The sequence below is a fragment of the Oreochromis niloticus genome, linkage group LG19, assembly GCF_001858045.2.
Source record: "Oreochromis niloticus isolate F11D_XX linkage group LG19, O_niloticus_UMD_NMBU, whole genome shotgun sequence".
Taxonomy (NCBI): Eukaryota; Metazoa; Chordata; class Actinopteri; order Cichliformes; family Cichlidae; genus Oreochromis; species Oreochromis niloticus.
In genome coordinates, this window is record NC_031983.2 from 22,738,103 (window position 1) to 22,863,659 (window position 125,557).

Sequence of the window (125,557 nt, forward strand, 5' to 3'; positions counted from 1 at the left end):
TAATGGAAAGGTTATCCAAAGCAACTCCTGATTTCTCCAAGGCTTCCTGTTATTGAAGTCTAAAGTTTCTGAATGGGTGTAACTAATAGAAACTAAATCATGATGACCCTTACTCTTAACAATCTTAATTTACAGAATTTAAAATATTTATAAATCAGTTTTCTTCATCCATGGCATGGATGAATCTTTCCAGCTTTTATTATCCCAACTGGGTAAATTAAACTCAGTGGGGAAACTCCCTAAGCTAGATTATTTGAACCTTGTCCAGAGCCCAAGAGTTAGACTAAAATGTGACATATCTAAAGATAAATTTATGCAGTGAACCATGCAGGTTACAGTTTTGGCATTTAGCAGTAATGACGAATATATTTTATTCAAATCCAACTTTCTCTTCTCTCTCCCTAAGTAAATAAACTCATTGAGTATCTAAAGAAGCTAAAGCTTTTTGTTATGATCTGTGTGTATTTTTGTATTCCCTTTGACCATCCAGGTAGATGTTAAAACTACTGGTAACGCTTACTTCCTCTTAATTCCACTGTATAGAAATTGACTGCAGTTGCAAAAAACAAACAAACAAAAGAAAAAAAAAATCAATCACTTGTCTGAATGCATTATGGGACGGGTTTGTTGGGAATTCTGTTCTAAGAGTAGAATAACTGTGAACCTGAGCAGTTAGAGCAGTCTGACAGAAAATGAGGAAAAGAAGAGCAGGTCCCTTTTAATAAATATTTTTAATTTGGTTTGGAAGCGTTAAAACAATACTTAAGACAAAAACTTTTTACACCTTGACAAATGAAAGAAAATTTCCTTGTCTTTCCCTTCTGTAAGGCCACTTAATTTACTTTACTGTATCTTACAACCTAGGAAATTCCACCACCTCTTAAGATATGCTGAATAATAATAATCCTCCGGCCCCTGTGAACCACGGAGTCCCTATACCATGCAAAGTAGATCATTTTAAAAGACTGTGGCTTAGACAAGCCGGTGCCACTGAGTTGGTAAATGACTTGTGGTCAGCTGATTAAGTAGGAAACAAGCTGTCCAGTCTACTAGACCACAGACGGACAGAAGTGCTGAGTCCTTCTCTAGACCTTAATCTAAAGGGATTTAGACTAACAAGAGGCACTTAAACAGTACGTAAATGCTGCTGTCACTTAAACCTGACTCAACAAAAATGAGCCAATAGTTTAGTGGCAGTTACGGAGAAAGGCTGTAAAACTGACAAACAATAGCTCTGGCACGTATCGAATCACCACAGACTGATGAAGACAACTCTATAACTAGGTGGACTCTGGAGTAACTGGAGGCTGGATGATCTCGTCTTCCTCCTCCATCTGTGTCTCTGGGTTTTTATCAGCTGCATCGCCTGCCTCGTCCTCCTGCTGATTATCATCCTTTTTGAACAGCTTTTTAAAGAAGCTGTTGAGCCGCTCCAGGATTTCGATTGAGTGGTTGATAACCAGCGCCAGCCAGGCCATGCCAAAGAAGATCCACGAGGCTATGAGGACGCTGTACCAATTTGGGTAATATTTGTCTGGATTGCTATCTGGAAAGAAGAAAGGATTTGGGGATTTTACAAGATAAAATTTAGTTTGAGGCATGTATACGTAACAGATGTGGTCAGAATGCATTCATTTCTAAAACGTGGCTTATACTTTTTCAAGGTTTTCTCACTGTGCACCACTGAACCACTTTTCTAGATCACTTCTTAGAAGTCCTCTTCTAACTTCCTGCTAAACAATCTCCCTGAATTCCAGAGGAAAGAATCAACTTGCATAGATGCAAACTTGATGAGCAGGGTGGAAGGTGAGGAAAGTGTGCTGAAGTTTCTAAAAGTAAAACGAGACCCAGAGCTTTCACCTATCAGACTCCTCTCCCTATAATCATTTTGGATCCAGAAACTCATTAGTTTTAAGACTCAAAACTTTTTCAATAAAACTTACAGTTAGAGCCAAATCAGGTGGACCTAAACCAACCGTCAATTATTCTGCTATAGGCTCAGAATGCTGCATGACTTAATGTGACTCACTGAGTACTTCGTCTCTCACTTGTTTTCATTTCCAATCTGTTTATACACCATTAGGGCATGTCAGTACATTTTTGTTGTTTGTCTTCCCGTTAAAAGGGAAAATTTAGAGTACTCAAGTTGCTTTTATAGTGATAGTTTTTAAAAACAGTAGCTAACTCCTTAGCAAATGATAGTTGAAGTGGTCAAGTGCAATACTGATCCTGGACTGGATTCCTGTTCAGGACAGCGAATGCATATTCCAATTTTTAAAAACAGGAAGTATAAAGAAATTTTACTGGTTATCCGAGGCATTTAATACCATTCCATTTTTATCTGTACGCAAACAAACCTGCTCAAACAGGCTGAAACTGATTAGTCAATAAAACTGGGACTGCAAACAGAAACCCAGAAGCTCCAAGTACCAAAGATCTGGTTCCATGCCTGCAAGAATTCTGAATATACATGTACAGAATTAATGAAATGAGATCTGTGAATGTTGATGAAAATGATGGAGTAACAGCTTTCTTGAAATTCTGTGTGGTAGTTAGGGACCCAGTGTAGATCAGCAGAATGATTTGAAAGTCAGGCCACTCTGACTCTGAAGTTAATATTTACTCTCTGCACAAGTTTGGCAATGATGGTGAAATCATAGGCAATGTGTTAAAACAGAACTGGAAGAGGCCAAGAGGTGCACACAAATTTGACTTTGATTATGAGATCTAAAATGGTAAAATCAGGTATGATTTTCCATGTTTACAGGCAATTCTATCTTGCAGAAGCTGATCAAATGTTGGCAAGTCTTAGGACTGATATTTAAGCTCCCTTAGTCTGCCTGGAGCTGCTGCTCATGCGCAAGCTGTTTTAGAACTCACCTACACCCCAGCACCTATTTTTTTCATGCTGCTTTTTGACTCGACTGGTGTCATGCCTGTTCTATTTAAAACGTGATTTGTTCAGCTTAAGTACTAATTTCACAAAACAAAACAAACAATCCAGCTTTACCTGCCACAAAATCTCCAAAGCCGATGGTGCTGAGGCTGATGAAGCAGTAGTAGATGGCCTCGGCATGTGTCCAGCCCTCTTGCTGCTGGAACACAATCATGGGCATGACGAAGAAAAGGACCCCTCCACAGATGTAACAAACAAAGTGGATGGAAAAGCGGGTACATGTCTGCAGCAAGATATGGGAAAGAGAAGCAGCGTTAGTCTTCCTCTGAAGAATAATCTCTCCTTTTGAAAAGGTTTATCTAAAATCAGGACATCCTTACTTTTCGACTAGTCTTTTTCTCCAGGAAGTTAGAGATGTTCCTTTCTATGGCTAGGATGTACTTGCCCACTCTGTTGAGAACCACAATGTTGAGTGGTATACCGAAGAGTGCAAAGAACACGCAGAAGATCTGGCCACCAGCAGTGCTGGGACACATGTTCCCATAACCTGAAAAACTTTACACTGTTACTATGGTGGAAGGAGAATGGTACTACACTACCGCATTGTTTAAAGCATCAAACCTTTAAAGTTACAGTGTTCAAAATATCACAGTTACATGTCAGTAGATCACAGTCAAATGAATTCCTCTTTCTTCCCTACCTGCAAGAGGATAGCTGTAGCTACAGGGGCTGCTGTACCTCATAAAGACATGTTTCTACTGCTATTTGTGTAACAAAAAAACAACAACAACTTTTTTGTGCACACTATATTTTAACATGTTTTAATAATATTAACACTTACACAATAAATCAGGAATAAATACAATTTATACAGTCAATTCAATATTCTGTGGTGTTTAGGTTTATACCCCAGAGTCACCTGAAAAACTCTGCTGTTAATTGGTAGTGAGTGCGCTCACATAGCAAAGTGACTTTGGACCAGAGTTTTTTCTAAGTTGTCAGTCCATTGTTTACCTCAGCTGTCAATACTAGTTCAAAAGGGTCAACTATTTACATGGTAAGAGGAACTGAAGGTCAGTCAGTCCGGAAAATAGCTAAAACTTTGAAGGTGTCTCCAAGTTCAGTTACAAAAACCATCAAGACCATCAACCCTCAATACATGAGGACCGCCCTGGGAAAGGAAGACCAAGAATCACCTCTGCTGCTGAGGATAAATTCATCCAAGTCACCAGCCTCAGAAATCACAAGTTAACAGCACCTCAGATTAGAGCCCAGATAAATGCCACATAGAGTTCAAGTAGCAGACACATTCTACATCATTTTCAGAGGAGACTGTGCAAAACAGGCCTTTATGGTCAAATAGCTGCAAAGAAACCACTACTAAGAAAAAGCAAAGAGCAGAAGAGATTTGTTTGGGCCAAGAAACACAAGGAATGGACATAAGACCAGTGGACATCTGTGCTTTGGTCTGATGAGTCCAAATTTGAGATCTTTGGTTCCACGTGCGTCGCAGAAAAGGCGAAGCATGGAGGAGAAGGTGTGTTGGTGAGGAGGTGCTTTGCTGGTGACACTGTTGAGGATTTCTTCAAAATTGAAGGCACACAGCAACATGCTATCCCATCCGGTTTGCGTTGGACCATCACTCATTTTTAAACAGGACAATGACCCCAAACAGACCTCCAGGCTGTTTAAGGGCTTTTTGACTAAGAAGGAGGGTGATGGAGTGCTGCGCCAGATGGCCTGGCATCCACAGTCACCTGACCTAAACCCAATCGAGATGGTTTAGGATGAGATGGACCACAGAGTGGGCCAACAAGTGCTCAGCATCTCTGGAAAACTATTTCAGTTGATGACCTCATGAAGATCATCGAGAGAATGCCAAGAGTGAGCAAAGCAGTAATCAAAGCAAAGTGTGGCTCTTTAGAAGGATCTAAAATATCAAACATGCTCTGAGTCTTTTCACACTTTTTTGGTTTACTAATTAATTCCATATGTGTTCATTCATGGTTTTGATGAAAATAAAGAAAAACTATTAAATGAGAAGGTCTGTCCAAACTCTTGACTGGTAATATTTATGGGGGACTCTGACAGCTTCTACAAACCAGTGCCCACTCCCTTATATTTTTAATGGATGAATTTTAAGTTTAATAGAATGCAGCAATTTGCTTGAAGGTGTAATTACACACTAATCTGTATATTCATGAATACAGCATTCTTTTTTTCTATGACATAACCTAAATAAAATTACTGACTGAACCTCTAATTATTCATTAGGACATAGCGTTTCTCCCAGTTATAATGCTACGTCCAGATGAACAGAATCAACTTATGTTTTGTATTGTTTTGTTTTTTAATAATGAGTGATGCCTAAATTATATCTAACCCCCTGTGTGATCATGGGATTACAAATCTCATGGGTTGTTCCCGTCCCTTATTGCTTACCTATAGTTGTGACCACAGTGGCAGCAAACACAGCTGAGCTGGTGAATTTCCAGAAGCCGTCCGCCGTGTAGTTGCTTTTCAAACTCAGGCCCACCTTTGATGTGTCTTTAACAACCTGAAAAACAAATTAAAAATAACAGAAATCATAACAACAATAAAAATAATCATGACCACATCTTTATCCTGGTTTTCACTAGTTCTTCACCTGACAGGAACCTTTTCCATAAGACCATATGAGTCACAATTATGTAACTGTTTTGCATACTGGTCCACCTCGTTTAAGAGGTACTGAAACACAATGACCTTGCTATCAGACAGAAAGCAGCAGAAGGTAAATCAATAAGGAAAAAAAAAGTTAAAATTAAGATAAAGGTAAAAAAATTGATGTGAAATGCAAAATATATATGTATGGCAAGGAAGGCATAAAACCAATAGCAACTAAAAACAATCAACGAACCACCTTTACAAGCTGCCTGCATTTGCTATGACACAATGCAAATCAAAGCAGCTCCTCTCAGTGCCTGAAATCACTAGGCACAACGTTTCAGCCATTCGTTAAATTGTGGTTACCATTTCTACTCCTACATGCAGCAGAATACTCATTTTTTAAGGATGACTTTTTACCTTTAAATGAAGTTTATGCATTTAATGGAAAATTGTGTGTAAAATTTAAAGCTTCATAAGTCAAGTCTGGTCACAAGTCACAGGCAAAGCAGAGTGCAGCAGGGAATGTCTGAAGGAGCTGCTATTTGCATCTAATCCTTTTTCCTTGTCACATGAAAAAACAAGTTTATATGATGCCAATTTTCACCTGTTTTGCCCCACTACTGTTGCCAGTCACTTCAATAATTTACTGAAGGTAGAAAACACTGAGCAGATAAACATCCTGCACATCTATTTTAAATGTATTTTTTCTAATTACCCCCTACGAAATGTAGGCAAACTTTCACCACCAGGGGGCAGCGTTTTACCGATGTGTGCTCAGTCTGATGGTACAAACGTTTTAATAGCTCTATTTATATTTTATCATACCTATACTATTTTCCTCTAATTGTAAAATATTTCAAAGCAATTAACTATAGATAAAAGTAATTGTTATCTATAGAGGAGTGAAAATAAAACTAAAACAAACACACAAGCAAACCTGAACAAAATATAATTATTACAAATAGTTACAGTGTAGTGATTATCGTAAAATTACCACATATTACTGTAAAATTATTGTAACAAAAAATATAAACATTTGTTGAAGTAAATTAACAAATTTATGGTAGGAAACATTTTCATAGTTAAAACATCACAACAACATATATCAATATATATTCAGCCACTGGAAGTATATATTTATATCTAATTCACTGCATATTACATTGGTTAATAAGTCATTTAACAATGGCTTATTAAAATAGTAAGTTCCAAAAAGCAAACTGTAATTAAATTGGTTCCTTCTGTCAATGTATAAATATATAAATGCATATAGTAACACTATAGCTCAACAGTGCCAGACTCCAGAATGCCCTTCCTGTAAATTTGTGGTGATCCAGTCAGTTTAAAAAACATTTATAACTTAAACATATGCTTTCAATGTTCCACAGTAGTGGAGTGTCTCCATTAAGAAACATGAAAATGCAAAGTCATTATGGTTGTGGTTAAGACGTAAATACAGAAGTAGAGAAAGCAACAAAAAGGCCCATCAAAACACGCAATCACAAATTGCAGACATGTATAGAAGTTTGTTTTATAACCCACATTTCTGTTTCTCACCTGAGCTATGGCCTCCAGGCCCGCTTGGTTGAGACAAGGGTACTTGTTAAGGAGTCTTTCTTTTTGGTCAAGCAACTGTCTGACATCCTTCATTCCAAGATCTCCCTCCAACTTCCAGAAAATCACCCCACCGATCAGCACATATGCCACATAAACCAAGCCGAGCAGAAGAATGGAGGGGATCTGCATCAGACTTAACTTTTCCTTTACTCCCATCTTGGCAAGTGTCTCAACCTCTGCAGCCGGGGACAGACACTGCTCAGGCTTTACCTGCTTTTGGCTTCTCGTGCTGCACTGCAGGCAAATGAACCTCCACCTGGGCTACGGTTTCAATCACACCAGGTCTGCCATGCAAATCCAGAATGACAAAATAAGAACAGGCACTGGACAAAATCTTAATCTTAGCATCTCAGACCAAGGATGTAGAATTTGACGATTCATTATTTTTAATATACAGAGAATGGCACAAATATGATAGATATAGGTTGTGTGCTTGTATGGTTGTATTTCAGCATGTATTTAATAAAACTGTGGATTTCCACACCATGCTTTTATCAAAATACCTCAAATATAACAAAGATACAATAATAGATTTATTTAAAGCTACTTAAGATCTCACAGTGCATTAAAAATAGTAAAAAATGGCCATTGAATTTTGCAGTTCCTTTAATGGCCACTCGAGGTTGTCTTCAATCCCCATAGACTCCCATGCTTAATTCTCAGTTCAGCTAAATTTAGTTTTTTTTTAACAGGGCCAAATCACAACAACAGTTGCCTCAAGGCACTTTAGATTGTAAGGTAAACCCTACAATATATACAAAGAACAACCCAACAATCATATGACCCCCTATGAGCAAGCACTTTGGCAACAGTGGGGAGGAAAAAACTCCCTTTTAACAGGAAGAAACCTCCGGCAGAACCAGACTCAGGGAGAGGCAGGGCCATCTGCTGCGACCGGTTGGAGGGAGAGAAGGAAGACAGGATAAAAGACATGCTGTGGAAGAGAGCCAGAGATTAATAACAAGTATGATTTAATGTAGACAGGTCTATTAACACATAGTGAGAAAGGTAACTAAAGAAGAAATACTGAGTGCTTCATGGGAACCCCCAGAAGCCTACGCCTATTGCAGCATAACCAAGGGAAGATTCAGGGTCACCTGATCCATCCCTAACTATGTGCTTTAGCAAAAAGGAAAGTTTAAGTTTAACTAGAAAAATTTGCATTTCCTGCGAAAATGCAGTGTGGATGCTGTAAAGCTGAAGCTGTCAGCTGAAACTAGCTGAAAAAGCTGAAAAGTTGCAGAAGTTGTAAAACCTTTGCAAAAAATTGTAATAACTTTGCAGAAGCATAAGAACTTAGCAAAAATGTAATTACTTAGCAGAACTGCAATAACGTAAAGAAAACATAATACTTGGCAGAAATACAATAACATAGCAGAACTTAGCAGCAGAAATTAGAATAAATATTGTAACTTAGCAGAAACAAGATAACTTTTCAGAAATACAGGATTTTAGCAAACATGGTACAAGATTACATAGATACTTTATTTAAACAAAAATACCTAAACATTGCACAAATACTGTGATTTAGGACAAATACTACAACATAGCAGCAATGCTGTAATTCAGCAAATAAATTATGCTATGGCACAAATAGAAAGAATATGCTCAAATACTATGATTTTGCTCAAATAATATGATTAAGCAATAATACTAAGATTTAGCAGAAATACTGTATTTAGCACAAACACCGAAAAGTAGCAGAAATACTGTAAATTAGCATAATAGCTTGCATAATAACTTGCACAATTACAAATATGGACATGGTAAATGGCCTGTATTTATATAGCGCTTTTATGGTCCCTAAGGACCCCAAAGCTCTTTACATATCCAGTCATTCACCCATTTACACACTGGTGATGGCAAGCTACGTTGTAGCCACAGCCACCCTGGGGCGCACTGACAGAGGCGAGGCTGCTGGACACTGGCGCCACCGGGCCCTCTGACCACCACCAGTAGACAACGAGTGAAGTGTCTTGTCCAAAGACACAACGACCGACACTGTCCGAGCCGGGCCTCGAACCGGTAACCTTCCGATTACAAGGCGAACTCCCAACTTTTGAGCCACGATCGCCCCCATATATGGAAACAAACATGCACAGAGACACACACAGGATCCAATTCAATCAACCAGTGTAAATATATTGATTTTAAATCACACAATAAGATACACCCATAAAAAGGCTCTCTATCTCTCTCTCTCTGTCATACAGACACACACACACACACACACACACATACACACACACACACACACACACACACACACACACACACACACACACACACACACACGCAGCAGCAGCAGAAGCAGAAGCAGAAGCAAGTGAACAAACAGGGGCTGTACATACAGTGTTTCCTGTATGTTTCTAGGTGGGTCAAAAAGCCTGGAGCTGCTTAATTTGAATCCACCAATCAGAAAGGCTATGTACTTTTTCCTGCCAAAACAAGTGCACCTGTTTTTACACACGCAGCACAGAGACAGGATTTGTGCAGTCTATTTTTCATAGTGAGGACTCCTCTCAAACAAATGGCTATAATTTCCTTACCAGCTGCCCCACTGGGAAAGACAGTGAGCTCTTGGGAAACGGGGTGATGAGCAGTCAGAATTAGATCGCGGTGAGAGGCAAAGAGCGCCGTTTTTTGGAGTTACAAAACGTCGTGTAACTCCAAAACTAGGTGGACTAGAAGCATAATTCTTGTACTGGGTGAATCAGCGGACTTTGGTGTACTTTGACTGCGATTTTCATTACTCTTTGTACATCCGTCGCTGAGATATGACGAGAGAAGAAACTGCAGACCTCAGATATGATTGGCTGGCTGGGAAGCTGGCAGAAATATATAGTAATAGTGTGATTAAGCATAAATACTACATTTAGCAGAAATACTGTATTAAGCACAAATCCTATAAAAAGCAGAAATACTATATTAAGCACAAATCCTATAAAAAGCAGAAATACTATATTAAGCAATATAAAAATCCTATAAAAATGGTATAAAAAGCAAAAATACTGTAATATGATTTGGTAGAAAAACTATAATTAATCAGAAATACTATATTTGGCAGAAATACTGTAATCAGCACATATACTGTAACATGACAGAAATTCCTCCACTTAGTAGTAATACTATAACATAACACAAATGTTATGATGAGTTGAGCGGCTGGTGCTCTGGTGCAGTCAGCACAATCTGGAGCTGAACACTCTTAAAACTGTAGAGATGACAGTGGACTTCAGGAGACATCCCTCAACTCTGCCCCCCGTCATCATATCAGACAGCCCTGTGTCGACTGTGGAGATCTTCAAGTTGCTGGGTACCACCATCTCCCAGGACCTGAAGTGGGAGACCAACATCAACTCCATCCTCAAAAAGACCCAGCAGAGGATGTACTTCCTGAGACAACTGGGGAAGTACAGTCTTCCACAGGAGCTGCTGATCCAGTTCTACACTGCAGTCATTGAGTCTGTCCTGTGCTCCTCCATCACAGTCTGGTATGGTGCAGCCACTAAACAGGACAGGTGCAGACTGCAGCGGACTGTACGGGCAGCAGAAAGGATCATCGGCGCCCCCCTGCCCTCCATCCAGGATCTGTACCTCTCAAGAACCAGGAAACGGGCAGGGAAAATCATCACAGACCCCTCACACCCTGGACACAGACTTTTTGATCTGCTGCCCTCTGGCAGACGGTACAGAAGCCTGCAGACCAGGACCACCCGACACAGGAACAGTTTCTTTCCCCTCACCATCTCCCTTCTAAACAGTTGAACTGTCACACTCCTCCCACTGCCAGACTGCAACTGCACCTTATGTACATTCTGTAGTATTCATTCCACCTCATTTCATTTTGTATTTTATGTATATACGTTTAGATTAGTTATTTATAGTTGGTTTACACAGCTTTGTGTATGTATGGGTATGCATGTGTAATGTATATATAGATACGTGTGTGTGTGGGTGCGTGTGTGTGCGTGTGTGTGTGTGTGTGTGTGTGTGTGTGTGTGTGCGCGCGTGTGTGTGTGTGTGTGTGAGATTTACATTGCTGTGCTCGAGAGCCACCATCTACCGGAACCAAATTCCTTGTATTTGTATGCACATATACTTGGCCAATAAACATGATTCTGATGACTTGGCACAAAAACCATGATTTAGCAGAAATACTATGATTGAGCAGAAGTACTAAGATGTAGTAAAAGTACTTTGATTTAAGAGAAATCCAATTATGGAGGAGTAATACTTTAAAATGGGAGAAATATTGATACACACACACATTCACAGAGCCTAAAGGGAAGAGTATTTGTGCCATGGAGTGTTAAGAAGAATGTGAGGTCCATATTAGAAAAGCTGGTAAAAAGTTTTGAGAATTGTAATAAATGATGAATATGAATTAGTGGTCTGTGATAGTGTATTAATTTGTAGGGCAAAAAACATGTTGTCCAAGGTGGAGTTGAACCCACGACCTTTAGGTTGCAGACCTGTGTTATTACCAGCTGCCCCACTGGGAAAGACAGTGAGCACTTGGGAAACAGGGTGATGAGCAGTCAGAATTAGATCGCGGTGTGAGGCAAAGAGCGCCGTTTTTTGGAGTTACAAAACGTCGTGTAACTCCAAAACTAGCTGGACTAGGAGCATAATTCTTGTACTGGGTGAATCAGCGGACTTTGGTGTACTTTGACTGCGATTTTCATTACTCTTTGTACATCCATCGCTGAGATATGACGAGAGAAGAAACTGCAGACCTCAGATATGATTGGCTGGCTGGGAAGCTGGCAGAAATATATAGTAATAGTGTGATTAAGCATAAATACTACATTTAGCAGAAATACTGTATTAAGCACAAATCCTATAAAAAGCAGAAATACTATATTAAGCACAAATCCTATAAAAAGCAGAAATACTATATTAAGCAATATAAAAATCCTATAAAAATGGTATAAAAAGCAAAAATACTGTAATATGATTTGGTAGAAAAACTATAATTAATCAGAAATACTATACTGGGTAGAAATACTATATTTAGCACAAATCTTATAAAATAGCAGAAATAGTATGATTCAGCACAATAGTAATAACTTAAACAGAAAAATTGGAAAAGCAAAATGGACAGCTGAAAAAATGCTGAACATGCTAAGGGTCCTTCAAATGTACATGTTAAATGAAAAAAAAACTCAGCAAAAAAAGTGTAACAGTCACACAATCACAAATATGGAAACATATGGAAACACACATGCACAGAGAGACACACACAGGATCAAATTCAGTCAACCAGTCTAAATATATTGAATTTAAATCATACAATAAGATGCTCCCATAAAAACTCTGTCTCGCCCTCTCTTTCTCTCTCTCTGTCACACACACACACACACACACACACACACACAGGGAGAGAAAATCAAGTTTCTAGCTCAATCAAGCAGCCTGGGAGCTGCTAAATTTGAATCCACCAATCAGAGAGCCTGTGTACTTTTTCCCGCCAAAACAGGTGCAGCTGTTTTTACACACACAGAGCACAGAGACAGGATTTCTGCAGTGAATTTCTCATAGTGAGGATTCCTCTCAAACAAATGGCCATAATTTCCTAACCGTAGGGGCTAGAACAGTCATTCTTACACCGTTTTGTTCAGAAGAGATGGGGGAATCTTAAAGTGTTGACACTTTATCATTAAAATATGAATTATTGAAGATATTTGACTTCTAATGCACCATAACTGAGTAGAGGCAAGCGAAAACTGCCTTGGCTTGCCCTCAAACAACGCTTTCTAACTCTAAATCTATTTGGAGTATTGATATCATTCTTTCACCGTAAGAGACAGCAGGCTTTGGTGAACAATCATGGAAATTTTCAGGTCTCTGTGGAAATCCATCAAAAAGATATGACGAGAGAAAAAAGTGCCTCATTTCCAGAGTTTGAAATCTGAAGAAATCTGAGTGAGGGACAAATTTCCTACCCTCAAACAAACCCAATTCATGGCCAAATGGTAATAGATGAGAAAAAAATTCTTGAATTGTGAGCGTCAGGAGTGTCTGAAGATATATTGGCACAAGCCTCATGTCTTAACTTCGCTTCGTTAAGGAGATATGACGATTCGAAAATGCCTCTAATTAGAGAAATCCAGCGGTGATTTTGAACAAACTCTCCATTGACTTTCTATGGAGAGTTTTCAGACTTTGTGTTGGTCTGAGGAGATTTGCCAAAATTCTATGAATCTCACAACAATGATGGTGACATTTTCTGAAAGCCAGCAAAAATACCTACGTTTTGATGTATAATTTGTGGAAGTTGAGTGAAAATTAAGCAAGTAGCAAGAAGTTGTTCGGACATGAAGAGAAGACTGCGAAACCTACAGTGGCACACTGGAAGCCAAGTGCATAGCAACCATAACAACGCATGTATTTTCTGAAAAATCACAAAAATGAAACTCAAAACTTAAAGAGGGATAAGATGAAAACGGTAACAGATATGAAAAAGCTGAATCATTAATGAATAGCCCAATAATTTGTGAACATTTTAAAGTTTGAATGGTTGTTCTAGGCGAAAGTATGAGAATGTAGTTAAGTTTCAAAAACAAGCAAGTTTTAGCAGAATTGTGGAAGTTTCCCATTCATTTCAATGGGACAAATTAAAGGAAAAAAGCTTAATATTTTAAAAAGTATAATAGCATAAAATACCAAAAGTCATAGCCATCATTAGCAGAAATAGCAGAATAGTTTAAAATTTGAACGGTGAAAATCGGCTGAAAATTGTTAAAGTAGTTAAGTGCCAAAAAACGTACAAAAAGTGGCAACTAGAATAATAAAGTATAAAGAATAAAGAGAAACAGGAACTCAATAGTGTGGATGCATAAAGCATCCACACAATTATAAAAGTAAAAAGAGTGCCTGTTTCCTGAATCCAAACTGGAAGCTGGTTCCATAGAAGAGGGGTCTAAAACTGAAGCCCTCCCATTCTACTTTTAAATGCTCTAGGAACAACACGTAAGCCTGCAGTGCAAAAACAAAGTGCTCTAATGGGGCGATGTGGTACTATAAGGTCATAAGATGGGGCCTGATTATTTAAGATGTATGTGAGGAGCAGGATTTTGAATTCAATTCTGGATTTAACAGGGAGCCAATGAAGGGAAGCCAATACAGGAGAAATATGCACTCTCTTTTTAGTCCCTTGCTCTTGCTGCAGCATTTTGAATCAACTGAAGGCTTTTCAGGGAGTTTTTAGGACATCCTGATAACAATGAATTACAGTAGTCCAGCCTGGAAGTAATACATGCATGAACTAGTTTTTCAGCATCACTCTGAGACAGGATATTTCTAATTTTAGAGATATTGCACAGTCCTACACATTTGTTTAATATGTACATTGAAGGACATATCCTGGTCAAAAATGACTCAAAGGTTCTTCACAGTGTTACTGGAGGCCAAGGTAAAGCCATCCAGTGTAAGAACCTGCCCCATAGATGGCCCATTTCTAAGATTTTCAGGGCCAAGTATAATAACTTCAGGTTTGTTTGTTTTTTTTGTGAATTTAGAAGCAGAATATTAGAAGTCATCCAGGTGTTTATGTCTTTAAGACATTGCTGCAGGTTAACTAATCAGTGTGTTTTAACCGGCTTCATGGATCACGCTACCTTCGGCCTCAACGGCTACAGGGATCTGGCTAGCTATGAGTTTTTCCAAGGGTGCGAAGCCGAGTCTCACCTTCAGTGATCCTGGCCTCCAGAGCTGCAGATAGGCTACATTTATTACAAGTATCGAGGCCGAGGATTAACTAAACATCTGACAAAATGAGCAGGAAAGTGCAGGAGGGACAGGCGAAAAGGGCCATGCTGCTAGCGAGTCGCCTACGAGCTAAGCTAAGCTAGCGAAACGCTAAAGACACAATAAGTGAATATTGTGAATATATTTTTGCGAGTGAATACACAGAGTGTGCTTATAACAATTACACTATGAAATAAGAAGTTATCTGCAAGTTTTAATTAAATGGCTACTCAAAACACCACTATGTGCTGGAACAGGAAGTGATACGCTACCGCAGAGAGAGGAACAACTGCACTGTGGGCGACATCTGTCTGCAAGGCTTCAGCTCAGCTAATTGGAGTCTCTGAATTGGACCTCCAATCATTGTTTGTGCTGTTGGAGTCGGGTTTTTTTTTAACCTAATTATCTCACAACCACTTACCGCTTAACCATAAGCGATGATTCAAGAAGTCTACGCACCAGTTGTGTTGAATGAAATTCCAGGATTTTATCAGTCCGTTACCCGTTACTAATACTATTACTAAGCAGGTTTGGACACTGGCTGCAATACTGGCCACACCTTATCTTTGTACTTTCAGACTTTCAATCAAGCACCCAGCCATGCAATCTGCCTTAACAATAATTTGTGAAAGCATGGCACTGTAATTTCTTTGTTCCTAGATATTTTACAATCAACTGTAAGTGGCATTATTGCAAATTGGAAATATATACAAAAAAATGAAACAAAAAACAAAATAGAAACTATAATAGAAAATATAATGCGCATTGAGGCTGCTATTGTTGTGGCGCTATACAAGAAAAGATAAGATAAGATAACCTTTATTTGTCCCACGCGTGGGAAATTTGTTTTGTTACAGCAGTGGACAGTGCAAAGTTACATAGAAAAATTAGAGAAAAACACTGGAATAAGATATCAATAAGATATGAATTGAATTGAATTCAGTTGGGTTGAATAGTGTATCTATGTTTGTACCCAGTCTATAGATGCAGCTTGCCAGCCAAGCTATTAGCAGACAAGTTAGCACCACCCTCTCACTCAGATAATCGCACAGCAGGGGTGATGTGTGCTTCCACTGTTTATATGGAGTCTATATATGTGTACATGTCTGTGCTAATATCTCATTTTCAGTAAAGGCTCAGTAGACTCTGTGCTGACAAGCTGTCATTGATTTCCATGTTCCAAATCTAAAGCTTTCAATTTCTCTGTGTTTGATAAACTCTGAAAACATCCTTGTTTATGTAACCATTTAACATTTAAATAGTTAAATAGTCATCCATTTTCTTATTTATTGCCGACCCCCCCCCCCTCAAAACATGCTAAAATATTATTTTATTTTCCCCAAATTCATGACAAGTCTCACACAGCACCATGTTAAGGCTGCGCTCATGACATTTAGAACTTCCTGGATGTGTTCTTACACAGAATTTGCTCATCAGTATTAATCATTAATACTAATTAAACATTAAAAAGTGAGCTTGAAAACACTGAAACACTGTTAAATAAAACACAGGTAGTGTAGTTATACGCTTCACATGCTCAGCTATATATATTCAGTGTTGAATGGATTTAAAACAAACTAAGAACAGTGGGACAGGTGAAAGCCATCCTCCTTTTTTTACAGCTCACTTCACCATCTTGATTAATGTGTTTGTCTAAGATAGCCCTCTGCATTCAATTCACCAGAATTTTCCATCACTACACAAATGCAGACATGTTCTCACAGAAACACACACACAAGAGTTAATAAAAAAAACACAAATGTGTAGCAGAAAACATGATTTCCGCCTGAATAAACACATTCTCTACTAGATCATCTAAGAAAATGTTGAAATAATGTTTACAAAACAGTAAGAAAGATTTTAATGCTGAGAGGCAGCCAGTTATGGCAGTGCCTTTAATTGTTTTATGACTATCACTGAAAAAGTTGATCTTCTTTAATTGTGTCTCTGAAGAATGGCAACTTTTATTTTGCAAGTCACATACTTACATTTTGTAACATTTTTTTAATGGTAGTCATTTCTTGGAGAACCATCACCAACCAATCACACTGGGCCGATACTCCTGGAGCTAAGTAGAGAGCTAAGAGGAGGGATGTTAACCTATACTGAGACCAACTTGGGGAATAACATGGGTAAAAATGTGAGCTGACCCAGTGGGGATTTGGGAGCTGCCATGAGTGCAGTATGAAATATCATGTCGTTGTTACCACATTCACACTTCCTCTAGTGTTTTACAACATGAATCTTCCCCTCAGGTTGAATTCTGTGCAGTGTTTTTGAAAAACATCCCGAGGCTTGTAAGGGAGGAAATGTGACAAAAACAACCTGAACTGAGTGCAATAACACTTGCACAATCTTAAGGTACCAACTGGCTTACTTTCCAGATTTTCTATTAAGTTAAATGATTTTGACACACTGGAGGAGATCACAAAATAAAAGTGAAAAGGGAAATAAGAAGATTTATGCAAAGAGGTCTAAAATCTGTCCAGTGGTGCATGAGAAAATAGTGCTGAATGGGAGATTGGCCACATTTAAATCAAATCAGGCTTTTGATTTTTTCCCCTTCTGTCAACCTGTTCTCATAACTTTCTGAGCATACTTTGTATATATTATGTGAAAAATTTAGCTCTCGGTGAGAATAATTAGAATTGATTAGAAAAGTGTCATTTGTGTGAACTGTTTGCATCTTATGACAAAGTTCAACGCAAATATTTAAAGCACCGATTGTGTGGCCTAAATGAGGTAGAAGTCTGTTTTATACTGCTTCGTGTATTTTAACACAGTCTCACTAAATATATTCGACGCATTGTATATGGTGCTGTCTGCAGTCCATTTTCAGATCTTTGATGTGGCTTCTGTTTTACTGGATGGCATGTTCTCTGCCTCCTCTTGTTTCCTGAAGCGTGGGTAAGTCTGGTCAAGCACATGCTCCATTATACTGGCCGCCATGTTGAAGATGAGAGCGAGCCAAGAGAGGCCGAAGATGATCCAAACGCCTGCAACACTGCGGTACAGAAAGATGTAGGTCTTTCCAGGGTTGGTACCTGCAAGGACAAACCCAAAAACAAAATCAAAAATACTGTTATGAATGTTGAGCTGAGCATTTTGGGATGTTGCCATCTTAGCTCAGACAAAATTGAGGTCTTCAGGAAGAATTCAGGTTTGAGGCACATTCACAATGGCTTCACTTTTCACACCCCAAAGCCGTGTCTATGTTTTAGATTGCATCCATGTTCAGCCTCTCCACATACATTAAATCTTATTGCAGATTGACGTCCAGATGCTTTTTACAGTCCACTGGATAGAATCACAAAGGTTAGGTAGACTTCTCTGTTCCACATTAGTGTTTGTTTGCTCTCTCTACTCACCCACCACATAATCTCCAAACCCAATGGTGCTGAGGGTAATGAAGGCAAAGTAGAAGCCCTCGCCATATGTCCAACCTTCCACGTAACTGAACAGCAGAGGGGGGATGACCAGAAACAGGAGCGTGCCAGCGATAAAGAACAAACTCGCCGCGACAGCCTCAAATGCTTGCTGCAAAAGGACAAAAGTTTTGATATTATCCACAAGGTTATCAGCATACTGTGGCCTACAGATCCAGTCAATGCAACACGTGCCTGTCTTTTTGCCAGCACTTTAGTATTTGATAAACAAATGAACAGAGTAGTTACAGCATTTCTGTAATCTTTTGTTTAAGCCGGTATTTGCTTTCAGTGTCTGAAGCAGGTCCAGAAACGTGATGTCTGGCTTTTAATATCTGCCAGTTCACATGGGAGCTGTGTAAGGTTTGGTTTTGTTAAAGCTGTTAAAATAGGCATAGTTTCAGAAACTAAAAGAAACATTTTGGTGTTAGAGGTTTTTTTTTTTACAGATATGAAAAGATGTGATTGTTTACCAAACCTTAACCCTGTTCCTAGATCGGCCAGCAGTTACCTGGTGAAGGTTAGGAAAATAAGTGGTATGTGAAAGTGTGAGGACACATATCACCTGTATTGCTTATTTTCATTGGGTACCAGTGAGTTTATACCAAAGAAACAAAAATGCTGGAAAGGTGGTGGAGTTTCTTTCTATATATGCCGTTTTTACCACTGATTATGCTGATAAGATCCTTCACATCAGAATCTCATCAACACTGGACATTTTAACACCTCATATTCTTCGGCTTTTTCACTAGACTGTACTAGATAATTGGCCAACCTATGTTAACTTTAAATGTGCCTATAAACCATTTTGATTTGATGTGATCCCTAAAAAATATCACTCCATGCTGTAGCTAATGGACATGAAGCGGTACCTTGTGAGGAACAACCGAGACCAGTCCCTTCTCCAGTCTCCCCAGGTGGATAGTGAAACACTTCCCCAGCTGTTTGAAGAAGGCCAGGTTCAGGGGAATCCCACAGAAAGCATAAAACACACAAAACACCTGGCCGGACACGGTGCTCGGGGAGAGGTTTCCATAGCCTGTGAACCAGATAAGGAGCCGTTATTAAGCAGGGCAGGCATTTCCCACAAATGGGAAAAGTGAAATGTTAAAGTGCTCACCGATAGTTGTGATGACTGTGCTTGCAAAAAAGAAGGAGCTGCTGAAGTCCCAGTTAGTGGGGTTTGTGGAGTTTCCTGAAGGATTTACTCCATTTTTCTTTGCATATAAAATCACCTGCATTTGCACATGCATGCACGCACACACACGCACACACACACACAAATGCAAGCACAGAGGTAGTAAAATCTGGATTAAATACACCTGAACGTTTAATGACTCATGACACTAAAAGGAGCCAGTAATCACATTGGCAAATGTTTTTGATCAGAACACACTAAATGACTCATTAGGTCAGGTTACAGTCAGTTATTACCATGTATTTAACATAATGGTGGCGCCGGCATCCATAATCCTGTATTCACTGTGTCCCTTATCTGACAACAGCAGATTCTATTTTTACATAATGTATCTGATTAATGTCCTTTGAGATGCATTTAAGGCTGCATCTTCTAAAAACTTTATTGTCATGATGTAAAAAAAAGCTTGCAGTAATAATTGATGTTTGTGTAACATCACTAGATCTGTATCTCACTGCATTATTAACATTTATGGTGTTGATAGACATTTATCATGGCACTAGATCTGATGCTGAGCACATTTTGGTAGACTCTGATAATGTAAAGATGCAGCACAAACTTCAAATTGGTAGAAAAATGACTCGCATATATTAATTAACCAGGCAAGGAGGCCTGAATATTTCAAAAACTGCTGATTTCTCCTACTGGGATTTTCCCACACTTGGGTGTATAGAGAATACAAGTTTCCAGTGAGAGGCAGTTCTCTGGGTGAAAATGCCTTGTGGATGTCAGAGGTCAGGGGAGTGTGGTGAGAAAGCACTTGTTATAACCAAGGTTCACTCTCCTCAACTGGCCTCTGCGGTCACCAGATCTCAATCCAATAAAACGTCTTTGGGATGTAGTGGGCTGGGAGAATCACATCATAGATGTCCAGCCAACTAATCTCATCAACTGTGTGATGCTATCATGTCAACATGCACCAAAATCTCTCATGACTGATTCCAGCAACTTGTTGAGTCTATATCATGAAGAAAAGGGCAAAAGTGGTTCCAAGTAGGTACTAGTGAGGTATATCTAATCTAATCTAAAGTCTCCTGCATGTATTTGTATGACTCAAGAGCTTGGTCTTATTAGCTACATTGAAAAGGCATCCATCATCATACAGTTTACCATTCACTTTTTGTTTTTGGAAGCCCTAACAAACTTCCAGTACATTCTTAACCATTCCAGACCCGTCAGGTTGTCTGTGACAGGTCTCCTAGGATAAGTGGCCAGGCAAGTAAATAACAGTTTTCTAATCTAAATGAGCACTCAAAGCTACTTACTGTCAAGCCTCCGACACACATACACACTCAGTGCTTTATTCTATACCTAAGTGCCTTATCTAATGATTTATTATTGCATCGGAAGCAACTCTGGGTTAAGTGTCTTGATGACTTCCTGAGCCACAGCCATGTCATTTTTAAAACTTTGCTTCTTCTCCATAGTTTTAAATCAAACTTTTGGCTTTTTCTCTTTGCTTTCAATTGCAGATTATTTTATGTTAAATTACATATATTTCACTCTATTTTCTATCTAGATGCTCTTAGATTTTTTTATGTTGCCCATTTTACATGAATGCCTTTTATCTTTAATGTAAAGCACTTTGAATTGCCTTGCTGCTGCCTTGCCATCACTGTGTTGGTAAAGTTGGGGCCAACAAAAACATCCTGACAGTGTAATAAATGCCAGACCTTAACAAAGTACTCCAAGGCGTCTCCATCCAAGCAGGTGTAATTTGCTAAGAAATTCAGCTTCTCCATCAGAAAATGGTTTCGATTGTAGTTTTCGGCCTCTCGCTCCAGTATTCGGAAGATGGTGGCTCCAGCCAGCAGGTAGACGAAATGGGCCAGAGCCAAAAGAGCCGTCCAGCTCACTCTGACCCGCACCACGTGAAAGCTCGCCATTGACCTCCTGCCACCAACAGAAAGGATACGATACCAATCCACAAACTTTGAGGAGTTGGTTGTTTTTTCTTAGTTCAGAAAGAACTGAGAGACAAAGCCTCGTTCAGTGAGAGATATTCTTTTTCAAAACAGGCAACGAAATGTGTTCAAGAGAAAGCATTCTAGGAGTTTTACATCACAGCAGGATGATGTTTGGTGAAGCTCTGAGTCGATGGGCTATCAGGTCTCATTCTGGTTGGTCAGAGTCCTGTAGATTTATGGGTTACCTGGGTAATGACCAAACTGACTTCACCTCCATTAGTGACATCTGGACACACACATACACTTCCAACTGTTTCCACTAATAAGGGAGCAACATCTTGTCAGCATAACAGAAGTTAATGTTTGACCAGCAGCAGCACAGGCCATCTGATCCCAGCCTGTAGTCAAGCCCAGACTTCCCTACCTCTATAACTTTGGGTTTCCCCACATGCCTAGTCCCAGTTTCGCCTCTGACTGTACTCATTATGACTATTAAGGAGAAACTTAAACAGGATTTTGTTTTTCAGTCACATAGGTTACAATAATAAAAAAAAATGTCAACACATCAATAAAACAGCATCAACCATTAGGCATATATGGCTTACACAGTTATCAATTATTTAGAGGCATCTGGAAAAAAATTGATCTAACAGATGTCGAATATTTACTCTGTTTTGGTTTCTGTCATATAAACAATTGACTGGATGTTACCCAGTGTTTTGCGATTTCCTGTTTTAGAGCCAAGAGTTCAGCATTTTGGTCATCTTGAATTTTGAACTGGTTTTACATGGTTATGAAGGAGCACCACCCTCTTTTATCCTCTTTATACTTTACGTAACAGTACCATAATTTACAAACTGAACATTATGTTGTATTTTATTGGAATAACACTAGTGACTAAGACCATAATCTCACCAGGAAAGTATACTGATCTCTTACTCCAAAAATCAAAGCGGAAAAAATAATGCCTCAGACTAGGCCATTTTTCTGAGATTTCACTGCAGCAAGTAAAAATAGTACTCAGTGGTTTCCCTATGTTCTTGTATGCATGCTTGACAACATCAGGGCATGCTCCTAATGAGATGGTGTCCTGGGGGATCTACTCCAAGGACCTTCAAAAACCCTGTCCAGCAATCCAAGACTAACCTCCCGTCTCCTGGAATCTCCTCCATGTTTTGTGGGTTGTCTCAAATAGTGCACCCGTTCTTAATTTCATTAAAACCACATTGTTGAACAGATCAGTATCCCAAAAGTTTAACTGGCTTGATGCTATACTAACATTTAAAAGTGGCAGTGTATGCAAAGTAAAACCGCTTCTAATGAACTAGTGCATTCTGGGAGTACAGTAACCCTAGCTCTCTCCTTAAAGTGTTATAGTAAGTAATAGAATAAAATAAAAGTAATAGAAGAATAAAAGTAATAGAAGTAAAAAAAATCCATGTCCTTGTTGGTCAGAAGATTTTTTTTTCCATGACCAACTTTAGATCAATTTTTAGATTGTTGTATTCTCTGCAGATTTACACAGTTTTAACATTTTATTTTTATAAAAACATGCTTCAGCTCTAATTAGACAGTTTGTCTTCCTGGGAACACCCTCTCTATTACAATTACCAGGGAACCCAGTGATGGGAAGTGATGTTCCTGAGGGAAATAACAGATGTAATGACGTGACCGAAAAAGGACCTTTCTCCAAAGTGACTCAGCGTGGATGCAAAACGTGCATGTGTCAAACAAATTGATGCAAAGCCATGTAAACCTGGTGACAGGTCGTCTCTGTCTGGACAAATGGCTGTGAGGTAGCTAGATAGGGAGACACAGCTTATTAGCTGATGCTGATTGAGATATTGATTAGCTTGAGTTAAAACTTATATTATTACTTACTGTGCTTACTGTGGAAATAGGTGCAGTGATTTACTAACATGTGGAAACATGCATGTAATTACAGTATATAAGACAGAAACTGTCTAGTGAGTCAGTATTTAGTAAGGGCACCTTAATTATTGAACACAGCCTGAACTTCCTTGTCATTTCTTTACACTGTCTTCAGAAATAGTTCTCCAGGTTATTTGAAAGACATTCAAAACTCTTTTAAGGATGTTAGTTGCCGTATTTTGTTCTCTGTCAGATGTAGATGATCCCAAACTACTTCACTAATGATGAGGTCTGGGCTCACAGCAGGCCAATATATGACTGACTGTGTTCCACTGTATGTTTTTAAATCCAGCTATGCTTTCACATTATCATTTGACATTTGCGATCATTGTCATGCTGAAAAAGGAAGCTGCTAGCAATCAGCTCTGGATTTTTTCAAAGGACATGACTTTCAGTGTTAATGTGCTATAGATAGTTTTTAGGTCTGCCACTACTCGTTTTGTTCTTCGCTTGTCTAGTTTCCTCAAATTTTTTAAGGACATGCTACACACCACGCAAAGATATGGCAAGCTTTTATCTAAATGGGAATTACTTTGTTTTGGAGAAATTACCTTCTTGGTGCAAAAAATATCTTTTTATGCCTAACACTGGTCCATCCTTCAGATTTCATTGCTTCAGGTATAAAGCCTGGCCTGAAAATGAGTAAAAAAGTAGCCAATGGCCACAGAGAAACTTTGAAAGAACTTCACAAACACTGGAAAATAATTTCTCAATACCTCCTTAAAAGTATAATATAAAGACATGAAGGGTGTGTCAAGAGTTTTCATTGTTCTGTATCTCATAATGACTATTTAGTTCAGAATCCAACAAGAAGAGTTTGTAACACAATCTGAATAGAGCTTTTTACAGACTGGGCACTTCTCTATGGGTGTTTCTTTACCTTTGCCACAGTGCAGGCTGGGATCAGCCTCTCTCCTCATGTCCCTGAACAGCAGCTCAGATCAAATAGCAATGTTCAAGGCTGAGGAACAAAAGCTGCAGTCGCTCTAGCGTCCACTTGGAGCTGGCTCCAAAAGTGACTCCCATGTTAATGTCAAACTTCACAGCAGAAATAAACATGTTTACAGCCTGTTACCATGTTAAAGCTTAAAGTTTGCATTAATTAGAGGTGTGGCTCCTTTAGTGACAGGTTGACACTTTAGCTTTAGCTTCATATCAGCTAACTGGAGTCAGTCAAAAGAACCTTTCTAATTATGCTGTTTCTGTCTTTTGGAACATTTTAATTGTACTTATCTAACAAATAATTAAATAATGTAATTTGCTGTCTTTTTAATTTTAATTGCAGGATATCCAAGAAGTATGTCGTCCAGTTTTGGTAAGTGAAATTCAAAGATTTTATTTGGATGTTACTATCTGTGTCTGTGCATTGCACATATATGGGTAGCTGATGAATTAGCACTCCACCATTTCATCCACATTTGGTCACTTCTGACTGCAGAGTTGTACAATTTTACATTGTTTTAAAAAGTGTTACATGTTTAAAACGATTAATCAATATGAATAACATGAAAGAAATTGGAGTTAATTGAAGAAGGGGTCCCCCCTCTTTCTCTCTCCTTATTTTATTCTATCTACTTATTTTTTTTCTCCTTGTTATTATGTGATGTGGTATATTGCTGATTCTAATTTTGTTCTTTGGTCTGCGTTAGGATCTGGACATAAATGCTAGTGTGTTCCTTGGTTTATGGTACCCACTTGTAATATTAGTTGGATCGCAGATAGGGGGCAGGGTTTAATAAGAATATTTTCTTCTTCCTCCTCCTTTTCATGCACGGTTGCACTGTTATATCAAGGGAAAGCATGGTTTGTGTGTATAAAAGGATAAAACTGTTGAACCAAGTGTGAAATAAATAAATAAATGAAATGGAAAAAGAAAGCACATACATTAATGTATAGTTCACAGCTCGCATAGATATTTTAAGAACCAGGTAATCTAATGTGTATCTCCTCTCAGGATCAATCCAGGGATCTTTCACTTGTTAAGTGAATGTGTGAACCACTACACTATTGAGCCAAAAGACATTATAAAACTCATGTAAAGTTTTAAAGTGCCAACTCTTCATTTAGATGTTGATTTGGGCAGCAGGGTGGTGCAGTGCTTGCATGTTCTCCCCATGTCTGCACAGGTTCTCCTTGAGCCTGCTTCTGCTGGAGGTTTCTTCATTTTAAAGGGGAGTTTTTCCTTCCCACTGTCGCCAAAGTGCTTGCTCATAGGGGGTCATATGAATGTTGGATTTTCTCTTTATGTATCACTCTAGGGTCGACCTTACAATATAAAACTCAATTGAATTGAGTACTCCAGCTTTCCACAGTCAAACACAAGCATGGGGTTAGGTTAATTACTGATTCTAAATTTGACTGTGAGTGTAATGGTTACCCTGGGTGTCATGGTGTACCCAGCCTCTCAACCCATGACAGCTGGGATAGACTTGAGCCTCTCTGCAATCCTGAATTCCCTAAGCTGAAAAAAAATTAGATTGGTTGATTGATAATACTTTATCTCCAGGGAAATTGTTTTAAAGGCTGCCAGACGATCCGGCACCATTATGAGCACCCCTTCCAACCATACATAGAATACACAAACATAACATTGGGAAGACAGGTCAGTGTGGTACAAAAAACAATGGAAATACACAATACATGAGGAAAGAGGAGGAGAAAAGAACTCCTCCCAGACTGCGCTCCTAGGGGAACAAAAAAAAACCCCTCAGCACAGAAAGCACATAAATCTTCACATCTTACAACATAAAAGCACATGACTCGCGACAGGAAGGGGGGGCTCGGGAGTTAACCCATGTAGACAGCAGCCTGGTCCTGCTGCCAGTCTTCCAGGACTGGACAGATCCGCCTGCCTACTTCAGATGGGAGTAAAGGTTCGGAGGCCCTGGGAGGGTGGAGGGGGGTGAGTGCGTGTCTGTGTGAGTGTACATAAGAGATTTGCGTGTGTGTGTGTGTGTATCCTGTGTTCAACTTGAGAGAGAGTGTCCTTTCACCTGGTTAAGCAAAAGTCAACAGTCCTCCAGGTGATTCAGGTGACCTTGAAGGGTAGGAGCAGATAGTCAAAACACAGTCCTGTTATCAGGGAGCATTGTTGTTCTGGGCAGTCTTGGCCTTGGGTAGCTGCATGAAGGAGATGGTTATTTGGGTTCAAACGAATAATTGCATTCCAATTTCGCAGTTGGTCTAAATGTCCGTCACTGGTAATCAGGTCTCTCAATTCCCGATGCAGAGCCATGAGCTTCTCCAAGGTCTTATCAATATTGCATTTCATAAACACAGTCTGAGTACTCACGGCTTGCCCATCGTCAATCGTGTTGACCAACCTTGTGGGGTTTTGAACAACTGTAACCGCTTTCTTTGTTCTTCCATAAGCCAGGTCCGAGCCAGCTCCAATCAGCCAGAACTCTGTTATCATTGTTCTGAATAGTTAGATCTCATTCAGTGCCGTCCATCGAGGTAAACTACACAACCGGCCATCGCGTGTCCAGCAGCAAATCTCTCTGCAGGAGAATCGGACTCTCCAGAGTCCAGGCTTCTCATCGAGAATAGGGTGTCAATTTCGTTAAGGGACCAGTTGATCAAAGTCTTTAGGTTTTAGAGAACAAGACTGAGAGACTATCTGAGGGTCAGAGTGAATGCCTGATGTAATTTTAAATCTGCTGCACAAAAGCTGTTTTTGCTTATATGATCTCATACAGAACATCTTCAAATTTCAGGGAGACGTGAGAGATACTCTCATTTTTTCAGTATAGCTGTTAGAACTATAGTTGACAGTGGTTTTCCACTTTTTAGGAAGGAATTTTCCAGTTAAATTCCAAAGTAAAATAAGCCACTGTTACACTTCTACAAGAAATAAGGAAGCGCTCGTGAAAAAAGATTTATTACTAATATAAATAGCAAAAGAAAATGAACTTTGTGCATCAACAACTATGATCTGTGGATTTTAAATCACAAGGCAGGCAGAGTGGGCAGCAGCAGTCGTGTGTGATGTGGCATCGCACAATTCTGCTTAATTTTTTTGTACATATTAAATAGGAAAATTTCCTGAGATTACACACTTTTACACCCCTTTTGAATAGAGTTGAATAAGATGGAAATATGAAAGTCATTTGTTTCTGCATCATTTACATAGTTATGATTCATTACTTCCACAAACTGGAGCAGCCGGCTTCCGACTGGCCGCTCCTTCTTCTGATATCTTGAGACAACATTTGTCGAACAGTCGGAGCAGGCTGTGATTTCCACTCATGACCATTATATCACGTCATCTCCAGGAGGAAGTCAGTAACTGAGTGTATGCATTTGACAGCAGGCACAATGTGTGTGTGTGTGTGTGTGTGTGCGCTGTATTTCTTGGAGAAGCCTAGTACTCATGTACCAGGTCATGAGTAATTCTTTCAACTGGTAGACGTGGAGGTCAAACTTCAAACACATCACTGCTTATGTTTGCCTGAAATTCAGAAAACAAAGAAGAAAGAGTTATAATAAGTTTATTGAGTGATGATGTTAATTTGCCTTTGCTAATGTTACTACACTTCCCAGAATGCACTAGTGTCTTGGAAGGTGTTTTGGGAAGATGTATATATAAATATAGAAAAAGTAAAAATCCAAATGCCAAAATAAAGTCGAGGAAAGAAAGAAAACAGTTAATGAACAAAGAAAGCAAAAAAATAAAAGGGTAAAATGAAACAAGTTAGAAAACATTTAGTGAAGAAAGCTATGATGATGGAAGACAAGAAGGAAAACAGTTTAATAAACTAATAAAGCAAGAAAACAAGTAAGAGGAAAGTCAGCAGTAAAACAGCTATGCCAAATTAATAAATGACACATTTTTGTATTAGATTCAATTATACTCATTATTATTGAATTAATTCACCCTCAAATTCACTCAGTAAGACTAGCTTCTTAAGTTGTAGTGAATGTAAGCCGGTAAGTAAGGTGCTTTAAGGTTTGTAATAAACCTCAGGGCTTTGTGAAAGACAGTATCCACCATATATGTATGCTGTCTGTGACCATAATGCAACACTATGACAGAGAAGTGGAAGCAACAAGTCTCCTTCTTCCCTCGGTGGACAGAAAATGAGGATAAAGAAAGCTATGAAAAGTCCTGAAAGAAGCTAAACTTTATTGTCAGGCCAGCAGAGGGCGGTAGTGAATGCATAATGCATACTGTGCTCAAGGTGTGTTTTTGCATGTGTGTATCTGTGTGTGTGTTACCTGCCCTGCTGACGAGATTCTGCCTGGCCCTGATAAAAGCCAGGATGTCAGCATCAGTTTTCTGGTCTCCAGTCAGTGGAATAGAGGAGGATGAAACGGTGGCAGAGGTGAGGGTCCTGAAATGTATGAATAGTTACTGTGACATGTAGCCATCAACGTTCATTGCTTTAACAACCCAGCAGTCCTGTTATTCTCGACTGTTCGTAATCCAAAGATTTAAAAGAAACAGGTAACAATGCAGTCTCTGTGCTGGTGGAACAAAAGCACGAGTGTTTAACTGTGGTTGTAAAAAGGTAGCTCAGGCAGCAGTGAGACTTACAGTGTTTGATTTGTTAGCAGGGTTTGTAGACATTACTTCACAGAGATATAAAAAATCATAGCCGTGCTCAGACTGAAAAAAAAATCCACTGCAAAGCTATAAAATCTACAGGTCTATGTGCAGATTTAAGGGCTATTCTGCAAACTGCCGTGCTGTCCGCACTTCAAAATGTCGACAATAAATCCAAAGAACTTTCAGTTTGTTTTAAAAATGTAAAAAGTAAACAACAGACAATACAAGGACTGTGATGTCTCTTATTTCTAAAGAGATATGAGTGAAGTCCAGAGTTCCTCTGAACATGTTAAATGGCAGAGTTCTGGGAAAATACTGGAAATCAAGCTCTGTCACTTTATTCTTTACAAGTGAAACAATAGAATATACGCACCCCCATAATTATGTTCATTAATCTGTATTAAATCTCACAGGAACTCCTGTGAGATTTAAGAAATGTAAGCATTTTATTTGTAAGTATTAGTTCTACGATGTCGTCAAAACTAAAAACATAATAAGCATTAAAGTTAATAATAAAGATTCAAAGTTAAAGGGCACGCGATAATAAGCATAAAACCCCCAACATAGCTACATGTGACAAAAGAAAATAAAATATTTATTAGTAACATATAAAAATAAATAAATTTACACCGACTGGTAATGTTAAAAAACAAAGTTATATTTAACAAGGCTGTGTCACTGACACTGTAGGGCCTAAATATGTTGTTCCAAAAGATTATTTTGGCCAGAAATAGTTTAAAATTCCTCTTTTGACTCTTTTGTCAACCTTTGTTCCAGGCCACTGATTCACATACTTCCACTCAGAAGAAGGGGTGAAGTCTGTCACCTTCCTGTTCACAGGCTTATTCTGCCAGGCTGGCACAGCTGGTACTGGAGGTTTGCTTTCAGGGGTAAAACTTCTGAAATTCAAAGAATCAGTATATATACTGTTACATATAGTATGGCTACATGCAGTATAACCCATCAATACCCAGAGCAAATAAATGAGAGGATCAGTGAAGCGTAGCTGACCTGAGCTCCTGAACAGAGGAGATAGAAGGATCTGGATTCCGGTGTCGGCCTGCTGGCGAGTCTCTCACAGTACTGCTGAGAGCAGGAGCCCTGTTTAAAGTTAGAAGAGCATTTCATGAAGACTGACAGCAAAATACCACAGAAGAATATACGTGGAAAAGATATAGTTTGCATGCATGTACATGAGCCAACCACCAGAGGGAGCTACAACACAAAAATAGTTTGTAGCAACATTTTGTTAATGGAGTTTCTGCAAAGTTCACTGAGTTAAAACTAAAGGTGCCATATTCTCAGCTCCATTTTTCTAGTTCTTGTACTATATTCCTTATAAAAAATGGTGGTTAATAATTCCTTTAATCATTTTCAACATTTGTGATGAAGTTTATGTCTTTTAGTATTGTTTGGATCTCTCACATAAAAACATTGTTTTATTGATTTAACATTGTTCCAGCAACTGTTTGCTATTTATGAAAGTAAAAAAAAAGGTTTTATAGAAACAAGCTGCAGGTTGTTGGCTAAAAATCAAGTGTTCAAGCACGGAAATGAAAAGGAAACCATAACATTATTAATAAATCAGTAAAAAGAGAGTGGTTCTCATTATAACTTTGCTTGTTTTTATATATGAGTGAGCTGAATGGAAGCTAAAAATGTCTATTTAATACTAGGGCTGCCACAAACGATTATTTTGATATTCGACTAGTCACCGATTATTTTTGCGATTAGTCGACTAATCAGATCATGCATCCATTGGATGTAAAACGTACAGCTTATTTCACCAGCATGCATCTGCTCTTAAATAACTATCATTAGCTTACAGCTTTAAGTGTTTAAGGTATGTGCCAACTAAAATTAAAGACAAGATGATAGTTTATTAAATTTTAATGACATTTGTAGTTTGTTTGGTGGAGTTTAAAAAATTCAGCCGTCTGCTCCTTGCTATCTAAAATATAACAGGACACCGGAGTATATTCTCGAGCATCTCACACTTCTGATAATCAGTTGTCTGCTTGACGTTTATTCAGCTGTGTAAAAACTATAACTTTAATCTCAGCCAACCCGATTTACTCAGGAACAAATAAAATACTAAAAAAAGCCAAACAATATCACTTTTAAGTTATCTAAGTGACTAATATATCATGTTTAACCTGAGTAGCGAAAGACGGCGGTGAGTTTGAAAACGATTTGCCGGGAGTCTGGTGTTCTCACTGGCTCTAGTGAGCCGTCAACCCCAGCTAGCTATCGAGCTGGTGGGTAACAGACGTCTCCGGAAACGTCGGAGCACTTTTGAAAATATGTGATGTCTTGATAAACTGAGCAGATATTTGAGGTTTACACAGCTATATTCTCGCCTGAAAATATGTTAAACGTTTATTTTGTGACCCAGAAAGAATAATAAGAGTGATATTAAAACTAACTAGCTGCCGCCATTGTTGAAAACTGAGCAGGGCCGCGCTATGAATTCTGGGACACAGCTTCTTCTTCTTCGGGGTTTAAAGGCAGCTGGCATCCTTGTACATGCAGTGCTGCCATCTTCTGTTTCAGTCCGTCATTACACTCTTAAATCCTACTACTTACTGATGCGTCTTTTGGGATCTTACAAAGCTTCAAACGACGCGTCGACTATTAAATTAATCGTCGACGATTTTAATAGTCGACGTAATCGTGACTAGTCGACTAATCGTGGCAGCCCTAATTAATACACACATATTAAGAGCGCATACCAGCCGACTGGCCAGACCTTTATTACATCTTTTGTAAGTCTGGGCAAAAAGCAATCTCACCCAAATCCCAGAGCTCGAGGTGAAGATGGCTGTATGGTCTTGTTCAGTGTCCCAGTGTGACTTTGGGCTGCAGCCTCTGACTCAGACTCCTGGTTACAAATAATGAAAAGTTAATTTACTGAAATATTTCTGTACCACTTCTCTACAAAAAACATCACACCAACCTGGTAACAGTTAAATGCAATGTGGCCATAGTTCTCTTTAAAAGGACCAGACAACCTTAGGTATTTTGTGTCTTCTGGCTTTGTTATAACACAAAGTTTAAGCGATCACATGTGTGCAGAACAAAAACAGAACAATAAACGGCTGAACAAAGCTGATGAATATATACGGGCACGAAAAAGGACGTCCTGCTTTGTGGACTCAAACTGCATGCGTAAGGCCCGTCTGTCGGATTTCCTCTGCTTCCCATTCGTCACTCAGTGACACATTTCCAAACTTTTCTCAGATGTGAATGAGATATTCTTCTCCATTCATAAGATCAAATAATAAGAGCGGCACCAGCGACGTCTGCTCGTCACATGTTGGTGCCTAACATCTTCTAGGCAGTTGGTTTCCGAAACCAACCACATAACAGCCATCAAGGCCGAGGAAAGCGTGCGAGTGGAGAGACAAGTCTAACTTGGTTTTAGACATGAAATTTTATCAGCTTTTCTCTCTTTTGCAAACATATTCTTTCATCATATGGTGAAGACTTATCTCTTATTACCCACACAGATCACAGACAGATACAGCTGTGTAGATACTGGTAAAGTACTTACACATCATACGGTAAAAGCTCAAACGCTGGTTAAAGATACATCTGAATTAATTATATTTGAATTTTTTGTAGTATCTATACTTTGGGAAATAATATTAATTTCTCCATCTTTCTCTTTCTTACACTATACTTTACACTGTGAATTTTTTCACTGTGACTTTGACTGGACCATCGCAACACCGCGATGCTTTTCTTTTTCAGCCGTTCTGTTGCAGATTTGCTGCAGTGCTTGGGATCGTTGTCCTGTTCTGTGACCCAGTTTGATCCAAGCTTTAGCTGCGAGACAGATGGTCTCACATTTGACTCTGCCTGAGATGTAGCTCTTGGGTGTTTTTACAGTTTTTCTGAGCACTGAGTGCTCCGGACCTGGGGTGAATTTCCTGGGATGTCCACTTCTGCGAAGACTGCAGCATTGTCCTGACACACATCTGAATGCTCCACACCGTCAAAATGCCAAAGCTCCTGCTTTTATAAACGTGCTCACACATCCTGATAATTAATTGATCAGTGAATTGGATTATCAGCAACTGCTGCTATTTAGCCTCTGAATTCCTATGGAAGCAGTACATAGCTGTATGGAAACTCTATTCTTCACATGTCTGTTAAAGACTGTTAGCCAACAATTTCAATAGCTAAATCTTTAGCTACTAAAATTTATGCAATATTTATAGCGTTATGGCAACTGTTCTCCACTATGTTTAGCTGGCTGCCTCTACTGTGTGACATTTTGTTCTTGTTAATGCTATCTGCTGGGACTGTCCATCATTCCTGTTGCTGTTCCTCTAAGCTGCTTTCCAGGCTCTTGTTTGGGTCACAAAGAGTTCTATGAAAATGTCTCTGTGTGTATTTGCCTCCTACATATCTCCCCCCAGGACCCACTGAGCATGATGTTGAACAGAGGCTGCAAGGGTCACACTGGTGCCATAAAGGCCCCACAAGTCAAAGACAGATGCATATCGACTTACACGACCACAGAGCCCTGCATTCAGAAAACACACGAAAGAAGACATCCATAAACAGAAAGACAAAAACCCAGAGACAAGCCTAATGTCAGACACACGTCTTTAACACTCTTCCCTGGACTTTACATCAGGCTCCCAGATGCTTTATGTGGTGTTGTCACATGGATAGGTAGAGGAAGGTAAGCTCAGCCACCTGCAGACTGGAAGCTTCCTGGCTCCACCACTTATGGAAGTCCTTCTGGAGCTTGACCTTTGACCTCTCCAACAACAGCTGCAGATGCTCAATCTCGGTCCTCAGTGCTTTTAGACGGCCAACGATGCTCTTGTAACTGACAGGAGAAATTAACGGTACTGAATTCATCTTTTGTCCACGTTAAAAAGAATCTGCTGTATCCAATCAATGCAAGCAGGGTCTGCCATAGTAATTCATTAAAAAGCACTACAAACTCACCCTTTTTTTTCTTCCTCAATGTGCTTGCAGAGGTTTTCTTCAACTGGGTCAAACTCCTCCTCAGACCCTGTGTGATTTTCCATGACACCTGTGGTGTAAATTGACAGGTTGCAGAGATGACAAAAGAGTTAAAAACAAAAAAGAAACACGGTCATGTTATATATAAAATGACAAGTGCAAGATTAGAAGCTGAGAATTTGTGCGTGTCATGAGTCCATTGGCTTCAAAGAAAGCATTTAAACTCTTGGCCTTGGATAATAGAAACCAGGCTGCTGTGAAGAGCTCTGTGATGCGGAACTCCAAATAACAAGAAAAGCCTTTGGGTGGGAGGTGTTTGCATGCTTTACAACCAGGTTTCCCCATCAAAGGTTTTATGTCACTGATCAAAACAGTCAGAATGGAGCAAATGAAGGCGTCTTAGAGCCTGAGCCGCCCACTCTTTGGCCAGTAAGCTTTCATTCACTGAGGCTTGCTGCAACAGCTTTGAAGTGGCCACCAGTAACAGTTGAAAAGGGGCCACAATGTGTTCAGCGTTTATCATCCTGTTTTGAGAAGAGTTCAATATCAAAAAGATGATAATAAAAAGACCTGATACTTCCTCAAGCTGCCATCCCAATGCAAAGGCAAGAAATGTGCAGAAATGTGGTGAATTTTAATTGCTTCACATGTTTGTTGTTTAGATGTTGGTGTGGGTAGAAGTTATAAATAATTTTTACCATAAGCGGCCCTCTGTCTCCTCCGCACATCCAGCTGCTTCTTCAGTTCAGCTGAGAGAAGGAGAACGACAACAAAAAATTGTAATTTCCATCAAGAGACTCAAAGCACATCCATCTCCAAGGCCACTGGGCTTCATAACTTAAAAGAAAGTGGCCTGGATCCACATGATTTCATAAAAGTCAAGCAAGTAAAATTTGCATGACATTGTTTATGAAGAGACATTTTGGAGTGTCACTCACCTACTTAAAATCCCTGCAATGCAAAGCAGTTAAAACCCATGTGCTGCTTAATACAGGGCGTCCTCATTATAACCCAGAACAAAAAACATTATTTCAAACATCAGTGAATTCCAAGTGTGCACAACAAATTTCAATCATAGGTACTTTTTTTTTCAGTTGCTCTGTTTAGTGGTCACCACTGTAAATCATCTGCCTCCATCTCACCCTATCCCTAGCCTCCTCCTCTGTTATTAACCCAGGCCCCGATCTTTATCTTGTATGGAATTCTTATTCTTGATGATCTGCATGTTTGATTTGAGATATTCCGAAAGCTCTCTCCCAATTTATCTAGGATTGAGAGTGGCACCAGCTAAACTTCTATCCATAACAGTTCTTTCAAATCTCACACTTTGTTTTTGTAATTCAACTGTAATCAACAATCTCACGCAAATCCTAAAGCTCCCTCTGGAGTTGGCCTATCAAACTCATGTTACAGCGTGAGCTACATACAGCCCACTTTGATTTTATGTGGGTTTATTAATCAATAAGATATGTTAATATAAGAAAAAGAAGCGCAATGTAAGCAGTGCATCTCACTTTTTCTACATGATAAAGAAATGCTGCTGTAGCATGTGAAAATAATCTGTAGGTTTTGGGGCTTTGGGCCTTAAACTGAAAGAGGTAAATGAGTAAAATAAAAACATATATTATTTAATTACTTTGGTGTAGTATGAATCGGCATGGGGGAGTTCGTTGTCAGAAGAAAAATCTGTAAAACCTTTAAAAAATATAGTTAAAAGTCCAAAATGTATGTCCTCCTTTACATTTCCAAAGCCATCCCATGGGCCAGATTGGAATTTTTGCCAGGCCAATTTTGGCACCTGGGCCATATGTTTGACACCCCAGCTCTAGAGTTACAATGGGCAATTATTTTGAGTTTATCTAACCTATTCTTCTTAGACATTTGAACCTATGAAGCTATCGATATTTCTTTCCAGATGATTAACCTTTTCTGCACATTTCTAACTTCTTATTTTTACTCTTGAACTCTACTAGACTGGCTTTGCATGAGTCACAATTCAGAATAATTCATATTTACCTTATTTATCTTATAAAGCGCGTGAGTACAGCCCCTCAGTTCATCCTCTGCCTAAGATCTATATGATCATTATCATCATCATATCGAGCCAAGAATAGAAAAAAACAACTCTGTGAAACAGTGTTTGGAGGAGTATGAGGCCTCACAGGGATTACTTCTATATACAATGACCTCATAAGTTGAAATTTTGCTCAAGTTTATTATGATTATCTACTATACAGTACTGCAGGAAATAAATCAAAACAGAACAATAGTCAAGATAGGACATGGTGCTGATTTATAAACTTCCATAGTCCTCTAAATGAAGTCTTCAGTAAGCAAAGAAGCAACAAGGAGGCGGCATTTGGGTTAATGTTGATTCTTGTGGCTATAGTGCAGTCTTCACATATGGGCAAGTCATTTACTGTATGTCTGTTTTGCTGAACTGAAGTGTTTAATTACATTGTTGGAGAAATTGGTAATAAACCGCTTCGGTAGTAGAGGACAGTTGCAAGTAAAGGGACTAAAATGTCCAGGGATGCTTTTGCCATAAGAGAAACACAGGATACAATTTCATGTTTACTTCATGTTTAGATCAGAGCCAGACTACCAGATAAAAGCAGTGTTGAATGGCAGTATCTTCTGTGGTGTTTCCATTAAAGTCCCACAGGTGTCATTCACTTATAGGCGCTGCTGTGCTGCAGCTCTTTGTATAATACAACCCTATCTCAAGTGGAAATCAGAAAATGGGAAATCCAGATGAAGTATGTGGGGAAAAAAAGGGGTGTGGGTTTCTGTAACACCTCACATGACGCCACAAAATGGTTGGATTAGAGCTCTTGCTCGGCTTTCTCCTGTGGAATACTTTAAATCTGTTTGCAAAGTGCCCGTGTAACCAGCTCGTCTTTCAGGACCACTTTTCTGAGGGTTTCAGTAGACAGCAGAGACATGAATGGATGATGTGAAACATTACAAATGAGCAGCCCTGACACAGTGTGCCCATGATGACAGTGTTTTTCCAAATGCCTATGGAGTATGAAGCTGGGTTGTGTGTGGGTAGCTGAAAATGTAGATGTACTGAGACGCCCTGTGGCTTCGCATTGTGGTGAGGTGGGCAGCCTGAGACTTCACTAACAGACACAGCTCTCTCAAACATGACCCACAACCCCTTTCATAATAACATAAAAGGATTAAAAAATATTTATGCCATGACCACGCTATGATGACAGGGTACAAAAAAGGGGCAGGGAGCACGTGAAGGCAACATAAAGAGCACATTTTTTTTGGTTGGCTTTGGGTTCACTCTGATCCGTACATGGTCATGGCCAAAGTATTCTTTAACAGATCTGTTATATTCGCCCGAAGCCCCTGCATGGCCCCACCCTTTTATTTAGCCATAAATTTTCCAAATATCTTCTGTGTAAACTCATCACACATCTCTCTTAAAGGCTCGTGGACTGCACCCTGCAACAATCTCTTTAAAATGGTTTTGAAAAATGAACTATCAAAACTGCAGTTCTTCTAATGTCCACTTGAGGTGGGCTACAAAAGTGAGTATAGACTCCCATGTTACAAATCAAGCTTTAAAGCTGAACTAACCGTCTTTGCAGCCTAGAATAAACTTTTTTTTAAAAACTTACCTGTTTAAATTCTTTTAAAGAATAAAGTTTGTATTATTAGGGATGTGATTCTAACACAGCCAGTGTTTTTGACACCTTTCTGAATACTTTTAATGCAGCTTTCTGACAAAAATATGGCTCATTTACAGACAATTCAAGAAATACGTTAAGTATGCTCCAGTTTTAGTTGGTGAAATAACTGTCTATGGATCCATGTCTTTGTCTCCTGCTTTCCTCCGCTCACCCGGTCACGGCAGATGGCCGTCCCTCCCTGAGCCTGGTTCTGCTGGAGGTGTCTTCCTGTTAAAAGGGAGGTTTTCCTTCCCTTTGTCGCCAAAGCTCTTGCTCATTGGGTGTCAGATGATTATTTGGGTTTCCTCTGTTTTCTCTGTATTTTTGTAGGGTCTTACCTTACTACATAAAACACCTTGAGGCGACTGTTGTTGTGATCTGGCGCTATATAAATTAAATTGAAAGGAATTGAATTGAACTGAACTGCATGTAGCCATCCAAGCTGACCAGTGTCCCATTCAAACATGGTCACTTCTGGCTCAAACAAAAAACGAAAACAATCAAAAAACAAGAAAGCAACAGGTAAAAAGCTCCAAAACAGCACAATAGGTGACAGCACTAACTTTTTGTACATAACTCCAACTTTTATGTACAGTCTGTGACTGAATCAGATAATCTGATTCAATGATTTTGACCAGGATTAGACTAATGACCTAAATAACTAAATACCATACCATACTCACCATAAATGCAGCCAAAGTTTGAGAGAAAACTGCAGGAGGGGGAGATACAGGAGAGGTGGAGGAAGATCTCAGCCTGGGCGTCTATTGTCTTGTGTAGTCTGGAAGATGAGTGGATGATGGGGTGGGTGCAGTTTTCTCTGTGGTGGGGTCAGGTGGACTGTCCCGGGCTCTGTGGGGCCGGGAGGCGCTGCTCCACTGGGCCCCGGTCTGGATGGGCCTGGGCCCCCCTTTCCCTGGCGGGTTGCAGAGTATGGGGGTGCCTACTGGGGTCAGCGGGGGAGCTGACCCCAGGGAGGGGTCACTTGCCCCTCCCTTCCTTCCCTCCCCATCTCCAGCTGCCTCCCTCTTCCCGCTCCACCACAATCACCCACACATGCAGGGCCTTGGGGTAGGGGTGTGTCACCAGGGTGCAGAGGAGACATCCCCCCCCTCTGTCCCCTTCTGGCTGCCTCTGCCTCAATTTTATCCCACAACATAGACATTCACATTACTCACACTCTCATTACACATACATATAGGATCTTGGGGGTGGGCACGCTACACGGATTCCAATCACCATCAGGGTGTACACCTCACCCCTGGCGTCGCTGCCCACCTCTCAATTTTAAATACACGTAGACATTGAGGGCTAGCAGGAGGGGCTATACGCTTACCTCCTGCTCTGGCAGGTAGCTCCATGCCCTCCTGGGTTTTAAATGCACCTTAGAACACACATACATCAACACTACATATGAGCGGGTGGAGGGAGGTTTGGAGTCTTCCTACACCCCCGTTCTCTGCGGCCTGCTGGAGCGGGGGGGCTAGGAGGAGCAGTTGGCCGTCCGACTGGGGTCTGGAATGTGGGGCCTCCCTGCTGCTGCGGAGTCGGGGCGGTCTGCTTCTCCCCACCGCAGGGAAAAGGGTAACACCACCTGGGTCTGGGCGCAGTTTCCCCCTCCAGGGGCAAGGGTACCTAGACCCGGGGCTTAGAGTACGCTTGGGGAGTGTGATTGTGTGTACAGTGTCTCTCTATGTCTGTCTCCACGTTGGGTGAGTGTTGAGAGCATGAGGGTGGGAATAGATGTTTGTATCTGTGTGTGCCTGTTTGTCTGTGTCTATATGTCAGGTTGGGTATCAGACGCCACCTCTCTGGGGACATCTCAGGCCCTCCAAGGTTTGGAGGCCCATCTCCCCCCACCACATCCCCTGCCGGTGGCAGACGCCCTCAGACATCGGTGCATTGGTGGTTCTTTGTGTCCGGGGGTGGGCGCCCAGGTACCCACCGGCTCACTCCTTGGCGGCTGCTTATCGGGGCATGGAGCCTGGGGCTCGCTCGGGCCACTTCGGGGATGGGGTGCCCTCGGCCTCTCGGCCCGGGGCTCGGTCACTCAGGCACAGCTGGCTGCCAGCGGAGCTCACGGGCACGTCACTGCAACCCCCCTGGCTTCTGCTCCGCGGCTGCTGAGTGACCCTCATCTGGGACTCTCCTCAGCTCTTTCTGGGATAGTGGCGCGGCTGCCCCTCTGTTGGTCTTCCTTGGTCTCTTGTGTTCTGGGGGCCTCTGGATGTCTGGAGTTTTGATCTCCTCCATACCTGCTTCATGCCCTGGAGGTCGGGGCAGTGGCCCCCCACACCCTCTAGCAGATCATTACATGAAGGAACCTTTTAAAAACAAGCGCGTTCATGCTCACAGGTTTACACACGGGTGATCACACACACAAACTACACCCTTTTGAGCTCCTACCTCAAAGCACACTGTGCGCTGTCGATCTCACGTGCTGCACCATAATGTTTAATATTTAGTATTTACTGTCATATTCCCATATATCATTGTGATCTTGTTTATTACTCTTGTCTTCTTCTGCTTGCTTTCTTTTTTCTTTCTCAACAGGTGATCCAGGTGATCGATATGTATTTTTTTTTTTTTTTTTGTCTGCTTATTCTGTTGGTTTTTGTTTTTTGCCCTTTTTCCCCGTCCCTCTTCTCAGGTTTTTTTTTTTTTTTTTCTTTCCCTCTTTCTTTCTCCCCTTTCTTTCCACCAGTCAAGTCTGTCCCGTATTCAGCAAGTGAAAATAAAATAAACAATAAAAGGTGAATCAGATGGACCATTACGGCAAGGCTGGGATGGTCCATTTGGTAAAGTAAATCCGTTGGGCATCTTTCTTCACCTTTAGACAATAATTCTGATGGCAAAAGAACCAAACGGGACAGGTTACAAAAAAAAAAAAAAAAAAAAAAAAAAAAAAAAAAAACTTACATATGTAAACTGGATAACATATGTAAACTTGTTGGGTGTGCTAGTTTTACCCTTGAATGATGTATTTTGTAAATAAAATGAATATTATACAAAAAAAAAAAAAAAAAAAAAAAAAAAAAGACTGAAAACTGGCCAAAGGACAAATATCTCTTATTTCTTTAGGATCTGCAGGTTATCAGTGGGAGGGAGGAGACACCATATACCCAATATGACTCTGGTTTCAAAAGGGTTAACGTACAACAGATTTACTTTTTTACCTGTCCCAGCAATGATCAGAGAAATAAAAAAGAATCAAAACTTTTTGGTCACAAAAGCCAGTTTAAGTCCCAAAACAGACCAAAACAACAACAAAAAAAATCCAGGATATTTGTCAAGTAAAAGTGGGTGGAGACTTCAGTGCTTCTATTCCACATCCAGGACAAGATTGTGAGCTCAACACCAAAAACTCTTCCAAACCACACAGGGTTTCCCCCCCCACACCACCGTCAGTAGACGTGCTGTCGACTTTAAAGGCTGGTTTCAAGCTACAAGCCTCAATAAATATTTGGTGATTTTTGTGGCCGGGAGGTTGAATGTGATATGCCACATGAATACCAAAGTGAGGTGAGATTTGAGCACCATACGTGCAGCCCAGCTTTCCAGCATCTGACCTATGTGTAGATGAAGAATAATATCCACAAAGTAATCTGGTAAATGTTTAAAATTCACAAGACAAATAAAGAACCGCAAGAACACAGGAAGCAAGATTTGTTTCTATTAAACAGAGAGCTGCACTAAACATTCTCCATTTTTGTAGGACAGCTGGGTTCATACTGCTGTTGACTGAGGCTTTGACCCAAACTATGGACTTTTTATAAACCACTTTAATATACGGCTGATAGCACAGGAATTAATCACAGCAACAGTCAGCATAGTAAAATGCAGCTCATGTTAACAAAGACTCCAATATTTTTCTTCCGGTATTTGTTCTGAAAACTGATGCACATGTCCAGTTCCATGCTCACTTTTCCTGCGTCTGTGGGTCACTTTAGCAAAGGTGAAATCAAAGTGATACCAAAGGTGTCACATGCTCGGCCCAAATTCCTCAACAAAGCAAGAAACAACAGAACTGCCCCACCAAAGGATGTTAAAACTGGTGTAAAAACTGGAGGCGTGTGTTTCTAGGAACATTATATAAGAAATCTGGAATTTAGAATTTTTTCTCAGGAATAAATATATAACCAAACCACTTGAATATTCAGAAAGCGCTAATGATTTCGATTTAGGACAACCTCCTGCCTCCACAAACATGCATTTGGAACTGTAGCTGCCCTGTAAAAATACGGCAAAAAGCACTATACAAATACAGGCCATTTACCAGGTCATTTACCAAACTATTACTGTGCTGCAGAAAACAGAAACAGAAAACTGAGACATAAAACAAAACACAGGAAAACTGAAAGGCATCACCAGAATAACTATGAAGTAAAACAAAGAATGAAAAGACTCAAAGATGTCACAGAAAAGCTTGCAATCTGGTAGAATAAAAGAAATCAATACAGTAATCCAAGAAAAATCCAAGAAAAACCAAAACCAACACCCCCGGACTGTGACAGCTGGGGTTCTTCTGCAGTAAATTAAAATAAATAAGAATGTTCAGAATGTATGTTCTTATACAGTGGTTTTACTGATATAGGTCAAATCTGGACACATCTATAGCAGCGTAGCATTGGCAACAGACTAAGCAGGATATTCCAGACGTCCATCTCCCTAACAAAATGTTCTGATTCCTCCAAGAATTTCCCAATCCAGATAACATATATAATTTCTCATTTTCCAAATTGGGAATGACCAGAAAACCTCCAAAGAAACACAAGAGCAATGGCCTTATTCTGAGCTCCATCCTGATGTCCAAACTCTTCACCCTATGTGTAAACCTGCATTCATGACCTCATTTTTCTGACTACTGCTCAGATCTCAAGTATAGATGATGACTGAAACATAGATTGACAGGGGTATCAAAAGCTTAGCCTTCTGGAACCATGAAACCACGGTCTCAGTCTTTGAGGTACTGATTCTCATTCTCGCCGCTTCACACAAATTGCTTTAGTGGGAGCTAAGAATCACATCAGTCTCATACTCCTGCTACAGAAGATGTGCATCTGTGACTTTCTAAATAGATATCCCTGAACTCTTTCGACCTACGGTCTCAGAATGCATCTCTGCAGTAGGACTGATCTCTAGAGTCATAGTGAGGCCAAGAAATACAGCATAAACTAGAGACTGATGCTTCCTCTAACCGTCAAGATGGGTCCTTTAGAAAAAAGCACCTCATATTATCCTAAAAGTTTCCATGTTCTCCTTTAACCATGAGACACAGGTGGTGTAAAGTTTCCGAGCAAACCCTCCAAGATGGCAGGAAAACACAGTGAGCCACTTTCCAGCCACTAAAAACACCATCTCTCATCCAGGAAGAATGCAGCTCTGTGCACCTAAAAATGTAATAAGCTTTGACAGCATTGAGATGTTTGACTAAGATGAGGAATGTGGATAAATTAGTAAAAATCCAGTTTTTCCTCGCTTCAGCCTCACTGTGTGGTCTGCAGAACACATTTAAAGAGTTAATAATCTGCATGCTGTCAGGGTTGATTTCTGCATGACATGTGACATATTCGTCTGTGTCAGCACCTCATGGAGTGAACGCTAAAGACAAAAAAAATTTAATTCAGAGGGTGATAAGTGTACACTGGCATGTGTGAGGCTAACGGGCAAATGCTACTAAACCACTGAGCGTGCTCAGAGGCAGCGCTGATGCCAGGCGTTGGTGTAAACCTATCCATTTCAACGGCATGTGAAATGAGCCACAGACAGAGCAGGGAAATTTATAAATGTAGCTTGCAGTAGTAAATGCAAACCAGATAAAAACACATTTTAACTGCTCCGAGTTTACTGGAAAGTTCAACCAAACATTAATATCATTTAAACTCACTGCCAGCGGCGACAGGACTCGGCTTTTAGTGTTTCTGTAAACAGCAGCAGGTTATGACACAATACCGAGCTTCTAACAAGGCATCTTTTATGATTTATATATTAAAGTGCACCTTCTCTGCTTTTCCTTTTTTTCTGTATGGAACAGCTGTAGGAGTTTTCAAAATGACGTTTTTTTTACCTGCACAAAACTAAAATGAAAACAGCAAAAAATAAAAAACGCAAAAGGAACAAAAGAAAAAAACAAGAGAGATTAGTAATAACTAATAGCTAAATGCAGAGAGGTGTATAAACACATAGTGAGTGAAAAAAGTGACCGAAGAAGAAGAAGAAGGTGACTCAGTGCATCTAAGAAAGTTAGCACTGGGATGTTTTCAGATGTCTGTTGCTATTTAACATAATTCTTTTAGCTCAGTTCCTCAAAAGGTTCTGCATTCTCAGAGTTGTTCTTAATGGAAGCCCCATCTTGTGTCATAGAATGTCATGTTACACGGAAGTATGACAGACTCCTGGTTCAGCTTGTTTCAGGCAGAGAATGAACTCTTAAACCACGTTTACAATACATAAGAATTATTTTGAATTGTGACTCCAAGTCCAGAAATAAAAATATTGACTTGGAAATGAGTAATAAAGGGCAAATGAGACATTCCCTGTCTAATCTGCACTTTGGGTCACTTGTGCGCATTTAGAAGACACACATTGTGTAGTGAATATAGTCCCAGACTAACAACATAAGGCTTACAACCACTCAGCTTTGGCCTAAGCTAATGCCAAGTCTACCCGTTATGGATATTACACAGAAGAGCACAAGAGTTACAGCCAAGTAAAAAGCACAGGTTGGAATCTTCAGTAACCGGAAATCCAAATGTGGAACTCTTCAGGCCTTTCAAAATGTACCAATATGACACTTGTTAAAACAGCTGACCAAAACTAACTAAATTTGGGAATATTCAAAAGTAAAAACACAAGACAACAAATCCAAGAAAAATAAAACCGCATTATTGTCACCTATTGTCAGACAGACACAGGTGAAGTTAAACAATATTAATTGAGCTGAGGACATTATGTTGCCATAGTAACAACAGAAGCTTCCCAACGTCAAATCAACGCCCTTTCAGCTTCTTCCTTATACAGTTTACAGTGGTATAAAAAAGTCTTTGTCCCCTTCTGTATTTCCTATTTTTTTATATTTGTCACACTAAAAGTTTCAGATCATCAAACTAATTTTAATATTAGACAAAGATAACTCAAGTAAACACAAAATGCAGTTTCTAAATAAAGGTGTTTCTTATTAAGAGGGAAAAAACCCAAACCTACATGTGAGGAGAAGGGGCAAACACTGTTGTTACACCACTGTATCCCCGAACACACAGAAAAAGAAAAAACCTTTTGAAACATGTAGCGAAAGGCTGTTGCTATCGCAGTATGAACCTCCAAACTGCTCACTCTTTGGTCTTAGCTTGCTTCATGCTTTGTTAGCTCTTCTGCTGCTGATGTGTGGCGAAGTAAACACAGAAGAACACACCACTGAACTAAATGGAGCGTCTTATCAACTGTATCTCAGTTTCCATTAGGATGATCAAGTCCTTTTGCACTGCTTCCCAGCAATTTGCTCTCCAATGTGTGCCTTTCTCTTGTTTTGTGTATATCCCTCTCTTCTGTTTGCTGTTAATTCCTGATGATGTCTTTACTATTTATATCTTTGTTTTGAATAGAGGGCTCTATTCTATTCTATGATAGAAGACTGCACACCTGAACATTACGCAGCTCTTGAGTGTAATGTGTTTTTCAAAAAGAATAAGAAAACTTACTGATTCTGTTTCTGGCTTCATTCAGTTCCTCTCCAAGTTCCCGGGCCTCTGCTGATCTGTTCAAAAGAATCAAAGAATTAAAAGCAAAGTTCACCCCCAAAATCACATTTACATATGCTTCCTCTGGCCTGTTGTGCTGTTTATCCATCTGGATTGTGGAGATGTCTGGCATCTCTTGAGGATAGAAAATCCATTGAAAAACAATACATCAATAATGTGTCTTTACATAAATCATTACCTAATCATTACCTTAATTTGAGCAGTTTTTTGTAGGACTATTTTCTTTCTACGGAAATACATCCACCAGCCGTGCAGAAGAAGTCCATGAATGGGACATAAAGGCTTAATACGTCAAAAACAACTATGCAGAAACTGTTGAAAGTGTTTGCACTGTTGAAACACTGAAACACATTTTTAAAACCTTAAATCTCTCTCTATCTCTCGTTTTAATAATCCCAAAGAAAATTATCAGTCCTTCTTAGTGGTCAAGTTACAGTGCACTCGTGCTTCACTGAGATAAAGAGGAAAACAGGCTTTCAATCCAATTTCTTCTAAAAATTACTCATTTGACTTTTGAAAAATGTTTTGGTTGTTCAGACCAAATGTAAATCAAAGCTTTTTCTCTCATTACTCACACATATACAGTCACTTAAATGTTGCTGGAATTCCACAAATGTGGAGTATAACAAATAGTTGTAATCCAGTTACAATAAAACAGCTTCAGAACTTATCAAGAATTTCTCTGATTTCCTTCACTTTTCCTCCGGGTCCTCTTCTTTGTCTTATTCTGTTTCTATATCAAAGTGAAGTAGAGTCCCATACTCCTCCATTTCTGATTCTGAGAATTCTGGAAATGGAAAAAAAAGACGTGCCCAATGTTCCCTCTAAGCTGCGCACGTGCGCAATTGCGCACTGCTGGCACGGTCTCTGCGCACAGAAAATCTGCGTTGCGCACAAAAAAAATCTAACCTGAATTGAAATTAAAATTAAAACTTTAACAATTCTGTTTTGCAGTGTTAGTCAGTAAGTGACCGGCCTCCTCCTGTATGGGATTAGAACGATGCCACCTTATCCTATAGTCCAGCCAATAATGCGATTCACATTCGTATATACGCAGCCAATCAACGTCGTTGACAGGCTATGACATCATCCTTATGTGCCGACACCGGTGTTTTAGCTAGCAAAGCGGCGTGGCTGATGTGGAGTGAAGCCACATTAATGACAACGTGTACAACCATTGGAGATGTGAGCAGGACAGATGGAAAAAGTGTGGACTTTATACCAGTTTTTAAATTGTGTTGATAGGCCACGTAAAACCAGAGTTATGATAAAAATATCTGCAATGTTTGGTTTTCTTCCTGAATACTATCGTTGTTTATATTTACTGCGGGAAGAAACGGTAAAAACGGCGTTTTATAAGGAAAACGCTCGAAAGCGCTCTCCGCCTGTGAGCAAAAACAACACCAAAGAACCCCACCCTTTCCTATTGGTCGAAAAAAGTACCGTGTCGACCAATCAAAAAATGGTATGGCAACGTAGCATCTATTGTTAAGAAACGGGGGAAGTTTTAGGAGTGACAGCGGTGTTCTGAGACGTGAGAGATTTGAGACGTTTAGCGCAAATCTTGTGTAGTTAGTGTGTAGTTAGTGTGTAGTGTAGTCAATAGTTTTGTTGTGTGTGTCAGAACAATGAGGCGGCTGCTGAATGTTACAGGTGTTACAGGAGTGATACATCTCCTGTTGTCAGGCCTGCAGGTATCAGGCTGTTGTTCTCCTTTATCTCATAGTGGACAGAAATTATTTTTTGGAGTGGCACAAATAATTTGTGTGGCATCAGATTTGATGCAGAACAGCTGATTGTTCTGTAAATAGTTTGAAATGTTTGTTTAAAAAAACGCCTTGGCTGCATTAAAAAAAATAAATAGCTGCAAAAAACTTTGTTGTTTGCCAAACTGAGTTACTTTTTTGAAGTAGTAACTATATAATTAATTGCCCAGCATTGGTCTTTATATACTGTATTTGGCAGACAGAGAGTTACAGGACTCTCCCAGACCACAGACTCATACTCATAATACAAGTCAGAGCTTTATGAAAAAAAAAGAAAGAAAGAAAGAAAGAAAGAAAGTTGTGTTTTCAAAATTGGAGTTAAAGTTATTTTTACTTCCAATAGTGTTAACATACTACACAGGTCATGAACAGGATTTTTTAAATTTTCATTGTAAGTGGGCTAAAGCAGTTAATTAAAAGTAGTCTAACATAAATGTAAATGCTGTAGTTTGATTATTTTAATAAACCATGTAACTTGGATGGATTAGATGCTGGCGTGACCACAGTGCACACGTCTGATGTCGCTCACAGTGGTCCAAGGGACCGCTCAGGGAGTTTGTGTGTTCGCTCAGACACATGAAAAATTAGAGGGAACATTGGACGTGCCCACCTTTTTTTTTTTTCCCAGTGGCCCTTATCCTCTTCTGTATAAACTAGACTGATCCACCCAAAAATCTTTATGTCCAAAATGCTAACTTTAAGTTTCTTTAAGTTCCATACATAAGTACAAAGTAAAACGTAAAATTTAATGGAACTCAAACAAAAGAAACTACCTTATTTGGAATACATATTTCCTTAATGATTAATTGTCTGACTAAATAAACTTTTGATTTTATATACGTAATTTGAATTTTACTCAAAACTATTGCTCCGTGTTTATGAGGGCAAAGAATCATTTTCCTGAGTGAACGTGACTTTGTTAACCACATTCATGTGACCACTCGGACTGATTCCTGATGTTAGAGAAAGAGGTGCCCGAGAAGAAAACGATATCCTTGAAATGCTGAACTTTGTGGTACTGCTTATACGTTGAAGTAGTCTGCCTTAATTTGGGCATTATCAGGATAATATTTTGTTCTACTGGTCATTAACCTCTGTTTCAGCAGACTCTTGTTGTCTTCTATGGTTAGGTGGTCTTCATGGTCTCTTATGAAGATCTCAAAGGCCTCTTGTTTTCCCATTGACAGCTTGGGGCCTAAAAGAGAGAGAATAAAAATCAGCACTGAGATGCACAGTGTGCTTTATTTTATCAATCATAAACACTGTGTATATCAGCAGCTTCACACTAAAAAACATCAGCTAGCTCGAGCATGCATGCCAGGTCCTGCTGTGCAAATGTGAACAACTCTGCATGTTCCCACATTCACCGGTACTCGACTCCAGTCTGGGAGCCAGATGTGCGCTACAGAGCTCTACTGATATGGCTGATTATCGCGGCATTTGACGATTAGCGAGAACATAAACACAAATATAAACAGCAGTTCTGAACATGTCAAGATTGCATAGTGGATATACCCCACCCCTCGCTGCTCAACCTCAGCAGTGCATCGCACATCAGGAAACATGATGTTGGACATAACTTCCTGCTCAGTGCTCAAGTTTTTATTAAAGCTGTACACATCTGCTTTAAATACTGCACTTCCACCAAGGGGATAAAACACAACAGAGCAGAGAGTTTGGATATGGTCTCCCTATGAACATGCGATTGAATTAGAAAGGCTGGATTGTCAATTTTTTTCTTAGGAAGGTTCCTAAAGGAGTGAAATGACCCAGAAGCATCTGTGTGGTAACCATTATGCACCACTTCTGTGTCCAAATGCTCAATCACCTGGAGTCTAACTACAAAGCTATGGTTAGACTAATATAAACACATTAGCAAAGGAAGGATGTTTATTTGTAGAAATAGTTCTGAATAAAAGTTCTTGTTGAGATTCCTGATGGGCAGAGGCAATTGACATCATACGGCAGAAAGAAGACACCAAAATCTGACCAAACTCGACCTAAGAAAATCCTTGAGAAGAGCCCATCCACAAGATAACATTAATATGTCACTGCAGGGTTTGGATTACTTGCTTGAAAAAGTTCAAATCCTGAGCTTAATACTGACACTGCAATCTTAGTCGATCAACTGTGATTTTTTTCTGAAACTTGAACTTTATGTTACCTCCCTAAATAACACAATATGAGATCAATATAGATTATATTGGGATCAGTGAAAAATCTTACAATTGGTGCATTGTTATTTTTCATGCTATTACATGATAATAAACCTGTTGTAAAACCTTTATTTCTCTTTGTTTTACACAAAAAGCTAAACTTGTATGTAGACATTAAATGACTGGGAGCTATTTATTATTTATAAGTGCTGCATGTATCATGGTGACTGGAATTTACTCTATTTTTTTTCTGTTTTATAAAGAAGGCAGAAAAACAAGTTGTTGTTTTCCTCTCTGTTACCAACTGTTTTCCAACTGTTCTTTGGAAAATCCAAAATGCCACCATGATTTCCAATAAATCCCCCCACCCCCCGTTAAATCTGTGGACTTATCCGTTCTAACCAAAGACATTTGTACACAGGACATTAACTCATGTGAGATTAATCGTGGGACAGTTAGGAATGCTGTTTCTTTATTTTTGGAAAGTCCTGATTAAAACCAACCTAGACGTGCGCTACAAGAGCCAAACTCTACAAATCAGCGTGAGGGGTTCTTGAGGGGAAATGCACTCCGGTCGACTCTTGTAAAAAAAGCAGCATTCCAGGAATATCTAAGGGTGATATAACATCATATTATGTTGTGCTCACAGAATTTGTGGGGTAATGAGATCACACGGTCCTCAGGCCAACTTTCCTCATTTTTCTTTTCCGTGCTCCAAGTGCAGACAAACCACAGAGGTTTGAATGTGTTGTGACTGTTGTTGCTGCTTCAACAAATTTTAGAGGTGAAATGCCAGCAAAGAGAAGAAGCTAGGAGCTTTCACAATTATTTTTGGGTGAATTTTATGTTCCTACTGCACTTTCTCACTCACTGAGGTGTCTCCATTTGGTCCAGATCACAGAAATGTGTGGACGGCCTACTCGGCCTGCTAGAATCATCAGCGTCTCATTACAAGCTAGCCGGATTTACGTTAAGATCTAACTCTCGCTCAAGACTCGTCTCATTTCTGGTTAATTCAAGTCTTCAGCAGCCTGAGCCACAACAGGAACACCTTGTCTTTCCATCAGCACTCTATGAAAAGAACAGGAAGGAGACACTGTACATCTGTACCTACATAAGACGCTAAACACTCCTATTAGTCCTGTTTTCATTGTACAGCAAACGCAGCAGAAATCCATTTCTATGACGTAATGTGTGCAGAGTGCTTCTACAGAGACAGTGGTAATCAGAAAACCCTTCCTAATGTCCAGGTTCTATTATGTGTTGGCTAAGCTAGGAGGCCAAGAACAGAAGGAAAGAACAGAGTCTGACAGTATGGCTTTCAATCATCACAAATGGTTTCCATTGAAAGTTCATCATCATTATATTTACAGTGCATCTTCAGGGGACAGTGATTTTCATCCAGCGGCTGCAGCAGCAGGACCCAAAGATTAGACCTGAATTGAAATGTACATAAACAGTCAGCGACCCTCTGAGCATGAGGACAGGATACGTGTACCGCATTTGTTTTAAATTAAGACAGAATAAAGAACAATGATCTAATGTGAATATAGTTTGAGTCTCCAAGTGGGTCATGGAAACCAGCCGCTGCAGATGAGAAACATATGATATCTGCTCTATTGTTAAAGAACTGCGTCAACTGTGTGTCCCTCTGGTATTCTGCACATTCTGTGTATTTCATAAAAAATGTATTTAGAGCACACATAAGAAGACGCACAAGGACAGCTATATTCTTCTTATCCTTTTTTCTCAATGGGTTACTTTTAAGTCTATGGGTCTAAAAATTCAATAGTTACGTACTGATTTACTACTGTGGCATATTAAATAAAGGTAACAACAGAAATAGTAATGTTTTTTGGAAAGAGTGGTAAAGTGCTTTGCCAAGAATAAGAACATATAATAAATAAATACAAAGGAAAAGCAAGTTTTGAGCAAAACAAAAGTTTAAATAAATAAGGGCGCAAGCTGACTGAGGGAGGTGGCATTTTCTGAAAAATTCAAAATTGCAAAGTCTTAAATAAAGTTGATTAAGAATAAAATAAAATGAAAAAATAAGGGATTCTGAAATTTCTTTTTTGTATGAATGAAATAAACTACATAAAAAACAGATAATATAAATAAATAAAGCTATACAAAAAAATAGCTGTCAACTAATAATAAAATTCAAAAATATTCTAAAATTAAAAATATTTAAAAATTGGAAAATAAATGAATAAATAAGCAAACTGGGGAAAGGAGGTTTCTAAAAGATATATATTTAAAGGCATAGGCAAAAGTAGGAATAAATCCGACATTTTCTAATATGAAAATGATAACTATTAGGAAGAAAACCTGTGAAATGAATTATAATAATGATAATAAAAAATACATTGATGAAGGGAGGCAATATTCTGAAAAACAAAAGGATGAGATGTGTGAGATTAGACTTCAATTTACATGAAAAAATTGGACATTTAGAAAAATGAAAGCCAAAATATATAAAGATACAAAGCTGAAATTCTAATCCACCAGCCTTTGTAAAACTGCTGTTTTACTGCATGAAACTGCAGAAACAACAGATTTTGCCGGTGGCACAAAGCTCGTCTAATTCAGTGTGTTATTATGTTCTGAGTCTGCCCATTTTATGAAAGTGTCTCTTTAAAGCTTGAAATTAGAGTTAGAGCTACAGTTATCAGGATTCCCTTAGTGAATTTGACTGCAGAGTGTAATCTTTTTTTTGTATACTTTTTCCGGATAATCTACAAAGTATTGTTTTTTTTCCCTCTTCTAAATTTGTGCATTTTTCCTCAAAAATCTAATCTCAGAGTTTGAGAGTTTTTCTCAGAAAATGGTCTCTTTTTTAACAGAGAATAGAGAATGGACCTCATAAAACTTTGTAGAAATGCAGCATGAACACCAAAGTCTAAAACTTAAAATAAATAAATAAATATTGACCCCAGCTGTGCTCCACATAAAAAGCATTACAACTGTAGGAAATGTCTTCTCTGATTCTCCTGTAAGTACTCAGTGTGGTCTTAAAACCTGCTTCCCAAAGTTACAGAGTCTCCCTGGACAGCATCAGGCTGAAAGAGTCAGGAATTTCTCATGAAGTGTGAGAAAATTGGTTGAACATTCCTGAGTGGACGTGTAACTACTGCAGGATCTGGGGATTTCTGAAAGGGGGTGTGCAACTTTCCCCACAACAGAGTGGACAGTACTAATACTGTTGGCAAAACTAAAAAATGTAGTCATTATATAGTCTGGTTTAAGAATGAAGTCATCTACAAACACCATCTCAGTCTGTGACTCCACAGCGATGCTAAATCAGTCTTGGTCAGTAGGCCGTCCACCATTGTTATAATCCTCCAGCCTGGAAAAGGGGACTCATTTTATTTTCTTGAGGCAAGAATGCTGTAGCCTCCTTATTTCTGATGTAAACCAGAAGTGCCTCTTTCTTCTACAAAGAGTACAAAATGCTACAAAATTGCTTAGGTCATCACCGATGATGACTCAGACATATGTAGCGCCAAATCACAACTACAGTTGCCTCAAGGCACTTTATATAGTAACGTAAAGACCCTACAATAATACAAAGAAAACAGAGAAAACCCCAACAATCACATGCCCCCCTATGAGCAGGCGCTTTGGCGACAGTGAGAAGGAAAAACCTTCTTTCAAACAGGAAGAAACCTCCATCAAAACCAAGCTCAGGGAGGGACGGCCATGGGCTGTGACCGACTGGGGTTGAATGGATGAAGACAAGACAAAGACATGCTGTGGAAAAGAGCCAGAGATTATTAATAACTGCAACAACATAACTGCAAAAGGAACAAAAGAAAAAACAAGAGAGATTATTAATAACTAATAATTTAATGAAGAGTGGGGTATAAACACATAGTGACTGAAAAAGGTGACTGTAGAAAAAATACTCAATGCATTTACAAGAGGTCAACCACAGTCGCTGAATTTTCATATTTAACTTGCCACAGATTTTTACACCATATGCCCGTACTGACACAAGCCTCCGTCCAGAGTTGCTCTGCGGAGAAAGGAGACTGTTCCAGAAGGAAAGCTGTTCTGCAGCACTCCAACAATCAGGCTTGGATGGTAGAGTGACCAGATGGAAGCCACCCCCCACTAAAACTCTGACAAACTGTGACAACCCACATGGAGTTTGCCAAAAAGCACCTTAAAGACTCTCAGACCATAAGAAACCAACTTGTTTGGCCTTATGAAACAAAGACTGAACTCTTGGGGACGAATACCAAGCATCATATCTGGAGGAAACCAGGCACCATTCATCACCTGGCCCATACTATCCCTACATTGAACATGGTGGTGGCACCATTAAGCTGTGGGGATGTTTTTTTTTCGAGGGAAAGATGAATACAGAGTACAGAGACATCCCTAGCACACAGTCAAGATAACAAAGGAGTGGCTTTGGGACCCGTCTGTGAATGTCCCTGAGTGGCTCAGCCAGAGACCAGACTGAACAGCTCTGGAGAGATCTGAAAATATCTGTGCACCGATGGAGCCTGAGAGTTCCCAAAAACAGGTGTGCCAAGCTTGTAGCATCATACTCAAAAAGACTTGAGGTTGTAATTGTTGCCAAAACTGCTTGAACAAAGTGTTGAGCAAAGGCTGTGAATACTTATGCACATGTTATATTTTTGTTTTTCATTTTTAATAAGTATGTGAACCTCAAGAAATCACTTTGTCATTATGGGGTATTGTTTGCAGAATTTTGACATGAAAATTTGAATAGAACTGATTTTGGAGGCTTTAACATGACAGCTGTGGATCAGCTGTAGTTGCAATGATCTATGATCATCAAATATATTTTCACAGCTGTTAATATACCTGCACTGACTGCCCAAGTAAAACTAAGAGGAACCAGAATCCATGGAAGTTCATGTCTCACAAGAGAGAAGGAAAGAAATAAAATGGCCTTTTGGGGCCGAATGAAAACAAATCTTCTGCTGTGACGACCCATATAATAATGTTAACTGCATATCAGATGATCTAATACATATGGGACATCATTTATCAGTGATTTTATAAACCCCTGTTCATGGTCTTTGTTCCTTCTATAGTCCTTTCTGGACAGACTTGAAGTGTGTATTTTGTTTTCAAACTGGCACTTCTGGTCATATTACTGCACTGGGCACCATGACACAAAAATGTCAGAGAGGATGAGAGAGCTGTGGTTAGCAGAGACAAGAGCGCAGCCTTGGTTTGATGAGTTTCTGGCTCGTACCGAGCCCCATGGCTATGACCAAGCTCGTTATAAGGGCTCAGGTTCATCATCACACTCGAGGCTTCACTTAACCAAAATTAAGCAGGAAAAGCCAAATAAATGCCGCCTTTGGCTGGAGAGCTCATCCAAAAGCTTAACTGGTTTAACCTCGGCATTCCCCTCACATTTAAACCAAGTTTATGTCTAAAGAAGTTATAAGTGAACAGACTATCAAAGAGAAGCTGCAGCTGAAGTTTCTGCTTCTAAAGCTGCCACCTTTGGGTCATTATTATCATGTATCTTTAAAGTTTTAGTTCATAAAGGCTGTCAACCACACTTAGGCTGCCAGTTAAGTAAAACAGTATGGTTCTTTATTATGTACACATTTGCCAAAACGAAAGAGTAAATATCCTCTGGCATATTTACTTATGTATTTATGCATACATTTTTGGATTTGAATTGAGAACTACAAACAAATTATGTATTTGGCTTTCATAGACGGGATCTCAGGGCACACTCAGAGTGAGGAGGGTGTCAGTTTTAAGAATCTAATTCAGTCCTTTTGGCTTTCTGAACATGACCGTTAGAACGCACAGTTAAAACTGACAATGAGGTGACAGAACATAGTTAGCACCCTCAATGGGAGGCCATGATTCTCATCCAAAAACAGGAATGGACAGCTGCCTCTGCACTAGAGGAGAGTTGTTGCCAAAGAACTTCAGTATCTTGAGATAGTTACTGGTACATATAGGTTCATCTTATCAGGATATCTCCTAGTCGTCTAACTTTGGATGTCCGGTTGGGAGGAGACCCTGTGGCAGACCCAGACTAAAGAGATTATACAAGATGTGATCAAAAAATTCTGGGAATACATCTATTAAAAATAATGTACATTTCAAGATAATCTCTTTGTGCAATTCTGGAAAGTATGGCTGCTCACTCTGCAAATGTTCATTCATACTTGTGCCTGTGCAGTGTGTGCTGGATCTCTTCTGGATCTATTCAATAAGTGTAGAAAGTTGCAAATTTGGCAAGTGGTTCAGGTGGCGTGTGTGAAGATTGTGTTAGTGTAGTACAAAAAAAAGCCTTTCTTAATATGTTTTGTACCAGCATTTGATGGCAAGGACCATACTTTCGGTTACTTTTGTGAAATTTCTACTCTTTGATGACGGCTGACAACCTCACCCTGAAAGACAGTTTTATAGTGCACAATAGGCAGGCACTGGCTTCAGGATTGGAAACTGGTCTTGTCTACTGAAAACTGCTTGTTTGTAGCGAGAGCTCCTATCACCGTCATCTGTGGGTGTTGTTTGTTAATGTGCGTACCATGCTTGACTTTGAGAACCGTGGGCGCACAATAGAAATATTCAAACTGGGACTTCCTGGATGGGATCTGGGCAAGCAAGAGACAGCGATCTTGAACAGGAGATTAAACATATTTTAATCAGGTAATCATGACGCTCATCTGGCTTGGCAGCTTCTCATGATACTGAGGATGAACTGGATGTAGAAAACTGGGAGCATGACTTCTGGAATAACCTTTTTGGCCTGCTTCACAATGGTTAGTATTTAGCAGTTCGTTTTCTAATAGCACAGACATTCTGTCTCTAAATTAAGTGGATGCTTTCTCAAAAGTTGTCAGTCTAGGTTTAGTGTCCTGGTCACATCTGCATAGCGTCTCTTGTATTTACATTGCAGAAGTCTTGGCTCACGGTCTCAGCTTCACGTTCCAGTCAGTATTACAGGTTTTAAACTCATCAGCTTTTCATCAGCAACAAATTACAGGTTTAAAATACTGTACTGTCTAATGCTGCTTTGCTGACATGACTACATTGGTCCACTTGAGTGACTTTTAATACATGCAGTCCTTTTAATCCATATAATCCTACTCATGGCATTGTGTAGAATTAAAGAAAAGGGTTCCGGTATGTCAGACCCTTACCATGCAGTAAAATCCACGAATCAGGAATTTGCTATGGCCCATAGACACACACAAAAGGCACAGTGAAAATCTAAAAGACCACAAAGAACAGCCTACATTCCAACTGAGAGAGATCACCTGTCTGTAGGCTTAGCACCTAATTTTTCAAAGCTTAAAAAGAGTGAGTGTGACGCTTAATGGAGTCAACATCTGTGAAAATTTGATTTAATTCATACGGTGCTTTATTAGTCCATGTGGGACAGGACCTGTTCTGAATATTTTGGTAAGCGTGAACAGCTATAGTACTAGGTCAACTCTATTTCTGAGGAATATTACCCAGCCAGTTTTCATTTCTTACTTTTAGTCTTGAGCACTGATATCTCACATATATCAAATATAACACCAAGTGCAAAAATTACATTGGTTTCACTCTCAAGTGTCCACATGTCTTCAGAAACACTGAAATGCATTGGAAATGCATAATACTTTAACATACAGGATTAAACTCTTTTCATGTATTAAATGCTTTTTGAAGAGATTGTAACAAAATTTAAAATAATGAAACCTTCTCTAACAGGGCTGTAACAGCTAAAAATATTCCATTCTACAAACAGTTACATTACTAATTAGTTGATGGATGTTTTTCCTTTTAATTTGGGGTTTTTTTAATAGTACAAATACTATGCCAATTTTTAAATGAAGTGAAGATGTAATGTAGCAAAGACATTTTCTATTGAAAGTAGAAAAATCTAGAGAACATTAGACAAGAAAGGAATTACATCAGAGAATGTTTGCCTATGTTATTTTTTTCCTTGAAAGCACAGACAGCTTTTATTGAGATAAGGCCCTCTCTCATATGTGACAGTAATAGTTCTAATAACTTAGTTAAAAAAAAACATAAATCCAGTGGTATTTAAATACCATTAGTTGTACTACCTGTTCTTTTTTTCTTTTCAATAATTTGGCTCAATCAACTCCTTTTGAGTTGGTTGAACCAACTTATATGGCCTCATTTTAAGGCCAGAAATTGCTATGTTTAGGAAAAAACATCTGAAAGAAGCTGCACCTGATTCACACTTTGACTCTATATCACAACGCATCAGCAGTCTTTCAAACACTATTTTGCATGTGTAACATGTGTAACATGATATTTTGCATATGTAACGTGTTACATTGCCTTTTTAGACAAGGGGAAAACCTTCAGGTTGACGTACCTCTTTTCATGTACTGTATAGCTCGTCCTCTGTGGTCTGCTGAGATGGTCTCCATACTTCCTTCTTGTGACAGCTCCACTGTGGACACACTCGATGTACTCTGACTCTGGCTGTTGGTGATGTGTGCAAGCTGAGCAGCAGCATCCTGAGCTCTTTTTTTCTCCTTCTTCAACATCTTAACTAGGATGCCTGTTGCAAGGAGTTAAAGAATGCGCTTGTCTTTCTTTTGGAGGTTATATACTGCAAGAAAATCTCCCTCAATTCAATTAGACAGATCCCAAGTCAAAGAACTTATGTCAAGCATCTATGAGGACAGTTAGGTAGCTGCTCTAGAGTTATTTTTTTGACTAAATTGTTATAAAAGTACTCCCAAATGTTTCAATATTCGATAAAGGATGTGGATCTGTAGAGATTTCCTAAATGGCATCTGACCTTAGAGATATGGGAAGGTGCAATGTCTGGGATGAGTCAGTGGAGAGGAGCCAAAAGCCTGCAGAGACGATGCTGCCAAGAATTTCTTGGGAGTCTTTTCCCACTGATGTGGTTGTCTACTTAAGAGTATAACTGAGAATAACCGAGTGACTGTACTGACTCTTCTTAGATCTTGTCCCAGGGCTGGTTCGAGCTGACTACTCTTAGGTCCGAAAGTATTTGGACAAGGCCTCTGGCCTATAATTTAGGAATTATAGCAGTTTTTATAAAACATCCCTTTTCATGGGCTCAAAACTAACTGGATACATTAGTTTCATGGCCAGCTTTATTTTTGGCAATGCAAAGGTTAACAAAAAGAAAAACTTATGTTAAACTAGGAATTAACTCTGAGGGGGAAAACAGGCAACACAGAGCTAAGAAACACACTACCATGTGAGGTGAGGACATGACAAGGGACAAGGGAAGACTGAGATAATAAATACACACCAGGTAAATTAGGATGACTGAAAACACCAGGGAAGACAGCTGCAGCATATCAGGGAAAGTAAAATTCAATACGAAGCACACAAGATATGAGACTATCAAAAACAGTAACTAGACAGGTGCGCGCACACACACACACACACACACACACATACAGACTGAGACCCAGACTAAGACATGTGAACCTGACAAAAGATAATAACAGAGATAAGATGGGAACACAATGAGAATACAAAAGGGGAAACGGGAATGGGAAGACCTGAGAACAGGAAGGTCAGTTTAGAGTTTGGCAGAAAACATCTAAAAGAGTCTGCACAGTTTTACAAAAAAGGACAGGTGAAACCAAGATTTACTTGTATAATGGGAAGAAAACAAGTATGGAGAAAGATCTTAGGCATACCACATTATCAATCAAACATGGTGGAAGCAACATTACAGTATGGGCATGTATGGCTGCCAGTGGAAATGGGCCATTTGTGTTTATTGATGATGTGACTGCTGACTCAAGCAGCAGGATGGACTATAGCCTTTGCTCAGATTCAGCCAAATGCTGCAAAACTGATTAGACATCGCTTAACAGTGCAAATAAATAATGACTCAAAGCACACTGCAAAAGCAATCAAAGGGTTTTTCAATGCAAAGAAATGGGATATTAGACACTGGCCAAGTAAGTCATCTGATTTCAACCGAAAAGAGCATTTTTTAAAGTTATTAAATGCAAACTTGAATACTCAAAGACTCACAAGAAAGAAACAATCAAAGGTTGCTACAGTGAAGGCCTGGCAGAATATTTCAAGGGGGAAAACAGCATTAGTTGATGTGCATGGGTTCTGGACTTTCTGCAGCCACTGACTACAAAAGAAATGTGTTCAAAGTTATTCTTACAGTTAAAATTATTTTAAAAGGATTTTATTTTATATTAGTAATATTTTCATTTCAACAGATAACCATATTTTGATTTATTTATCCCGTGAATGGCCTTCCCCTAATTTATTACAGGCAGTATGAAATAAGAGTTGCCTACCCTTCACACAACATGTTTTACTTTTCTAACAATGAGATTTGCAGACATCTCACTATAGTCAGACTATAACTGCGGTGGGATTTTTAAAGACAAAAAGGCATAACTTAACTTTTATTCCCTTCAGCCATGACAAAAGGGGATGTCAGTGGAAACAATAATATGAAGAAGTAGTCTCTAATTACAATTTCCATTGAAATAAAACATACAGTGTTCTCAAAACTGCCAAAATCTAAACCTAACACACTTCCAAATGACCTACTGTAGCCAACATTTACAGAAAAAGAGCCTGTTTCTGTGGGTCCTGTGTCATTGATTCAAACAAGTCATTACTTCAAACCGCTGTTCATCAGGTTTTTCCATTATTGGCATCTGATATCTTCATTTATGCACAAAACTACCACAGAAGTCTAGTGGAGATAAAAAATTCTATAGGAGTAAGAACGTGAGATCTGTGGGCTGTTTCGCATGCCATGTGGCCAAAATGCTGCGGTTAGATTCAGCTCATGATGTTCTTCTCCTCCTCGGCTTTCTAGTCATTCTCTAATATACTTTCCAACAAGCCAGACATTACAGGAAATACAGAAAATGCCTTTAAAATTGCCACACATGGCAAATGTTTGATTTCATTCTCAATGGTGCCACAAACTACTCCAGTTTCAATGTACCACACAATGTATGCAATAAAAATTATAAGGAACAATTTGTTTCCCTACTCTTTACGTTTAAGATTACAATTACCATTATTCAAGGAAAGGAAATTAGTACAAGCAAGTTGAACTCATATCTTTTGGTCAGCTTTGCCCCCAAACAAGTCAAATATTTCTGTTTCTTGCCAAAATGAAGTGTTAGTTTCTTTAAAGCACGGTCATGACCATTCTCTAAAATATTTGGAGCCATGATATTTTCCTGACCAAGCAACCGAGTCCTCTCTGGGCTCAAAACCAACCAAATTTTAATGGTCCTAGCCCAAAGATATTTTTCACATTTTCACCTGAGTAAAAGCAGACCCCAACAGCTCCAATGACAACATCTTGGATGAATTGAACAGTGTAAAACTAATCCAAGTACAATGAATGATCAAAAGCTGATGTTCTTCACTGAATGTGTAATAAGTGACAACCTATGGCACTGCTTTAACAAAGACACAGCTTCAGAACACGCCTGTCAATTTTAAGTTGTTATCACACATACACAGTGAGAGACTATAGTTACTATCAGGAATGAAATTAGAGTACAATACTAATATGAGAGGGTTTTTTTTGGTTGTTTCCAAGTAGTAATAGATGATCCTTTGAGGGCTTAGTATTTACACCAGTGATGCCTTGAGTGACAGCCATGTTGCTTCTGGATAGATACGCTCACGAAATCTCTACACGATACACCACCCAGGTCTAATTAATCTATGTTTAGTGGTGGTTGAGTATAATGTTACACAGGTTTTGAGCATCTTTGATTTATATCACCACCAACCACAGTATTTGAGTCACAAATGAGACTGTCAGTAATGTTGTCACTCATACGGCTCACAGTTCATCACAGTTCACTGGTTACTGCCAGTAAAACAGCAAATGTTACCTTGACCTTGAGCGTAGTTTGGGGGAAAACTCATTGTTATCTTTATGTGCAGGTTTGACTGAATTCTCACCAATGCTGTAGGAGCAGTGATTCTTGTGAACTATAGACAGAGGGATTCATTGCTGTAACATAAGCTCAATGGTCTTTAAGCTCAATGGCCATTTAGCCCAATGACCTAAAAACATTGCAGCTCGACTTTAGCAATGGTTTCCATGTATCTTGTGGAGAATTCCTTTTTTTTTGTTTACACTGCAGCCATAATATGAGTTCACAAAATTACAGGTAGGTCTAAGTATTTTTGAGCTGGATGCTGCAACTTGGGAGGTCCAGGACACAAAATTTCTTATTACCAAAGAAAAGGTGAGAGCTAATTTGCTAAAGCCAACCAGTTGTCACTTTTATTATTGTAGTACATGTATTGGATAGGTCATCTGACTTAAATCTAGACTTTCTGATGTCAGTTTAGATGACCCACCACTGACAAGCTGCTGTGGAGATAGAAAAATTGGCACAATGGTTACTACACTTGCATGACAGAGAAGTCTGTCAGCATGCATTGATATAAGCTACAATGTACACACTTTGAGTTTAACTAGCATAAACCTTGCTTTAAAAAAAACACATAAAAATAAAAAAATGACAATCACAAACAAAAACTTTCTTGTTAGCAGAACTCAGGATATTCAAGTTCCACAGAAAATACTTGGTGGCAGAAATCAGGTCAGTATTTTCTCTATAGGATCATTAGCATTAAGTTTAGATTCTCTTGTTTTATATCTCATAATTTCAGATTTCTCTGAAATTTGCCAATCCTTTTTAGTCATCGTTTTTAAGGTGCAATGTGACCACATGAGCTGTCCTCAGAAAACCTTGTCATTTGACATTGGCTTGTTTTATTTGTCACCCTAACCACTGTGCTTTCTTAGTTTGTTTAAAATCTGCTATGTTTGTTGCTTCTCCTTGCTTCTCTGTCATCATGTTACTGGTGGATATCTATTCACTCTTGCAGAGTCAACTAAGCAAAACCAGGTGCCCTAGCTCCCATGCAGACATGAAAAACACAAAAAAACACACAGGAGTAGTTGGCGGGGTAGTTGGCGGGGTAGTTGGCAGGGATGCCCCCCCCCCCTTTGTTTTACTGGGAACTTTCCCATAATGAACCCTGTGAGGACTCCTCAGTGTCGCTGTAGAGCTGAGGGCGTAGGACATTCATACAGACGTGGGCAGCACAGGATTAGCTAGCGGACACAGGTTTGAAATCTAGATAGTTATTAGCGATGTGTTTGGAAATCTTGTCACTCCTACAGTCTATAGTATTACAAAGTGCAGACAGACCACCCTGACTGAAGGATTGACAGTTTAGGCTACTGCAACCTTATATACAAACTTCACAATGAAAGAAGGCAACATGGTCAGGAGAGCGTGTACATTAGTGCCTGTAATATGCGGCTTTAGACACGTACAGCGGCACTTTTGCACAATTACACGTGCATCATGTGAAAACCAGTATGTGACAATTTGAGGGGAAAAAAATCAAAGAAGAGAGGAATTCACATTCCAAAAACCAGGTCCAAGAAATACTACGGTAAAATATCTGTATGATAATATTCGATTTGTTTAGGAGACCTGCGGTTTTTCTGGCTAAATAATCAAGCAGACGTCTCAATTTTCCAGCTAATGTGCAGTGATCTAACGGCAAGCCACAGCAAAAGGGGCTGAGGGTGGAATAATCCCATAAAGCCATTAGAAATATCGTATTCACACACCAATACCATTATTATGATTAATAGTAATTATGATTAACAGCAGTCATTAGAATCTGTGTTTTTGTGGCGTGCTAGTGATGAATGTTAACCTACTCATATTTCACAGAAGTGCAGTAACCCAACCGTGCAATAACACAGACACATTTCCTATAAAGGCCTTTCTCCTAATGAATGCTTTACTATCAGCAGTAAGTGTGATTAAATGCTGAGGTGGGATGCAGAAAGACTAATTTAAATTGAAATCCACTCTGCTCAATTTATTTTCCACCCATTATCACCCAATTTAAAAAAGCCATTTCCTTAAACACTGTAACTCTTGTTTCAGCTAAGCGTGAACAGTGGAAGCCGTATATTAGAGGAATGAGATGCTGTACATCTGGATCTGAATCTCTGTGGTTTGAAATTGCACCAAATGTGCACGCAGTCCTATCAGGTCAATATAGCTTGCCAGTCAAGGTGATTTTTGCCTCATTATCCTACTGATGCGTTAAATAAATATCATTACACGTAGCATCTTGACATATAACTGTCACTTCCAAAACGGATGAGTCTAGGCATGTGCGGGTGTCCTAACATGAGTTAGTAAAACTGCAGGTCTAAGGTAAAAAAGTAAGAACCCAACAAATGTTATGACTTAATATTGTTCTAGCTGTTCGGCTAATATCCATGCATAAGATAAATAGACTCCTTGTGTGTGTTTTTACCTGTGTGGGCCACACATTGTGCATTTTGGAGGATAGATAATGCTATTTTAACGGGTGCACATAACTTTCCTTCTCTACTTTTTGGGGCGTGGCGATGACATCACTGGCCCAAAAAGTAATGACTGGACAATCAAACACTGAAGGAGATCACCAAAATGTAACACAATGAGTCCATATAATATCAAACAAATCTGAAAGAAATTCCTATCTGACTTCTTTGGAATTAGATTACTTTTTTTTCGTACACCAAGTTTAGCATATTTTGGGCAGCCATCCCTCAGGAGGTAGAGTGGGTCTTTACCAGTTGAAAGGTTGACAGTTTGCCCCCTGGCTCCTCAAGTTTGCATGTCAAAGTATCCTTGGGCAAAATACTGAACCCACAGTTAACGCCAACGCATCCATCGGAGTGAGTGTGTGCCCGACTGTTAGACAAAGTATAGCAAAAAAGAGTTTGTATGAATCTGTGTTTGATTGAATGAATGAGGCTTATAGTAAAAAGTGTTTTCAGTGTTCAATTAGAGTATAAAAGTGCTATATAGGTACCAGTGCATTCACTATATTTAATGAAGCCATGCAAAATTTTACCTTTCTAAGTTAGGTCCTCAAAGTAATTAATAATTGGTCAAAATTTCAGTTTTTCAGTTGTTTTAACGGTACTTTTTCCAGCATTTTTGATTTTCATAATAGATGAAAGAGCTCAATTAAAAACTGAAACCAAATCAATTTTAGACACGCTCCAAGTGTCACAACCTAAACCCAAAATCTTGATTTTATTCAGCTTGATTTCTCCTATAACAACTTGGAGCTTCAGTATCATGGCATACATCATAGTTTTAACATCAAAACTGCACCAATTTAATGTCTAAGAGGTAGAGTAACAGAAACAAGCAATGGTACCCTGGACGATTGTCCCGTCTCCTGATAACTCACAGGCGAGATCTTTGAAAAATACATTTTGGGTAAAAATTCAACAGTCATTTCACCATATGGGATAGGTAGTTAGTCAAAATAAGTTAAAACACATAAGAGGTTTGATGTTTACATACATTTTCATACCAAGGTCCCTAATCCTTTTGCCCTTTGTTTGTAAACAATTTTTTAGTACAATCAGATTTTTATTGCTCCTTATTGACGTTCAATCCAGAAACCTGGCAGCTATTCTACTGACTAAGCTTGTGGATGCAAAAGCCAATTTTAGTGCAGCCAGAATATCAAAATAACATGTTTTTTATTGTTAAAAAAACCAAAAAAGTCAGACGGTAGCTGTTGGTTTTGAAATTGCACTTCAGAACATTCAATCCCTTATTGCCTCTCCACACAGGCTTTGATCTATGTGCAACCAATGCCTGCAAAAAAACATGATGGATCAATAAAACGCAGACTAGAAACAGAAAGAAAAAAATCTTCCAGTACCAAATATCAGATATGTCTTAATAGAAATTAACTGGAGATGAAGTAAGCTAGCTGCAGCAAGCCAAAGGATACTAATCTCGTTATCACGTTGCCCGAGCATCTCTTTTAATTTGGCCACCTCTCCTGCACTTTGGTGGCTGTGTTGAATTTCTTCTTCCCTCACTGTTGCTGCTGGTGTTGCTTTGTCATCACTGCATCTCTTTTTTCCTCCCTTTTTGTCCCAAATAATTACCTGCACACACACACACACACACGGACACACACACACACACACACACGGACACACACAAAGACAGTTACAAGAAAGATTTCGTGAAATTTTTTTTTAGCACAGATGCTCAGACAGGGTCTTTAAATCTGAAACATATTAGGGGAAATGTAATTTTTCCACATGCAGAAGGTACAGATGAGGGGTGAAGCTTGTCCCTGAACATTTTGCGTTAGGATGATGCTCCCCAGGCTTGTAAAATGACTTTCTACAAGCCTCATCACTGTGGCACAGAAACACAAAAGATAAACTGTTGAACAAAAGCCTGAAATGGTGACAATCAGCGCTGGGAACAAAGAGAAATGAAATGAAATTCAAACTGGACGAACTCTTACAGGTTCACTGGAGTGCGACTCGGGTGATGCTCGGAGGAATGTAAACTGAACGGGAGATAGAGTTTGCGGATCATAACAAACTGAAGGAGAGATAAACAGACATTCAAGTGGGGTCTGGAACAGCTTCTGGTGGCTGCTCAAACTTCAACCAAACTAAAGCCCAGGGACGGCGTGAGTACTGCAGCATTTTCCCATTGCTCATCAGCAGCAGCAGCAGCAGCAGCAGCAGCAGCAGCACGTCATTGCCTCAAGCTTTCTCCATAAATGAGAACTTTTCTACAAACATTTTACGCACAACATGCAAGGGCAAACTGAATAGATATACAACGCAAAAAGAACTGTAAAAACACAAATTTTCTAACAACAACTCACCCAGGTGTTTAGTTCAGTCTGAGCAGCTGCCAGATATTAAATACAACAATACTTCTTTGCACAAGTCCAAAACATCTCAGCCTTGCCGCTCTAAGGCTACGTTCACATTGCAGGCGAAAGCACATCAAATCCGACTTTTTTGACCCTATGCGACCCATATCCGATCATGGTATGACAGTTTGAACAGCACAAATCCAATATTTTCAAATCCAATCTGGGTCACTTTCGTATGTGGTACTGAACCCGATACATATCCGATGTTTTAGAAAGCGACTGCTGTTTGAATGGTCATGTCGCATTAAATCCGTCTTTTACATCACTGACACAAGACAGACGCCAATTATCAGCGCCGGAGAAGCACCCAAGAAGACATCGTGAACGCTTCCTGGCCATGCAGTGTAGATGTTAGTGAAACTGTTGGGAAGACAACGTTGGAGAAACGTGAACATTTTATTTGTAATGTATAATCTGCAGATTCTGACAAGAAATCTGCAACTATCCTTTGAAGCACCGCTCCTCTCTGAAACAGCAATAAGGATAATTATTAGGCCATATGTAAATAACAAAATAACTTTATAACTTAAAGCAAAGTTGGGAAACGTAAAGTCTGAAACAAGTCTTAATATTAACGGCCATCAGTCAAACAATACTGTTTGGTCTGGGTCTAAACAGAGCGCGTTGTGTGTGACATCTTCTTTTGCGCATGCGGGACGCTTTGACGGCCGTGAACGGTTCACACTAGAGCGCGTTTGCTGTCACATTTTATTTGTAGTGTGAACAAGCAGATAAAAACATCGGATTTGATCAAAAAATCTGAATTGAGCATTAAGACCTGCAGTGTGAACGTAGCCTAACTTGTCTCCAAACAACTCAACCTGTGCTGTCCCTTTGATATACGTATTTCAACAAAAGTCTCAGGAACCTATCCCTTTAAAGATACTTTCTGGGACTGAAAAATCAATCTATAATCTTCACCACCTGGCAGCACCAACCACCATCATTATTGGGTATGTTTTCAAATATGTGCTGCTTTTGCTATTTCTTTTTAGCTACCGGCATTTCAGCAAAAGGCTTTTTCTTTTGCCTGTTTTCACTGAAAAACAATGTTTCTAACGGTTGAATAAAGGTTGTATTAACACAGTGTAGCATCTTGTGGTACAAATTGGTATTGCACTTAAGTACAACCCAGCCCTATTTAAACTTCAGTTGATATCGCTTCAACACCATACATAGATGTTTTGAACATAAGGTCATGACAGATGTTTCTTCAAAGGTTTTAAATCAGTTTTAAACACGTGAATTTATACTTTTTAGAACACTTAAGTCAACTTTTTTAGAAGGTTCGAACAGCAATTGGAGCTCACAGCTAGAGATATGTGACTCTTTAGTGTACAACATAACCAGTGCCAGGCTGATAGCCACCTTACTGACACAGCGAAAGGCAAACACTGATTGTAGATGAATGCCGACAATCAAGTGTATTTAGCACATGTGTGAATAAAAAGGCTTAAAGGATGCAGCCCAGTAAGCATCTACAGGGAAAACCACCAGCAGTTAAAATGACATAGTCATAGTTGGAGCTGCAGGTTCTCCTCTATGAAATACCACAAGCAGCAAACAGGTGGCGCTGCTACAGTGACGGCGAAAGAGAACATTTTTTTTCTAGAGTTGACAACAACAATGTCATTACTATAATCCCAATCAAAACCTCCACAGGTAAAGAGCCCTTTATCAGATCACTCCAACTAACATGGCGCTCTTCAAGCTTCGTGTTCAACAAGCTTGAACATGAATAAATGTAATCTTTTCAGCTACTCCCACTATTTTAAAATAATGACACACAATCTGAATTAAGAACAAGTTAAAACCAGAAGCTGTCTCTATGGAAACGACTTGTTTATTTGACACAATCACTAAATCTGTCAGATTTCTGACCACCAAGATTGCCTCTCTCTCTTTCTATCTGAGATACTTGTAGCATGCAAGATGTCCAGTATTTACTAAATTTATTTTAAAGCTTAAGTTAACAATTATTTTGCAGATTTAGACTGTGAATATAAAGGGCTACTGAAAACTAATTTTTATAGGTTAGTTCTTCCTTAATCATTAACCCATTATTTCACACTAAATGTTTGTAGGTAAGCGTAAATGCATGTAGGAACACATCCTCGACTGTACGCTTAAATGTACTGTATAGTTCTCAAATACGCTTCTCAAATGTATGGTTTTAATCCAAACTATAAAGCACTTTGTAACTGTGTGTTTTGAACAGTTTTGTTTAAAGTTATAATTATTATCCTTATCCTCATAAATTTTATTGCAAATCTACCGCTAATATAAATCGAATACATTTTGCAGTATTATTATTGATTAACTTACATAGAAAACCATGAAGATGACCTTTTTTACAGGACAGTAAATATGCAAAAGTGGCCAGGATGTACTCTGCTCTTAATGTTATGTTGGTCACTGCTATACGGTGGCCCTGAGAGGTCAAATGGACTGCAACTTAAGAAAACACCAGCAATAAGAAAAACGCTGCAAAAGCACACAAAACATAACGTAAACAGGAAAAACAAAAGCAAAAATAGAAAAAACAAAGGCACAAGGGAAGTGTTTCTGGGGAGAAACACAGCGTTTTTCTTATTGCTGGTGTTTTCTTAAGTTGCAGTCTGTTTGGCCTCTCAGGGCCACCGTACTGCTGTGATATTTCCACTCTATGACACAATACGTAGCCAAGAATTTAAATACAAAAACCCCCAAAACAAAACGATGTAAAACTGAGCATTTAGAGCATTGGAACAGGATTATTAAAGGAAATAAAGAAAAAGCCGAAGAGATCAGCTTTAATATTTCATGTAAATATGTTTGATCTCAGTTAACTGTTTCCTTAACTGCCTATCTAATTCACTGTTGAAAGTAATCAAAGCCTCCTGAAAAGTCTCCTAGGTCGTCACAGGGCCATCACTTTCAAGTAAGTAAGATGTCATCAAACTGTGAAAAATACACAACACATCTTCAAATGACAGTGCCGCTGCCTTCCAGTGACTCGGGTTAGGTGAGTGGGAAAGAAAATGGTATGGAAGAGTTTTCAGATGGGTTGTTTGCTATGATCAGGTGGAAATTCTTGGAAAGTTTTAACTTAAAGACGTGCATTAAGGACGGTGTGCCAACATTACACCTAGGATCTAATTAAATGGCAAATAACTGCAAAATTCTGTGTTCAGACTTTAGTCAGGCTGTGGGAAAATCAGCCTTCAGCCATCAAAATCAACAACTCTGAGTGAAATCTGACATCAGTAAGAAGTAAAACATTTTCAGAGTGAGTTTTAGCTGCCACACACAATACCGAAAAGATGTTTCTCGTGACTGAGTATGCATGCAAAACATTTCTAGTTAATGATTTTAATATTAGCTATTTCATAAACTTCTGATTAGTCAGTAACTTTCCACAGAGCCTTTAACTGCTTGAAAGCAGAAAATTAATTTAAATGAGTTTCAAGCATAACTCGGGGGGTGACAGCTGGGCGAGCAGTTCAGAAGATGTGGGTCACCTGGTCAAAGCTGAGGTGATAAATGGTGGGAAACAAAATTTTTGGTGGTTTCATTAATTCAGTAACTGAACTGTTAAATAGACATTAAAAAGATTTAGAGTTCATTAATAAATGTGTAATCAAATTAGTAAAATAATTGCATATTTTAACAGACATGAAAAAGATAAATGATTAAATTTATAATGAATTCACTGAAAATCTGTTGTTCAAATGAAAAGAACCTAATTTAAAAAAGACATTAACACCCGATTAATGAAAATTGAAAAAAACAGTGTCCGGTTCACCAGCTGAGGCGACGCCTAGCAGACTGTCAGCAGCTACAGCCGCATGTCATTTGTCCTCACACTTTCCACAGTTTGTGTAGAAATCAGCTTAAAAATATTAATACAATCTGAACTGAAACTTCTTCTGATGTGATAGCATGCGAACGGCGTGTGGATTTTATTACAAACATTAGTAACGACTGATGGACAGAGACACCAGCATGCAGATGCTGTACACCGAGTGTCTGTGTTGATTCTCAGTCATCCAAGTAATGGTAGTCTCACAGTGATTTTACCGAATAATATCGGTAATGACCTTGTTTCACACCTTGGGTCATGTGACAAGGCACATGATCAATAGTGGGTCAACAACACTCTTAAGGGACAATCCCCACTAGAGTTTAAATATCTGGAACTCTCCACCATTTGGTTTTAAAACTGAAGAAGCCTCTTGGATGAGAGGTGAGTGTCTTCACAAAACTTAAAGAAGTCCAGTCACTTTCTTTCCAAGCTCCTTAGACTGTACACAGAGGTTACTGTGAATACATTACCTTTAGCAGGGAGAAGCAGTACTGGATCTTTCTCATGTCTGGTCCCAGTGACAGTGTCACATCTGAATCGGGATCATCCAGATAAGCCTTGACGAGCTCCTCCAATCTAAACACGTGCACATAAACACACAGAGACCATCTAAGCAGTGCCACACTCCCTCTTATATTCTTCCTCACTCAGCACTTAAACAGTTAAGATGTACATTTGAGTAGTTTAAAATGTGAGTCTGGTCAAAGAAAACTATTTACTTAAACTTGTGTTTCAGCTCCACTGGGCCGGACTGTTGATAAACTATCGTTAAACGATAGTCCAAACATTAGTTCTTCAAGATCTGGAAGCGGCCACAGGAAAAGAGCAGGAGGCAAGTGTCCAAACCGATCCAGTGTAGACACGACAGTGTGCGGTTTTTATTTTTTGTTCAACATAAGAACACGCAAGGTTTACATGATGAAGGACTTAAAACAAACGCAGCGGTCCTGTTTCAGGGTCCTGCAAGACATCAGTGGTTTCATGAACCTTAAGAATGCTCTTGGATGCAATGTACAATACTTTGGAAGAGGAAAGAAAAAATCTATTAAACACCAGAATCGGAAACTTTCCAAGAAGTGGCTCAACTGTGTGTGATGTGTGCCGTTATCAAGCAAGTATAGCAAACTAACACTGCTTGTTAAAATATTTACTTTGACTTTAGCTTGTATAGATGTGGACTGACACAAAAGACAGCAATCGTCTTTTGGAAACATAAAAGCCCAGCATTCCCGAGGATGTATGTGCGTTTGGAACTGTGACAGTAAATAAACCAGGATATGTGTAATCAATCAGCGCAAGAGATGAGTGGGGACATCAAATAGAGAGGAAACGACAACAAAAAAACTCAGCATGTCCAGCAAATGTGGTCATAATAGATACTTTTAAAGATTCCCAATGTGAGTTTGACCACAAACAGAGGCAAATCAAGGATAATCACCTGGGTAGAGAGGAAATAATAAAATGGGTGAACTGTGGGAAATGTTCACGGTATGGGAAATGCATCAGCATTTGAGGGGCAGTCTGCCAAATCCTCCATGAAACCTCTGGCCTGAACCCTGGCCCTGCCCGACTGCCTGGGTCAGTCTGCCACTTGAGTACAGCAGCAGAAATAAAGCAGTCCTGGGAAACGCCACGAGATCTGGTTAAGCCGCACTGAGCAAGACTTCAACTCAGCACCAATGTGAAGCCAGCACCATAAGTTATATAGGCACTTTAGGCAGTCCCCAAATACTTATAAATCAACAGACATTTTTCCTTAAGAATCTGTGGGTTTGAGCTTTGCAAATACAAATTACAGTCCATAAAGTATACTCGGCACTTTTCTGTGGGTCTGAGGAGCACCAAAGGATCAACACAGCACTCTCTAGGCCTGAAAATGAAGCAAACGCTTCAGTGAAAAACAAAACGACTATCCCAACAGACTTCAATGTTAAAAATTCAGCTTTACACCAGAAATAGACATGTTCACAGTTAGCTATAGAAAATATTTTGGTCTCCAATTATCAAATTAATAATCATAATAATAATTTGATTATAATATTAGGGGCTTGCCTTGTTTGATTAACAGGTTGATGCTGATGCTAGCTGTCCATTAGGCTTCATCTGAAATGGGCCGTGTTTGTGGTGTTGGTGCCTTTTCTAAGGCAATTACATGAAAAATCATGTCTTTCTGTGCGGTTCACTGTACTAAGATTTCAGAAGTTTGTGCTCCAGTTTTGGTAAGTGCAATTCTAGGATATTGTTTGTTACTTAGCATTAATTAGCAGGTACCTGTGCATCTGTGTAGCACCTATACAGTTTGTTGATGCAGCTTGCAAACAAAACTACTTACTGTTTGCGCTTAACCTTCTGCCCTCTAATCTAAATATGGTCATATCTGACTCAGTGAAACTAAATGGCATGAAATTTTAACTAAGCACTAATTAGCAATATCTGTGTCTGTGTGATCTTCATCTGATCATCTTATGGCATAGAAAAACAACATGATGATGGTAATAACACTAATGCAGAACCCACATATCATCATGTGACGTCATACTGGCTCTTTTACATACAGTCTGTGGAGCAGACTTACTTAGTTACTTAGTTAACTCGAGAACAACATCTGACAATGCAACGATTGAAAAGACGAGGACTTAAAAAAGTAGAGGTGACGTACTTCTGGATCTCCTCTGGAGTTAGTCGGTCGTCTCTCTGCTCTCCAGTCACCATGGCCAGCTCCTCCTTAAGTGACAGGATCTCTCTTTTCAAACTTGCTATCAGCTGAAATACACACCATATAGACAAAAAGTGGGGATTAATGCACACATTTGCAAGTACAGTACTCCACACAGACAGACGCTCACACACAAGCACGTGCAGACAGAAACTATCCAGCTGCTGCCAACTGATGAGACAATCCTGCTGAAAATGATCTTGCGGCTTATGTTGCTGATGCTTTCTGAGGTCAAACTTAAGTGATTCCAGACAAGTGGATACTCGAAGAAGAAAAATGCAGAAAGCAAAACACAAAATAGCATTAAACCTCAACGGTGGCTGTCTCTCCACACGTGTTTGGTAAGGACTCACCAAGCCAACAGGCTGCTGGCTGTCCGGGTCTGGTTACTCTATATATACATATAAAAAGCAAAGTATGACACCAAGCCCAGACACGGATTCTTAAATAAGTACTTAGAAAGCCAGGTTTCGGAAAAAATAGTTACAAGAAGAATTCATATTAATGTTAAAAAAAATCATAAGCCTGAGAAACACTACTGATCAAGAAAGGTGTTTTTATTTAGAGCAAGAAGCCTCGTTCAAGTGATTTAAACTGGCAGCAGTATGCTTGTTTATCACTGAGAACCAAGGCTCCTAGAGAGATATTTTGATTAAAGAGGCTTAATAACAAAAGATAAAAGTGAATTCACCACCACAACCTTTACTCTCTGGAGATAAGAATGTGTCTCCCTCTTTTGAAAGGGTCCATGCCTAAAGAGGTCAGTCTAAGCAGCCTCATGTCAGTCTAGCAGAGGATTAGCTGCCATCTGGCTACCTAACACCTAAAGGATTAGTCAGTCAGTGATCACAGATTTGGACATTGCTCGTCTCACGGGACGGTGTCCGTTCAGCTGGGTTTCATGAATGTGTTAATGCTCTATTAACTCTGCTTAATTCACTAAAACATGAGATACCAGTGACTGTGGTGATACTGGGGATAATGGTATGAGGAGACATGATTTGGTTAATTGTTTAAGGTCCTCTGAACTAACACTGCCAATCACCCACAAGACATTTTAAACAGGAAATGCACTTCTTGTCCATAAAGTGTCAGGCTGATAAGGAAATTAGCTCCACATGAGCAAAATCTTTATGTGCAGAAAGAGAACAAACTGTTACAACATACAAAACAAATTTATTGCATGCTCGCATCATCTTAAATTAACACTTGACTCTGTAATACTTTGATCAACAGCAAATTCATATTTTTTTACCCGTTGTGACCATGTTTCTCTATAAAAAAAAATCTACTGTCAGAGAAGAATGTGTAATATTTCAATAATGTGGGACCAATTCACCATTGTGCATAGGCAGTACAATATTAAATATGCTAAATATTAAACAGAGAGAAGCGCACTAATCAGGTGATTCCCTATGAGGAGCACTTGGAGACAGTGGGAAGGAAAAAACTCCTTTTAACAGGAAGAGCTCTCCAAAATGATCAGGCTGAAGGAGGGGCAGCTATATGCTACAACAAACTGCACGAATGTGTGCGTGAAAGCGGCTTGTATAGCTTTAATGGCAGAAGCTGGCTCCGTGACCTCTAAATAAAAATACAGTTTGCTAATAGTAGAGCCATTTTTTGCATTAAATACCAATGAAAACTTCACGTTAAGATTCTCCCATGTTTAATCCTTTTGTGTTTCTGTAACAGACATATTCAGTGGGATTAAATCCCACATGATGAGCAAGAGGTCAGAGGTGAGCCCACTTCTCATGTGCCACGACTTAACGTAAAGTGCTATGGTAAAATGAAAATGTGGATCCGGACAGGAAAAACATTGTGAATGACTGGCTCAATCATTTGGTATTTACACACTGGAAATCTGTTCAAAAAGAGGAAACAGTCCCAAAAGAGAAAAACAGAGACATGCAATTACATGTTAATGGTGGGGAAAATAGTCTAAGTCAATGGATCATGAAGTTACTGAAATGAAGCCAAACCCAGTGTAATAAAAATTTTACATAAATCCCCAAATGAAACAACACACTAAACCCTCTAAAAACACAAGTGGCCATTGTTCTTTTTGCTAAAACCCCCTTACTTAAGGGTAAATCCTACTTAAATATCTCAACAGCAAAGAGCAAAGGGAATAGAAATTAGCGACTGTGTGCAAGTGTTCGTCAGTGCCACTCCTGACACAGAGCTGCTAAAGAGTTAAAGGTCAGTGAGAATTAAATCAAGGACAAAGGTCAGACTGAGTGTCAACCTCAAACTGAAAAGCCAAAGCAGCCAGACACTCGAACACAACTTGAGATGCTTCTAAGAAGAAACGGATCTGTTGTGTGTTTTTGGAAAGGCGTGACTTTGCTGTTTCAACCTCGATCACCCCACATCATCCCGTCCCTGTATTTATTGTATGCTTTAACACCAAACACCACATCTGACCACTCTTCGCCAGAGCCGCTCCCTGTATCTCCTTTTTGGAGCTCGTGGTCTGATGTAATTCTTCCAGCTGCATCCCCAAAAGCTGCCCACCAGTTGTTGGTCAGCAGAATTGTGCAGTCTATTTCAGAGCGCCAAGCCCACACTGGCACCACAGTTTCAGGGCAGGCTCTGAATAAAAACGGACTCAAACCATGTGACTGATGATGTCAGCAAACCCTATGGAAACCCAACTACACAAATCTGATGATAGAAGAAACATCCAGATGCTCATTTTCCCTCTCTCTCTTTCCCTCTACATTTATGTCTGTCACAGTCTATGTACTGACAAACGCAATTAACTTTGAAACATTAAACAGGCCTAACTTTAAATTATACCTCCTCTTCTTGAAAACATACCCTCCATCCTGTGCACATAACCACCCACACTAAAGTGTAAGCACTGCAGTATAACCCGCAGTATAACCACAGGTTACACCTTAAAAATGTATATGTGCAGTGTTACGCAGTATGCCACTCACAAACATGCTGCTATTATGGGGCCTCTTTTATAAAGGAAGATTAGGCAAAATTTCCCATTACAACTAACTGTGTGCTAGGTTTTTATCCTCCACAACAAAATGCGAACACATGGGCTGAATTTCTTGTGTCATATGGCACTACTTTGGTATTACAGACTAAAACAAGAAGCACTACACTGAACCAGTGATTCCCAACCAGGAGTATGAGTAACCCAAAGGGGTACACTACTAAAGCACTAACTTTGGGTACAAAAACATAGTTTTAGTGACATTTAATTGAAGAATGAAATGTAATGGAGCCGTTTTAAGAGACATTAATTCTAGTTTTAATCATCTTATTTTTTTATCCAAAATAACAAACTATGATTGAGCAGTTACAATTGATAATGTCTCATTACACTACATTCTAAAGATGCTCTACTGGATCTTAAGACTTTAGAGACCATTTCAGTACAGTGAAGTTAATGCAAAATTCCCAAAAATGGTCAGCTAACCATATCCGGGGATGTGCATGGTCACCAACCAATAGTCTTTAAATGCCGTGACATTTAAACAAAGTATTAAGAGGCCCAAGGTGTCCAAGTAAAATATCCCACACGTCATTGCATCTCAACCTGTCTCAACGGTTGATAAAAGGACAGATTAATGACCCAGGATTATAAACCCCATGCAAGGATTTTCACATCAGCTTCCTGAACATGTCTCTCTGGATGGTGATAAGCAGGCGTCTGTTTGAGTCACAGGTATGCGCTAATCTCAGAGCTGTCTTTTAAAGCTGGATGTTGTTTGCGTTTTTGTGAATACTGGCTTTAAGTTTAAGAGGGTCCCTAAGTTAACCTCTGCACATATGCATAACCTCAAGCCAACATTTTTAACCCTTTTAAGAATTAAAAAAATATAAATAATGGGAGTATAAACACATAAATGCATCAGTGAGATGTGACTGTTACAATAGCTGCTGACAATCTCCACTGATGAATGCAGATTGGGATCAGCCGGATCTAAATGAAGGATTAACGCCAACATTAGTGCTCTTAGAGGAACTAACCGACGCAGCCTTATATGGTGCAGCCACTGTGGCTGACTTCATCATCATCACAGGTCACTTTCAACACCTCATTCTTTGCCTGTCAGTGAGAGACGTGTTCAGTGTTTTGTCTGGTCTGGCTGGTTTCCTGCTCCTCAGGATTTGAAGCCTGCAGGCTACAGTATAGGACCAGACAAATCATTGTGAAAAGCAAACTTCAGGTTTTAAATCACCAAAGTCGGCAACTCCAAGACACAGTGCGCCTTCAGACGGGGCAGGCCAAAAATTGGAGTCAGTGTGTCCCCCCCTAACCACAATAAATGACATCACTCTATTCTGCATACTGCGCTGCTGCTTGCTTTGCATTTTCCTCAGTAAACTGGGCCGAGAGATAGATGAGACAGAAGCAATGAACATAAAATGAGAAACACACTAAAAATCCATAAACAGAGACAAGAGGTTTGCCCACGGAGGTTGGGTTTGCCTGGAGCTGTAACTGCGCCGGACCCGACTGGGAGCAGCCAGACACTGTCACAATTACTGAGCCGGCCGCAGACTCTCTTAAAAATACCTCTGTGGGGTTTGCAAGTGGCCAGCCAAGTCTTAGCAGCAGCAGTAATACAGTAGCTGTCGATAGGGTGGGAGCAGAGGAAGTAGATACAGCAGTGATGACTCGCTACCATATGTCCACCCATTAGGCCTTTTTAACAACTACCAGGTCTGCACACTGTAACAGTGGAAGGTGTGACAGGTATTCTAAAGCATCTAGTATAACTAGAATTACTATTTTGTTACTGTTTTTGAGAATTTAAATTACTTAACTATTTCTGTGAGGCAAATGGTAGCTTTGTTAAGAACAGTGTTATATAGTTTACCAGAAATAGTGAAGGAGGGGCATCGTGTCAGAGGTTAACCTGGCTGTGATTATGTGATTTCCTATTACTAGTGAATGAAATAATATGTAACAAAAAAGCCCCCAAGAGCACAAAGCAGTCTCTAGGCAGCATTTCCTTTTAAGGTAATAGTTGTTATGCTCCTGGGATGGTGATCCAGCATTTTGGTTTTTTGTGTTATCATTGATCTTTGTTTTCTTCTGGGTTTTGACTGCTAGGTTGATGGTTTGTTTTGTATTTCTACTTCTCAGGTCCCTGTTTTCTGTCCCCTCTGTGTAGTTTCAAGTCTGTGCCCTTGAGCCAGTTGTATTTCCTGTTTTATTGTGAAGGTCTGTGTCTTATGTCAGTGTGCTCAGTTTGCATTTCCTCTGTCTCGTTAGGTCTAATTTCTTCTGGCTGTGTTCCCACCTGTTCCTCGTTCCCTCATGTTCCTGCCTGTGTATTTATAGTGTGTGTCCTCGTGTGCTCGTCGCCGGTTTGTCTGTGTTTTTTCCTGCATCATTCTGTGTCATCTCCCCGCGTCTCCCTGCATCTCCCTGCATTTCCGTTCAGGTTTCAGTTCTGCATTTTGTTAGTTTTTTCCAGTTTAGGTTTTGCTTAGTTTCCCTCCACACATTCGCCGTTTCTGTTTGTATCACCACCTTATGAATAAACTCACTTGCATCTCAGCTGCCTGCATCTTGGGTCCTAATTCTCCACCTCCAGACGTCTGCCACAGCGGACGTGACAGTAGTATTGTATTTTCTATATATTCATGTTGTTTTCATTGCTATTTTAAACGCACTTTAAGAAGTTTCTACTGTTAATGACATGACTATTAACCGCACTGTTAACTGCAAGCTTTTTATCCAATATTATACAACAATATATTTCTAACTAAGTAGGCAGCTCAATCGTTTTCACTTGACGGCTTTCTTTAAAGACGTTTTGGGATCAAATTGAAAGAAAGGCACATGTGAAATGTGAGTGAGGTCAAATGCGACATGATAGTTTGATGCAAATTATAACATGATATATAGAATCCCAATCTTCCAGCACCATCTCCTACAAAAGCAAAGGCAGTAGAATTTTAAGCAAAGCTTTAAAGATAAAAGACATTTTAAGAAAGTTTGACCTTATCTGACCTTGAAGAGGTCAGCGATCCAAAGTAATGTGATATTATGAATGGTCATATATCTTTCTCTTTACCTTTCCATATGTTGTCAATACAAAAAATGACAGTAAGAAAATAGCTCTATACAGCATTGTCATCATTTTGACCTTGGGATCATCTAGTGACTTTGAAAGAGAGGTCAGAGGTCAAATATGAAATGAATATGAATATTACTTGTAAGAATCATAGTTTCTAACTTACTATGCTTTTTGTGAGTTTTAAACCAATAAACCAATAAGTTGACCTTGAAGACCTCAGAGGATGTAAGGCAAATTTCAATGGATTGTTAACATGACCCCACTCTCAACATGTTCTCACTCCCAAAGCGTAACATTTTACGCTAGGTCACAAATTGTCAATATGCTACGCTTCCAGGCACCCAACACGTCCCTAGATTACGAGATCGGAAAAATGAGGAAACATGAGAACCGTTTGGAATGAATCTACACATGTACGTTCGTTTTACTTAAATCGCTTTGGAAAACACTATCTAACGTCATTAAAGTGCTGGTTAAGAAGTGAGGACTGAGCCTGTCTCCAGCCGGAGACAGGAAGGGCACTGTCGATCCCCCCAACGGGTCGCCCCATCCGACCGAGCCCTGTTTTTTCGTTCGTTTTTGTCCTGTGTTGCTACTTATTTGTGTAGAGTTTATATCCCCTGTAGGCTTTGTTATTATAGGTAAATAAAATGAATTGTTATCAGGTATGTTATTAATGGTGTATTTTTTATGTGTGTAAGGTTAGGGATAAGGTTAGAGTTATAGCTGAAATACATGGCTGGATTGTGTATTACCACGGGATTGTCATTCTACTGGATTTCATCCATAACCCGGCGGGTAGCATAAGAACGCGGACGGTCACCTTTCACGTTCCTCAGGAACGCCGCGGGACTTGACAAATCGTCAGTATATTACGCCTCGAGAGTGAGAACGGGCTGCTACTCTATACCCCTACAAGTTTTAATCAGAATTTATTTAAAACTTCCTGAGGTATTTGTTATTCCTTGCTAAATTAATAATTACCAGTACCACCCCTGAAAAAGTATTATTAGTCAATCCCAAATATATAGATACCAAATAAAAATAATGAAGTTCAGCCGACTACCCACTCTTGGTTTTAAAAAAAATGTCTCCTCATAACTACATCTGGGGAAACAGTACTCAGTGAGGAGTGCAATGTGTAATTTCTGCTTCCTTGCATGACTGTGTGCAAGGACATATGTATACACCAGACCCCAGCTGAATATTTTCTCAAGAGGCTCGGAATTATTGGGAGAGAATATGCCATAACAGAATTGGAGGCATGTAAACAAGACAGAGAGAGATTGCAAACAGGACGTGTGAGCAGTCTAAATATCACAAGATGGACGGGCGTCCACGTGTTGAGGGTGGAAAACGGCTTCTTTCAGAATGACTGTGTCACAATGGAAAAACTAACTTGGTGCTGGAAACCCAAAGAGGACACTTAAGCACATGGTGGGTTACACTTAGTTTAGAAACTGGATTCTCACTGCCGTTCATTTGCCGATCAATTTAAGGTCTGGAAGCTTAAGGGAGGGTCTGGCCAAAATAAAACGGCACATTAAGTCATGGATCTGTGGTGTGATTGTGCAGCTCAGCGTCAGAATTTCGAGGGCCTGGCGAGGCAGCGCGAGCGTCTGATTGTCTCACCAGCGCAGGATCCAGTTCTTCGTTCAGTATCGCCTCGTTCTTGATGACAGCCACACGCTGTGCAAAGCGACACGTTGAGATGGACTCCTGAGGAAAATAGTTTGAAAAATCTGTCAGTGATCCGATCTGACAGTAGGAGGGAAAGAAAATTAATACCGCTGATTACACCATAATTTAGTAATCATGTGATACTGTACATTTCCTCAAAGGAATGCATGCAGAGACTCAACAAAGGTAACAAGACTTTCTCTCCAAAGCACGCCGACAAAAGTAGTGTCCTAAAACTACAACAAAGTATTGTTTTCTGAGGGAATCTAAGAGACTTGCGTCTGAACATGTCCTCATGGTAACCATGCTTACCTCGAGGTTCCTTCTCTCGACTGCCATAGTGGCAATCATGGTGGTCATGCAGTTGCCCCCAAGACTGTCCCTCAGAACAGACGTTAACATGGAGTTTCTGTAGGGAATATGGGAACGATTCTTCTCTGACAGTGCTATGATGACCTGAGGAAGAGAAAAGTGCTGACATGACTGAGAAATATCACGCAAACCCGGGGAAAGTCGGCACACAACTCATGATTCAAAGGGCTGTCATTATTTTTGCATTATTTCTACAGTGTTAATCACATCTTCACTAGATAAGACCTTTCTATCTGTAGGCTGCTCACATAATTCTACTGGCCAATCACATATGCCTCTGTATGAGGAACCGATGAGGGACTGAACTGCAAAACAAAAATCTTGAAAACAAAAATCATCTATTCTCAGCCAACAGTTTAGCTTTTTAATATGTAGTCAGCAGACAGATTGGAAATGTCCACGCCCAAATCCTACAAATATGGGCCATTAACCCCCCCAGAGACTAAAGGACTATATACACAGAAAGAGGGTAAAAGTCATGTGTTGAGTAGCATTGTTGGGTTTATTACCAAGGGGCTTAAAAAGCTTAAAAATTAAGCCACTGACGAAGTGGCAAAAACTGCAGTTTTTCTAATGGCCACTTGAAGCTGACTCCAAAATCCCTTTAGACTTTCATGTTAAGATTTCCAACTACGGCATTAAAGAGCCTATTTAAAGCCTGGCCTCTTGTTTGACCTCTATGAATAGGTTATAACACTTGCAAGTGAATATTATTTATAACTCATTAACATGGATAACTGAGATAGGTGTGCTGACACAGTCTGCCAGCCTTAGTTTGGTCATTAAACTAGATCTTTTCACAGTGTGTGTGTGTGTGTGTGTGTGTGTGTGTGTGTGTGTGTGTGTGTGTGTGTGTGTGTGTGTGTGTGTGCAGTTGATGCTATTTGGAGCATTCTCAATGGCTTATCTGTGGAATAGAGCGTCCAAGCAGTCTATGCTTCAGTTTTATGAGTAAAAATCAACTATTTTATTAGTCCTTTATTTGTTACCAGTTTCTCAATATGTGTGTCTGTGCAATGCATCTGTACAGTTTATGAATGCAGTTTGCTAACCAAACTGCCTCCATTCTCAACAATGTAATGAATTGTACATCAGTTGATACTTTTTTAAAAGCAATATTACTAAGTAATATTACTACATTACTTATTTACTTGATGTAGAAAGTAATTTATTTCTCTACTACTTTTGCAATACTGAACTGTCAAGATGGTGGAGTCTAAAATCTGAGTGATATTATGTTATAGTCAAATTTTTTTCTTGCTATGAAATTACCTTTACCAAGGACAGTATGTGATTGGTTCAGATTGTGCGCTTATCAGAATTACTTGTTGTGTGGTAGGGCAACACTGGATCTGTAGTGTTATATCTTCACAAATACCACTGACATTTTTAATTGACAAATTTTTAAGTAATCGTACAGTGTATTCAAAAGATGGGCTCCACCTGGTCTAAATAGTAAACTGCAAAATCAGTAAGAAAATTTTTCTACTCTTTACTAAATCCAACCTCAGTTAACACTTTACTGAGAGCATCTTTCATGGAAGGCCTACCCTATTGTTCACTATTATATGAGTGTACAGTGTCTTTGAGTCAGCCCAGGGCTTCAAAACAGGCCTTCACAAATCAGTGGGAGATTTCACAGTGGCTATTTTCATCTTTCTTTATCCAGTCAGTGTTATTAACTCATAGGGAGTAGTACAAATGAAGCAAGCAAGTCCTTGGGAAAGAGCTCCATTTCTGTTTGGTATCAATAACAAGAAGACAAACATTAAATTAACTGATATATTATATCTTAACACTAAACTGTTTTTTTAATTCTAATCTGTATTACTATATAACAAAGAAAAAAAGATTCCTACCTGTTCCAGGTAATGGAGAGAGAGGTTGATATACTTTGCATCGGTGAGCAGCTGCCCATTTAAACCAGTCTTGCTAACTCGGTCCGATCCTGCCAGATCCACCAGGTGGAGCTTGGATCGCCGCATGGTGGCTGAACCGGGCTCACGCCTGCATAGGTGCACAGTGAATATACAGTGGGAACGAGTGGACGCCTGGTTCATGGGAGTCTGAGGATGACAAAAGGGGTCAAGTGACAAGAACAGATTTTAAAATAATGTTGCAGTTGCAGGTTTGTGTGAGAGTAATCTGAATCCTGACAAACTGGTACACATGGCGAAAACAAAAAAACAAAGGGGGGAATTAATTCTTCATTTCTGGTATTTTCCAATTCAAACAACAACAAAAAAACATGTTCCCTTTGATTCTTATTTTTTTTTCTTGTTCCCACTCATTTATAGATCAAAGTCACAGCATGTGTAACCAATGCGCGGTGAACACATGGTAGCGGCTTGACAAAAGCTGAGGCTGATGGCCACTGGAACAGCAGAAAGCAGGTTGAGACCAGAAGGAGACAGAAATAGAGCGTGAGTCACACTGCACAAACAAGTTTTATTAACTAGAGGAGGATGAGGACATCGCTGACAGAATAAACAGAGGAAATGGACATTCACTGACATAGTGCTGAGCATGCACTTCTTGCAGTTTGAACATATGATGCAGGTTTTATTAAGCAGCTTTTAATTAGAAAGGAGGTGTCATCTCATCTTGTATTAGCTTCTAATCCCGGATGACATGCTTTTCCTTTTGTGCAACTCTCAGTCATCTAAGATATTGACATGAGCCACTTTTTCTCTCTGATAAAAAAGATCACCATAGACAGTCTAAAAAAGCTGCTCTGACTCTGACTTACTGTCGGCATAAATGTGCCAACACCTGACTGTTAGCGTCATGACAGCTTGTGACAGACCTTTCACTATCTTAACCCTCTGCTGTCATCCCTTTCCTCAGTGCAAATTCCCTTCACTCTGCACATGTCTATCTTTTCTCCATATGGTATCCCCAAAGTAATGTGAGGCAGCTCTTATATGTTGAGCTGGGATCACATTTCTAATAGTTTTGCATAATGGGTCAAGGTTGGGGATAGTGTGTCCATGCTAAAGTAGAGAATTTAATTCAGGAACCCTTTTCCATTATTTCCATCTGTAGTCTTGTGGATATGGATATATGTTGTGGGACCTACCATGCAGACAGATGGAAAACTTAAGGTAGAAAACAGAGCAGTCGTGTAAATGATAAGTAAGGATGTAAGGGTGATTATTAAATCAGAAAAAGCAAGAAAGGGAGAAGCTGGTGCAAGGCGGGCTTGCAGATGCACAGCAAGCTAAAGATGTTTAAATATAGAAAGCATAAATGCTCAGGTTATATCCTGTCTTTTGCCCTGTGGCATCTGGGATGGGCTTCAGCCCCCCCTTCCCGACAGGAAGAAAATGGATAGATGATAGGATGGATGGATGAACAGATGGATCATAGTTCCAGAAGTAATAGAGTAACTTAGCATATAAGCATGCAGGCACACCTGGGACACCATAAATATTAATAGTTATAAACAATGTGTCCACAGGGGAAAATATCCCAGTTCAAAACATATAAACTATGGAGTAACATCAGTAAAGTACAAGTTGTCTTCAATGGAGTCATGCCATTTATTCTCCTGTGTTCTACATTGACCACGTGCTGACCTTATGAGGACCTCACACTAACCACACACAGTGTCGCAGGGGATCAACAGAAAGTGGTGCTAAAAACTGCTAAATATATAGAGATGCTGATCCAAAATACTGAGAGGGAAGCTGAAATTTGGCTATTTGTGTACAAACTTGTAAATAATTTTGATTCTGATTGGATTCTATTCTGGTTCTGTGCACCCAACTCACCCCCATAAGTTCAAGAGGAAATCTGAGAGAAGAAGGGGAGAGGTCTAAGTCCGACATCGATGTGAAGCCGAAACAGAAAAGAGCAAATGAGAGGAAACCTTTCTTTGTGAAGCTAAGGTGCGTTTTTTTTAAAGTCCTGTTCAATAAAGCTGTGGAGGGCATTGTAAAGTCTCAAACCGAGTGAGCTCACTGCCTGCGGAGTGTGATGTGATCCGATGTGTCATCTATTAGCCACATGGCTGGGAGTAACAGAAGAAAGAAAGTATTGCTTTTAACTTTATTGGAGGGTCTGCATGGAGCAAGGACTTGAGTGCTGATTCTGGCAGAGACCATTTGACCATGTAGAGGGTTCTTTGTTTGCTTCAGGCTCAAGAGAAACCTTCCTGTGATGAAGTCCCAAAGAGGACGAGTCAACAAAAGTCTGAATGTGGGTGGACAGCGGTGGGGTCTCCCCTGCTGCACAGCGCAGCCCTTTAAAAGTTTTATAATGAAACTTCTGAGAATGTGTTTGCACTGAAATATCCCTGAAGGTTTCACAGCAATCGACATAGGAAGCGTGTCAACCAAACAGATGCAAAACAAATGTAATATTGTTCAGGGTCCAGGCTCTGACACTGGGGGGATCACGGAAAGATGTCATCGCATACAGAGTTGTTTTCCACTCTTTGTGATTGTCCCACCGCCATTAACATAACCTCTGCTGAATTGGCCTCACCTGTGATCAAGTATTCTGTCCATCTTATTACTAGACTCTTATGTTTAACCTTGTCTGTTGCCAAATGGACTTGTTCTTGTCATAGTCGAGCAGGTGTTGTATTGAACTGTATTTTCATTGTTTCTAGTTTTTTTTCTCCCCTCATATTTTTAATTCCTCTGAATTCTTAATGTCCTTATTGCAGAACCTTTTGCTTGTTTCGTGGTTTTTAAATACCTTGGGTGCTGCTCTCTCTGTCTCACATGTTTGTGTTACAATTCCTGTCTAGATGAGGCTCAATGGAATAACTGGATTATTTAATGTTCATATTAAAAAGTTCCAGAAACTCCAGCTTAGATCCTGAAACATCTACTATATTTTTTTACTTTGGTTTAGTTTCATGATAGCATCACAGCCACACACAAAAAAACGGCTTCAACATTCTCATTAAGACTAAAGAGTCTGCCTGTTTGAAACCTGATTATCCTGTTCACTTTTACTGTCTGCTATTTACTTACAAATTACCAACACGAGCAAACGAGGTGAGATCAGCCTTTTGCTCCAAAGCAAAAGCTGACCCACCGCATGTCTCATCAGCGTGGGGAGTCTGGGCGTCTGAGTGTGGAAAAAAACAACACCACAACATAAACATAAATTACAGAGAGAATGCTTGGTTTTACTGGGGAAAAAACACGGTAAAAAGGACCACATGGGACCAAAATAATATTTTAGATGGGTCTTAAGGTACCTTTTAGAAGGCATATTGCATTTGTGGACAAAAAATGCCTTTTATGCTGCTTACCCCGGTAGTGGTTAGTGATATTTTTGTATGCTGCCTACAATCCTAATTCTTAACACTGCTTTCATTGCATGTAAATTGAACAGCAGAAGCCTTTATTTCCCTTTTTGCTCTTACTTCAGCGATCATACGATTGGTGTCACCAAGGAAGAGTAGATTCAGAGCCTCCTCCTCGCTCGCTGACTGCTGCAGAGACAGGTTCCTCAGATGGATGTTTTGGTCTTGATCCTCCATAATCATTACTTTTCTGAAAAAATAGAAAAAGAATCTTTGTTGGGAGGAATTATCAAAGACAAATGACCAGAAATCAGGCAAAACACCCAATCATTCCAAGCAAAGCAATTACAAAAAAAGAATTATCTGAGTTATGTCATCCATTTCCCTCTCTTTACCAGGCGTCGCTCAGCTCTGAATCCAAACAAACCACACATGCATGTCAGTGTGGGCTGCAACCCAGTTTGTGCTTTATCTATCTGGGAGTTCATGATTTGATAACAGACAGGGCTTGCTTTTAAAAACAAACAGGTGATTGGTTCTTGCCCACATCAGGCACCCTTTGAAATACGGTGCACTTAAGGAACCCCTGTGATCTCACCACATTATTTCCATTCCGCCACAGGGGCTGTGACAGTATGGCTACTAGACTGACATGTCAAAGAGGGTGGAATGAATCGCGAACACATGCAGATAATTATACTAACATGTGTAGGCAATTGAGGTGGTTTGATAAAACAGAATTAATCTTAATGTGATTAAAAGCTGTGGCCTGGCAGGGTTGTTTTCCTAAACAGCCACGCCAACCCGAAATATAAATGTTTATTGTATTTTTACAAAAACCGAGAATGGATTAAGGTAATTTGCAGACTTCTGGCATCGAGAGGGTGGAAAACTGAGTATGTGATGGAAATAATAAATAAAGAAGAGAATGGGGTACTGTAGGCAGTGAAAGAGAGACATCAGTCAGTGCCACAGCTTCTCCTTGAATCAGCAAGTGTGGCCAGAGCACAGTTAACGACGGGCACTGTCTATTTCCAGAAGACTGTGATTTGTGGGTATCTAAACCTTGAGCTGGATTCTCTGTGAATGGAGAGGAGAAACCTAAATCGAGCAAGTACATGAAAATACTGGATAACACTCTCAGAAACGGAGGTGACAGTAAAAGTCCATTTCTGTCTCTACAGGTATACTCTACATGGGTATAACCTAATTACTTGACTTTTCTGAGAAAAAAAGGAACATGTAGGAACACATTTGCCTTGATTGTTCTAGATTTTAAGTTGCAAAAGCACAAGATCGACTGTTTTCAGTCCAAGGTAGCAAAAAATAATAGTTTTGCCGTAAGTTGCATGAAATTTAATTTAAAGTAAAATGTAAGTTACATACATAAAGCCAGTGAAATCAGCTGCTCTGCCGAACCTTTACTGCAGCCATCCTCAGTTACCTGTTGTATGTGGATCTTTCTGCATTCAGTTTTGAAACGAATAACTGAAAAGCATGTTCGATCAGGTGATTGTCTTGGCCTTTGAATAGCATCACATTTCTTTGCCTTGAGAAACTCTTGGGTAGCTTTTCTACTTTGCTTTGGACCATTTGCATTGTCCAATCAGATTGCAGCATTTGGCTGAATCTGAGAAGAGCATAGACCTGTACATTTCAGAATCCATCCTGCTACTTCTATCAGGAGTCACATCATCAATAAACACTCCGCTGCATTGGCATGCCAGTGCCATAATATTGCCTCCACCATGTGTGACAGATGATATGGAATGCTTTGGATCATGAGTTGTTTCTTTCTGTCTCCGTACTTTTGTACACCGTCATCCCCATTTAAATTCCCATTTAAGTTTCTTCAGTAAAAACATAGAAAGCACCCAAGGTACCAATGCCCGTTTCTGTAACTGTCATGGACACTTAATTGGTACAGTTTTCTACTGAATCTAGGATATATCCTATCATACCAAATGTCATAGAAAGATTGTTAAAAACTAGAACCAGACAACTTTAAGGGGATCACCCATACTTATTGGGTTATGAGGGCTTGAAAATGCTGGTAAATACAAATAAAAAAAACAAAACATTCAACCGATCCCTATCTACCATGAGTGCCTATAACAGAAAATTTTCAAGACAGTAATCTCTTCCATGCCTTTATTAAATATACTATATTTATTGTAAATAAAAAAAGAATTCATTCTGAGGTGATCTTTTGAAACATGTGTCCACTCTGGCACAGCTGGCTGCCGGCGGAGCTCACGGGCACGTCACTTCAACCCCCTCTGGCTTCTGCTCTGCGGCTCCTGAGTGACCCCTCATCTGGGGCTCTCCTCAGCTCTTTCTGGGAGAGTGGCACGGTTGCCCCTCCATTGGTCTTCCTTGGTCTCTTGTGCTCTGAGGGTCTCTGGATGTCTGGAGCCTGGATTTCCTCCATACCTGCTTCATGCCCTGGAGGACGGGGCTATGGCTCCCCACACCCTCTAGCGAAATCGTTACATGAAGGAACCTTTTGAATACAAGCGCGCTCATGCTCACAGGTTTACACACGGGTGCTCACAGATACAAACCACACCCTTTTTGGCTGCTACCTCAAAGCACACTGCGCTGTCGATCTTACATGCTGCACAATAATATCCAATATTTAGTATTTACTGTTATATACACATAGATTATTGTTGTTTATTATATTGCTCTCTTTTTTGCTTGTTTTCTCTTCTTTTTTTCCCTCTCTCAACAGGTGATCCAGGTGATTGATATATATATATGTATTTTTTGTCCCCCCACCTCTTTTTTGTTTTGTGCCCTTTATCGCCGTTCCTCTTCCCCGCTGTTTTTCTTTCCCTCCCTCTCTTTCTTTCTCCCTTTCCCTTCCCCGAGTCATGTCTGTCCCGTATATAACGACTGAAAATAAAATAAAATAAACAATAAAAACAAAAACAAAGCAAAAAAAAAGAAGCGTGTGTCACCGCCAGGTTGCCGCTGTGTTTGCAGAGCAGACCCATAAGCAGACACAGCGAGCCTTTATTATGGCTGATATCAAAAACGGAAAACAAGGCAAAACGTACTGGGACACAACTAAACTAGAAAATAACTGGGAGCAGCTAAACAGCTATGACAACGAGAACATGAAATTGAACAGGAACATGCGAAACATGGACATGAAGTAAACTAAACCTGACGTGAACATGAACAGTAGAAAGCAAGACTCTGTAACCTGACCTGACTTGACATGAAGTAAACAGATCACCCAACAATGAACAGAGAAAGACAGAAGACTTACGGTGCGTTCACACCGAACGCGATAGAGGTGGCCAGAGCGTCAGGTTTACATGTAAAGTCAATGGAAAGAGCGCGATGACACGCGATTGCGCGTCCGGCGAAAATTCGGAAGCAGATTTGCGTCGCGAAAACGCCAAAACTCGTGAAACGCGCGTCAGTGTAGCGCGTCTGGCGCGTTTGACTCGCGAAAAAAAACCACGCGCGTGAGTTTTTGTGTTGCATTTTGTGCATACGTGTGTTTCGCCTCTACCGCTCGAGTTGGAAAATCTGAACTCCGGCGTCAATTCGCGCCGCGACAACCAATCAGGAGGCTGGTGACGTGGCTCTGACCTAGGTACTGACGCGTACTGTCCCGCTATTTTCCCACTGATGTACAAATACCTTTCCGCTAACAAGATAATGTGTTTATTCAGAGGACATCTGCAGGACAAAGTGGAAGAGCCTCGGGGACACATATAATAAGGAGAAGAGGACAGAGAAGAGGAGTGGGTCTGCAGCAGGATCGGGGAAGAGATGGAAGTTCTTCGCGGTCATGGGGTTTCTGGACCCCTTCCTCACCCCGCGGGAGACTAGCGGCAATATGGTGCTGACCGTGGAGAACTTCCCCCCCGAGGACCAGGGACAGCCCGGAGAGGCAGCAGGGGAGTGTCAGTCAGAAGGACAAGGTTTACAGTGAATTAATGTAGGCAGTTAATTTATGCATGTTGTCATATAGGAATATATTTTGTTTAGTAATAAAACAGTATACAGTGGTCCCGCTGTTCACCTGTCACATTTCGCTGATTTTTGTTATTGCACCGTACAGCTTTCAACAATGCGCATTGCATTCTGCAGCCTGATTGACAAATCTCCTCCGTGTCGTGTCTCCTGCGCTTGCCAAACTTATCATGTTTGGTTTTGATAACCATCACGTCCAATAGAAAAAACAGCACAAAAACACTCATAACTATGACCCTCATTCGGAGATACACACCTGCACCGCGAGGGAAAAAGGCGCACGAAAGTGGCGCGCAGACGGAGAAAAAGCACAGCATAATAAAACTTCCTCCCACATTCCTCCCACATTTCCGGTTCACGCGCGTTAAAATATGCAATTTTGACGCGCGATGGATTTTTCTTGGACACGCGTTGAGGTGCGAATGTGCACGCGTCAAATTAGGGGCGTTTGGGGCGTTTTCGCTCGCGTCTATCGCGTTCGGTGTGAACGCACCGTTAGATACACAGAAGGGTAATGAGGGAAGTGGACACACCTGGGGAGACAACTCTGACACAAATGAACAAGACACCACAGGGGAAGCAAAACTAAACACACTGAACATGGAAACAGAAGACTTTCAAAATAAAAGAGGAAACATGGAGAGACATGAACTGGGACATGCAAGCTTGACACAAGAGACAGAGAGAGGGAGCAAGAGAGGGACACAGAGGAGAGAAAATACAAACTAAAGAGAGAATACTGGGTCGCATACCTAGTCCCTGACAATGTGCTTCAATTTACATGGAATGAGCCAGGTACAATATTGTCACAACTACTGATAAGTCCTATCATTGGGTTCAATGGTAATACCCCAGAAGGTCCCACTAAAGGTAAAATAAAGTGAATGAATATAAATATTGTGTGTGACACAAACACAATAGGCAAAAGATTAAATGCCCAGACCAGCGTCTAGACAGACGGAAATTATGATTGCAAAGAAAGATGGACGCAAAGTAAAAAAGAGGATCACGATGGAAAGGAACGAACAAACAAGAAAACGGCTCTGAGTAAAGCAACAAAAGAGCTCATGAAACACTGCAAACAAGAGGCAGATGGACAAAAAAAGACCAGCTGCAATGACCAGCTTTGAAAAACTATTTATCCACATGACTCTTTTGCTCTCCTGCAGTCTGCCACCAGGTTGACCACATCCATTGCTGTCCCACAGCCTCATTATGTCAGCTGGCAGTTCATAGTGGGCTGCTAAACACTAGAGTCTCCATATTTCACCACACAATAACTGTGAGCCAGGCTGAGGTGGCTAAAACCGCAAGTGTTTAGGAGGATAATCAACCCAGCAGTTAGTGGACTTCACAACTTTATAATATGTGTATTTATCATGAAATTAAAGGTAAAATATACACCACATGACCCTAGTTGTTGACATGTGCAACAGCTTAAAAATAAGAAAATGGGCACTGACGGTAGGTCTTCCAGTCGAGATGCTTCATGTCGGGAGTCCAGAAGGTCGTATCCCATCTCATTGTAGATCTCCAGATAAGAGATATGTGTGGTATAAACCATGCTGCTGTCCTGTGGAGCACCAATAAATCACATAAAAGATTTACATATTTTTGACATTTTTCTGAAGCTAACAATAATAATAATAATAATAAGTACTCTGAAGAAAAAAAGATGATTGTTATGTTCTGTACATAATCAACTGAAAAACAGGCAGATGAACAACAGTTTGCTGACCTGGCTGAACCGTTCATATAGGTAGGAAAGGGTGCGAGGAATAATCCCACGATCACTGTACCGCTCAGCCCCTCCTGTGATGGTAAAGGTCTTCCCGCTTCCCGTCTGGCCGTATGCAAATACGGTGCCATTATATCCAGCCAACACACTGCAAAGACACCCACATTATTAGCACAGTTTTCGTGAATAATTCAAGCTATAGTGACAAAATAAAAGTACTACCCTGTAAAGGAACCAATAAATATCTATTACTAATGCCATGTTTATACTTTTCGAGTTGTGTTTGACTCCTTGCTCTAAAAGTTAAAGGCACACGAATACATAAACTCAGGTGACAAATTAAAGTAAAAGAAAGCTCCTTGGCATTGAATATATTCTTTCAAAACACATGATAGTGGTGGACAGTGCGCTCTACAATCTCCCAATAGATTCTTCATGTGATGAATATGAAGGCTGTCATTCACATCGAGGTAACTAAAACAGCTTTATCGAGTGAACTGAAGGGCCAAGTATAAGATGAATGAAAGCTGTATTTTGAACTGTAAATCATGCAAAGTTGCTCTAGTAGAGTCTAGCCATAAAAATATATTTCTGAATGACCAGAATAGGTCCACTTTTAAGTCTGGAAACAAGTGGCACAAACCTGTGAACAATACTTTTTCATTTTTAAAGAAAACTGTAACTTAGCCCAGTCCATCCTGTCCCACTGACGTGCTCTCACTTTTCCTTTATAATGAGCTCTGGAAGGAACAAGTCCACACTTCTATCTGCACTTGGGGCTTGGTACCCAGTGCAGAACAGAAAAGTGAACTGAACTCAAATTCCTTGTCTGTGTGCACAACTTGGCCAAATGTGGATGTTTCTAATTCTGATGGCCTTAAATTTTTAAAATTTTAGTAAACTGAGGTTATTGTTTTCACTTCCAGATGTGGCTGTGTTGCGCCTCTCTTGGACCTGGGCCCTTTGCAGCTGTACATAATATCAGCAGTAATGAACCTCAGTAATGCTCACAGTTATGCTTATCTTTTAACGGGTACACACAAACATGAGTAACATTTACTCCATCGTGGCTTCCTGCCACTGTTTTCCCATTAATTTTAGGGCCCAGTTTAAGTTTTATTATTTGTTTTTATAACTTTTAATAGATCAGCACCAACTTACAAATGTAAGCTGCTGACTGCAAAAGTCCCATTGAGGTCGGTGAGGTCAGTGGACCAGCTGCTCCTTGCAGTCCCTGAAGCTTGACTCAAAACTAGAGGTAAGAGTTTTTTCAGCCACAGTCCTCAGATTTTGGAATTATCTGACTTCCCACATTAGATGATCCCCTCATTTTTTGCTCCTTGCCTTTTAAGTCGGAATGAGAGTGGTGTCTTCTTGCCTTTTATTTCTTGTCATTTTCATTACTTTGCTTTGCTGTACTGTTTTGGTCCTATAAATAAAACTGGATTGGGTTCGACTTCCCTAAATGTCACCAGTTCTTGCTCATATGCCTCCAATGACATCAGCATTTTAAAACTGAAAAAGACCATTGACTGTACTCTTTAGCAGACACCAGAGGCCTTTGTTAATTGAATGTGACACTCCAAATCCACAGGAACGGATGGCGACGGCGAGCAGAGAACTGCGATGGCGACAGATATCTGCCGGTGAAGGAGGAATGTGTTGGAGTGACAGAAAGAGCCCAAAACCACTCAGCTGTAGCAGGTCCGGTAAATTTTGGTTTGGCACAGAAATGTCCTTCTGCACGTGCTCAGGGTCATGGAAACCAATGGTATTCAGCTCTGTCTGAATGAAATGAACTTCTAAAAATGATAGAGCTCACATGAGACAAAATTTATAGGCAAAACAAACTTTGTGTCTTCTTGGAAATAAACCAGCTAGTAATGGTAAAATGACAGAGGGGCCTCTGACACGCGAGCTTGGATCAAAGGTGTGGGTATCCTGTGTGCTCCTGACTCTGCCAATAGCGAGGAAAAAGGATATCTTTACACTATATTTTTCGAGATGAATTATAAACGAACTTAAGCCTCGCACTTATTCTAATGGTGTAGGCGAGCCAGGGTTTGAGCAGCGTGTGGGTTTCCTTCCCTGTGTTCCACACCCTGTACGAAAAGGGCGAGGGAAAAAACTGCATCTCAGTTAAAATAAAACACTGGGTCCACTTATGAGAACGGCGGTTGGTTGGTCAGCCAACGGGCGTCCATTTAATCTACTGTGAGTCATGGAAGTGATTGGCAGGCGGGGGGAAAAGACACAGGCTCAGTGTTTAGCTTAATGTCAGTACTAATGATGCGGCCTGGGCCCTGCCACTGAGGCTTGGGTGTTTCCCAATGCTTGTTCCTGTTTACACCTCAACTTTCCTGGAGATTGGAGAGTGATCGCTCAAAAGATCCTTGTTCTTTCTGTTGTTTAAATGCTGTGTGTCCAACCTCTTCAGGTGCAAAGATAAAACTGAAGAGACCCAAACTGAACTTCAACAGCAGGTTTCACAGCTTTGTGAAATAGATCACTGTCCTGATAGAGGGTTTGACGTGCCAGCACGACATCATTTCAATGGCTCGTCCCCTTGTGGAGCTATTAATGCTGGTTTGTTTTTAAACTACTGTGCTGGAGTTGAAATAACTGGTTCCAGTTACACCACAGCACAGACACAGACTTTAGTGCAAGTAAACGAGTTAGAGCTTTTGGCCAAACTTGAAGTGTGCCAAGTATGACAGAGCACCAACCAAAACAGCAACCTGACAGTTACTGCTAGCCGAGATGATAGGCAGCTGAGTTTTAGTGCAGCAACAGCAAAACTGCTGCAAATTCCTGAATGAAACAGAATAAGTTCAGAAGATATGTAGTGCTTTTGCAGATCTAACTTGTGTTTGTCACCACAACAGGTCACAAAGAGGGTCAGATCCCAACTCAATTCAGCTCAACTCCTTTTAAACAACTGATCACCATTTCTTAAATACCATTCATTGTTTTAACCATGACTATCAGCTTAATACCTTCATGTACATTTACTTCCTTTCCACTAGTGTTCCGCCTGTTTATCTCTTATATTTAGCTAAATATTTTGTTTGTGTCAAGGTCTGTGCATGCAGACCATGTGAAGGTTGAAGTGTGGACCCAAAAGCAGACACGCGAAAACAAAACATGATTTCCACGAAGAGTGAGCTGTTTATTAGAAACTGGGAAGCAAAAAAAAAAACGAAAGGCAGGAGAAAACAAACACAAAACTAACCTGAGCTTGACACATGACAAACAGACGACCAAACAACAAACAAAGGGAAACTAACAAAATATATACACAGAAAGTAACGAGGGAATGTGCAACAGGAGGGAAACACAGCTGGAACTAATCTGACATAACGAGACAGGGAGGAAGCAAAACTAAATACCCTCAACACAGAACATGGGACTATCAAAATAAAACAGGAAGCACGACAAATATGAAGACGAGGATTTAAACACGTGGGCTTAACACTTAGGCTGGGGGAGAAACAGCAATGGGAACATGACTGACTGGGGACACAGAGAGGGAACATGACAGTTTCTACTACTATAGTAAAAAAAAAAAAAAAGTAAAACCTTTTTCAATTCCAAGATATTTTCAGATCTGTTCAGATGGAACTTTGCAAACCTAAACCTGCCATATTCTTTTTAGAGAAAAGACGCTTTCTCCCTTCCAAACAACACATACTTGTTCAGTGTTGTTCAGTGTATTTCCATGAACTTTAACATTCAATTAACTGATATCTGTACAGTCTGAGTCAGCTTTGTGCGGTTTCTCTAAGCAAAACAAGAAGCTGAGCCTGGGGTTGTCCAGTGTCTTGAATGTTTTCCACTTGTGAATAATCTTTCTCACTGTAAAATGATAGACTTTGGAAATGGCATTATAACCTTTCCAAGACTGATGTGCAGCAGCATTTTTCTGAAGCCTGCATTACTCATTATGTTTACTGGACACCTGTTTTTAGTCAAATGCAATGTGTTTGTAATGTGCTTGTGCGCTGGATGCTCACATGCTGCTCAGACATACTTTTATGTACGTCTGAGTTGATGTTAGTGATTTATATTAGCAACCATTGTGCTGTCTTGCTCAGCCTTCATGCATTCATTATGCTGCTGTTTATGTTGTGTTTTCAATTAGTTGAAGTTACTTGTGTTCCTTTGGGAAACAGACCATGATGTGTTTTCAGGGACAACCGCATCGCCTGCTGGCTTGCTCAACATTTGACTTTTCTTTTGATGGTCTGTTATCTGTTGTATTAAGCATAGTGTTACTCTTCGAGATCCAGAAAATGTCAAGCTTCACAGGGAAGAGCTGTGACTGAGATAGACAGGCACGTTGTCAGGTGGTAATTGGGGGAGCACTTTATTTGTTTTAGTTTGAATTTTATTGGCAAGGCACACATTTAGAGTTTTTTTAATAATTTAATTGCGGTGGATTAAAATTGTAATTTAATTTTAATAATTGTGCAAACTTATTTTGCACTGTGGTCTGAACTGATTAATGACATTGACTTTACTTTCTGTGGTCGTTGGTCACCACATCAATGCTAGCTTCCTGGGTAGATGGCCTTTTTCTATTAACATTACCATTTAGCTCAGTGGGTGAGCAGGCGACCACATGCCGCATGGCCAAAAAGCAGCGGCCCGGGTTCAAGTCCGACAGCTAAGGAATAACTAGTTGGAATAAAGCCATGTCTTCACATTAAGTTAGTTGTTAAACAAAGCCCTCACTGTCTTGTTTTTTTAATATACATCTGTAGGTTTACTGTACATATATGGAAAGAATACTGTGATAGATTGAGATGATTCTTTGTGTTTTTTTGCATACTTGTAAAAGCCAGCAAGTCACATTAGCTGGGAAAAAAGTTTTTAAATCTTTTTTTATGTTATTGATACAATTTTATGTCCCAGCGATCACTTAAATTGCCAACTGGTTCTCCACCTATTCATTCAGGAATGGAGGGCAGTCAACTTAACCCAAAATAACTGCCGAGGGGTGTTGCCAACATCAAATTAAAGACTAAACAACTAAAAGATGCTAACCTGAAACTGATACAGCAACACAAAGTCAGGCTGTGACTGCAACTTTTTAACTTGATTTTTACCATATGCAAGAACATAGAGGAAACTGTCGAAAGGTTGCGTGGGGAGAGCAACCTAATAACCTGTGTGAGTCAGGTCAAATACATCCACATCCTTAGTCAACCAATCCAGACATCTGACTGTGCTGTTTATATGTCTGCTAATGGCAAAGATAATTCAAAGCACTTGTGGGAGTCCATAAATAGCTTCTATTGTGATTAAGACCAGTGATGGTAGGAATTAAACTGAGACAGGACAGGGTTCGACAAGGAGAGGAAGAATCTTGTTCACATAACAATAACAGCAGCATAACTTGCATTTGATGACAGGAAATTCCAAGTAAATTCCATCTTGTGTGCTGTTTTTCTGTGTTGAATGTCAGCGCGGGCAGGGGGTAAAGCTCTGTAAGACACAGCGTGTATTTAGAGGTCTTAAAGGAGCAAGAAACTGCAGTTTATCACTGAGGTACCATTCTGCACTGTGGGAGATGACGAAATGGTCTATAAAGTCAACAAATAGGGTTATTTCATGAATGCATGATCGTTTTTTAAATTAAAGCCTGATATGAGATAATCCTTTTTTTCCAGTTATTTTATTTTTACTGACTTCTATTTAGCTGTTTTTCTTCTTTCTTTATCAGTTACTTTATCTAAGCCTTAATACTTACGACTACTATCCTTTAAAAATGGTATCAAAGTACATTTTTAAATACACCTTTTTTTTTTTTTTTTACAAAAATACTCAATAACATTCATATAATAAGTGTCTCTTACTGTACACGTACATTGTACATATACTACATAGTCTTACTATGTAGTACTATCTTAGAACTCACAAATAACAACACATAAAAAAATATTCGGTCAAAATCAGACATGGGTTTATGTGTGTGTGTCTGAAAAAAAATTCAGCTGATACTATGTATCAGTCTTAAAAATCCTATACTGGTCGGGCTCTACTCTGTTCTGCTACTTAAGCTTTATTTTTAAGAAGTTATTGGAATGTATATTAGCTTACTGGATTAGCATTTGACCTCCACTTAAGGTAACCTTACTCTAGGTTGTTTCAGGCTACACGATTTGAGTTACCTTGGCTACTAAAATAGCTGAGCCTAAAACGGTAATCGCTAATTAATCCAAGGGAATTGAATAGTGCAGGTAAAATAATTAGCTCTGCTGACAAATGCCTTGTTCTATGAATCCTGTCTTCAACATTGGAGTCAAAATGAAAATGAATCAGCTACAGTTTACAGTAAAGCTCTGTACTGTGGCTTGAAAATGCTCTCACATTCATGACGGCACAGTGTGCCATCTTGCCTGCCAGTTCCATCCACTTAGTGGTTTAAGTATGTAAAGCATGCCAAAAATCACAGACACCCTTCATTTACATCTTAAGCCCTACTCACTTCCTGTCAACAAGGCCCGCTGAAGCCTGTGTGGTCTCAGTGTGCAGAGAGGAACACTGCATAGGACAGGTGGACAGCGATGGCTGCGGTTTCAAAGTTAGCTGTATGCTATATACTGCATACTTGTATATCAGCGCAATGGTAAAATGACAACAAAGTCTACTTGGACACGATGAAGATATGAATACCAGATAGATGCCAAGTTACAACTATCTAACTGCCGCCTTGTTGACTGCCATTGCAATATAAATGCTATATATCGTTGCTTTGTACCATTAAGTGATTAACACCTAGTTCATCCTGTCACTTTCACAAACAGCAGCATGCACCAAATGTGACATCAAACAAAGAATAAGAAGACGGGCATAATGAAGAGGGGTATAATCGGGTCAGTTTTTTACCAGTGTTACAATGATTTCTCAGCACAGAGACACAGAAATTCTTGAGTAGAGCGACAGTGGCGCTACAACAGCTTGAAAAGATGAGAATTAAAAAACTGATCCTTGCTGGCAATCAGCATTTTCATAAGATTATATAGCAATAGATAGATAAGCAATATGTTGTAACGTAGCTACACTACATTAACCTGATGGTTTAGTTATTTCACAATATTAGCACATAAAATCATTTGAAAATGGTCAATTCAGCCAACTTTATCCATTCAAGGAAGTATGCTGCTTTGTGAGATAACTTGAAATTTGTGTATGTTAGCAGGCAAGCTACTGTTGGTTAAGATTAGGTAAAAGAAAAACAGCGTGTGATTGGATTTGTTCCAAAAAACCAAACAATCCCTCCATGAAGTGAATATCCTGCTGATATCTTCTCACTTAGAGTGCCAAAGAAGGTCTCACTTTTGTAGGTTAATTTACAGTCTGTAAATAACATAGTAGGAAAAAAAAATTATACATTAAAATAATTACCTAATTAACCTTTAATAACTTTCTTTAGAGTGCCACGTCCACTTAGAGTTTACCTGTCTGCAACTGGTTTGGCGATGTTTTCAAATATCTCTTCTTGTTTGGCGACCCGATCGAACACTTTCTGGAACCTGAAAAAAGTGAGAGGTAAAAAAGGTGTTACCACCATAATACACTTGACAAAACAGATATTTAATCCACTGTTTAACCCCGAGTCTAATATAGGCAGAGTTGTGAAAAAACTATTTGTCTTCCTGAGTTCTAAGTAAGGGGAAGACAATTATCTAAACCTTTGTTAGATCATAAATTTATCTGATTAATCACAGTTTTTGGGAAAGTTAAATTCAGTTTCACTAACCACTCACAGGCCTGATTACTGCCCGACTTGTTGAATTAAGAAATCACTTAAATAGAAGTTGTCTGACAAAGTGAAGTAGGCTATCTATAAGTCGGAAGAAAACTTAAAACAGAGATGAACCATCCCAGGATTGGCCATCCTACCAAAATTACTCAAAATCGATGACTCACCCAGGAGGTCACAAAAGAACCCAGATCATTATTATAAGAACTGCAAGCCTCACTTGCCTGAGCTAAGGTCATAATTCAACAATAAGCAAGAGACTGTGCAAAAATGGCCTCCATGGAAAAGGCGAAAACTACTGCTGACCACAAAGAACACAAAGACTCGTCTCACATTTGCCAAAGCACATCCTGATGATCCCAGAGACTTTTGGAAAAACATTCTGTGGACTGACGAGAGAAATGCCAAACCTTTTGTGCTGTTACATCTGATGTAAAAGGAGCACAACATTTCATAAAAAGAACTGCTGCTTTGTTGCTTCTCTACGACTTGCCATAATTGCTGAAACCTTGAATTCCGTGCCCTGAAGCAAACAGGCACAGGTACATTCAGATAGCTTTTTCTCTCTTAATAAATGAAACCAGCATTTTGTATATATATTGTTGACTAATATAAAAAAAATAATAATCTGAAATATGTAAATGTGACAACAGAAACACAAACACAAGAAAGCAGGAACTTGTGCTGTATATGTTGCTGGTACATCTGGGGTCATGTACCCACAGCAGAACTGAATAAGCACAAAAAGCAGCAAGAATTTAGTTTCCTGAGTGGAAGAGGAGGAGTTTGGTCATTCTGTTTTCTAAAGTAGTCACAGCCCGTCATGTTTTATCCCACAGTAAGATGAGAGAGATGAAGCGAGGAATCCGCCCAGGAAGGTTGTTAAATGTGGAAATTTTATTTCTATAAGGGCACAAGGGAACCTCCACAGGCTATTATAAGACTGTGTGGTTTTCAAGGCTTCTGAGTGTCCAGTGCTGTCTGACTCCCCAACTGTGAATTTAGGGCTTGGAAGCGTGGCATGAGCCCTGCCCAGAGGGTATATAAGGCTGCAGCTTTCACTACCAGCATTAAACAGATGTTCTGGCTCTTCACTGACAGGACTGGGGGATGAATTATTCACGGGAAAGTTCTTGTGCAACATTAAGAGCTTGAATTCTGTGTGTTGTCTTTATTCACACGATCTATTTCAATTTTTTTTCTTCTTGGACATTTTTAATGTCATGCTCTTACTTCAGACTGTAGCTTATTTGACTTTTATTACAGACACAACCAAGCAGTAATGTCTACGTTTAAAAATGAAGCCACTGTGGAAATGACAAACTCTCCAGGTCTTCTAATGTCCCCTTGAGGCTGAACCCCATAGACTCCAATGTTAAATTGCCAGCGTTATAGCAGCAATAAACTCTCTATGTCATAGCTTTAATGTTTTTTTTACAAGTAGATATGTACTTTTGCCTCCACTATTATTTTCCATTGGGCTGCCTCTGCTTATGGATCTGCATATTTGATTTGGTACAGATTTTATGGTATTGAAAACGGGGGTCTAGTTCTTTTAAAAAATTTGCAGTATTAGGAGCTAAAAGGTCGATATGACCATAGACTGCATATGAAAGATGGAAATTTTTTGGTTTGCGCTTTTGGGTCTGAAAAGTGAAATGTGTCAAGCCTGCATTCTTTCTAATGTCCAGCAGGGGGTGACTCCTCTGGTTGTAAAATATATTGTAGTCTGTGAAAAAAGGCTTTGGCTGGATTTTTTTCCAATGACATCAATAAACTATTTCCTCATGGTTTTACTTGCTAGTTTCAAGCCTTATGGGCTATACACCCAGTAGAGTCACGTATGATTGACAAGTCGCTATTTTATGAGCACAAAGTGCGCCTATTTTTGCAAAGGGTGAGCAGATTCGCCCCTCCTTTATCACATCCAGTTTCAAAGCACAAAGACAGGTGATGTCAGGGTGGCTACATTCATTTTTTTAGCTCTCTAAGCTTCACTGAACTGACCTCTCGATTTGTGCTATTTGCGCTGGTCGTGCCTTTTAATGCAACTACATGACAAATAACATGGGTTGCATTTGTTAGTTGTACTTAGAGTCACCCAGGGCACACTTGGATTTTACTTAGCACTAAGCAGCTGGTTTCTGTGTCTATAAATGCAGCTTCCTAAACAAGCTATCTAGCTTTATTTAATAACTTAGCACTTCACCCATTCTTGTTCAAAGAAAGACCCTAAACAATACCAGTTGATCTCTGGCTGTCACATACCTGAAGTTGTAGCATTCTCTCTTGTTGTTAACAAAGCCATCAGCCAGGTCCTTGGGCACAAAAAACTCCAGAGAGGCACCTGTCTGGTTCTCATTGTCCACAGAGTACACCTGAGGGAGCCAGAGACAACAGCAGAGTCAGTTTTATAGAGCAGAGGAAGGCCTAAAGACTTCCATATAATACCACAGGACTATGCAGTTGGATTATAAGCACAGGCAGCTATGTTCCACACAGGAATTCATAGTCTTCTATATGTTTCAGTGTGCATGCTGTTATGGTATGTGGAGCCATACATGCGGCCCAAGTTAAACACAAAGACAATATATCATGTTAGGTCTAAAATATAAGTTTAGACGTTTTGTGGCTTGGGTATTGCAAGCCCTGAAAATGAAAGGATGGAGTTTATGGCGCTCATATCCTGTGGAAACAAATAGAACTGAACAAGCAATCATGATCAGCATATAGTGTTGGCAAGCCCTGCAAAATCACCTCTACTAACCCAAGCTGAAGCCAAAGCCCTGCCTCAGGGGAGGCGAGGAAAAACGGCACAACATTAAACCAATATAGAGCATTTAAAGTGAGGTCAGTCGGGTCAGCCTAAACACTCCCACCATTCGCTTTTCAGCTTCGAGCTTCGACATATGTTCTGGCATATGTTTCCAATGGACACTGATGCAATTACAAGTCCCTGAGGTTGCAGGAATAAAAGATAAGACCTAAATAACTGGATTGTTTTTCACTGTCACTCCGCCTGCAGTACTGCCTCTTCCATGTGCCAAACCTCAAAAAGCCCCTAGGAGGTAGCTGTTCTCGTTTCACTGTGGGTGCCACAGAAAACCTTAAAGAAATAGGCTTATTTGTTTCCACCAGCTGCTGTGCTCACACAATAAAACAAGGAGAAGAAAATGCTTTTCCCAGGAGTGCAATGACTATCATTTCCTACTCTTTTTAATTAGTTAAACATTTTATTTGTGGATTAGATCTATCTATCTATCTGTCTATCTCTGTATATAAATATATGTGTGTGTACATGTATATATATATATATATATATATGTATGTGTGTGTGTGTGTGTGTGTGTGTGTGTGTGTGTGTGTGTGTGTGTGTGTGTGTGTGGCATTCATCTCACAGCAGGTGTGTACTTCATTGCAAAATAACTCCAAGTGAGTTGGCTGATTATACCTTTTGGTTCATAATTTCATGTTTCATGATGCTGAGTCTGAAGCTCTCGGCAAAAAGATTATAAAGATATAACATCATTACTTAGAATGATTGTAATAATGAGTTTTTATATCCATATGTTTGAAAAAGCCACCCTCGTTGGAAATTCCTTCTAAAAACTAGTGAGTTTTGTGGACTTGGAGAGGGCTTTGGAGGGTATCATGCGGAGGGTATCAGTCTCTGTGATCTCAGGACCAATGACCTCCAGTTTGCACTGTGGCAGTTTGTTGTTTCAGTTATTTCTGTGCATTATGTTCACATCAATATTGTTATATAGCGCTGAACTAATCTAAACAACAAACTTTACACATACTGTTTCATTAGTTCCAAATATTAAACATACAATATTTGGATATTCTGTTTCACAGCTAGAACTCCAAACACAGAATCGTTTTCTATATGTAGTTTTTATTCAGTTGTTTATGCTGCAAGTCGAGTTTACGTGTGTAGGCTTTTATTGTGAAAGGCAAGACCAGGAAGAAGCCCTCTTGCACATGTGTAGAACAAATAGGATTTCCGGTAGGAATAGAGCTGCAACAGGCCCACAAGCTTCAGGTGTTTTTGCAACCTTTGCTATGAGGCCTCACATGCTCAGGGACTTCCATCAGGGCACCACCTGATACTGTTCACCACCTGGTACAGGGATGCTGAGGCCCTAGAGAGGCTGGTGTGAATGGCACAGCACAGCAGCGCTGCCTGGCCTGCACCCAGCTGAGCCTCGGGAAGTCACTGAGAGCCACAAAGGACTCAACTCATCCAAACAGCAGCCTGTTGTCCTCCCAGTGCCCTCCGGCAGGGGATTCAAGATCCATAAATCACATGGGAACAGAGTGATGATCAGTTTTATCCCCACCCCACGAGACTAGTCAATAAAAGACAAACACAAACATACACACAGACAAGTGCAACCTAACTTCTGGGTACTAATTCCTTTTATAAAACATAATCATTATCATATATTCATCTATTTTGTGAGAAAAAAAAAGTGTTTTCTTTATTAAATTTTACTGGTGTTTCCATGCAATTCAAGGTTATTATAGTGAACTAAAACTAAAAGGAAGTGTAAAAAACTTTCTGGTTCACTGCACCAGGAATACAAAAGTATTATCTTGAATAATTCATGATTTCACTGCTACTTTTACACTTCCAGAGCCATCCAGAGGGCCGAACTGGACCCTTTGGGCCTGTTACGGTGCCAGCTAGAAAGTTAAAACCAGTTCTAGTTCTAAACAATTTGTTTGAAACACAAAGATGTAAAAATCTTATTACTGTTATTAAGTTTAGTATCTTTCCTGCTGTGTTATCTGAATTGTAATAGGCATCTGCATACAGTAAAGACAGAAATCAGGAGAAATCTATGCATTTTTCTGCTCAGTGCATATCCACAAATGTTTTAATATTCTAAAACAGATGAAACCCCAGTTAATGCTTCTCTTTTAACTTCCTTTTGCTCTGGCTGAAACATTTTTGGCGAGTATATCTCTGTTGGAAAATCTTGTTTATGTTTTTTAAAACATTTTTTAAAAATAATAAATAAGGCCTTTTCCCGATTTCATTATGTATGTGGTTGATTTGTCCACAGTGCACAGTCTCATGTCTGTAACAGTTTTTCCATCCAAAATTTTGAATGTATTAACGCTCAGCAGCTTCATAGATCCATATGTATGTAATTACACAAACACAGTCCCCGTTGATTTACATAGAGAAGATTAGACCTAAAGATAAAATACTATCTATTTTTTACACCTGACAGAGGTGAACTGTTACACAGAGAGTTCGAGTCATAACACTGGATTAAGGATTAAACTACTTCCCAAATATGTCACTAAACTTACCCAGTGAGTTTTTTCTTCTTTCTTTGTATCTATCCACCTTACTGGAGTCTCTGATTTCCTTTAGTTTGCCTGCTGTGTGCAGTAACAACACTGTCGCTCAGTTGTTCTCCAGGTCTCTCAGACTGTTTTGTTTCTTTTCTGGTTCATTTATTGGACTCTACTCCACTAATATAAAAGTAATATATAGGTTTAGGTTAGTGAAAAAAAAGTGTAGTAGATAAGACTTGATAATCTAATGTAAGGCCTTGTTTAAGCAAAAGGATGTGGCACAGATATATTTATTGTTTATATCCAGAGTTGTGTTGGACTAAATGTTACTGTGAGGCACTTACCGCCACATTTTTCTTGGTGGGTTTAATGCGAGCGAATATCTGAATCGTCTGTTTCACCATTTTTTCCTCCCGGTAAAATGAAACTAAACCGGTTTGTTTTCCTTACAGCCAGGTAGCTATCTGGCTAACTTTAGCATCACGGTCCTGCTGGCAGGAGTTTGTTGTATCTGGTTGCTAGGCAACTGTGTTCCGCCAACGAAGATCGTGTGTTCATGTCAAGATGGCCCCTTGAAGTAAATTTTGCAGACTGGTAGTTTTAATTAGTTTGACTTTGAAACAGTTTACATTTTTGAATCAGTAACACAATATATAATTCTTGGTCTTTTCAGATAGTTATACAAGAAGTGTAACCACAAACAAAGAGTCAGGCGGCTAAGAATAGGTGTTATTGTAGTGCACAGTGTCGTGGATGAATATATTAGGTGACACAGACACAGGTAAAAACAAACAGGGATTCACAGCTGTGCCATTTTGCTCTGATGCTTCTTATTCTCCTCTAAGAATGCGTTTTGTATATACAAGACAAAAGGTTGGCGCAGGTTCAGTGACTCATTCATTGGGCATACTGACAGAAGTGTATTCAGCACTGTTGGCACTCCCCACACATAAGGCCGACGGCTCTTAGTCACAATGCAAATAGGTGTGACCGCAGTTGCCCAGTCTGGCAGTTATAGATTTATAAAGAGGAAATAGGAAGTAATCATAAAGCTGCATTGCATTTTTTTTACTTTACACATAAACAAAACATGACCAGAAGTAGCAGCAAATCATAGCATTTCACTAACTTTTCTTTGATCCACCACAGACCAGATTCTTTCGGAAATGAAAGATCAGAGAAACCAGAGTGTGTTAAAATGAGAAATGTGAGCAACCACACTGCTGCAGTTTTCCCACTGTGTGTTTTCAGCTACAAAGAAGTCAAATACAGCTACTATACCTGGTGTGTATAGCAGTCTATACAGGCAAAGATATACTGCATCTCTTTATGTAAGCTTTGCAGGTTAACTTTTATTGCTGTGGTTGGAATTTTTTGCTTGGTGTATAGTTAGTGACTGTGAATAAGTACAAGATCTTCTCTCTAATGGAAACTCATGAGAAACACAGATTTGCTTATCAGCTGGGTTTCAGTGTGCTGCGGGTCTCTCTTTTTGAGAAAGTGGGTATGAGACGGGTTGATGGTAGCTGAGCAGCTGTCTCCGGTTTCAGTCTATATGTGTCCTTCTGTTTGTGGTATTTCACCTGAACCCTGAATGTTCATCCAAATATAGCCTACCAGGAGGCTGACCCAGAAGCTGCACAGCAGACGGGCTATCAGAGACTGGTGGTAAAGCAGGATTAAATGAGATCATTTCAGATTTAACTCCTGGTTTTTAGTGTTAAAAAAGTGGTACTTATTTATCAGGTTAGAGATCAACAAAATCACCGCCTACAGATCAGTCAGATCTCTGGAAATAGTGAAACCCCTGTACATGAATCAGGGGTTGAATCATATGAGGGTGTAAAGTATTTTTCTTTTATCTTAGTAGTAACTTTATCCCTGTTTTTTTCCTGCTGACTGCAAACTAAAAAACTGTGTTGCTCTATAAGCATTAATATACAGGGTGGGCCATTTATATGGATACACCGTAATAACATGGGAATGGTTGGTGATATTAAAGTCCTGTTTGTGGCACATTAAGATAAGATAAGATAAGATAAGATAAGATAAGATAAGATAACCTTTATTAGTCCCACACGTGGGAAATTTGTTTTGTCACAGCAGGAAGTGGACAGTGCAAAAGTTGTGAAGGAAAAATTAGAATAAAATAAGATAAGAATAAATACAGTACACAACTGTACAGAATAGAATAAAATAAAATACTATATACAGTAGAATAAAATAGAATAAAATATACAATAAGATAAAAATAGAATACAAATGCTATATACAACTGAGTAAAAATACAACGATGCCAGAAAGGATTATTGCACATTAGTATTATTGCACATGTGTGGATGTGTGTGTTAGATCAGTCAAAGTCTTTATTGTGGAGTCTGACAGCAGTGGGGAGGAAAGACCTGCGAAATCTCTCTGTCCCACACCGTGGGTGCCGCAGTCTCCTACTGAAGGAGCTGCTCAGTGCTGTCAGAGTCTCATGCATGGGGTGGGAAATGTTGTCCATCAGGGATGACAGCTTAGCCACCATTCTCCTGTCACTCACCACCTCCACTGGGTCCAGAGGGCATCCTAGAACAGAGCTGGCCCTTCGGATCAGCCTGTTCAGTCTCTTCCTGTCCCCAGCAGAGATGCTGCCGCCCCAGCAGACCACACCATAAAAGATGGCTGAGGCCACCACAGAGTCATAGAAGGTCTTCAGGAGTGGGCCCTCCACTCCAAACGACCTGAGTCTCCGCAGCAGGTACAGCCTGCTCTGCCCTTTCCTGTAGAGGGCGTCTGAGTTATGAGTCCCGTCCAGTTTGCTGTTCAGATGAACACCAAGGTACCTGTAGCTGTCCACAGCCTCGATGTCCATACCTTGGATGTTCAGTGGTTGCAGTGGAGGATGTTTGTGCCCGCGGAAGTCTACCACCAGCTCCTTGGTTTTACTGGCGTTGATCTGGAGGTAGTTCAGCTGGCACCAGTCCACAAAGTCCTGAGTCAGTCCTCTGTACTCCTTGTCGTCCCCATCAGTGATGAGGCCGACTATTGCAGAGTCATCAGAGAACTTCTGCAGGAAGCACTGGGTGGAGTTGTGGGAGAAGTCTGCAGTGTAGCTGGTGAAGAGGAACGGAGCCAGAACCGTTCCCTGTGGGGCCCCTGTACTGCAGACGACCCTGTATATGTGAGGGGGGCAAACTCCTCAAGATGGGTGGTGACCATGGTGGCCATTTAGAAGTCGGCCATCTTGGATACAACTTTTGTTTTTTCAATAGGAAGAGGGCCATGTGACACATCAAACTTATTGGTAATGTCACAAGAAAAACAATGGTGTGCTTGGTTTCAACGTAACTTTATTCTTTCATGAGTTATTTACAAGTTTCTGACCACTTATAAAATGTGTTCAATGTGCTGCCCATTGTGTTGGATTGTCAATGCAACCCTCTTCTCCCACTCTTCACACACTGATAGCAACACCGCAGGAGAAATGCCAGCACAGGCATCCAGTATCCGTAGTTTCAGGTGCTGCACATCTCGTATCTTCACACCATAGACAATTGCCTTCAGATGACCCCAAAGATAAAAGTCTAAGGGGGTCAGATTGGGAGACCTTGGGGGCCATTCAACTGGCCCACAACGACCAATCCACTTTCCAGGAAACTGTTCATCTAGGAATGCTCGGACCTGGCACCCATAATGTGGTGGTGCACCATCTTGCTGGAAAAACTCAGGGAACGTGCCAGCTTCAGTGCATAAAGAGGGAAACACGTAGCAATTTCAAATATCCAGTGGCCTTGAGGTTTCCATTGATGAAGAATGGACCCACTATCGTTGTACCCCATATACCACACCAAACCATCACTTTTGTTGTTCCAACAGTCTTGGAGGGATCCATCCAATGTGGGTTAGTGTCAGACCAATAGCGGTGGTTTTGTTTGTTAACTTCACCATTCACATAAAAGTTTGCCTCATCACTGAACAAAATCTTCTGCGTGAACTGAGGGTCCTGTTCCAGTTTTTGTTTTGCCCATTCTGCAAATTCTGTGCGCCGATCTGGGTCATCCTCGTTGAGATGCTGCAGTAGCTGGAGTTTGTAACGGTGCCATTTGTGAGTAGCTAATATCCGCCGAAGGGATGTTCGACTAATGCCACTCTCCAGTGACATGCGGCCAGTGCTACGCTGTGGGCTCTTGCTGAATGAAGCTAGGACAGCCACTGATCTTTCTTCATTAGTGACAGTTTTCTTGCGTCCACATTTTGGCAAATCCAACACTGAACCAGTTTCACGAAACTTAGCAAGCAGTTTGCTAACTGTAGCATGGGAGATGGGTGGTCTCGTAGGGTGTCTTGCATTGAAATCTGCTGCAACAACCCGGTTACTGCGTTCACCAGATATCAACACGATTTCGATCCGCTCCTCACGTGTTAACCTCGTCGACATGTCAATGGCTGTGAACAAAGAGAAACTTGTAAATAACTCATGAAAGAATAAAGTTACGTTGAAACCAAGCACACCATTGTTTTTCCTGTGACATTATCAATAAGTTTGATGTGTCACATGGCCCTCTTCCTATTGAAAAAACAAAAGTTGTATCCAAGATGGCCGACTTCTAAATGGCCACCATGGTCACCACCCATCTTGAGGAGTTTGCCCCCTCACATATACTAATGTGCCACAAACAGGACTTTAATATCACCAACCATTCCCATTTTATTACGGTGTATCCATATAAATGGCCCCCCCTGTGTAATCCTAATCCATGGTACCTATTTGTACTTGCACACCTTATATCCAGTTTGCACAGAGTATATATTTAGGCTTGAATTTTTATAATTCTTTTTACTCTCTTTTAGAAAACAAAAAAGAAAACAAAGAAAACAACAACAACAACAAAGCTGGAGCTGAAAGAATAAAAATATGCCTATTTATCTCTAAATATTGATTTAAGCAATTTGTCAGATTCTCTGATGATAAGTCTGTTCACTTGTAAAGTACAGCTGGTATTTTCTACCTCACTTCAAATAGGCTAAACTTTATTAATATGGCAGGGCTTACTGATATAGTAGAACCTTTCCGGCTTTACTGGAAATGCACACACATACTGTATTCATGAAGTGCTTTTAATGCCTTTCCCTTCACACACTTGCACTCTGCTGCTTTGTCTCCAGCATTTGAATTCCTTTCAGACTGTATTGTGTGTTTAAACTGTTCATACTTTTCTAAGATCTTCCTTTGTAAAAACTGCAGCTCTGCTGCCAGTAGACCTGTCCGTGCTTATGATTGGTTACGTACTTCTAACTCTGCCTCTTTCACGTGGGAAGCTATGGATTGACTTGTTGAGTTGATAAACACCTTCACATGACCTCTTAGCCTGATTCCTTATTTGTGAAGCCAAATATGGAAAAAAAAGTTTGCTGAACATGTTTCATAGTACATAGTTCAGTGAGATCTGACTGATATCCTAGTGAGGGTATACACTATATTGCCAAAAGTATCCACTCACCCATCCAAGTCATTGAATTCAGGTGTTCCAATCACTTCCATGGCTACAGGTGTGTAAAATCACGCACCTAGGCATACAGACTGCTTCTACAAATATTTGTGAAAGAATTCTAGTGTCGTAATGACAACGTCTCACCTGTGAAGTGACTGAGCATGTAAAATCACAGAGTGGGGTCAGCGGATGCGCATGTTGTGCGAGGTTGACAACTTTCTGCAGAGTCTCCAAACTTCATATGACCTTCAAATAAGCTCAAGAACAGTGTGTAGAGAGCTTCATGAATTGGTTTCCATGGCCGAACATTTGCATCCAAGCCTTACATCACCAAGCACGACATAAAGTGTCAGATGCCGTGGGGTAAAGCACGCCAGGACTGGACTGGAGAGCAGTGGAGATGTGCCCTCTAGACTGATGAATCACGCTTCTTTCTCTGGAAATCTGATGGATGAGTCTGGGTTTGGTGGTTTCCAGGTAGACGGTACTTGACAGTCCGATCTGGTATGTTGTGGGGTTGTTTTTCAGGAGTTGGACTTGGCCCCTTTGTTCCAGTGAAAGAAACTCTTAATGCTTAGCATACCAAAACAATTTGAACAATTTCATGCTCCCAACTTTGTGGGAAATGTTTGTGGATGTCCCCTTCCTTTTCCAACATGACTGTGTACCAGTACACAAAGCAAAGTCCATAAAGACACAAATGAGCAAGTTTGATGTGGAAGAATTTGACTGGCCGGCACAGAGTCCTGACCTCAACCTGACAGAACACTTTTAGGGTGAATTAAAGTGGAGACTGTGAGCCAGGACGTCTCGTCCAACATCAGTAGCTGACCTCACAAATGCACTTCTGGAAGAATCGTCAAAAATTCAAACACACTCCTGAAGCTTGTGGAAAGCCCTACCATAATATTAAACTCTATGGATTAAGCATAGGATGTCACTCAAATTCACATGTGTGTGAAGGCAGACAAGCAAATACTTTTGGAAGTATACCTTTAAATGAGCTTTGCTCAGAGAATGAAGTGGCATTTCTGGATCTCATTTCCTTCTCATCTTATTTTTGTGGTAGAATTTGAACTTCATTTGTGGATGCAGCAATGAACTGTGATCACTAATGATGGTTTTTAGATGTGTTCCTAAGCCAGGTACTTTCATCTGCTCCATTATTTCCTGAGGGGTTGCCTCAACAGATGGATCCACATGTTTAATTTGGCACAGATTTTATGCCGGATGCCTTTTGTGATGCAACCCTACCATTTACATTTAATTTAGGACCGGCACCAGGAATACACAAGCTTGTGACCTCCTGAGGGTGGATTTAGCTTGTAAGGCAAATCTTTCAACCAGTGATTTCCACAACAGTCACATCTTTTTTTTTAAATTCAGCAGCTTGTCCCAATTGTGTGCAGAGATTTCTCCAGATTCTCTAAAACTTTTCACAAGATTATGAACCCTAAATGCTGGAATCCACAAATTCTTGCAAATATTACATAACCTGATAATATTATTCCTGAATGTTAAACTAACTTTATAGTTACTTCTGAAAGCCTACATGGGGTGCCGCAGTATTTAAAGCCTAATCCACAACTCTTTTAGTACTACGTAGCATTTCTAGTCTTTTATTTACACCTCTCCTTTTCAAAAGCATTGCATTTAGATCTTATTAGAATCTCACCCAGCAATTTATTTGGAAGCTGGGTCATAAGTATACATATACTCCAGGCTATTTTACTTCTAAGATGATACTGAAGTTAAGCATTCAGGTAGGATAAAGAGATATTCAAAAAGTCAAAGGTCAACTTCACCATGGTGTCATAAATTTTAGCAAAAACATGTTTCTTACCATTTTTGTCACAGTAATTCAGAAACAGGAAGAGAGACTCTGGCCATATTTCAGCGTTGGTATGATCCTATCAGATCTTTAATGCCCCCCTATTAAATTTCTTTAAAGTCTTCACTGCGCATGCGTGATGGGAGGGAGACAGGCAATTCTAGTTTCTCACAAAGCTCCTGAAATCTGATTATGGCCCTTGTTTCACCACTGAGTTGTTTTTATCATGGTGTGTGACACATTACAAATGACGACTCATTACTGAAATCCTGTTGTCCCACTTGCTAATCTCTTGTGTTTTCAATGCAGTAAAAAAAAAAAAGATAAGGAAGTTGATTCTTTCCTGTGAAAGCAGTGACAATTCAGACCAGCGGAACTCTTTCACAAATATGTCAACAGTGTGTTATGATACCAGGACTGATGCTTTGCATGCAAAATGCAACCTTTTTCCATTTCCAAGAAGGAAGCAGCCACGTCCACTTTCTGCAGAGCAGTCATACGGTGTAGTTATACGTTCTTCCTGGACAGAAAAGTACATGCCGTAAACACCAACCAAAGGCTGGACTGGGCTTGTTTGGGAGCTGTGAACTCTTTTTTTTTGATATCCTGTTTTGGTCCGTGTGTTGTCTTTAGCTTCAGCTGACATAGCTGTGGTTTCTCCCCAAAGGAGCAGCCACTGCACGAGACTGATGCACGGAAGCGGACTTCAGGTCCGTATCGAGCACATTTTTGCTCTCAAGAAATGATGGACACTCTTTAAACAGTTTGCAGTTTTACATACATGCAAAATGAATTCTTCTAATGAATGATTTCCAGTAACTCAGCTTCAGTGTTTTTCACTTTCATATTTTTAATTTCCTGTACGGAGTTCACAGGCAGATCAGGTGACAATAAAAATGTACGCAGGTTTCACAGTGGATTCAGTGATGATTACACAAGTTGACATGTGCAAGCATGCGTGCACACACACGCACGCACACAGACTTGCTCGCAAATGCATGCGTCATCGACTCTGAAAAGACTAAGGTACAGACTGTTGTTTTGATACAGACACAGGCTCAGGCTACATGCTTCAATCAAGCACATTTCAAAGCTCATAGGTCCTTAAAGGCAAAGAAGGAAACCAGTTTTTTCAGTCATCTTTGCCAGCATTGAACACCTTTGTCACTCTAGTGCTTTTCCCTGGCTCTTGATCAAAAAGGTGTGCTCCAAGTCAGAGAATTTTAGCTGACAAACTCTGTGGTTTGTGGCTTTGACCTGCCATCACATCACTCAGTCTCCCTTGAGTTACATCCAGCTCACATTTTTGCTGCTCCTTTTAAAAACCCATCCTCCTAACTACATGCAAAACAGGGAAAAGGAATATTTTTTTCTCTTTTGCCTCACAGCTTCAGTACCTGATCCAAATCCAACCCCTTCAGCAGACTACACAGAAGTGGATGAGACATTAACTCTACTTGCCACTGCATGCTTACAGGACTAACAGTAGCCTGAGAACTAAACACAGACAGTTGGGAGTATTTCTGTTTCTCTGCATCTTTGTCTACATTTATATTTATACTAAAAGATAGTGAACATGACCTAATTCACTGTTATTTTACTATACTGATGCTAACTGGTGTATATATATATTGGTAGATTTACACCAGTACATAGTGATGATATGTTGTATAAGACCACTAAAATAATAATACCACATTAGATATTATCCTTCAATCCATCCGTTTTCTGCCTCTTATCTGAGTCCATGTCACAGGGATGGTAGTCTAAGCAGAGATACCCAGATTTCAACCATCTCACAGCAAAAGCAGTTAAACTGCATTCGATCCACGACGACAGCTTTCATCGCAGGCCCGACTTTAGCAAAGTGTCTCTACTGCAGTGTTGACTTTTGATTATAAATGTTAGATGAGATAGACAAGATTAAAAATGAGTATATCAGCTCAGGTCAGGCTGAGGTGGTTTGGACATGTGCAGATGACATTTGATATACTTTACAAATGATTTTGAAGATGGAGCTGTAGGGTAGGAGGAAAAGAGAAAGACCTCAGGGGAGATTCACGTACTGTAGGTGTCAGGGTTCTGGGTCCTTCTGACCCAGCATTTTGTGTTTCCTTGTGATATTTCTGTATTTTGGGTTATGTGTTAATAGTAGTTATGTTCCCTGTTTAGGCCCTTGATTATTTCGCATTTTCCCCCTGTGTCCTTGCACTCTGCATCTCCCTCTGTGTCTGTGTTTTTTGTGGTGTGAGTTCTTGTGCAGTGTTTCCCTTAGTCTGTTATGTTTTCCGTCTTGTTTTCCCAGCCCGTCATGTCTGCCTCTCTCCCTCATGCTCCTCTGTGTTCTCTGTTCCCCTCCAGTCTACGTCTTTGTACTTCCTGTTTTACTTTGATAGTCTCCGTCAGTGTCGGTCATGTTGTGTTTGCTCTTCCCCTGTCTCGTTATAGTTATCCGTGTCAGCTGTGCTCCTGTGTTCCTCTTTAATTTTCTGTGTATTTATGTCAGAGTCTCCCTCAGTTCTGTGTCTCCCTGTGTGTCTCCCCGTGATTTAGTTTAGCATTTCCCAGTGTAGTTTATTCTTGTATATTTTCCACGTTTGCAATAAAGCAGTGTTTTGAGTTCACGTTTTGGTTTTTGTCTGCATCTGGGTCCCCTCCTGCCTGCACACAGCCGCTTCATGACTGTAGGAGAACCTGCACAGGGTTGGCGTGACAGAGGAGGATGCTAGGAAAGGGAGAAATGGAGGCAGACCATAGTTGCACATAAAATGGGACACTTGGTCACTTTGCTGAGGAAGCATCTAACTTCAACTGGCTCTTTTTCATTTAGGGGTGTAGAGCAGTAGAACTGAACGACTGAGCTCCAATTTCTAATTTCTAATCTGATTCTCTGCTGTCAACGGACACCTTGTGCATAATTTGGAAATGCCTGCAGCAGAACAGCAGAACAGGGTGAATGCTTTAGTGCAAAATCAAGTGTTTTCTGAATCTCTATTGCATCTTTACTCCACTGTCAGTATAAAAGTGTGTATTAATGTGGCTTTAATAACATAAGCTGAATGTCTGTGCTGTTTTGAATTTCCCCATCTTGACATCTTTTTACCAGCTGCTTTTGAATGATGTACATTTGGACGGGTCCTTGTTACTAAAAAAAAAAAAAAAGTATATATAGTTCAAATGCTTTCAATATCACTTTCAGTGCATCATAAAAATACATATATATATATATATAAAAGTACTTTATGGCCAGATGGAGCATAAACCAAAGTGTTGAGTGTCCTTTGCAGCAGTGGAGTTTTTGCTATTTCAGTCTGGGGTTTCAGCAGCTCTCCTGCCTTCCTTTCCAGTGCACTGTTTTCTGGTCAGTCGCTGCGTCCAAGGGAATTCTTTAGGGCTTTTCGATATGTGTTATTCTCTGAGGCTTCTGCCCTCTGTTATGCTTGCTCGGCCCCGGCATATCAGACTTCAGTCTGCATTCCTGAAATACTGTATACGAACCTCCAAGACAAAAAGACCTGCAATATTGTGGGTCGGATTTGGGGATGAGCCAGGAGTCGTGCACAGTGACATTTAGCATTTTCTGGATCCATCAGCATGTTTTTTTTCTGTCAGTTTGAGGAGGAAAAAAATTGCTCTTCAGTGATTTCTTTAGGAATGCCTTGCTCTAAATGAGATGTGTTTCACAGCAGTGAAATACAACTAGCTGACATGTAGTCTGTCCACAAGGCAAAATGAATGTAGAATTCCTTCACCAAGCAACTGTTTTCCATCTCTTGCTTATTTATACAATAAAAGGCAATCAAGGTTACCTGCCACAACATCTCCCAGATGATTATCTTAAAAAGCATTTCGTTCTGTGAGTAGATATGAAACTGTCGCACACCTCTTTCTGATCACAGCTTTTTAAAAACTTGTCAAAATGGTAAAACAATTACTGACATGTTGAACGGACACATTTGACTGGAAAATCTGATGCACACTTTTTCCTTTTACAGCAACTCTCGTGCTTGGCATTTTTAGCATGGGGGAATTTTTAGACTGTTGTTGCATAATGAACATTATGTCAAGCGTTTTCATTGACTGCAGCCCAGCAAACCTTGCTTTCCTCTCACTTCAGGCCACTGTAATTCATCTTTAACCATCTGTGTAAATAACAGCTTAGTCACCTCAACTTCCTCGTCGTTTGGAAAAGATGTTTCTGCTCATGGAAAAGGCTGCACTTCACTTGCAAGTGACCAAACTCTAGAGCAGATTCTTGTCAAGCAACTCCTTTTTGGCCATTCCTTCCACCCGCTCTAACTCTCCACCCCAAATTCATGCGGTCAGGAGTTTGGACAGTGGAACTGGGCGGTCCTGCCGGTCCGGCAATGCTTGGCAGCGGGTAAAGAGGGTGGATTTAATCCCTCCCTCCAAGGCCTGGAGCTCTGAATTCAGAGCTAACCGCTCTAACTGCGCCGTATAAATAGAACAAACTTGGTTTTGAGCGAGCCCACATCTTCACTTCTCAACTGTCAAGCAAAAAGGAGAGGCAAGAGGTCAGAGAGCAGCGAGGAGAATGTGTGTACAATAAAACATACTGATTTTATTGAGAAGTGGAATTTCCTTATAACCTTTGGTCAGCAGTGAAAGAAGAAGGATAGGGAGTGCAGGAATGGAGGGAAAATAAATGGATTTGAAACGAGAGACAGGGTGAAAAGAGCAGCAGAAGAACATCTGCAGCTGGAATGAGAAACTCTGAAAGAACTGCAAGAGTTGGAAATACTGGGCAGGATTTCTACAGTAAATCCACATTCTCCACCTTTTTTTATGTGATGATGGGCAAGAGCCAGCAGCTCTCTGTCCAAGTCCACTTCCCAGCACAAACCAAGTCCAGGTGATGGTCCAGCACATGTGCAGTGTTATGTAAGAACTGTGGAAATGCTTGCTGGCTGATTCTAATGAGTTGAGTGGGAATTTGACATGAGAGTTCCCGCAGGTCCAAAGAATTCCTGCAGCAAGGATATTCCAGGATCCAAATTAATCTCCTCATGCTGGAGACTTACAATTTACTAACCTGCACTGCTGAACTCAACGACCTTTAAAGTCATGTTTAAAGAAAAACTAAAAATGAAACAGCTGCCATAAACTGCAGTTCCTCTAATGGCCACTTGAGACTGCCGCCAAAATCCTCATAGACTCCATGTTAAAATGTTAAACTTTTGGGTCAAACAAAAATGTATGTAAAAGGTGGTGGGTAATCAGTAAATCACGCTCCATCCACCACAGCACAGCAAAGTATATGTAGCTTGTGTGTAGTGTGTGCGTGGTGGTAGCACTTACAAATTGGAGTAGTGAGTTTGTTTCTTCATTGCTTTAGTGCTGCTTTGCCAAAGTGTCACCTCTCCCTTAAAGACTCACAAAGAGAGGGATTGGGTTGTGCTTATGGAGGATGCTCATTAGCCAGATGTCAGGGTGATGTTGATTACCTCGCCTTCACAGATGCTTTTTTTTCTCATTCTATGCAACCTGGCATTGGGTAGCTTGGAGTCATGGCATGTAAATAATGTAACAATAATGTAACTCCAAAACACATACAAACGCCAAAAAGCACGTACAAACTCCAAAACACGTGCAAACTCCAAAACAAAACGGAAGTGCTCCAGGACGCTAGGGGCAGTGTTGAACTCGATTTGCAAAATAAACAGCAAGTTTGTTGCAAACACATGGAGTTGGATACCAGCAGAAAACACCTGCAAGGATAGAACAACCACACTAATATATATTCAAATAATTTTAAAAAAAAAAGTTCATTTACCTGTTACTACCACACACCAAATCTGGTCGTTGGTACTTCCTGGCTTGTGTAGCCACTAGGTAACAAAAGCTGAACACTGCCCCTAGCGTCCTGGAGCACTTCCGTTGTGTTTTGGAGTTTGCATGTGTTTAGGAATTTGTATGTGCGTTGGAATTTGTACCTGTTTTGAAGTTTGTACGAGTTTTGCAGTTTGTACGTGCTTTGTCTCTAGGGGCCACTGTAGAAATAAACCAGTTTACACCCTGCTACTGAAACTGTTTGGGTCTCTGTAGCTAATGCCATGAATTCATGTTACTGTATTTGTGTTAGGGTTTTGTTTCTTTAGCATTTTAAATGCCATTTTCTGACAAATAATGTGGCTTGTATTGCAGTTATTTGTGCTAACAAACTACCAAACATGCTGTGCTCCAGTTTTGGTCAAATAAATTCTGTTATTTCTATCTGTATGTTACTTAGCACTATTTAGCAGGTATCTGTGTAGCGTCTCTTGCTAAACAAGCTAGCTAGCTTTAGCTAAAAACATAGCACGTCACCATGTCATCCAAATATGGTCACTTCTGATTTCAAAGCAAAAACAACAACAACAACAAACAATAAACCAAACAAAAAAACAACAGCAAACAAAAGAAAACAAAACAATCCTAACATTTACAACAAACACAGGGGTTCATAAACCAATTACTCAGTTCTTATTGACTCCTTTTATCTTTTATTTATAGTGAGAGCTTTGGGGCTGCTGTTGTTGCGTGCCACTCCTCACACAATAGGCTGTGGGCTGTCACTGTTACTCCTGCAAACCTTCATGACATGTCATGTCAGAGAGTCCATGCTGATGTTGTGGCTGCCAAACACATTGTGCTTTAAAAAAACCCAAACCAAAACAGCAGAATAAATAGATGGATGCACACTGAAAACCATAAAGTGTTTTAAAACGTTTTACCATACAAATAAAATTATAATTGCTTTGTGTCATTTGACCATTTGGTTACATAATGCTTTAAAATACACAAGCAGGCTTGGGGACAGTTGGTTGCAACAATGGATTTGTGCATTGATCGGCAGCAATGTGTCACCATTAATCAGACCAAAGTAAAGAGATTAGAGAATGTGGAGCGGGATGCTGCTATACAGCAACACAAACTCGGTTTCTTCTCTAGTTGTCATCAGGAATCAATATTTCTGCCAAAATCAGTGTTCATGTAATGGCGCTGCAGTGATATTTTTTTTCTTGAAACCCACACATTAAAGCATGCACACAGTGTTCCACCATAAACAGGAGAAGATAATAGCTCTACGGCTCTGCAGCCAAGACAGAGAAACGCAAAGAGGCTGTGATGACAGCCAGGAAATGAAAGGGAATGTATCACACGAGGCAGAAATAGAACAGAGTGCTATCTTATTGATTCTCAGACTCTGTAGTCATCACAATAAATGAAGCAAGAGAAAGAAGAAAGGAGAATCTAAAAGAAAGGGTGATGGAAAGCACATACAGATGACTTTGCATCCTTCTATGTTGAAAGCTAATACGAGAGGTTGGTTGGAGAGCTGCACTTTCTGCTTCTGTGTTTCACCCTTCATCAGAGATGGAAAAACAGATACTCTGCATGTCTGTGCCAACAGTTTACATCATATCAGCAGTCAGAATCTAGCAGAGCATGCAGTTCAGTCGAAGAGAGCCGGGCCTCTGTTTTAATGAGTGACTCATCTGAGTCATGTCAGGTGAGGAGTAACAGGAAGTGAGAAGGCATCCTTCAGGTGCATGCTTTCTCTTTTTTCTCCTTTTTGACCTCTTGTTTAACATCCACTTAATCACTAGTGACAAATTTAGGATTAGAGTTTGCTTAGTAGACAATATAATAACAGTAGATAATATAATAAAAACGACAATAATAATGATGTTAGAATATTAAGGAGCATTTACTTTAAACCCAGAGTACTGTGTTATGATGCATAGATCTTACAGTTTTTTTTTCTTTTTCATCTCATCATTGTGCTATCAGCACTGGTGATAGATTTTTTTTGTGTGGCACTGATGTTTTTAATTCTGACATGTCTCACAAAATAACAGTTTTGTTCTGAAAAGTAGAAAGTAGGTGTATTTCTGATAAAATGTAGGGAGTAAAAGCAAAAAGTTTGCAAAAAACAAACACTCAAAGTTCTCAAAAATTCTACTCAAGTACAGTAATGAAATATTTGTACATGGCGGTGGAGAAATGCTATTGTTGAGGCTTTAAAGTGTGCAAAAACAAGCAGGCAGACAGCCAGTAAGGAAAGAAAATGCAGTGTCTTTTTATGACCTCATCAGCATCACAGTCTGTCTTTAAGTTCTGTTGGTTTTTTAAAATTTCATTTGTTTAATTTGTTGTGTTCTTATGGTGTGCAAGGCAGTTATGATGATCCCTGGCTTTTGTCCTTGGTTTAAATGTTTTTTTTAGGTTTGAATTCTTTGTTAATACTTTTATGTCTTGGTTTATGTTTGATGTTTGGCAAATTTTTTAATTCTTCTTTTGATGTCTTTAATCTTTTACTTTAATGTGACTCTTAGTTCTTATAATCTTGAGTCATTTGATTCCTAGTTCCTACTTTATGGTAATGAGTTTCATTTTTGCAATCCTGTGTTTTGTTTGAAGTCTTGATTTAATTTAGAGGTAGTCAGAGCTTTCTCAGCGCTTCCCGGTCGCTTCGTTTCTCTGGAACTGATCGGGAAGCGCTGGTCTCATCTGTTCCAAACTCTTTGTTGTTGGGTTTGGTGTGAGTCTTTTTGTATTTTACTTTGACATTTAGATTTTGTTTGTATTCTTTGTTAGTTTTAATTACTGGGTGTGTCTTCCCATCACATGCTGATTTTTCTGACTCCTCACTAAGCCTGCAGTGTATAAATTGTCCCCGATTTTCCTCTTTGGATTTGAACATGGAAATCCCTCAGACTTCTGTGCACTGGTAGTAAGTGAAGTTTTTCTTAAGTTTTTAAGAGCATCTAAAGTGTTTGTGTTTCCCTGATGAGCATCAGTAATAAATAAAGATTCTCTCACAGAACATCCTTCTTTCATTTTTTCCCTCCTGTTATCTGCAAACAAATTTCACAGAAATGTAATTTTTCTTTAAGCATTAATGTATGATTGTAAAACACGTCACTTATTTGTGCTTGTTACTATTCTACGATGTTATTTTCTATATATAGACTTTTATTGCACGTTTGCAATGATAAAAAAGATATTCTCTTCTGTTCCATGTTGAGCTTGCTTATAGTAGAGACACCTGCTCTGAAAGCCAGGTGTGCTTCATTGGCTGTAAGAAGTGAACCACATTCAAAACACTGTAACAGGTTATCCCTGATTAAGTCTGAAGTGAGCCTGTAATCCCGCTTTGTAGTACAGACCTCAGGAAAAAAACACACACACACAGATGTTGTTAAAAGTTCAACATGTCAGCAAGTAAAATGAAACAGTCAGTTTGGTCTGGACTGACTTTTTCAGAACGGAACAAGCTGCCTCTGGTTTTGATAAAAAGTCAGAACTGACTCATACCTTTAAAATTAGCTCTTTGCTAAGATCTCATACCTAAATACTTACTCTGCAAACAAAAGTTTGCAACTTGCTTGTATATTTGTTGGCCAGTGAATCATAACGTGGCATTTTAAGACATTTCATCCCTCAGTCTGGCGATGTGCGCCACATGTTGATCTTTACGCTTTGAATCTTTTGAATCCTGGAGGCAGATCTCCTTGGAAAACTGACGTGAGCACCACCGTGGGGGTAGATGGGCCCAGAAATACTGAGATTTAGATGCTAATGTGTCATTTGGGATGCATGAAGTCATTCTCCTCGTAGCGGCTCCCTTTTATTTTCCATCATCACTCACGCAGCTGAGTAGTGGAGTCATTTTTACCACTTAAACTGAACATTTCCATCATTTACTCAGCTGGTTTGTTATTGAGGCAGTTTGAGGTAAGTGCCCCTGTTGAAGGGCATTTTTATACCAGGAGGTATAAGTGAAAAGACTGTATCCATCTTTATGTAAATGGTATTTGATTGGTATTTGGTTTTTGATTTTGTAAGTTTGTGAAGTCAGCTGCAGGTGGGATAGCTCACACACGAAAGGAACCAAACACAATTTACCGGGAACAAGCAAAAGCCTAGAATCTGAATCTTTTTTGCTAGACTTGAGGACACAACACAAGTTAACAAACGAGATGTGGAACAGACAAAGACAAGCAAACACTGGAAAGACTAACAAAAAGGATTTTAGCAAAGGTTGTTGAGGGAGAATGGAAGTTAATAGCCTATTAGTCTTAGGCTAATATTATGCGTGATAACAAACAACTCTTTAATGGTGTCTGAATATTAAGTGTTGCTCATAATTTGTTTACATAATTTATTGGTGCACTCTGAACAGGTATTACAGCAGTTATAGTTTAGCGTTTTCTTTATCAAGTCGACTGACATTAAAACAACAGCAACAGAAGCAAAAAAAGAAAAATAAAACAACAAAAAAGATCCATATTCTAGTAACTTTGCAATATATGTTAAAATTAAATAAAAGCTTGCAAAACTAATTAGCCTGCGAAGAGTCTACAATTTTTAAGCACTGATGACAGTCAGTTTCTAAGACAATAGTCTAGAAGGATGAAGGATCCCTTTTTTATTTATATCCTTTTGTGAAGAACTGATGAGACGTTCTCGAACAATCTTTTAAAAAATCGGTCTCAGGTTCTAATCAACAGGTTAATCACTTCCAACATGCTCAGTTTTGCATTAGTTTGAGGCAGTCCTATGCCTGGTGTCACTGACATCAGGCTACATGCAGTTTTGGATTTTATTTTATTTTTTTCCTCTGCTAACATTTTTATAGAAGTCTGGCCGTGTCTTTTAGATTATTCCTCCTAAGAAACACACAACTTAAAGCAACGTAACAACCTCCTTTGGGGGAGGTGATCTCAATCAGCTAAACTGATTTTAATGAATAAAATCTATGGTTCTTAAAGGTTTTTAAATGAATAATCTGTGTGTGTTTACTTACTAAATCGACATGTGTTTATTCAGTTAGCGCCATTCCTTCCCAGACACCCCTGAGATCTCGACGTGTTGACTGGACATGTTGACATCTGCAGCCCTGTCAAACTTAAGAGTGTCTACAAGCAGCCTGGCTCCCGTCTGATGGACAATCAGAATATCGTCCTGTAACTAAATCTGTTTCTCTTGGCTTTCTGCATCAGACTTCAGAGTTTCTTCTTATTTAAATGGTTTGACTTGTGCTTGGGTTGTCTGCCTGGACACTCGGGATTATGAAGTCCAGCAGTCGTCATGCCTTCCAAATTTATACTTAGGAGTTTTTCAGCTCCACTTCAGCAGCGACTGAGCCTGGATCTGTTCTCCACTCTGTTCTCCAGCTCTGAGCCTTGGACACTAGGTTTACTGGAAAAATACTTAATTTGTGGTGGCGTCACTAAAGATGCTGTTCACTATGACATGGCGGGGTTATTATATTATATTAAATGTTGTACATTTATATTCCAAACAATAGGATTGTTAAGATAAGTCTGACCCAGCGCTAAACTTAGAAGCCAAACTCTACATGTCGCCAAATCCAATTGACTAACTCTTTTTTTGGGGGGGTGGGGGACTGGGTTAAAAAGCTAAGGTTAAAGTTACTGACTGAGTATCATTATCTGCCATTAATCTCACTCCTCTATGATACTCTATCCTCAGTGGATTATAGATTTGACCACCTCCTCCCGTTTTGCCAAATTGAGGAGATTAATCAAAGCATTTTGCTTGCTTTTCTCCCACGGCCTGAATCACTCGCGCTCACTGGATAATGTCATCCCAGCTTTGACAGGCCAAGCCACTGAGCTACTGGGCAGCTCCACTCTGGCTTCCTCCTCCTGAAACACATACAGTATACCCTTGTTTCAGCAATAGCTGACACATTTTGCTCTAGACAGAAAGTGATGATACACAGAGACAAGTGCAAGCTATTTTAAAGATTTTTAAGTCACATAGTAAGAGGAAGAAACTGTCTCTTTGTGTAACAAATGTTTCAAGTGGATTTGGTTTTTCAATAAAGGCATAATACCTCCAAAGCAACAACTCAAAGCACTCAGTTGTTCTGTAACTTAATGTAAAATAGCAATGAGAGTTTTGGAAGCTGGTTATAGTCTAATAGCATGACGCTATTTAAGGAATGCCAAACAATGCAGGTACCAGCTAAGTATCTGCTTTCAGTTTGACACCTTATATCCACAATGGTACTGGCTACAGGCTGTTATATTTACAAAATAAGTTCCTGGGAATTGCTTTTATTCTTTCAGTTATTTAAATTTTATTATCACATAAAGCATGAGAAGAACCATTCCCCACCTGCCCCCATGTTAATTTGTGATTAGACTGGCATCAGTGTAATGCATCAGCATGAAATAGCATGTCTATCCTGATGGTTGCTAGGGTATCTCTTATGCAAGATGCAATACCTCATCTGACCACTTGAGGCTGGCTCCAGAAGTGAGTCAGTCCCCATAGACTTACATGTCAAAATGTCCAAATTCATCCTCTTATGTGAGATAGTTACAATTCAGTGATCCGCAGTGCCGGACTAACTAACAAACTAGTAACTTGGGGCTGAAAAATGAAGCCATTCTGTTGATTCTGTTCATCGGGACGTAACGTTTTCACTGGGAGAAACGTTTTGTTAATCATCCAAGTGACTTCTTCCGTCTCAGCTGACTGCAGGTTTTCCTGAACATTATAAACAGTACATTTGCACAATAACTGAAGTGCAGTTTGCACAAAAACTAAATCTGCTTTGATGTTACTCCGTCGCAAGTTACCTCAGAGACTATCATGCAAAAATGATCAAATTTACTTGAACCAATGTTTTAGCCGGTCATCCTTCATAACATCTGGGCTCTGGAGTTTGGTTTGAGTTATGGGTGAGGTTACTTTGATAGACTTTCTAAAATAGACAGCTCTAGCTGTTTGCTCTTACATGGTGGTAGCCAATGGGCAGAGGCAGTAAGGAAAATAAGAACAGGTAAACTTTAAAGCTTCCATCCATTATACAGCCATGAATTCTAACACTCCATATTGCATGTGGAGGAATTATCTCACATGCTGACACCACAGCAGGACTCGTTTTCACCCTCAAACATATAAATTAGTGCTGATGTCCACGTTTGAGCCCAGGTCAAAGTGAATGCCCAGAATTTGCAATTAATGAAGGATTACAGGCTGTGAGGAGATCAAAACACAGCCAGTCATACTGTTTCTTCATATTTCAGAGGATTAAGTGCTTAGCAGCTGCTCCTGCAAGACCTTTGCTTTGTATTTGGGAAACTTTATTAGCCTTTAATTCACAGGAAAACAAGAAATCTGCAGCAAGTTTGAAGAACATATCTTCTACATTATAAGACTTGTGGTTATGTGACATGAATGTTCTCTTCCTACAGAGAGATATATTGGCTGTTTAGATTTTTATTGAGATCAATGACATTGTGCAAATAATTGTTCATTATTAACGCAATTTAATGAATATGCTTTACTTAAAAAAAGTAAACTTGCTGCCTAAAGTTTGAGACAACAAAGTTACAGTTTCAGTGCTCCAGGAATACCACTTTTAATAATGTATGAATGACAACTCTGAACACAACACTGACTGCGTGTCAT

General features: G+C 39.8%; 3 protein-coding genes across 8 annotated transcripts; all 3 read right to left on the reverse strand.

Moving 5' to 3' along the window:
- Positions 1-712: 712 nt before the first annotated feature.
- On the reverse strand, positions 713-15,477 carry LOC100705492 (potassium channel subfamily K member 17). Of its 4 annotated transcripts, none has more exons than XM_025901260.1 (7): positions 15,336-15,477; positions 7,373-7,446; positions 7,103-7,213; positions 5,339-5,453; positions 3,277-3,443; positions 3,011-3,179; positions 713-1,546 (listed from the first exon to the last, which is right to left on the reverse strand). In XM_025901260.1, exons 3-7 carry the CDS (start codon positions 7,193-7,195, stop codon positions 1,281-1,283), a joined length of 810 nt encoding a protein of 269 aa, XP_025757045.1. In that variant the 5' UTR covers positions 7,196-7,213; positions 7,373-7,446; positions 15,336-15,477; the 3' UTR covers positions 713-1,280. The 4 variants fall into 4 exon arrangements, with proteins under 4 accessions (XP_025757045.1, XP_013126923.1, XP_003445454.1 ...); XM_013271469.3 differs by lacking the exon at positions 15,336-15,477 and adding an exon at positions 15,187-15,326; XM_003445406.4 differs by having other exon boundaries at positions 7,103-7,446.
- A 2,272-nt stretch (positions 15,478-17,749) lies between these two features.
- Positions 17,750-21,423, reverse strand: LOC100705223 (potassium channel subfamily K member 16-like). Its single transcript, XM_005477590.1, has 5 exons — positions 21,211-21,423; positions 19,460-19,574; positions 19,212-19,378; positions 18,283-18,451; positions 17,750-17,958 (listed from the first exon to the last, which is right to left on the reverse strand). The coding sequence occupies exons 1-5, from the start codon at positions 21,421-21,423 to the stop codon at positions 17,750-17,752; spliced, it is 873 nt and encodes a 290-aa protein (XP_005477647.1).
- A 4,419-nt stretch (positions 21,424-25,842) lies between these two features.
- On the reverse strand, positions 25,843-105,329 carry kif6 (kinesin family member 6). Of its 3 annotated transcripts, XM_013271532.3 has the most exons (25): positions 105,139-105,274; positions 101,750-101,859; positions 99,177-99,251; positions 99,031-99,075; positions 97,116-97,200; positions 91,714-91,861; positions 91,439-91,548; positions 86,103-86,232; positions 82,579-82,785; positions 80,660-80,803; positions 80,300-80,386; positions 72,552-72,655; positions 70,363-70,468; positions 65,092-65,251; positions 57,623-57,811; positions 48,209-48,311; positions 45,291-45,346; positions 34,606-34,656; positions 33,890-33,977; positions 33,632-33,767; positions 31,717-31,805; positions 29,936-30,025; positions 29,719-29,823; positions 28,594-28,709; positions 25,843-27,826 (listed from the first exon to the last, which is right to left on the reverse strand). In XM_013271532.3, exons 1-25 carry the CDS (start codon positions 105,144-105,146, stop codon positions 27,810-27,812), a joined length of 2,559 nt encoding a protein of 852 aa, XP_013126986.1. In that variant the 5' UTR covers positions 105,147-105,274; the 3' UTR covers positions 25,843-27,809. The 3 variants fall into 3 exon arrangements, with proteins under 3 accessions (XP_013126986.1, XP_013126987.1, XP_005477555.1); XM_013271533.3 differs by lacking the exon at positions 99,031-99,075 and having other exon boundaries at positions 25,844-27,826; XM_005477498.4 differs by lacking the exons at positions 97,116-97,200; positions 99,031-99,075 and having other exon boundaries at positions 25,844-27,826; positions 105,139-105,329.
- Between the last annotated feature and the right edge of the window lie 20,228 nt (positions 105,330-125,557).

What these genes read in the sequence shown, in the direction of transcription:
- LOC100705492 (XM_003445406.4), bottom strand. Translation starts at nt 7,318, where the DNA reads ATGGGAGTAAAGGAAAAGTTAAGTCTGATGCAGATCCCCTCCATTCTT. An exon ending in CACTGTGGTCACAACTATAG is followed by an intron (nt 3,444 to 5,338) that starts GTAAGCAATAAG and finishes AAAGTTTTTCAG; the next exon opens with GTTATGGGAACATGTGTCCC. An exon ending in AGAAAAAGACTAGTCGAAAA is followed by an intron (nt 3,180 to 3,276) that starts GTAAGGATGTCC and finishes ATCTTGCTGCAG; the next exon opens with ACATGTACCCGCTTTTCCAT.
- LOC100705223 (XM_005477590.1), bottom strand. Translation starts at nt 21,423, where the DNA reads ATGGCGAGCTTTCACGTGGTGCGGGTCAGAGTGAGCTGGACGGCTCTT. An exon ending in CCTTGGAGTACTTTGTTAAG is followed by an intron (nt 19,575 to 21,210) that starts GTCTGGCATTTA and finishes GTGCAAATGCAG; the next exon opens with GTGATTTTATATGCAAAGAA. An exon ending in CACAGTCATCACAACTATCG is followed by an intron (nt 19,379 to 19,459) that starts GTGAGCACTTTA and finishes TCTGGTTCACAG; the next exon opens with GCTATGGAAACCTCTCCCCG.
- kif6 (XM_013271532.3), bottom strand. An exon ending in GACCTTCTTTGGCACTCTAA is followed by an intron (nt 97,201 to 99,030) that starts GTGAGAAGATAT and finishes TGTGTCTTACAG; the next exon opens with AGCTTTACCCCCTGCCCGCG. An exon ending in CTCTCCATTACCTGGAACAG is followed by an intron (nt 80,804 to 82,578) that starts GTAGGAATCTTT and finishes TCTCTTCCTCAG; the next exon opens with GTCATCATAGCACTGTCAGA.